Here is a 129,033-nt window from a genome sequence, read left to right as displayed (position 1 = left end):
TTCATTGGTTCAAATCCTAGCTTTGTTCTTTATTATATGAGTAACTTGGCAAGTTACTTAAACTTTCTGTGCCTCAATTTTCTCATTTATAAAATGATGACAAGAGTACCTGCCTCAAAGGGTTTATGCAAAAATTAAAGGGCTATTGTGTGAGAAGCTCTTTGACCAATGTTTGGAGCACAGTAAATGCTAAATGTGTGCTGGTTTTTATTATTACTGCTATTCTCCAAAGTTTGTTTCCCCCAAGACTTTAAGTTCTTAAGTAATATGAATGAAAAAGTTTTGTCCTCCAAGAGAGTTGCTGTCTTGTATTTCTCTTTGGATGTAGGCTGAAAACAAAGTATAGTATTGCTTATTAGAATGTGCACCAGTATCACCTATAATGCACATTTTGGTCTTCAGCAAAATCAGAATATCTGGGAATGTGCTCCAGAAATTTGTATTTTGAATGAGGTACCCAGTGGATTCTGAGGCAAACTGGAATTTGCCAGTTTGTGGAGTAAAGCAAGCATGGCCTGCTTTGGCTTACTCACAGCAACAGGCCCATTTCTCGAGCAAATATTATTCACCAGCCACTGAGCCCTAGAGCTATGATCTTATTAATCCTCGCAAGAGACCTCTAAGGGCAGGTTCTCTCATGAGCTCAGTTTTTCAGATCAGAAATCGGGGCTTCCACAATCCCTGGGTTATATGATTTGCCCAAGATTTGCTGGTGAGGGGCATATCAGGGATGAAATTAAGGGATAGAAACTGCTCTACCTGTCCAGAATTGGTGCCCCTACACATATCAAACATTTATATCACATCTGAACACAAGACCCTCCTCTGTTTAGGCTTCCTGCTCTGGGAATATTCACCTCCAAGTTAGTCAAGGCTGGATACAGATCTCTCTCCACATGAAGATTATATTGGACAATTTATATTCTACTGAGCAAGTCTACCAGTAAACAGCCAGGAGGGTGGGTGAAGATCAGAATGCATTGAAAACTATCTTCTTTGGGGCCAGAGTTGTATGTTCATTTCATTTTCTAACTTAAATTTTGCCTATCTGCCAGTAGGGGGTAGCTTCTAAATCTACACCACAATCCAATATTGTAGGAAATCCAAGACTTAGATCCTGAATCCCTAATATTTAATTTAAACAAAGTGAAGCAGATTTATAAAGGAAGGATGGAAAATGGGGCCAGGGATATGTTCAAATGAATTTACCATCACATTCTAATGCTTGAAGCCTCTAGCTACTGCCAACTCAAAGCATATTTATGTGACATAAACAATGAACCAGGTGCTATGCTTCTCTATGCAGAAGTGAATTACAAAAAGTTTGCAAGGACCTGACAATATATTAATAAGTAGCACTGTTACTATTAATATTATTCAGCTCTCACTAGGTGTCAGGCATGGTACCAGGTGATCCACACATATTTTGTCATGTAATTTAATCTTTTCAAAAACTCCATGAGGTAGGCATTTTTCAGATGCCTTGCAGCTCTGAAAACTTTAAAAATTTGCCTAAGTTCAGATAGCTTTCCAGAGGCAGAAACTGAGATTTAAATTGAAACCTTTCTATTGTGACATAAGCTTTTCAGGTAACAGGGTAAGACCATTGCATAAATAATAATGCAAGGCAGAGTAATGAGGTATCATTAAAACAACATAAAGGCAAATTGCTTAAGGGTACTCAGAGAAAAGTGCAAATAGAGCCTTTTGGTAAAAGTGTCATGAAGTACCTAGTAGATAGAGGAGGTAATGTTTGAGATAGGCCTGGAAGCATGGCTCTGGCTATCGTAGAAGAAGTGACAAGGATGCGAGGTGATGGGAGGGGGCAGGCATTCCAGACATGGGGAAAGAATAAGCCAACACAGGCAAATGGGCACCACGTTTGGTGATACAGAAGAGTTCACTGGCAAGGGTCAAATATAAGAACTGGGAAATTTTGGATGATAAACCTGAAAAGTGCTAACAGCTGGATGCTATTGTAAGGCATTTGTACTTAGCATGGCAAGCAACAGGGGCAGGGCAAAAACTGAGTTTTTAAGTAAAAGAAAGAGAGAGAGAGAGAGAGAGAGAGAGAATGTTTGTGTGTGTGTGGAGGATTTGGGCAAATGGAGAATCCTTTAGAAATTCATTTTTTCCTTAACACTTATTATAAACCATATAATGTCCTCTGAGATTTGGATAGTATCTCAATTATTCTTTTCTGACCGCATTTAGAAGCTTGCCATCAGAATATTAATCTGGTGGTACTGGGAATGATGGATGGAGGTGACTCTGTTTAAATGAGGGAAAGAGAATGAGAGATTGGAGGCGGGAGGCCAAGTAGATGACTATTTTTTTTTTGAGACAGAGTCTCGCTTTGTTGCCCAAGCTAGAGTGAGTGCCGTGGCGTCAGCCTAGCTCACAGCAACCTCAAACTCCTGGGCTCAAGAGATCCTTCTGCCTCAGCCTCCTGAGTAGCCGGGACTACAGGCATGCGCTACCATGCCTGGCTAATTTTTTCTATATGTATTAGTTGGCCAATTAATTTCTTTCTATTTATAGTAGGGACGGGGTCTCGCTCTTGCTCAGGCTGGTTTTGAACTCCTGACCTCGAGCGATCGCCCGCCTCAGCCTCCCAGAGTGCTAGGATTACAGGCGTGAGCCACAGCGCCCGGCCAAGATAGACGACTATTATGATGGTCCAGATGAACAATCTGAGAGCCTAAACTTCAGCTATTGTGTAGAGCTCACTGAGTGTGGTGCTCTTCCCACCTCTCCCTGAGAGCACAGCTCCTGAAGTGCATTTGCTGTCTGGCTTCAAGTTCCTGGGGGTGAGTAAACTAATTACTGAATAAAGGTTTAATGTCATTGCTCTCATCTAAAAAGTCAGTAGAATCTGCACAGCTGTCCAGCGATCCTTTCTTGGTTTCAACACAAAGGAATTATAAGAGATCGTAGTATATCTGCATTTATTTTACTCACTGTGAGCATGTGAGTTTTACCTACTTAATCTGAAACAGTTTACTCAGATAAATTTTCGAGGGCATCTTGGGAAATTTTGTATTTCTTCATAGTCACATCACTATCACTTTCTTACAAAAGCAGAGATTCACAGAAGACTTAATTTTTCTTTTTATTTCCATTAAGTAAAAATGTGTTTAATTATTTTCTTGCCTTTCTCCTCTGAAAAACAACATGTTGCCTTAACTCATCATGACATTCAAAATAGTTTGGGAGGAATGATGCTGACAGCGATATTATTGTCATACAGCTCTGCTTCCCCGGGAGGATTATAAGATGCTTTCAAACTACCAAAGAATGTGTATGCATATATAATTCAAACTTTTCTTTCTGGGGTTTTATAAATAGCCACACAAATTCCATTTCTATCTGTTTAACACTTATGGAGTTTCTGTGAATAGAGAAGCCATTCTTTCTATTTAAAATGCATCAAGGAAAAATCCCATTGTAAGTAAAACAGAATTATAATTGCCTAGCTAAAAACTCTAGAGAGCCCAGTCCACTGGGGACACTCCTTTATGCATTTAGGGTGATATACTCCTAAAATTATGGCCAAGAGAGTGAGATGATCTTATTTTATGGGGATTTCCCTCTTTCTTACCTATACAAAATTGCTCTGCAACAGTTTAAAACAATTCACTCTCTGACTATATGGACTCTTGTGAGAGAGAGATCTATAGGTGAAGATCTACAGAGTCACCCTCTTGTTTCATATTCTTACAGGGTCAGTTTCTACCATGTCAATGCACTGGGATGTTTATAGTGGCTGTAGACGGGTGCTCACACACTAATCTCAATCAACGATAAGAAGGGTAGAGCCAAGTTACTCACCTAGGTGTATGCTATTAAATGGAGTTGGATACTCCATTGTTTGCAGTCACCGCCTACAACAAGGCATTCTAAAAGATGCCAATGACTGATGCTTTTGCCAGGACTACAGGAAGGAAAAGGACTGAAATCATGTTTAATCTGGACTCTATGTCTGTGGACCAGTCTTGGAAGCAGGCACATCTCAGAATCTACCCTGCCACCTACTGAGCTGAGTAAACCAATGAAATGTTGAATACAAAAGACATGAACACCAAGAATTGAATATGGATGATAGAATTTACACCATGGGATTGGTTCACCAGAGGAGCAATGAGAAGCAGTGAGAACTCACTCCCTAATTGTGAAGCTGACCATCACTGCTATGAACTGTCCCCTTGAACCTCGATTCAAACCATTTCCTACTGAAGATTAAATTTTAAGAGACTTGTTAGAAAAATATCAGGATGCTGGTGGGGGGGTTGTGATTTTCCTATAGCTTTTATAATAAACGGTTACAAATTTTAGTCAAGTCTAGACTGTTGGAAAGTTGAAAGAGAAGAAAATGCAACCTTGTTAAGGGAGGCCTTTTTGGCCAACAGGGAGCAATCTGAGATAAATTGAGATTCAAAAATATATATCCTGCAAAATGGTTGGAAAAGCTAAATTTTCTGGCTCTAGGCAGTCAACAAAAATGAAAGCAGAAATGCAGGAAACTCAGTAATTAGTTTCCTATTACTGCTGTATTGAGTCACCACAAATTGGTGGCTGTAAAACAGCACAAATTTATTCTCATTCAGTCCTGGAGGTGAGAAGTCTAAATCAAGTGTTGGCAGGGCTGGGTTCCATTTGGAGGCTTCAGAGGAGAATCTGTTTCCCCTCCTTTTTCACCTTCTAGAGGCGGCTAGAGCACACAAACTCAGGATCCCTTCCTGGGATCACTACAGCGTCTAGTTTCCCTGCCCCATATCCAACGACCCTCTCTGACCTTCTTGCTTCCCTCTTATCCGAGCCCTTGTGATCATCACATTGGATCCACGCTGATATTCCAGGATACTCTCTCCATCTCAGGATCCTTAATTTAATCACATCTACAAAGTTCCTTTTACCATGTAAGGAAACAATTCACAGGTTCTGAGAATTGGAATGAGGACATCTTTGGGAGGTGGTCACCATTTAGCCTACCATACTTAGCTAGAGGTATTGGGAGACCCAGAAAAAGGTTGGACCCTAAGGTCCACCCAACTACCTCCTAATATACACCTTCTGCATGATCAAAAGAGGGAAGTCCTCGATAACATTGTTTAAATCTTTGGATCCAGACTAGTACAAAGCCAACTCTGGATTTGCCAGTTAAATGATCTGTTATTATAAATTTTAAGATTCTCTAAATTGAATTTCTGTAATCTGCAGCTCAAACAGGCCTGATGTGTATACTTGCCCAAGGTCATAAAGGAGCAGGCTGAGTCCCTTGTTTTGACCATGACCTACCTGGGTCACTGAATAAAGGTGCATTTGTCCTCTATTTGAAGAGCACTCTTAATTGTTGGTTAGTTGTCTTCCTCCCCACTCTTGCCTCTGCCCATCTTGGCCTCAGGGACATTCTCTGTTCAGGGCCACATACTCCTCAATCTTCACCAATTACTCAGCCTATTTCTTCCAGTACTTTTCTTTAAAATAGTGTGGTGACTTGCTGGGAGGCTAGCTTCCAGATTCTAGAACCACAAAGAGATATACCTTCCATGGGGTATAAGAAAGGCTTTGTCTTTAGAGAGGCAATAGACAATCCTGTCCTCTGCCTCCAAGGTTGGAAAGCATGCTTCTTATAAAGATGCAGTTGAATTTTCAAACTCTGTTACATTGAATTCTTAAACTCATGAGCCACTAATAGACTTCACTTTAGAATCTTATATTACCAGAATGACAGCTGTTGTTCTTAGTTTCTGCATTCTCCAATCTGATTCCATTCAATATTTTCTCATCAGTAGGCTCACCAGTTGAATTTCTTGGGAGGGCCCTCTCCTAACACTGTCTCAGTAGCTGCAGCGTACCTCTGGGGAAGGTTTTGATGCCGCCTCAGGCCCTCTGCTGGCCCCTCATGGCTACAACTATCTCAGTTGCCCAGGTGTTAATCCTGGATCTCAGTGGGATCTCTGGCTCAGGGAAACATCTGCACACAGGCCAGGAATGCCACTTAGCTTCATCTATACTGCCAACTCTGATTAGTAGGCTTACTAGCTGTGTGAGCTTGACCACCTTCCTTAATCTCACTGTGCTTATTTTTTCTAGTCTGTAAAATGGGGATAATAATAGCATCTACCTCATAGGGCTGTTATGAAGATTAAATGTGTTATTATTTGTGAAGCAATTAGAACATTATCTGGTGTGTGATAAGTGCTCTGAGTATTTGTTAAAGAAATTAAATACAAACAAACAAATAATTAGCGTGCTCGAGAAGAGCTGAGGATGACGTGGGAGGGAGTTCTGGGATCTATTAGAGATGTCTTCCAAGGACATGGGAGAAGGGGTACCAGAATGCCATGTATTTGTCATCCCTGACATAGACTCTAAGGGGTTCAGCTCTAGACATAATTTTAAAGGTGATACATTTATAATTATTCTCCAATCCCTATTCTTCTTACTCTCCAACCCCTATTCTTCTTCCCTTTAGAGAAGATCTGAAATGTATTCTCTAGGGGATAAAATTTACTCTCATATGTGTGTGTGTGTGTATTTTTTTTTGAGTACTACCTAGTTTAAGGCAGATGTTACATGCTGGGGACACAGGTAAGCAAGTTAAAATGACCCCTGCCCAGACAAAGCTTAGATTCTAGTTGATGAAACAGACATTACACAGATAATTGTGTAATTACTTGTTTAATTCCAACTGTGAAGAGCACTCAGAAAGGCAAATATAATGTGTAATGGAGTCCCATCCTAATCCTGTGGATCAGGGAAAGTGTCATTAAAGAAATATTTTAGTTGAAAACTGAGAACTTAGAGGAGCTGGTTAGACCAGGGGCTTGGCCTTGAGGAAGAGTAGAACGTTCCAAACAGAAGGAGCCGTGTGGGCAAAGGCTCCATTTTTTACTATTTGGGATCCAAAGAATAAAAAGAATTAATGTCTTTATTTAAAAAGGAAGAGCTGGTCGGTAGCAGATGTTTTACATAATTGCTCGTCTCCCCCAAGGGCAGGTGGTGTTGGTGCTATTTTATTTTACCAGCATCACATAATATCAATATGGAACATAGAGAGCAATTCTACTGGGAGAAGAGAAAATTTCATGGAGAAAATTATATTAGGGTTTCAAAGGATCAGCTGGGTCTCAGTAGACATAAATGAAGTACAGCATAAGAAGCTATAGACTAAATAAATTACAGTTGTAAAACTTTGGGTATTAGACAGTCAGTAGAATTTGTTTGTTTGTTTTTCTTTGGTCCCTCCGCTTGCCTCCTGAAAGCACACCATGAAATCTGCTGCCAGAACCATTTAGAATAAAGTTGTCCTGTTTACAGGTTTTTGATAAGCTGTTTTTATTCTCTAATAAATAAGAAACGTTGTCATTGTCCCCTACAAAATAACTGAGGTTTTACTTGAACAAAATCTGTTTGGAAATGTTAAGCTGGTTACACAGAACTAATATGCCTCAAGGTGGTCATTCTCTCTGGATTAAAGCTGTGGAACAATCGTGGCTCCTGTTACAAGGAAAATTACAATGGGCCATTATGAAAAGGGACAAAAATCTCTGTTCCCAGAGGGGGACTGACAAGCTGAAAGTCCCTCTCTACATGCCAACACAAAAGCCTGATTGCCTCAGATTGTTTGTTTATGTAAATCAAAAGGGTGCCTTTAATTCTGCAAGTGGGACTGCTAAGCAACGAAGGAGGTGGTGATTGGCTGGACTCTCGCTCATGGGCTACTGTCAAATCTGACAAATCCTATTGCATTTGCTCTAAGCTCTGTCTGGACACCTTAGGGAAAGAATCTGGTTATTATGTACCAAAGTGAATCGTCTGTACTCTTAGAGTAGGAGTTAGAACTATAGGACGTGAAGGCAACAGAAGGTATCTTACCAAGGACCTGCCCACTCAGTTTCCCCAAAGCTCCCTCCAGATCGGACACAACTGTTCATCATGACAGATGCTCCAGTGACATTTATTCAGGCTGAGTGCAATGGGGATAAACCACCTGGAAATGGTCAACAACCAATCACTAAAATCGATGAGGAATTGACTGATGGGAATGGCATCCCACCACACTATAGGGTAGCACCTGGTCTTGAAGATTTACCCACAGAAGGAAATCAGAAGGAAAGTGGAAAATTACAAGGGAACCTGCAGCTCAACTGGGCCAGGGATGAGAAGGTTCTAAAAGGTAACATATTTTCCTTTTCCTTAATTTGCTTGCTTTCAATTATAAACTCACTCGGGATTTGTTTTTAGGTAAATCGCTTTTTTAGGAATGAGCTGGACACCCAAACAATGTATGTGGCCCCGTTTTCTACTAGGGCTGCATAGCATAAGGGCTAAATCTCTACCTCTGGTCAAATCCAGGCTTGTCTGTTTGATACATCTGTGACCCTACACAACTTGTTTTGTCTCCTTAAGCCTGAGATTTTTTTTTTTTGCCAGAAGAAGGCAGAATAAAAGTATCTACGTTTGTACGATTGTCACAGTGATTGCTAAGTGTTGGCTAAATGTTAATTATTTATTTATTAGTTAGTTATTATTATTATGAACAGCCCGCCCCACTATTATTTGAACAAAAGAATTCAGAATTTTAAGATTTCCTTCTAAATATACCTGAGTGTTCTGAATTTGTGGTTCTATACTTTATATAACTATTAAAGATTATCAATTAATAAATTAAGTAATCATTAAGTAAATAAATGGAGTCAGTAAAGAATGAATATTAAGAGTCAAAGAGCAATTTTTAGTGATCATATTTAAAATTACAGAAATCTACCTGAAGTCTAAATTGATAATATGTTAACCCTTAAACTATATATATTTCAAATGTTAAAATACTAATCTTATATATTTTTTCCCCAGAAAATCCAGAGGAGAACCTCTTTATTGTTCATAAGGCTGTCACAGATCTTTCTCTCCAAGAGACAAGGGCTGATGAAATGGCATTCAGAGAAGGTAACAGGAACTATAGTTTTGTGCCTAGAAATTGTTTGAGTTAATATAGATGACAGTTTCTGCATGGGATGTTGCATGAGTGTGGCATTAAAAAAGCAATCCAGGAAATGACTTCAAAATTTCAAAGCTGCTATAGGCAGATAAGAGAGTCTTGACTTATCTGAGGGTTCCACCTTATAAAGCATTCCAGACAGTTCAAGACTGAGACAGCACGAATTAGTATAGCTGATTGGCATACCAATGTGATATCTGTCTCTTAATAAGTTAGTCCACTAAATCAACCTTTCTTTTTGATTTGGTGTTTCTAAATCTGTATGAGGCACCTTGTGAAATGTAAATGTTTCAAAATGAGGTTTATCCTAACAGTCTACAATTGACATGCAGTTTAAAGTAATCTTATAAATTGATTTACTTTATAGAGAAATTCTAGGCCTCTGATGTAAGTACAAAATGGTTAACTATTTCTTGTCAAAGAAAACTCTCAGGATGGTACAGTTAATTTTAATTGTGTTCTTTAAGAAAATGGGAGAATGAAAAGAACATTGAAGTGACTATATTAAATAATTTCAAACAAACTCAATAGACTAAGAGACACAAAATCCTTTAGGCTTTTCTTCTACATTTCAGCAGTTTCCAAATAAAGTACAGGATAAAATCTATTAATTAATCATGCATTTCCTCTTCTTCTCTTGCAGCCATAAACATCCTATCTCAAAATTGAAGTCAACTTGTTAGACCTAACCAATTTAGCTTAGTTAGGACCTTATCAGGCAAAATACTGAAGACACTATTGGTTGAAATATTAGAACATCACATAAAATAGTAGATGCCAAGGAGGGCATGGATATGAATGGCAATTTCCTATATTTGCTCATTTTGCCAGGATACCTCTAGGACCATCTGCTGACCAATGTGCAGACACGTAAGGAAAAATGTAGCAAGCAGTTTTCATTGTCAAGATATTACATTATCAGAGATAATTTATAAGATGTACGAGCCCACAATATGAACTAAATAACCCCTTTGCCCCAATCTTTCTGCTTCCAATGGAACAAGCTCGTAGAGGCAGGGATCTCATCTTTGTTAGAAAGCCCTTCAGATTTCTGATCAGAAGATCCACTGTAGACAATGGTTTTCTAGTATCTTTCACTTTGATTACATGGAGAATGAAAGCAGTATATATTTTTAAGCTGGATGGTCTGACTGGTTCATTTTTCTCTGAGTGAATCCTTTCATGTTTGATGGAGCATATGTTTTTCCTCTATTATAGACAGGCACAGCTTTTGGTGTCTTTTATTTTCACAATGGCAAATAACTATAAGATCTTCAAAGAGAATGCTCCTAGATTGAAAAATATAAAGATGCTAAAAATACTGAGGAAAAACTATAATTTAAAGTCAAGGAATCATTTCATGTATGACAATCCCCTGCCTGAGTCATAAATATAGACAAAGATCAGTTTCTTTTGTTCTTGTAGAAAACAAAACAAAGTTTAAGATTACAAAACATGCATTATAATTTGTATTTATGTATAATATAAAGAACACTGACTGGCTGCTAAACACCTGCTAGCAGTTGTATATAACTAGTTAGGAGTGATAACCCATCTTTACTTCTATCTCTCCCTGTAAGTTTGCAATCTGATCACTAGAGTTTGAAAAAACAAAATAAAACAAAACAAACAAATAAAAGAATGAAAAGAGAACTAAAAATCTTGGAAGATAATGGACTAGTGAACATCTTCCAGAGAGAGTAGAACACCGTGGAGAGGGAGAACAAAGAGGAGAGAGGAACATTGCCTCTCACCTTATTTATAGACTCTTAAGATGTCAAAGGAAAACGGTGAACCCAGGTTTGCCACGGGACATAACTAGACATTTCTGAATCATGCACACTACAGACTGAAACCTCCCACAAAGGCCTTTAGGGGTGAAAGCTCAGAGAACAACCTCTTGTCCCTTATGGTTAATTCTTAGCATGCTCAATAAATATTGTTGAGGATATGCTTGTATGATCTAGCTGTTTGAAAAGTGATCATTGCAGTGAATTGAGCCTTTTAAAAGTCACTACGTGGTACCAAATAACTTGAGTCAATTAGTTGTCATTCGGAACATGTCTAATCAACATTGGGAACATGTCTAATGTAAACAACAGGCTAACTGAGCATTATGTAGGTGTAACCACAACAGAATTTTTAAATCTTGGCTTTTTAGAAATCAATGGCAGATATTAGACCATATTGTGCGTGCTTTGGTGGGCTTAGTTAGGCCTGACCACCTGTGGGCCCCTGTGCCTCCTGCTATACCTGGTTACTTTAGGGCAACCCTGAGAAACTTGGTGTCAAGTGTCGAGTATGCTACTCTGAGTGTGAGCAGACATGGGCAGTCACTGTTTTTACTATTGGAAGAGAGCTTGGCCCCCCCCCCAGGTATTTTTCTAATTTTCCTTAAGGTAGGGGTGTGTGTGTGTGTGTGTGTGTGTGTGTGTGTGTGTGTGTGTGTGTGAGTGAAATAGGTTCAAACATTTCATTTGATATATTTACATATCCACTGTGACAGGATTGTAAAAAGTGTGTCTCAGGGAATAGCAGTCTCACTAAATACAGTACTCTGTAACAACAGAATGCCATAGTCAAATGGGGTTCAGTTGCTGACTTTCCTGGAGAGTTCCAGTATCATTAGTATTTTAAAATCTTGGATAAATTCTGAAGAAGCTTATTTAACTGCATTTAATGCAGCATTTTCCAGACTAATTTGATTGTGCAAAACATATTAGTAACCCACAGAATTATATATTCCATAAAACACATATTAGGAAGCGATCGTCAAGAAAAATAATTTGGAGAATAGAAGGATAACAGCTGGATAGTTTTGAACCTTTCTTCATCTCAACTACCAATTGATTTTGCTACAGGGCATCAGTGGGAGAAGATTCCTCTGAGCAGTAGTAACCAGGAAGCAAGCAGACAGAAGCAAAGGATTGCCAAACAACCTCTAGAAGAGAGAGAAGAAGAAGATAGGAAGAACGAAGCTTTCCAGGCAACTGAAATTGAATGGCTGGGATTTCGGAAACCTAGCCAAGTTGGCATGCTGCATTCTAAACAGGAAGAGGAGCAAGAGGTTTGGGATAAAGAAATGAATAACGATGATGATGATGATTGCCAAGATGATGAAGATGAAGTTAGAGTGATAGAATTTAAGAAAAAACACGAAGAAGGTTCTCCATTTAAAGAAGAAGATGAGGCAAGTGAGGACTCCCCACTGAGCAGCGGCAGTCCCCAGCTGACACCTGATGAGCAGCCAACCTTGGGGAAAAAGAGCGACATCTCTAGGAATGCTTATTCACGGTACAACACGATATCCTACCGGAAAATCAGGAAGGGGAACACCAAGCAAAGAATCGATGAGTTCGAGTCTATGATGCATTTATAAACTAACTGGAACTGAGAAATTCTCACTCCCACTAAAGCAAAAGCTAATTCTCTTGCCTTGATATGCATATTTCTATGCCTTCTTTGAGTTACCCCCTTAAAAGACATGGAAGCTTACTCTCTTTTTTTTTTACCATAGAATGAGGAGGAAATAACCCTAGACAAAAAATTCTGTCTGGTAACCTCAAATCAAAAAGCTTTAGATTCATTCTTGGGCATGTGCTTTTAAAAATTTCGCTAATATAGCATTGTGTGATAAGCAGTCAGTCTCACTGGGTAACCTGGCATGATTTGGCTTTAAAAGTAGCATTGCTGGGAAAGGTAGTCTTCATATGAAAGAGTGAAATGATTTCTATGTTTCTTTTAGTGTCTTTCTTCCTGTACAATGGGGTGATGGAGAGTGTGGAATTAAAACTCTCTTAGTTTTAAACATGATTTTACAGACTCTGGCAGTAAACCTTCCAGAATTCTTTACCTTTCCTATTATCATCAAAAAAGATTTTAAGTAGTTTTCTTTGGCATCTACAGAGTGAAAATTCTAAAGGCCTTCTTCCTAGCTACTACCACTCATGGAATCTTCTCGCCAGAGGGGGCTGTGCAATTGTCAGTCAGGAGAATTCTGTTTTCTAAACGTTGGCTTTATGCTTTCAAACTGAATTAAACCCATTGTGAGGTTGATACAGGGAGGGGCTAGAAGATTGGTGGGCAATAGACTAAAGAGTTTTATTGGATAGTTTTATTTCTGTGACTGAAAATAAAATCTTGTCTAGCACAGTAAAAGTCATTAAAAATAAAAATGACAGCTTTAGCACAATTTTAAGAAAATGCCCCTCTTTATTACCACACTTTCTCTTATTAACAGTATCTCAGAATAATTTTCTTTCCTTAGAAACCTGAGACAACGCTAGTCATAACTGTACTAGTTACTATGAAAATGGAAATAATTAGCTTAGAATATTTTCAAAGTGGAGCGTGAGCATGTATTTTTAGTGAGAAAGCTCTGATAGTTGTTGGGAATATATAATTTACTGGACCTCAGCCCAAATCAAGATGCTTAAAATTGTACTTGTGGAGCTTCACTCAAACCAATGTGTCAAATAATGTATTGAATATTTATGAAAAGAGAGTCTATATTTATATTCTTAGATAGTTTGTTCCACAATTTTTCATTTTATGCTTCCGTATATATTACCCTGAACTTTCTGTCACCACAAAGATTTTTTTGGCCCTGAAAATAAGAAGACAATTCCTTATTGTCTGAATGTAATACAGTCTTCATTGTACTATTCAACCCTTTGTTTATTTCTTTTCATTTTGTGAAAAATCCTGGGTTAGTCCTTCTTAGATTATTGCTTATTTATGTGTAACAAGTCCCACACATTCTAATAACAACTTCTTTAATTCTTCCTGGTCATATATTTCCAAAGTATCATATACTATTATTTAGCATTTACAAGAGTCAATTTTGAATTCAGAATTGAAGTGTTCCTTTTATACTTTCAAAAACAAAACAAACAAAAAAAAAAACTTAACAGCCTAGCCATATAAAAGAGTTCTGTTACTCTTAATCTATAGAACCTATAGATTTCATTTGTGACTATGTGAGTTTTCAGAATAAAGTGAGGGAAATCAGGTCTTTATTGGTAAAGTTAGGTAGAAGATTGAGGCACTAGGAAAGTTTCCTGTTAATTTAGAGCCTGTGAATCTTCCCACCTGGACAACATATTTTTTTTCTGGGTTATAGATGACCCCTGCAATTTTCTACTTAACTTCAAAGCCCAGTATTGTGTTATCTGTCATGTAACAGGACCATATTATTTACCTACCTTCAAAAGAGCTTGTACTTTGAGTTACTCCAACAAAGGTGATGAATTCCTGCAGAACTTGAGCGAGGTGAGTGGCCTGCGGCTATGTAGCATGGTAAAGCAACTGTCTCTTACGGGACTCTAATATATATAGTAACCCTGTTCTGTCTAATTTTGTGCTCTCACCAGACAATTAACTATGAAAGATTTTGTCAACAGAGACTATTTTAGGGTATGTTAAATTGGTAAATGCTTCATGTTCATGGATGAGGCAATGCAGTTCCAAAAGAGCACTGAAACTGTTCTTTGGCATTGGTGTTCTTTGGCATTGGTGTCCATTGTCCTCTACTGCCATCTTTCACCAAGGCCACAGAGTTAAGTGACCGTAAGTAATAGGATGGTGATGGTTAATCCTTGGAGTCTTTGTAACCTAGAAAGACAAGGGTCCGATTCAGATTGCATGGGGGATATTTAACATATTTGAAACTTATATGGAACATGATTAAGAACAAAAACTGGTAACTACACATGAAGCTTTATTTGAGTTTTTGTGATTCAAGGTTCAGGAGTGGGAAGGACTCTGGTACCTGGTAGGAGGAAGAAATAATTTATTACACAAATGCGGATATTTGTTACATGACTTTTTGTTTTGTTTTGTTGCTGAACAGGAATTAATAATAGCTCTATTGCTCTGCCAGTATAAAATTTACCTTTCATATAATGCTATATTTGAAAACACAGATTTTGCCAGAATTTTTCTCTTTCTATCTATCTGCAATTTAAATAAAGAACTGCTGTGTCTGCTTTTCTCTCAATAAAAGTTTGTGTCTTTATTTCTGGTTTCTAGACTTCATTTTTTTCAGCTGCCTTTTAAAATTTAGAAAGAACCCTTGTATGTCAGCAGCTACTAAGACCATCGATAACTGCCTCTTCAGAAATCAAGAGAACATCTTATTTTAATTCATTTGCATTATTTATTTCAAAACGGTCTCAAAATGATTGTATATAAAATTACAAAAAGAATTTCTGGTAGGTAGATATATAACGTACAAGGAACAGAAATAATTGTTTTAGATGCATCTAAACACCAACTTGAAAAAAATCTTTGTAGTCATTAAGGTAATACATTTAAACTATGCTGACAATTTTATAGTAATTGTTTCCCATATTTATATGGGGTAGTTCTTTTGGCATATTTACCAATGGAGAATGGACATTTAAGCTTTTCCAAGTGATAGGAAAAACATTTAAAATAGGTAATAATAGAGAATATGGAAAAGGATGAAATACCAAAGTATCATAAAGAGGAAATATGTTTAACCATATGAGAAAGGCAACAACTTCTTTTAAAGCCTGAACTTCCATTGCTCTATAAAAACAAGAGGATTATTAACAGCAATGCCAAAATTATATTTGCCAATATTAAAATATCAGACAGTAACATAATGCAATAAATACAAAGACCAAAATATATATACAGCTTATGAAGAACACGAGATGACTGAGGCGTACAATCAACACAAACACAATGACACGAGTAGCGACAAGCTGCTAAACTCACCCAGATACGTGGCAAACTACAAAATTAAATGATGACATCTAGTAACTAACTGCCAGCACAGGGGAATTTTGGAAAAGAATTTGCAAAGTAATTTAGATTTTTACCTAGAAATTTAAAGATTCCTTCTTTGTAATAACTTTATTTGTTCAGAAGCAGAAAAAAATGGGTACTTAAAAATGTTGAACTCCAAAATGCTTTATGTACCGGTTTTAATTTTGTTCTTCCATTAACAAATGTTTTCAGGTAATCAGTAACAAAATCCACTAACTTGATGTTTTCCCTCTCTTGTTTTTAAGCTAATATGTATAAAACTAGCAAATTTGGGCAGGTATTTGAAAAAGATTAAAATGTACAGAATCCTAAACTGAATAAAAAACACCCCGATAATTTAGAGTTTGATTAAGACTCTTTTAAGTCTGGAAAACAGTATACAGAGTGAAAGTCCATTTGAGATACTTTTGTGTAGAAAACTAGATGCAAACAAAGCTATACACTTAAAAAAGCATTAAAAATATCCAAAAGCATTTATAGTTTTCTTTATGTTGCAAGTAGAAATTTTTGGTATTTCTCTCAATTCAATGGATCAAGTATAAACACACACACACACACACACACACACACACACACACACACATATACAGTATATTTATGAAAATCGATATGTTTTTTAATGGTCAGTTAGAGATTAATGTTATAAAAAATACTTTCAAAATCTAATATAAAGGCTTTATTTATATAGATATTTATGACCAATATCCTTAAGCTGACAAATATCTATCAATTAATAAAATAGAAAACCTCCATTTTCAAAGAAATTATTTGTTGCTTATTTGATGGCAACTGTCATCATTAGGAACTCAGTATATTAGAAGTTGGTCTATTTGTTGGAAAATGAGAATTTTCACATGTGTTTTTGCAAAGCAAAGATTCACATAAACTTGCAAAGGGACCCTAAATTGAACTGGTACCTATTAGTTGGCCCATTAAGTTGAAAATGGAAGTATTAAATCTGCTTAGTATGATGGTACTTTTTCTTTCTTTTAGACACAGGCACCACCAACACCTGAAATATCATCCACTAAGCCTAATCAAGGCTAGACAATACTTTATATGGCTTATTCAAACCTGTCCATGGAATGGTTATTTGTTTAAAAATAAATAAATATTTTGGACAATAGCTTTGGTTAGTGTTTCTTCTCTAATTTCAAGGCATTTGGCATTTCAACCATTTAGCAATGGTTGAACAATCCATGCAAAAGCATGGTAGAGATAATTTACACAATGAGTGGAAGTTAAAAGTCATGGTTTGTGTTTTAAAAAGAATTCTTCAATTTTTTACTTTGCATTTCTGTTCAAATTGAGCAATCTGTCAGCTTTGTTTAAAGGTTGGGAGAGAAAAAGTTGATAATATTATTCATAGAGAAACAACTGTCTACATGTCCATTTCTCCTTCTCATAGTTCGTTCAGCAGATGGGTAAAAGAACAGGTCCCGTGTGAAGTCAGATCAACCCTGGCAAAACATGTGGGGATCGCCTTACCTATACCTACACATCAGTCGTTTAACAGAGAGAAGCCCAGCTTCTATTTCCTGTCTATATGACAACCAAGAGGGACCAAAGGGGTTTGTTTCCTTCTCATTCCATTACAGTGGGATCAGTAATCTGCAACCAAGAGATTTTAAATGAGCTTGCCTGAGTTGACTGTCCTATTTTAAAAAAGAAAATGAGAGTTACAGCAGCATACTGCAGTGAAAGAAACTTTTTTCTTTTAGCTACATAGAATGAAAACTGGGTTTATCTCTTACTAGTGCAACGACCTTGGACAATCTACCAAATCTCTCAGCAGGACAATAGGGAGTCATCCTCCTCATTGGTTGAATGAGAGTCACCTGGCTGAGTCGTGCACGACAGTGGGATAGGGGAACATGCACATAGTGAGTACTGAATGATAATAACTTTCTCTCTCTTTTCCTGTTACCTCTTGTAATGTCCTTGTTTTTATCCTAAATGGTTAGGCTTTCTTCTGAGTTATATTTTTTTCCCTGTATTCTAAATATGAAAGTTAAATTAGAGATATTAGAACAAATAAAGATGGTATTAACTGGTGTACCTCAAGCCCATTCTCTTGCATAATCATTCTAAGCTATTCACGAGATCAGGGTTGACTAGGAATGTTGAATTTACATACACTGTGCATGGTATCTTTGCCCCTCTACAATTCCTAAGATGATGCTGGAAGCAAGGAGTTTTAATATCTAATAGAATATTTCCAAATTAGGGTGGTCAAGTTAACAATACATTATGATCATGGTACACGGTGTTTTGCAGCCCTGTGAATGACAGCCAATTAAATGTCAGCAAGCAGAATTGAGCAAATTTGATGCTGGTGATGAAACAAGAACGGCAGTGTCATAGCATAGCAGGGTGGAAGCTCTGGAAAAAGAGAAAGGAATTGTGCAAACTGGAAGGCTCAGAAGCACTTAGATGGCTTGGTAAGTTAGTTTTTTGATCAAATAAGTCCTGTGAAATATTATCAAGGCCACCCTTGTGTTCAAGGAAACAAGATGCATAGACATTTTTTCTAAGAAAAGGAAATATCCTAAGCCAATCCAGGGAAAAATCTGAAGCCCCTGAGAACACAGCCCCCAATTAAAGAATTCAGGGCTGATTAAGACCCCAATGTGTCTCATCTAAAGGTTTATCATTAGATACACCAGAAGACCTAGTAGCATTTATACCTTTATTCTAGTCTTCTAAAAATAAAATTTAGAGGACAATGCTTAAAAAAATACTGGTAGTAGATTTTACAATAAGTCAATACACTCAAGGTTAGGCCCATACAAACTCCCAATGAGTGATTATTTCCTTGCTTCTTAGAGTAAATGAGCAAATATATGATAAAAGCAGTTTTAAAAATTCCACTCAAGAAAAAATATGTGATGTTTAAAAACAATCCTTTGTTATAGCGACAATATAGATTTAAATATAGCTTTATATAATAAGTATGTCAAGGTAAAGTCAGAAGGAACGTACACTGAGCAGACTGTAGAATGTTCTGCTGAGAGAAACATTCAACTTCCTTTAGCTGGTGAAGCCATAGGTGAGTGTATCCAAAACACAATTCATCTTTTTCTGAACAAAGCTGACTTTTTAATGGAAACTATTTTTTTTTTCTTTTTTTTTTTGGAGAAAAAGAAAAGTCTATAGACGGGAGAAGAAACCTTTCCACATTTTTCAGTTAGAGGGGGAATTACATGAGGCACTCAGGGTATTCAGTTTGGTCAGTTAACTCAATTAGTCTTTTGGCAACTGACTTGTGGTTTCCCCCCATCTGGCTCGGTTTTGAAAAGAATTGCAGTCATGTATCCTTTAATGATAGGGAGACAGTCTGAGAAATGTGTCATTAGGTGATTACATCGTTGTATGAATATCAGAATGTACTTACACAAACCTAAGATGGTACAGCCTACTCTACACCTAGGCCCGATGGTATGGTCTGTTGCTGCTAGTCTACACACCTATACAGCATGCCACTGAACTGAATATTGTAGGCAATTGTAACAATGGTAAGCATTTGTATCTAAACATGTGGAAACATAGAAAAGGTACAGTGAAAATACTGTATTGCAATCTTACGGAACCACCATCCTGTATGTGGTTCATTGTTGACCAAAACATAGTTTTGTGGCACATGTCTGTACCTCATTTTCTCGTCATTCTCTTATCTCATCTGCAATTGTCAGATTATTTGAATAAAACATCTTAAATATGTCACAAATGTACAGAAATGTTTCCCTTTATCATTCCTAGTTATGGCTTTACTTGTGTATAATTAGTTGGCAACTAAAATCAAATGTTAAACAGGAACTCAGAACAAAAGATATCCAGTTTCTTCATCATCTCAACTGAACAAAGTTTTTTAAAAAAGAAAAAATCTTAAAAATATCAACAAGACTATAGCATAGCACCCAACCCCAGCAAAGAGATTCGTGTGTCTTTTTCTAAGGAATATCCTGGAGCAGTTCTGTTTAGGCCAGTGGCCTGAGGCAGTAGAATGAACCCTGTCTCTGGAGCTCCCAGTTCTAACCTTGATTTTTTCACTTAACTAGCTTGGAATTTTTAGACAGGTAATTTGTTTTCTGGGCATCAATTTTCTTATTGAAATGAATGTAAAGGATATCCTGATTTCTAGGATATTTCCTGGCATGCCTAAGTATTGGTAAGATACTAAGATATATAAGATTAGAGGCTCCATTTGCATCAAAGAAATATTTAACTTTTCCCCAAATTTGACATTTTTATCTCTGGGTCCACATTGAGGGACCCACTTTATTCTCTTTTTCCCCCATAAAGATACCAGATTCTCGTTCTTCTTTGGCCAAATTTAGGGCAATTTTTTCCTAACTGTCTTCCTAAGAGTTGTTTACCTCATTCTTTTCCCCTTTCATTATGTTTTCTTCACTTTATTTTTACTTTGAAATCTTTCAAAGCCTGTTTTTAGCAGATTTCATTCCTGTGAATGCTGCTAAATCGAAAGTAGTGTTTTATTATTTTCATATAAAAGAAGCTTTCAGCTCCATTTCTGCTTTACTCGTTTTAACTCCTCTTACTTGGCCTTGCATTAGAATGAGTTCAATGTTTAAATGTACTTTTGGTTACTACAGTGTGTTGTGAGCCACCCTCGGTTTTGCTGCCTTTGGTTTCTTTTTTGTAATATTCGCATAAGTCTAAGAAGTTATCGGTATGATCAAATTTTCAAAGTGCAGTTTTAAAAACACAAAATGGGCTGACATAATGTCCCTGCCTAGAACTGAATAAGCACTTGAAGGTCTCTTCTTGCTCACTTAAAAGTTTCTCCACTGACTGAAACTGGGAAAAAACATTATACAGCAATCTAGATTGAAATGCTGTCATCAACTAAGGCCATCAATTGTATAGATCAATACTATTGCAAACTGCTACATAAACATGCATGTAGCCTGGAGGGGTTTCACAAAGGTGTGGGCTGTGGGCATCTGAACTCTTCTAGTGATAAGAACTCAAGCAGTTTTTATTTAATGAGAAAAACAGAAAACAAGGGATGAGGTTTTCAATGATCATACCTACTTCTGGGCCAAAAGACTTTGTCATTACCTAGCCCAGTCATCAGGAGTACCATTGTGTTTCCTCAAGTGCTTCTGTGTTCGTTCCTGGTTACCTGTCAGCTTGCGTGGGGAAACTTGCAGGATGAGTTCTAGCACAGAGTGGGAAGCAGGCAATTCCAAAGGCCACACAGAGCTGAAGAAGGACTCCAGCCCAATGTCGGACTGTTTCCCTGAGTTATCTTTCGGTATTCCAAATATTGTGATTTGTAAAAATCTTCCATCCAAATGCTGTTAAGATTGAAAATTTAAACTACCACTGAGAAATACAGTCACCAAGTTGCTGTTATTTTCACAGTATTTAATGGATTTACCAGGGGGAAAAAATCAGTTCCACTTCAGGCTTCATAATATTTTTCAAATTTCCACTTTTGATATGGTTTCATTGGGTCACAAGCAGCTACTTTCAGGGTCTTCTGAGAAAAATTTCCTTCCAAGCATAACAACTGATGATAGTTTTCGAAAACAATGTGATTCACCTGGAAAAAGAGAGGATCTGGAAATGAGCCACAGAATGAATTTGACAACTGAGATATAAAGAAATGAAAACCAATGAAAAAATAGGCAATTACATTGTTTGATTTTTTTAAAAGAATTCTTCTGGACTAAATTAATAATATAAACCTAGACTTTGGAAAGTATTCAATTTGTCTCTGTCTCAAACTGAGTTATCATACTTCTCTAATCTATAAAAGAATTGTAATTCCTCAAGAAGCCAAAAAAAAAAAGAATGTTCTGATGATATGGCTGATAACTATATTATTTAAAGGGAAAAAATTCCAGATGACATTCATTGTATTTGATGAATGATGGCTACTTTATTGATGGCCAAGAAAAAAAAAACATATACCATGAAAAAAAGTGAGTTAGTTAATTTCTTAAATCCATATCTCAGAATGCACAGTTTGGATTCTAAAATCCTAGAAATGACGTATTTTATTTAAGAGCTCCTTATTTAAGCTAATCTCTTAGTACATCTCTTAGTACATCAGTACATCATACGTAATGCCTGATGTCACAAATCCAGATGTAATCAGGAAAAAGTCAATGGTATTCAAGAGACTTCTATTATTACTTAATATTTATTGGATATCCTGGAAATGGTAGGTTACAAATAACTTTTGTAGAACTTACTCATGGCTATGTACATTTTTTCACCTATAAAGCCTCTCAATTACTCATGACTGTGACAAAGATAATTTTAATTATACACGTCGCTTTGAAATGCTTAAGAAATTTGTCAACCAGGGGTGATTTTCCTAATAACTTATTTTAAAGATCCTCCTCCAAAAATATTATCACCCTGGTGGAACTTTGGAAATATGATGCTTGAGTATGTTCAAGGTCTTATAAAGGAGCTTGCCTTGAGGAAAAATCATTCTGGTTTTTCTACAATGTTCTGCCAGTGGATTGTAAAGAGGTAACTAAATAACTTGCCTCCAACCTAAAGGCACTTAGTGTGGGAACTAGTTGGTGGAGAAGCATTCCATGACCCCAGGTCTAGAAGCCACCTGTGAGACTATTTCCCTTAAGCTGGCCAAAATCCAGAGCATTTGGGGAGGGTTGACCTAGAAAGCACTTTTTATTTTTTTTTATTTTTTGAGACAGAGTCTCACTTTGTTGCCCAGGCTAGAGTGCCGTGGTGTCAAGCCTAGCTCACAGCAACCTCCAACTCCTGGGCTCAAGCAATCCTTCTGCCTCAGCCTCCCGAGTAGCAGGGACTACAGGCATGCGCCACCATGCCCAGCTAATTTTTTCTGTATATTTTTAGTTGACCAATTAATTTCTTTCTATTTTTAGTAGAGGTGGGGGTCTCGCTCTTGCTCAGGCTGGTTTTGAACTCCTGACCTTGAATGATCCAGCCGTCTTGGCCTCCCAGAGTGCTAAGAGAGCACTTTTTAAATGCACATTTAGAAGTATATATATAATTTTAACAACTCATTGGTATCCAGAGATCTAACTCACTATTACTCTTCCTCCCTCCATAAAGCTTCTAGCCCCCTAATTTCTAACAGGAGGGACTTGCTCCTGTTAGCCATAGTTTCCTTCTCTACTTTCCTTGCTGTTTACAACTTATATGTCTTGGGGGACTTAAAAGGTTTAGTATAAAAACTGTCAAAAAACTGGAAAAAGAAGCAAGCTGACCACCAAGCTATTCATCTCCATGACACCAAGCAGCATCCAATCGGGAACCCAAGGCAGAAGGCAGCTGTGTAACATGTCACAAACTTATAGGTGCAAACAAGGTAGGGGAAAGGCTTTCTAATTTTTGTTATCTAATTTAACTACCTTCCTTACCAGATCAGTTTACTGCCTAGGGGAATCTGCTTCTAAATATTTTCTCCTCAGCCTGAAACCTTTTCCATGATTTACTTCTGAAGATGAAGAATGTGTTTAGTTCTCATTCTCTCCCCTTCTCTCTGTTTCTGTCTTTCTCTGCTTTTCTCTCTTCCTCTCTTTCCCCCTCCTTCACTTTCCTCCTTCCACACAGGCTTAAGGAAGGAGAAAGTAAAACGTAATTTATTTAATAGATGTTTATGAATCTCCCCAACACTACGCAAAATAAAATTAGCAGTTTATATGCTAGTAATTCCTAATTTTTCTGAACAATTTAATGATAACCATTATCATTAAATAGAAAAAGAATTGTCCAGAAGGAATTGAAATAGAAGAGAGAATGTCTAATGGGAGGAAGATTGGAGAATGCATTGCTCAGGGCTTGATTTTAGCTCTGAGTAGGAAGAAAAATGCTGTGAAGAGAATAGTCACTGGCTGTGACATCAAATGAAAGGGAGGCACCCCAAGGAAAAGAGGGTGCTCACCGTGGGGCCAGTCCTGGGCAAAATGATGGTCTCCACATACCCAATACATTCAGTGCATTTTGGTGGCTACCTGCTACTGAGCTGGCAGAAAATTGAAGACAGAAGTTCTGACATTATTCCTGCCACCCCAAGTTCCTACACCAAAGCTTATGAGTTTGTATCCTGTTAAAATATAATTAGGACAAACTGAGAGGACTTTGAGAATGAATATAGTAGAACAGGAGTATTCTAGTACATATTAATAACTGGACTTCTGAAAAACGATCCCCTGATCCAGTAGCATCTGTTGATTTCTTGGGTGTAAACACTCCCATCATTGCTGGTTTCAAGCTACAACTGTATTACTGAATGCAAAGTTGGCAACAAATGCACTCAGTCGGCTCCTGTAAGCTGGTGAGAGCCCAGATCTCTGGGAACCACAAGGAAGGAGGAAAAGTTCCTTTGTATGGAAAAAAGGAAGAAGGAGAAACCAGGTTGATTTTAAACCGCAAGGCTTGTAAGAAGCACGCGGCTTCTTGCTTTCTCCATATACTCTCCTTATAAACCTTTCTGGTAACCACTGAGAACCAATTCTAGCCTTTAAGCCTTACTCTTGGCATTGTTGATTGACTGAAGCAGGTGATAGCAATATTACCATAAGAACCTGGTGACTTCTATTTAAAATAACTCATTCGAATTTCATTTTGAAAAAGAAAAAAAGGAATTGACAATTTACAAAAAGAATCTGTTTATTTCTCTGGGTGAACTTTTATATAACCTCTACTGTCACAAACACATTTATAACTTCCAGTTGGTAAAGATGACAATGAGGGTTTCATGTGCCATTTGATTGAAACTTGAATCTGTGGTAAAGAAGAGGTATAAATATTTTGCTTACCAGTTCTGGATGAAAGACGGAAGCTGATTTATGCAGCCATTTTAGCCCTTTGTTTCTGTTATCACAAGAGTGCAGCCTTAGGGCTCCTTTATCAGGGATGGGGGCCAAGCACCATTCTTCATGTTTAATAAGTCTTAACCACGTGTAATTAAATTGTTGAAGCTGTGGGGGAAATGAATAAAAAGAAGGTCATTTCAGGCAACAAACACAGGCAGGGGCTTTGTCAAACATTTTTGATAGTAACGGTTAGTAATATGGGCCTTATAATCTGACATTTTTTATTCAAGTCCTGGTACTATCACTTTTAGTTCTGATAGGATGGGCATATTATTTACCCTGTCAAATCTCATTTTTCTTATTTTAAGGTGGACAGAAATTGTACCTATCTCAGAAGGTTGGGGTAATGACCGTCAAGTACTTAGTACACTGTAAGCCCTCAAGAAATGCTGGTTGCAATAATAAAAATTATTTAGTATAATTAGTACATATGTGTATATGGATGTCATTTCAGGTGTTCTAAAGACAACCCTGGTGCTTAAAGTATTGGAATGTTCAAAAGACCTCATGATTAAGGTTCCAAGCCAGGGGTAGCTCCAGGGAAATCCCAATCACAGCCCTGTGGAAATTATTATCCTTCCTTGATTAACACTATCTAGACAATTGTACTCCCAGAGACTTTGTTCTTTTGTAGGAAAGGTTAATATCTTTCTTTGCTAATAGCACAAGGAATCATCATGTTGCCTCCAGGTTAGCGTCCTCCAGTTTGTAGAACTGCTCTTGGAGACATCCAGTTTTAGAAAGTTGCCAGGATCTAAAGCAGATACCCGTTCAGGTAGTGAAACCATGTTTTGAATCCTTAAAAATATTTTCTTTAGCTATTTAAAACCTAGTATTATCTGCCTGGTCAATTTAAGGCTCTGGGTCTGTGGGAATTTGGCTTTTTTTTTATACTAATATGAACATATTTGGGGAAAAAATAGATTGTTGGTAAAATCTATCTAAATGCCTCTACCTAAGGAATCATTTGTAATGTAAGGTTTAACTTTGATTGTCAGGTTAAATTAAAGTTATTGTGTCGGACCTTGACACTCAAAAGGTAGTCCCTGGATCAACATAAGCATCACCTGGGAACTAGTTAGAAAACCTGAGTCTCAGCACATCACAGACCTACAGATTCAGAATCTGCATTGTAACAAACTGCCACATTAAAATTTGAGAAGCATGAACGTATGGCATATTATTCAGAGACTATGTGCTACTAAGGGAAACTAGATATTACCTTGCAAAAGGACATCTCAACTGACTTAAAAGTTAAAAATTAAGGAGACATTTTAGTTACAAGGTAAGGGATAGGGCTTGATGGTTCAGTCTAAAGTTTTATTTCTATTGAGCTTTTTTTGGATGAATGCTATAGCCACTGGCTTAGTATGAAGGCTCATTAATTCTGCCAAAACCAAATCATAAGAGGTAGAAGCTAAAAATGAGCAATGAGATAAAAAGGAGATGGAGCTTTGTGGAAGGCAGAGGCTTATAATTCATACTTTTGCCTCCTAGCATCCCCTAGAGAGACTCAAAGGTTACCAAGAACAGAACTTGTGTTTTCAAATGAAATATTTATTACTCAGGCACAAAAAGTCCTGACAATGATGAGTCCTGAAAGATTGCAGTATTTAATAAATTTTTTCATATAATTTGGACTAATTGTGGTTTTGTTTTACAATTTATGACTTTATTTCCTCTTTGAATTCTTAATAAGTGAAAGTTATTTCTGGCAATTGATTTTTTTGACACTTTTCATTTCCTCGTGTCTCCTCTCTTTCCTAATTAAGAAAGAGTTCCATTGCTTTTAGGTTTACAATCCATAGCTGAATTACAGCAATGCAAATACTTTTTCTTCTAGTAGCAGCTCTTAATTAAGAGGTAGAGATGGGATGTACTAAAAAATGTAAGCAATATCTCTAAGTCAAAACAAAGAAGTAAGACTTGTCAAGCCTAGATAATCATTGCAAAATCATTTCTCTAGCAAAGGGTGTTCTGCAACTTTGGAGGCTAATTTCTACTCACAAATCAATGTTCCTGTGAGTCCTATCTGGCACTCAAACCAAATGACTGTTTCCACAGAACATAGAACTGTTAGGAAACATATGTTGGAGAGAGAAGTGTGATCACTCAGAGCTTCTCTCCAGCATGGTGGAAGGAATCCCTGTTCTGTGCTCCCTGGCCTTACTCCCTCTCCTAACTATTGTGCTCAGAGGTTGCGGGAGTTTTGATGTGGAGATTTCTGCCATGGATCATGGATTATGTGATTTTTATTCTCCTTTAAGATGCAGCAGAATGGGAGGAAAAGGGGATGAAATCAGAGAATAAAATTGCTCCATTAAAATGATTACTTAGAAATATGTTCTTTCTTTATTTTCTTCATATGTTATGGATTTCCCCCATTTTGTCTTTATTATTATTGCAGCCAACACTTATGGAGCACTAAGCTTTAGGTATTGTTCTATGTGCTTCATACATATTACCTAATCCCAACCTCACACCAGTTCTAGAGGCAGGCACTGTTATAACTACCATTTACCCAAAGGTCAAGAACTTTGCAAAATTAGCACACTTTTACAAATGACAGAGCCAGGATGGATCCAGTGGGGGGACTTCAAGACCCATACCTTTACTCATTTAGTCACTATCTTTGCACCCTCTTCTCACTGGCCTTATGATTATATAGAAACTGAGAGATTATGTATTTCTACTGGGAAAACATGACTTTCTCAATTGAACAATGAATGTGTCGTACCCTGTACCTATCATCTACCATGAGATAGAAAACCCCAGCTTAGCATACCTTGCTGCTCCCATCGCAGTCTTCCAGAATGGCTGTAGTGTTTCCAATGGAAATACATTTACCCAAGGCCACATTAATAAGCTAGGAAGCAAAATATAAAATACAAATCACAAAAACGTTTTTTTTCAAGTAGAACAAGATATGCAGACACATTTAGAAAACACAGAATATAAAATTAGCATGAGGTTAAAAGATAGTTAATAGCTTAGCCTTACTTAGCACTGTACGATTTTATTGGTTGCCATCTCTAACAGAGACATAATGTAATCTTGCTAAAGTACAGCTTCAATCTGTCAACTTAGGCCTGTGATTCAGCCACAGCTCCAACAAACAGAAGCTTTTAATTAACCCTTGCCTGGAATGCTGAACAACGAATGAGCAAAAGGTGGCATGAAAAGTAGTTATTTTCTTGTTTTAAGTTTATCTAATGCTTATATTAAAAGTCAATGCAAATATTTGCAATTTAATTGAAACAAGAGTTAAGGGTTATGTTCCCTGGCTGACCCCTTCAAGCTCTTTGAATGCTTAGGCACTGAATCATGGATAGATTGAGTCCTTCAAAGAATAGCAATTTCCATCTGATTCCCTGTCAGAATCTTCCTAATGTCTCAAGCAAGCTACAATTCATTACGGGAAAGTCATGAAAGCTAATAAAAAGCCAAGAGTTAAAGGTACTTTCTGGCAGGCCCCCAGGTTTTTAATGGATTCACAGGGTCAAATATGGACAGAACTTTCTATAAGTCACCATTTAATACAGAAAAATGTTCATTTCCTTGTCCCCTTTGACATTCTGTGCAGGGCTAATGAGATGGTGGGTTAATAGTGCAATTTAGGCCTTTCGGATTTCCAAGACAAGCTATGCAGAGCTGAATCTATATTATATATCCCAGGAAAGCTCCCTGAGCTGGGAGGTAGTGAGTTCTTTGTTACCAGGGATACTATTTCTGCTACTTCCTGTTCTATGGTGCCTAACAAAGAGCTCTAACTCTGCTAACTCTGGAGTGGAGTGCTGCTCTGATGCAGGCTGTGACACTCACAGCATTTCCAGACTTCATAACCAGGTGCTCGGTGGGTTGGTCCTCACTTTTATATTGTAGCTTAGCTTGTAAGAAACTAAGGGCCATCTTCAGGGACCAGAAAATGCAGAAAAAACTAAAGGTGAGATGGAAAACTACAAATATTGTTAAGAAAGGACTTGTCCTCTCATAAAGATGGGAGAAAAATGTGGGCCTGGATGAGCCAGAGAGTTGGAATTGAGGTCTTCCATGAAAAGGTGGAAAACTAAAGAGTTAGACCTTCAGTGGAATGGTGTATTCGGAAAAACAATTTACTCATTAGCAAAGAGAGACAACAGAGAAGCTACAGTCTCCCTGGGAATCTGAAACCTTACATAGACCTTAATTTGAGTGTGAGGTGAAAATTTATATTAATACTACTTGCATTGCATAGGAATTCTCAAAGACCTTAAAGGCACAGAAACAAACATTAAAAATAGTACCAGACTGGTAACTGTTGAGGTTCCTGGCACAAAAAAACATGAAGCAATTCTAAGAAGGAATCTCCATCAAAAAACCCCAAAGAATGCTCTATTCACAATTAAAAATGACAAATATGGAAGGAAACAATTCATCCTTAGTAAATGTGAACATCACAATGCACAGAAGAATTCAATCGCTGTGAACTTCAGAGAGGAAAGTGAAATGCATGAAGATAGAATCGAGTTTAAAGAAAGAAATTGAGCCCCAATTGTTCTCTCGATCTTAGCAGAGATAAATATAAGCTCCTGTATTTCTGGATCATGCAGAAAAGATTCTGTCTTCAAACAAGTTTGGAGCACTGTGGTTTTCAACATTGCTGAGCAGGTGGGCCTGCCCTGGAATTTCTCAGAAACTTCAGAGTGTTAATGTTCAGCTTTCTGCTCAGAATGTAACGCGAGTGTTTCCCAAATTTACCTCAGCATGGAACGCTGTGGTGGCACAACTAACACTATTCAGAATGGTGTTTGGAATCCCCTGGTTTAACTGATTTCTTTGTGTTTATTTTGTACAATCCCTTTCTTCAAGGACCAAAAAGCATTGGAAGGAAAAAGGAAATTTTCTGTCCCTTATGTCTACCTCTGCCCCTTCATCTGGAGATGTTTCACTTTATCAGAAATTACAGGGGAAACTACTTTTTTAAAAAATAGAAATGGTCTGTGGAGTGCTAAGGAGTTGTTATTCTTCATTTTGTTATGAATGGTTTTTAAAATTTTTCATTTTTTTAAAAAAAAATTGTACCCATGTTTTAATTGTCAACCATGTCAGCCTTTTAAAAAATCAGATAGTATATGCATTTTAAATTATCTATGTTGAATTATTTCATTTTCCAGGTTAGAAGGTGGGAATTCCCCAGTTTATCATGGAATTTGTAAACATTATGCTATACAGACTGTTCACTAACAGTTTAATCCTAATGTAAAAATACATTTTTGGTGAGGTTTTTAAAATTAGTTTCAAATATTTTGGCTCAATAAGAAATTATTTGTTCTCATTAAAAACAAACACAACAATTTTCACTGGATTTAAATTCCTAAATAAATTCAAAAGGTTGAAAGAAGGGAAATGAAGCAAGTAGCCAAAAGAAATTATGGAATTTACTTTCTTGGAAATTTTCAGGGTTGTCTATCCAAAATAGACAATAGTTATTCTGAGTTACTTGGAGAAAAGTCCTAATTTTTTTTTTAAATGGTAATAATGCTCCCTACTGGTGGCTTCAGAAAGGAACAAATAGATCTTTATTCAAATTTGTCCAAGGCAACAAATAGCAAGGAAAATAAAAGAAATTAATTTGTGAAAATCATTTAAAAATACTTGCTATATTTCGATATATTATAGTTCAGGCATCAGCAAAAGGCTGTTTCATCGGGAGAGTGCCTCAAAAATTTCGTGGGAAGTCTTTTATATAAGTTAGCGTCATGGTGGAACCAAAAGGTAGTTTTTTAGTTCCCTCTGGTGGTTAAAGTTTAGTAATGCTCTTGCTGAGATTCTGTCACATTAGGATGGGAAAAAATTACTAATGAGAATTCTTTGAATTCTTTTTTTCTTTTTCCTGCTCAGGGGTTTGAATTAAAAAAACATAAATTTGTTTTACAGATATATTTAATGTTTTATTATTTGAACAGTATATATAAATCCAAGGTGTTTGATAAAGTATCAGATGGAGCCGTAGCTGCTCTTCTATTTGGACCTATAAACATGGCAATTTTATAATATATTATGTTACATGATAAACAGGTCATATATACTTATTTATCAGTTGAATTTTATAAAAAAAAACAAACAAACAGATTTTCAGGCTGATTTCCTGTCTTTCACACCCTTCTTGGACTTTCCTAATCCTGTCAAAGGGATGTTTTTTCTAAGTCCCTGTTTTCAGGAGATTTGCCAGGCAGAGAGAGTAGATAGTTCGTATAATCCACATCCTGGAAAGAACTGAAAAAACCTGGCCTAAAAGGGCAGGCTTACTAATGGCCAAGTTGGAGACTATCTTGAATAAAGAAAAAGGAAACATTGAAAGAAAACAAAGAACACTAGGAATACTTATCAGTAAAAATTAAATTGGAAATAAATGAGATTAGAAATAAACATGATAGGGAGGAGCCCCAGGCAAGGGACTTGCAAAACCATCTTTAAACCCATTCTGTGGTAAATGCCTCACATCTAACCGCCCTCTTCCCGTGAAGCTTCATTCCTACAGTGGTTTTGAAATGGCTTCTTCCCGCATCTCCTCTTCCTTGATTTTTTTAGCCTTGTACTCATCCAACCTATCTGGCTTAGCTTCTTCCCTTTTAAGTACCTTGTATCGTGCCCTGGAATTTTATTTGCTATTCTCTAACAATTTCTGTTGTTTTCAAACCCCTCTTTGAAGTCTTTACAAACCCAAATTTAATCTTGTCATCCCCTTGCTTAGCCCTCAATCACTTCTCATTACATTCAGAAGAAGGAAGGAAGGAATGAAGGAAGGAAGAAAAGATAATCCTTACTTGCCTACAAGGACCTGTAGTTCTGACTCCTTCCTTCCTCTCCACCTTCATCTAGACCAGCAGTCCCCAACCTTTTTGGCACCAGGGACTGTTTTCATGGAAGACAATTTTTCCATGGACCAGGAAGGGGGGATGGTTTCAGGATGATTCAAGCACATTACATTTATGGTGTACTTTATTTCTATTATTATTACATTGTAATATATAATGAAATAATTATACAACTCACCGTAGGTTGGGGACCCCCAATCTAGACCATCCGTCACACCCTGACAACAACGTTTATCTTTCTAGCTCTTGAATGCCTTAAACTTTCACCTGTCTCAGAGTTTTATATCTCCTGCATACTCTGTCTAGTGCTCTCTTCTTTAGAGCTTAGTTAACACTTACTGTTTCAGGCCTGTATTGCAAAGTCTCCTCCTCAGAGAAGATTTCTTGGCCACTCTAAATGAGGATTCATCACTGTGACCTGTTCCCTAAATGAGAGCTATTATATTCTGTATTTACCCTTTAATTGCTTATTTGTTTCTTTCTTCCCTACTTAACTTTAAGCTCCTATGTGATCCAAATCTGAAATACTGCCTGGTCTATTGCTACTCAATAGGTAGCCGCAGAATTAATCCATGGACATGACCACCTAATCTTTCTCAAGTCTACCTATATTTAATTCTCAACCATGCTTTGTCCCATTGGAATTCATACTTGGCATTTATTCATAATATAACAATTCTTCCTTTCTACCTGTTTTTGAAAGCTTTTGTGTTTTGTTTTTATGGAGTAAGATTTTTAAATTGCCACTTGAACTTACCACACCACTAGCTCTCACAATGGGAGCCTTTAAGTCTGGAAAGACATTCTCCAAGTACCATTTGAAACTTTTGCATTTCAGTTTCTTTCGCAGTTCCCTTTGCTGAGTGAGGTTGCCGACATCTAAGCCTTGGTCTATGAGGTGGTCCCCGTGGCCATAGAACAGCTCCTTGTATTCGTCCAGCCAGACCTCAGCAACCCGCACCAAGTTCCGTTCCACTGTCTTCATCCGGTCTTTGGGGAAGGAGTATGGATTGTCATTTCTGAATATGTGGCCCACTCGGGAACAGGGGATGATCTCAATCTCGCCACCACACATCCACACCTGAAACAATTTAATGATAAGCATCAATTACCAAGTGATTGTTCACAAATCATGGGCAATTAGCAATGACAAAAAAACCACCTGGTAACTTTGTTCCCACTGCTTGAAGTAGGACCATTTTAAGATTAGTAAAACATAATGTTTTCCTTTGCTACTCTTCAGTATAAATTGTTTTTTCCCTAAAGAAATCTTCACAGAATCTCACCGGGTAAAATATATGAGTTCCTCTTTTGGTTCAAACAGTGAAAAAAAGTATGGATGTCCATTTGTTCACCTTCCCTTTCTCTCATCTTGGAGACATCCAAAAAGCTTGTGGCGCAAAACTTAAAAACCATTCTCCTTGATCAGAAACTCCAAAATTACACCCCTTTTAATATAAACCATCCAACCCCATAGGAAAGCAGTTGCTTTTCGGATGCTCTCTACTGCTGCTGTTGCTAGGGCTTTCTTAGACATTAATCAAAGACTGTATACATGACTGTAGAAAGTTTCCAAAGAAGCTATACTATGGGCCTCTTGGTGGCCTGCTCTAGAAGTACTGCTCTAGAAGTACTTCTGTCTTTTATGTTTTCCAAGATGATCCATTGAGGAATGCTTCCATTCCTTCCAATATATTAGAGAGATATTTCAGGAGAGTTATTTTGTGTCGAGTATGAATTCCATGGCATTTATACTGAAAGACAGAAAGTTATTACCCCCATATTTAAAAGCAGAAATGGTGCTGCAAAATATTAGGGAACTCTAATAAATGTCATGACAGCAATTGATTCCTCTGTATTCAGTCTGTGATATGAAAAAATTAATCCAGAGACCCTAAAATTTCTGTGAAATGTACTCTCAGTGGCAGTCACATATCTGATTGTACCAGTAAAATGAAACAACTTAAAAATGATAAACTCTTAATGGCAAAGAAAATTTGAGAAACACTTGCTAATACCTTGAATGAGAGCTCCATATTTTCTCCACCCCAAACATCAAGGCCAGGATCATATGTTCCAAGTTCAAAAAAGTAATTTTTGTCAATAGAAAATAATCCACCAGCCATGACAGGGCACCTACAAAGAGAAAAGTTTGTTTTTAAAATTTACATCTCATGAAAGCTCAACTTTTCAAGTTGATGCTCTATACATTTGTGTTGAAGGTAGGAGGTGTTTCAGAAACACTACAATGTGTAAGTAGGTATGGAGATGAGAGTGTGTAAGTGACAAGTTCCCTAGTTTATGGTGGCAGAGCTTGATTAGCATCAGCAAAGATGCAGCCTGGAACTAGGATTCTTATTTTTCCTTTGTACTGTAACACAGACTCTTCAGGGTTGTTATTTTTAACAATTCTTATTCAGGGGTGAGGGAATACCAGGCATCGTTGTAAGTATTATATACATATTATTCTAGACTTCACAAAAATCTTGTGAGTTTGTACCATTATTAAGAATCTGCAACATGGGGCAGATGCAGTGGCTCACGCCTGTAATCCTAGCACTCTGGGAAGCCAAGGCCAGAGGACCGCTCCTGACCCTGTTTGGGTCAGGAGTCCCAAACAGACCTGAGCAAGAGCGAGACCCCGTCTCTACTAAAAATAGAAAGAAATTAATTGGCTAACTAAAAATATATAGAAAAAATTAGCCGGGCATGGTGGCGCATGCCTGTAGTCCCAGCTACTCGGGAGGCTGAGGCAGGAGGATTACTTGAGCCTAGAAGTTTGAGGTTGCCGTGAGCTAGGCTGACGCCACAACACTCTAGCCCAGGCAACAGAATGAGACTCTGTCTCAAAAAAAAAAAAAAAAAAATGAATCTGCAACATGGAGAAGGTAAGAAACTTTCCTAAGGACACCAGACTAGGATGCTATCCATCTTGTGTTCATGCTAGGCAATCTGACTTGACTCTACGCTCTCTCATTCACTATATTGCCTCTCAACCACAAACTTTACCAACAGCTTTTTATGTGGCAGGCAATTTTAAAGCACTTCATATATACTATCTGATTAAATTCTCAAAACAGTCTAGGCAGTAGCTACTTCTATTAGTCTTCATGTAAAACTAAGGAAACAGATACTCAAAGTGGTTAAGCAAGCTTTTCAAGTTCATACCACTAGTAAGTGGTAGAGTTGAGATTCAAATCTGACTCCAGAGCCTTCACGACCACTACTGATCATGGATGATAGAAACTATATTTTAGTCAGCAGTCAGGCAAGGCAGTAAGCACTTCCCACGGTGGTCTCCACTGAACCAGGTGAAAGTGGAGTCTGTGGCGAGCCTGCTTTGTGTTCTGGATATTGGGCAATCTCAAGGATGATTCCTGCTCTGTACCTGTCTCCCTTCCCCCATCATTTATGTCCATGCCCTTTCTGTATCCCAGTTGTCCTCACCAGACCACCCAGAATATATTCTTTTCATAATATTATGTTCAATATAGTCTGAACTAATCACTATATTAAGAAGTGGTAGAACCTCCGCTTTACTCCCTGGGGGTATCAATTTTGAACAGGGAGTGCTCAGGACTCCTGCTGCTCTGCCTGTGGCTGGCTGAGTGTCTGTCCTGCAGCCCCGGATTCTGGGGAAGGAATAGGAAGCCGCCATTTTGGCTTCAGGTAGAAGCTGTGTTTTTCAATCCAGTTTCTCCAGGGACAAAGCCCACATTTTAATTCACATCCAGCTTCTGTGTCTATTTCTTAATTCACAGAATTTGTTACCTTTCCCATGGAGGGTGTAGGATTAGACTGTAAAAGAAAATCCTAAGAGTTATTTTTATTAATTACTTTTAATTTTTACTTATGTTTACTTTAATATTATGTGTATTTATATTATATTTATGCAGTACATTCAACTAGTTTGTGTTTCTTAGGTTATAAATCCAGGAAACAGTATGGTATTAGTAAATTTCTCTAGGTTCAGGGCTAAATAGGGTACAACTGGACATTTAATAATAAGTTTTGGTAGTGGGAAACTAATTTCTCACGAAAATTGTGTTTGGTTTGGCAACCTTTTGGCTAGAACTGTAATTCTTGATGTTCTATGGAATGACAGGATACAGTTGTTTTGTAGAACTTTTTTTACACCTTTACAAAAGACACATGACTGCTTTCTAGCCTTAAATTTCACACACTTACCTTATTATATCAGTTTCTTTAATTTTATTTTTTGCAACAACATCTGGAGGAATTGTTCTCCAACCAAAGTTCATGGGCCACACAAAGATGCCTCTTTGGAAGTTGTCCACTGTCATGTAACTAATCCAGGAAAAAAAAAAGTGCTACTTGAGATTATATACATCTTTATATATTTCATCAACTTGGCTCCATGATGTATTTAAATGAATTAAACAAGCACTTAAGCAGATGTTTTTAGATCATTGCTTTTTAAGAACAGTTCAAAAAGATTATGAATACAATTTGCATTGGTGACTAATTGGCTGGATTGCTCACATTGAACTTATTCATTTCTTTCAATAATATCTTGGCCATATTTGAGGAAAGAATACAACAACTTAGGAGCACATATATATTTCCCATAGGAAGAAGAAGAAGTAAATTTGAGGAAAATACCTATTTCGGAGTTCAGCTAAATATAAAAAGGGAAAAGTAGATAATGAGTATGAGGATTTATTGATATTTAGAGTTAACAATTTGTGGTGACTAAATAGACTATTGGATGACAGGCCATGATCCCAAGATACTTATAGTGTATTGACATTTATTTAAGTTGATAACTCTATATTTAAAAAATTTTCAAAACTGCACATATTCAGAGTATAACTAGCACTTTGTGCTGCTTGTGGTTAAAGGTGTACTTATCTTGTGGAATGTAGCAATACTACCTCATATCTTTATCATTGATGACTTCAATTACGGGACAGGCTACCTTCTTTCTACTTAAATAAACTCTTTCCAGTAGAGGTTCCAACCAACCAACATTACATTCCACGTGAGAGTCTAAAAACGTCAGTACATCACCTAGAGAGCCAAAAAGAAAAAAAGAAAACACACACACACACATGAAAATACAATACATTGGAGATGTGTACTTCATGTTCAGAGATACTGAGGATTGCTCTAGAAATGTGCTGTAAAGGCAGTGGACTTTTTTTTTTGTCTTTGAATTTCTGGTCCCTATAATTTCATTACATAATGAAATGGAAGAAACTTTATTCCTAGGAGTTTTGTGGGGCAAGCATAATTTATGTTTGGAAAAAATTGATAAGCTTCTTAGTATGGGTAACAGGAATCTAAAGGGAATACTTCGTATCCAAGGCAGTTGCTGAAGTCCCTTTTAAGAGGGTAGGTTTCAATAAATCTGGGGGTGCAGGATGTGGGATTTTGTGTTTCAAAAGAACAGAGAGAATTTGAGATTATAAATTTGACCTCAGGAATGATGAAGAGGGAAAATCACATAATAGAAGTGAAAGGAAATTAGAGTAACCAGCAAGACTAGGAGGTACTGTTAAAAGATTTACTGGAGAGGGGAGTAGGGGAGATGTTATTTAATGAGTACAGAGTTTTTTGCAAGATGAAGATAGTTCTGGAGATTGCACAGAAATGTGAATGTACTTTCTGCTGAACTGTTCACTTAAAAAATGGTTATGATGGTAAATTGTATATGGGTTTACAATATGTAGGCAAAAAAAAAAAAATGTTACAGGAGAAAAAAAAGGAAAAAAACTTGGAAGCCAGAAGTATTTATTAAGACCTTTTTTTTCCCTGTTAGTTGTGCAAAGTAACATGCTCCCTCTCTCTCCAATGACACCTCAGTAGCATCTATATTGCTCCAGGTCATCTTATACAAGTGGAGAAAGAGAGAGTGTGTGTGTGTTTGTGTAGTGTGTGTGTGATTAATAATAATGTGAGAAATCAGCCCTGGCCCAAATCCTGTGTGTAATCTTTCAGGTCCAACCACAGGTAATTACAAAGGCTTTACCTGGCAGGCCTCTTGAGGGAAAACTGCCCTCCCACCCAGTCTTGGTGCCCAGCCGGTGTGTGGCAGTCAAGGGCTCAGGACCTCCCTCACCTCCACCAGCCAGTCTTGCTCTTATGTGCATCTGTATTCCTAGCCCAGGTACCTTCATTCAGAAACCTCTCTCAGGCCAAAGCCTCTGCTAAGACCACCTTATTGGAGATGGAATGGCGTTGAAGAATTTTTCCTCCACTCTGAGTCAGTGTTCAGTGTTTTCTCACTCCTAGCCCTTCCCTCCTCATGCTCTGGGTCCTGGGGCCATAAAAATGGAGGAGCCTTTTGTTCTGGGTTCCTTGGGAAGGCCAGGAGATGATCCTCCTGTCTGCTCTGCTCTGATCCACCATCTAGTGAAATTCCATGGGGAAACAAAGGGAACATTGAAGAAGCCAGCACTTTTTCCTCTTCAGCCTCTTACTGATACTGCTGCAGTAAACGATTAAGACTTGACTATGACTTTCATTTTGGCTTATTGTTATAAATTCACTGCACTAATCCCCGGCTGTTCAGCTTGGTTCTTGACAAACCTATAACATCAGTTATCATCTATTAAATGCTCATTCTATGACAAACTCTGTCCTAAGCATTCTTCTACATGAATGTTTTATTTAGTCCTTACAACAAACCTGTAGTATAGGACTAATTTTTTGATCCCATTAAGGAGGCAAAGAAACTGAGAAACAAGAACTTAGATAACTTTTGTAATGTTGCATTGCACAGCTATTAAGTGGCATTGTGATATGGAAAGCAGGTACCTTATTCCAAAGATTATGTTTCTTAAAAAAAAAAAATGCCAGAAAGAGGCAGAACATTGAGTATGGGAGGGTTTAAAGAACAAGATGAGAATAGTTAATCTGGATAATCACTGAAATCTGTAAGCTACCTTTCAATTAATACAGTTCAGCATTGTCCTAATCACCTGGTCAGCAATGAAATTTTTGCATGACAGTGCAGATTCTTGAGAAGTCTCTTTAACAGAACCATCTGTGCTAGGCAGAAGGAGCCCTGTAGTCTCCTGCTCCTAGAGATAGCAGCTGCGTCTCCGGTTCATGCTGTAGAGGGTCCTGTTTTCAGGGCAGTATAGCTTGTTTGATAATGAAAGGTTATTGTTCTCTGCTATAGTCTGAATGTATGTGTCAACCCCAAATTCATGTGTTCAAACCTAACTCCCAAGATGACAGTATTAAGAGGTAGAATATTTGGAAGGTGATTAGACCACTATGGGGGCAGAGCCCTCATAAATGAGATTAATGCCCTTATAAAAGAGGCTGGCGGGAACTTATGAGCCTCTTTTGCCCTTCAGGCATGTGAGGACACAGCAATAAAGTACCATCTTTATAGTGGAGAGAGAGTCCTCATTAGACACACTGATCTTCTAGTACCTTGATCTTGGACTTCCTAGCCTCCAAAGCTGTGAGCAATACACGCATGCTGTTTATAAGTTACTCAGTCTAAGGCATTTCATTATAGCAGCCCAGATGGAGTAAGACATCCCCCAAAGGTGTCCTCTTGCACAGCCATCTCCCATCATGGGAAGTCTCATAGGGTCATGTAGATGTATGGGGCATGTGCGAATGGTCTGCTAAGGTCCACCTGGATAGTGGAATAGAATGTGCCAAAGACAGTTTCCTTTCTCTCACCACTCCTACTTGTGGTTCATTCAGACCCAGAGTTTAAAGAGTAGTCTTTACTACACCATCTGTCCCTATCCACATAGCAGGCTTATGGGGTCAAGGGGGCCTGAAATAACTTCCCAAGTCCCCAGTAGCAGCAGGATGGGTCCCCAAACCTGCATTCACTTCCCACCTGGCCCAGATCCCTACAAAAATTCTCATTCATTTGTTGCCAGGACCTGAGGGAAGCAGCATCTGCTCAAGACATAGTCTGGAATTTTACATTGTTTTATTTTGGGGAAGAGGAGAATCCTCCTATGCGTGCATGCCATTGCTCTACTTTCAGACATTTTATTTTAAAATAAGAACTCAGAACTGTGTTAGGTAAGAAAATAGGGAGCTCTCTGTGTAGCTGACTCTTGGTGGAATTTCTCAGAGTGGTGCTATTGTCTATGGACATTGTACATATTGTTCCTGATCCTGAGAGGCTGAGAGGCATGGTGGAATGAGCATAGGACTGAAGTTACACACAACTGCCTTTAATCCCAGCTCTGTTTTCCCTAGCCACACTGGGTAAGTTACTTAACTTCTTTTAGCTTTCTCTTACAGGGACATTTCTAAGATCCACCTAATATCTACATTCATAAAAATATGGCTAGTATTATTTACTGTTTTTCAATAAATGTTTAAGCTCAAATTCAGAATAACCAACCCAACCTTTAAAAAACTTTTTAATTGACACATAATAATTATACATATTTATGGGATATAGAGTGATACATGCAATGTGTAGTGATCAAATCAGGGTAATTAGCATATTCATCACCTCTAACATTTATCATTTCTCTGTCCTGGGAACATTCAAAATCCTCTCTTCTAGCTATTTAAAAATATTAATATATGATAAATTATTGTTAACTAAGTGCCGAAGAACACTAGTGCTGGGAAGGGGCTGGGGGAGAGGTTGGTCAAAGGATATAAAATTACAGCCTATTTTTGATTGTTACCTGGCAGTATTTTCTGTTTCCTAAGAGTAGGTCCCAGTAATACTGAATTGTTTGCAGATGGGTTTCATTGAACTTCAAGAAAAAAAATTGGGAGACAATATAAAGGTGCTCAACGTGCCAAACAGATTTAGGTCTTTGTTGAGGATAGACTTCCCCACTTATATTTAGTTGTTTAGTGTAGAATGTTGGTGTCAGCACCAATTAGTGCTGGAGTGTTATGTTTAGGGTTCTTTGAGGGATGTGGGCCTGGCTTGCCATTTAATTTCACATAATAACTTATAAGGAATGCTACAAAAATCACCTGTTTTACCTGCAGCAGCAACAAGTTGTAGAAGCTTACAGAAGGATGCCCACTATTGTTTTTCAGGAGGACTTGGAGTTGGCCAGGAGTTAGATGTCACTTATTGTCTAGTTACTTAACATTAGTAAACTGATTCTCTGGAATGCTCATAAGAAATATCAAGAATGTTGTTAAATGCTATGTCATGGAGGAAATGAAAATCTGATCTTTACCTTGACAATCAGGAATGGACCCACCTGACTGCAGGCTCCTCTTGGCAGGGTGATATCTCCTTTGTTCTGTTCAACACTAGCAATGGATCCCTTGTTCCCTTCTACTGCACTTACTCTATCTTTTTGCTTCTATTGCCTTCATATAGTGAATTGTTCATAGGGATCCATTGCCTCTGGACTGCCCATCATTTTTTTTTTTTTTTTTTTTTTTGAGACAGAATCTCACTCTGTTGCCTGGGCTAGAGTGCCGTGGCATCAGCCTAGCTCACAGCAACCTCACACTCCTGGGCTCAAGTAATCTTTCTGCCTCAGCCTCCCGAGTAGCTGGGACTACAGGCATGCGCCACCATACCTGGCTAATTTTTTCTATATATTTTAGTTGGCCAATTAATTTCTTTCTATTTTTAGTAGAAACGGGTTCTCGCTCTTGCTCAGGTTTGTTTTGAACTCCTGATCTTGAGCTATTTTCCTGCCTCGGCCTCCCAGAATGCTAAGATTACAGGTGTGCCACCAGCCACGACGCTTGGTCCAAATTTTGAAACCCTACTTGGGCCTTTCAACCTTCCTCATTCACAGCAAACAATTGGTTGGACCTGAACTCTTGGCCTGAATCGGATCCAGATGAAGAGCTTGGCATGCCCTGGAACCTGAGTGCATAGTGGACATTGTTAAGGTAAGAGAGATTGCTGGTTGGTTCCTTATTATTTTGTAGATGACTCTTTCAGACTTTCAGAGAGCCTGATAGTACCCTGGGACCAAAATGGGCTATTTGACTTCTCTTTCTGCATGTCTTTGTATCTCTGGATCTCATCCTTGCCTGATGCTTCTCTTTTCTTTGCATCCTGAAGGGTAGAGATCTTTAGGGAACAGTAGCTGTCAAGATCTGTCAGATTCTGGACTCAGATTCTTATCTTTAATCTCTTTGTTTGGCACAAGCATTCTAGAGAAAATTTCTGCCTGGTGTCTTTGCTGATCTCTGATTTACACAGACTCCTCAGGCCCTGAGCAGTCTCCAGCCTAGCTCTACTAGTGAGGGCTGTGGAATGCCCAGGAGGAGTTTGTGAGGACTCAGCCAGCCCTGCTGAATGCCAGTCCCTGAATTACATCCTTGGCTAAAGCTGATCCTGAATTCCCTTGAAGTCCTTATTGGGGTCAGATGCACTTCAGAACAGTTGCATGTATCCTTAGTCAAAGCTGTTATTAACCCCGCTGAGACACACATTTCTTCTTTCTAAATTATCAGGGGTGTGTGTGTGTGTGTGTGTGTGTGTGTGTGTGTATGTGTATGTGTATGTGTATGTGTGTATGTGTGTGAGTGTGTGTGTAGAAATCAAAATGGACTTGTATTTTATACATCTATTTTTTTCACTTCTTTTTTAGGTAACTTATTTACAAAGGGGTAGCTCCACAAAATATGGGAAATTAGAAAAAAAACTTCTTTTCAGATAGTTTGGGAAGCATTTCTACACTAGGTAGTGGCAAATCATTAAGATATACATAGCTGAGGTTTTTCAGACTAAATTGTAACCACTTAGTGAATCATTAAATCAATTTTGCCAAACCTAAAAAATGAGTAACATAGGAAAGAAGATATTAGAATCCATTGCACATGTTATTTGAGGAGATGTCTGTGGTTATATGTGTGATTACACATATACTGAGTTGTGATGTAAAATTTATTTCTTAACATGAGTCATTGTCAAAATGATTTGAAAGTTCCTGCACCAAAACTGAGCTAATGTTAAGGGTGTTAATGAATGACTGAGAAACAAATTTCTATTTGAATTTGTTAAATTCACATAATTTATTTTATGAATGTAACTGAAAACACTTGAGCAAGCAGTTGCAACTGCTTTTACTCTAACTCATAACTCCCCATCCGAAAACAGCCCTCCACATTGTCTAACAGTTTGAACTATTTGGGAGGTCTTTACTAGCATACTTTGTGTACTGTGGAGACAGAGCTTTTGGTCCTTTATTCATCAACTTTCTCCACATAGATGTCTGATTTTCATCTCAAACTTACATGGACAAAGTCAGAACTCAACAGCAATCCAAACCTGCTTCCCTGGTTATGGCCTGACCACTCACCAAGTTGTTCAGATTCTAATCCCAGGGTCTCTAAAAAAATTTTTTGTTGATACAAATATTCAGACATATTTATGGGGTACATTTGATATTTTGTTACATGCATAGAGATTTAATGATCATCTCAGGTTATTTGGGTTGTTCATCACTGTATTTGTTATTCCTATGTGTTCAGAACATTTCAAGTTTTCTCTTCTAGCTATTTCGAAATATACAATATGTTGTTGTTAACTATAGTCACCTCAATCTACCATTAAGCATTGGAAAGTATTCCTTTTATCTAACTGTAGGTTTTGTACTGATTAACAAACCTCTCTTCATCCCCCCACTATCCTTCTCGGCCTCTGGTAACTATCTTTCTATTACCTACCACCATAAGATCAACTTATTATTTTTAGCTCCCACATATGAGTGAGAACATGTGACAACATTTGTCTTTCTCCCTGCCTTATTTCACTTAACGTAATGACCTCTAGTTCCATCCATGTTGCTGCAAATGACATGATTCATTCTTTTTTTTTTTTTTTTGGCTCTGATGTTCTTTTGTATTTCTGTGGTCTCAGTTGTGATGTCTCCTTTTTCATTTCTGAATTTATATATTTGAGTCTTCTTTTTTTTCTTGCTTAGGCTCACTAGTGGTTTATCAATTTCATGTTTTTTAAAAACCCAACTTTTCATTTTGTTGATCCTTTGTATTTCTTTTGAATTTATAGTAAAGAGAAATTTATTTGGCTCATGGTTCTGGAGGCTGGGAAGTCCCAGATCGGAGGGCTACATCTGGTTCATATTCTGTTCATCATGCATCATAACCTGGTGGAAGGTTTCATATGGTTATAGACACACACACATAAATAGTATGTATGTGTATTTTTTATTAATCTCTATTTCATTTAGTTATGATTTTTATTATTTATTTCCTTCTACTAATTTTAAGTCTAATTTGTTCTTGCTTTTCTAGTTCCTTGAGATACATCATTCAATTGTTTGTTTGGAATCTTTATACTTTTTTTTGATGCAGGTATTTATTGCTATAAACTTCCACATCAGCACTGCTTTAGCTGTTTTCCATAGATTTTGGTATATTGTGTTTCAATTTTCATTTATTTTTGCCTTAATTTCTTCCCTGACTGAACAGTCATTCAAGAGCACGTTGTTTAATTTCCATATATTTGTACAGTTTCCCAAGTTTTTATTGTTATTGATTGCTAGTTTTATTCCACTGTGGTCTGAGAAGATACTTGATATGATTTTAGTTTTTAAAAATTTGTTGAAACTTGTTTTGTGTCCTAACTTATGGTCTGTAGTGGAGAATGTTCTATGTGCTGATGAGAAGATTGTGTGTTCTATGGCTATTGGATGAAATGTTCTTTAAATGTCTGTTAGGTCTATTTGGTCTAATATATAGTTTAAATCCAATGTTTCCTTGTTAGTTTTCTGTCTAGATGATCTGTCTAATGCTGAGAGTGGGGTGCTTAAGTCCTCAACTATTATTGTATCAGAGTCTATCTCTCCCTTTAGATCTAATAATATTTGCTTTATATATCTGGGTGCTTTAGTTTTGGGTGCGTATATATTTAGAACTGTCACATCTTCTTGCTAAATTGATTCCTTTATCATTATGTAATGACTTTGTAGGTCTCTTTTTAACTTACAAATCTGCTTTATATGATATAAGTAAGTGCAGCTACTTCTGCTCATTTTTGGTTTCCATTTGCATGGAATATCCTTTTCCTTCTCTTTCCTTTCAGTCTGTATGTGTTTTTACAGATGAGATGAGTTTCTTATAGGTAGCTTATAGTTGGGTTAAATGCTCCAGGTGGGAGAATTTGTCTTCGGGATATGTGAAAATGCACAGTGGCTTCCCTGCAAGGGCAGTGGGGTTTTTGCCAATGGCTTACGCTTCAGTGGCTTTGGGCAGAGAATATCATTGGGGCTCCAGAGATGTGGAGATGCAATTCTGTTGGGCTTCCAGGCAGGATGCAGTTGGGTGGGGGCTGGGCTCTCAATGTGGCACCTTACTGTAGCTGTTTAGGGGTCTGTGGTTGTGTGGGACCCAGTGTGAGCTCCCTTTCTGGAGCAATGTCTTCATGTGGTCTCTAGGCACCTCACTATGTTAGTCTTGGGCCCTGTAATCAGGGCTTTCCTGTGGCTAGAATGCAGGAGTCTACAGTGGGAATTTGGACCACTGAGTTGGTTACTCAGTTATCCTTTTCCTGCATTAGGGAGCCTCTCCTGTCCTCTGTAGGAGTCCAGTGTTCTCTCTTAGATGATCTATTCAAAGTGTGATTATCTACTTACTTTGTTGGTTCTTCTTTGTGGAGGAGGTGAGTACCAGATGTCTCTAGTCAGCCATTTTGAAGACTCCCTAGGGTTGTTGATTATTTTCATTCTACTCTCTTCATATCTTATTTGATGGCAAGTCCTGTAGGCTCCATATCCACAGTATATTTTGAATCTGACAATTTTCTCCATCTACACTGGAACCTCCCTGGTACTTGGACAACTATAATAGCTTTCTATCTGGCCTCCCTACTTCCTTTCCCATCTCCCTAATAGCCATTTTCTCCATGGTGGCCAGAGCGAGCTTTCAAAATGTAAATCAGACAATTTTATTTTCCTGTTTACTGTCCTTTATTGGCTTCACATTATATCATTAATATAATCCCTATACTCCTTAATGGATGCATAAAACTTTACAAAAGCCTGCTTTTGCCTTTCTTTCCAAATGAATCTCCTACCACTCTTCCCCATGGTCAGTGCCTATCAGCTATAATGAACTTCTTTCTTTACCTTAAATATGCCAATTCATCTTCACATTAGCAAATTTGCACTTCTTGTTCCATTTGCTTGGGAATATTCTTTACCCAGATCTCAACTCAAAAGTTTACTTGGACTATTTCTTGACTATCCAATTTTACATTATTCATAGATAATTACTTTCCAAAGGAAATTAAGTGTGCAATGCTATTTAATTTTTCTGAATGCAGTCTCTCTCATTAAGAATCTTAACTGTTACTGCAATGCCAGTTTTTGTGTGATGTAAACTAGTACAATCTCTATGGAAAGTAATATTAAGAGACCTCAAAGGGCCAGGCGCGGTGGCTCACGCCTGTAATCCTAGCACTCTGGGAGGCCGAGGCAGGCAGATCACTCAAGGTCAGGAGTTCAAAACCAGCCTGAGCAAGAGCAAGACCTCGTCTCTACTATAAATAGAAAAAAATTAATTGGCCAACTACTATATATAGAAAAAATTAGCCGGGCATGGTGGTGCATGCCTGTAGTCCCAGATACTCGGGAGGCTGAGTCAGCAGGATTGCTTGAGCCCCGGAGTTTGAGGTTGCTGTGAGCTAGGCTGATGCCATGGCACTCACTCTAGCCTGGGCAACAAAGCAAGACTCTGTCTTTAAAAAAAAAAAAACAAAAAAAAAAACCCCAGATACCTCAAAGAACTAAAAGTAGAACTATCATTTGATCCAGCAATCCCACCACTGGGCATTTACCCTAAGGAAAAAGAGACATTATATAAAAAAGACAGCTATACTCGAATGTTTATAGCAGCACAATTTACAATTGCAAAGATGTGAAAACAACCCAAGTGTCCATCACTACATGAGTGGATTAATAAAATGTGGTATATGTATACCATGAAGTACTACTCAGCCACAAAAAACAATGGTGAACTAATACCTCTTGTATTACCCTGTATAGAGCTGGAGCCCATTCTCTGAAGTGATGTATCATAAGAATGGAAAACCGAGCACCACATACACTCACTATCAAATTGGTACTAACTGATCGACACATGTGTGCACATATGAAAGTAATATTCATCAGGTATCAAGCAGGTGGGGAGGGGGAGGACGGTATGGGTATAGTCACACCTAATGGGTAAAGGTATGCACTGTATGGGGGATGGTGGGCATGCATGTAACTCTGACTTGGTGGTGCAAAGGCAATATATGTAACCTAAACATTTGTACCCCTATAATATTCTGAAATAAAAAACCAAAATTTTTATTACAAAGTGAAGAAATTTGTTAGCAAACCAATGGGATAAGGAGAGATCCAAATGTGAAGTCAAGGAAGTGAAGCATAGGGGAGCAGATTATTCCCCATGTGCACATGCTTGAATCTAAACTGGTGGAGGTCCACAATGCTAGGGCTCACAGCGACAGAGTGGCGGTTAAATGTCTAGAGGTAGCAAAGTGCAGTAAATAATGGGAGAGACTTTGGAGCCAGGGAGTTTAGTGCCAATGCTGGTTTACCACTGATGAGTTGGGGGAAGTTGGGTAGGTCTCAACCTCACTTTGCCTCTGTATTCTTATCTGCAAAATGAGGAAATGATTGTACCTATCTCACAGAGTTATAGTGAGGATTAAATCAATTAGCACAGAAAGAATTTAGAATGGTACCAGAAAGTATTTAGAATGGTACCTGCTATATAAAGTCAGCTATTATTACAGAGCACAGATCCTTCCCTAGAAAGATATAATAATAAACCCAAATGTTTGATGTTATTTTTAGAATACTCACAGACAGAGGAGATTCATCTCCTCTCATTCACTCACCAACACCCACACACTCAAAAGAGGAGAGGAAAAGGTGGCATATTGCTCTTTAGGAAGACAGAAATTGCTATAGAAAGAACAGATATAGGTCCAAGAAGAGGTGAGGACTCAAGAATGAAAAGATTCTAAAGTCCTGAAATAGTGAAGGGGTCAGGTCAAAAAGGCATAGGTTTGAAGGAGTTCCTAGTGGTCAAATTTGGGATAATTTGAACACCAAAAAGAATAATAGTGATACTATTCACACTGAATTTTTTAAAGCCATAAATCCATAGTGATTAGGGATGAGAGGGAAAGGGATAAAGAGGGGGAAAGGGTAGGGAGAGAGATTTCTTCATTACAAATGAATCCCATCTAAAAAAAAAAAAAGGGAGAAAAAATGATAGAAAAACAATTTTGCAGCCCTTGGTGTAATAATTGATTCCAGCAATGATCATCAACAAATGTTATGCCATTGGCTAAAATGTGAGGAAACAGAATATTCTCATGGGTCAAAGTATCACACCACAAATTGTTTCTTACTCCCAAAGGAAAGATCTAGCTGTCAACATCTTAACCAAGTTCTCGAAGTTAGTATCAGCAACAGTGGGATGACCTGACATTATGTACCTCCTGGTATGAAGCGATAAGGCCACAATTCTTATCACCTATGTAGTTAAATTCTTTTTATTTTTTACTTTTAATTACTATTGGGTACATAATATTTGTATATCTTTGTAGGATTATAGAAGAATTCTATATAATATTCATGGCAAAAATTATTTATCCTGTAAGTAACATGAGGAAACAGAAAATTTCAGAATGTGGTTAACTGTACCAAATAAATGGCCTGGATTTTTCTTTAACCAACACAATAGTATGTAAATGAAATGCATAGAGTTGACTATCCTAGATTGAGAGAGTACAGGGACCAAACAATCAAATGCAGGGCATGAAATTAGATCCTGAATATTTTTTTAAAAAAAAACCATTTTGAGAACAATGAGAAAAAATTTTTAAAGTATGTATTAGGTGAAAATTTATGTATGAAAATTATGCTTATTTAGGAGAATGTTCCCATTCTTCAGAAATGCCTACTAAAGTACTTAGGGGTACAGTGTCAAAATATCTGCAAATTCCTTTTCAAAGCTTCAGAAAAAAGTATGTAGATATAACCATGTGTCTGTGTATGTGTGTGATGAAGGACATATTGCAGAAGTTTACAAATTGGTGGAATTTAGTGATGGATATATAGGTATCATTGTGCTTTCCTTTTAAATTTGCTTTTATGTTTGAAAAACATTTTAAATTAAGACAAAAATATAATCAAAACAACAAAAAAATGAATACTTCTTACCTGTTGCAATTTGTGCACCTGCCAGCCTGGCTCTTATTAAGCCATGTCTCTCTTTGAGGCGAAGAATCCGGACTTTTGGAAACTGAGACATGTATTTATCCAACTTATCTTTTAAGTAGTCTATATCAGAGTAAGGATAAACAAGATAACACTGGAATTAACTAAGTCTGAATAGTATCAGAAGTAATGTCTCCTAAATGTCAAATTCCAAAATCTATGACATTATTATCATCACTAAATGTTTGTTCCTTGGGCCATAATTTTATTTCCTGACATCATTTTCTTAGAAGAATTTTGTCTGAGTTCAACATTCTAAGCTGTCTGATTTCTCAAACCCCAAATCCTTCTTTTAAGTATTACAAAATTACACAGTGAAGGGATCACCTTTTCTGAGTATTTGTCAAGGCAGGGGAAGATTTACCTCAAAATAAATGAAGCTCAGGCTTCTTTGCAACTCTTTCCCCACCCCCACCCCTTGCAAAAGTCTCTTCCAAGATCCAGGGAAGAGGCTAAGCAATTGTGTGCAGATTGTGTAATTTGCAAAAGAAAGCTAGTGCAACAGTAGGAGGTTAAGACCACTAACATATCCTACTCAGACTTCCCCTCCATTATATCTTTCCTCTCTTATTGGATGACTGTAGAGGGAACCAGCTAGAGGAACATTTTGGGGAGTTTTGTGGGGTATATTTATGTGGCTTGTGGTCATTCAGGTGTGTAATTAAGCTATTGACAGCTATCCCAGGTAGGAATGGCTTCCAGGAATATTTTGGCAGCTCACTTTCTATGTTTGTGCTTGTTTTCTAAAAAGAGGACCCTGAAAATTGGATAAGCTTGAGGTCCCACAGAATCTGGACCTGGCCCTCATATAGGGACTTTTTTCAACTTAGTAACTGGGTTTATATTTTCAAAGTCATTTCCTAAGATTTTCAGACAGTTTTCCTAGGGTATCTCACTGCTTCTTGAGCTCAGTGTGATTATGGTAGGAACTCTGGGGCTAAAGAAACTGCCCAAATTGCTGTGGTCACAGTCCAAGGTTAAGCTGTTCTATTAACATTGCCATCTCTTTGCTATTTACTAAACTTTTCTGAAATGGGTAGCATTTAGGAAATTCGTAATATGGCTGTCATGGGACCTATGAGACCACCTACATAGACAAGTTATTTGACAAATTCAAAGGATAAGATTCTTCACTATAATAAACAAAAACAAACTTAAAGACCATAGTGGATTCTGCTTTTGAACTCTGTTGGGACAACATCTCTCTGATCCCATTGATAATCTGTCTTCTCAACACTTAACTGAACACATAATATGACTTGCTCTTGAGGAGGAAGCCATAGGACTTCTATTTCTTTGCTTTCCATAGAGTCTAAGCTATGATCAGTAGAAAGAGCATCCGATTAACTGTGGGGCACTTGCTTATTAGATTTCATAATCAGGCATTTGTGCATTTGGACTCTGGACACTTCAAAGTGCCCATCTCCAAGGAACTATAAGTTAGAAAATCACTTTCCATGGTATGGGAGTCACAACTGAGAGAAAGCCTGAAATACATAGCTGAACAGAGCCCTGGATGACTTCTAATGTCTCGTAGATGCTGAGACCTATGCCTTTAAACCTCTGCATGAAACAATGATTTAGCATTTATAAAATGTTTATGCTTCATCAACTTATCGTACAATTTTGTCATCCAAACGGCTATTGCTTCATAGGAAACTTGACTTTTCAAGAGAGAGCCTGAGTGTTTTTCTTACCTTTGGTGCTGAAGTCATCTACCAGCAGAATCTCCTTGATGAGGCGTGGAGGAGAGCGGTTGAGGACACTATGAACGGACCTCAGGAGTGTGGACCACACCTCATCCACAAAACACATGATGACACTCGTGGTTGGGAGGTTATTGTGAACTAGCTGTTCTGCACACCTGGGCCGGAATATAAGCAGAGCACAAGAGATGTCCTAACAAGATCCACAGATGGTTTTAAAGTCACTGTGTGTGATTGTGTGCATCTACATATATGCTCACTCTATCTTCTATTTGTCATCGATTTTTATAAATCAATAAAGATATTATCATTTTTATAATGTACCTTTTCTTGGGGAGGGGTACATGCAAAATAAAAGAGCAGAAGAATAACCAGTAACACCAGTTGCTATAAAAGGGCCAGCCATGCAAGACATGAGAACTTCCTGTGGAGGCATTGTGCTGCAGTGGAAAGGATCTCGGCTTTACAGGCAATTAGACTCTATTGTGAATCTTATTACCAATATTTCTTAGATCTTTAACCAGTTACACCTTCCTTAATCTTTCTGTGTCTCAGTTTCCTCATCTGCAAAGTGAGGGAATTAATGGTTCTTATTCAACAGAGTTTTATATCCTAGTGATAATGTACCTAAAAAGTCTACCATGGTTCCTGGGATAGGAATTCACTAAATGGTAGTTATTGTTATCATTATTAGAGGGAATTAATGGTTCTTATTCAACAGAGTTTTATATCCTAGTGATAATGTACCTAAAAAGTCTACCATGGTTCCTGGGATAGGAATTCACTAAATGGTAGTTATTGTTATCATTATTAGATCATATACCAGAAGAGAGCATTCTGACTTATTTAACATTACCAAGCAGTTATGACTGCCCTTCCAGCCAGCCATCTGCTAAGTGCCAAGGATATATTCTTTCTCCCACTCTGCATGTGAATGTATTTATGGCACTTTATATGGGCCAAATAATTAAACTATTTTCAGCTTCCCTATCTATCTGGGGGTTCCTGCGGAGAGCCTGCTATACAGTTGACATCATTTTGCTGGCATAGAACTAAGACCCAGGCTATAGTGGGAACTGGTATTCAGATGGGCTGCAGCTGGCCTGGGTTTTCCCATGCTCTGCAGCTCACACCACCTCACAGCTGGCATCCTTCCACCTCCCTCCTGTGTTGCTCCTCACAGGAGGTGCCCAGTGGAACCTCATAGTGCATATTTGCCATCCGTCTAACACAGTTACTGTCAGTAATGTAGTCATTAATGATGAGGATGTTGATAAATAAATACCATAAACACTCTGCATTATTTCAATTGAAGCATCAAACCACTAGCATCTCTTTCCCTTTTTGTTGATGAATAATCAAAATCATGGACAGACTAGTCCATGATTCTACTGCTAGTAAATGGCAGAGCTGGGACTCAAACTCTGGTCCAGCCTGGCTCCAGAAGTCATCATTCAGTAAGTTTTAAGTCCACAAGAATAGAAGCAGCTGGCAGTAGACGTGGCATTTTGTGGGAGCTTATACTTCTGCCACGTAACATGGTGACAGTTTACTTATTCCATAAATAAGAAATAGATAAGAGTATAAGTCATAGTAAAACAAACCATGTTTGCATGGCACTTTATTTATAGTTGCCAAAGTGCTGTTTTGTACATAATTTAAGTCAATCTTCACGACAACTGCTTGAGATTCATATTATTATGCACTTCCTCAAATAGAGCAGACTGAAGCTTGAGAAGTTAAATGACTCACCCAACATCATTCGCCTAGAAAAAATGTATGTGGGAATATGAACAAAAACAGTTTTCATTCCACTGCTGGTTTTTCTGTACTAAGAGCCTGGATTTTGGAATCAGTTGAATATGTGCTCAAATATCGGTTCTTTTAATTACTAGCTTGGAAAAATTATATAACTTCTTTGAACCTCAATTTGCCAACTGCAAAGCAAACATTAAAAATCTACTTGTTGTAAGATTAAATACAAATATTATATGAATTCACCTAGTATATATCTAACACATAGTAGGTACTTAAGAAATGGTAGGCAAATCCAGCTATGCTCTGTAATTTCAATGGTTCCCTAAAATGGTTGGTTATCATAATAATGGATAAAGCCTTAGAAAAACATACAAATCCAATCCTCAGCCCCAGAAAAATCAATTCAGGATGTTTGCATAGGGTCTGAGAATTTGTTTCTAAATCAAACAAACAAAATAAAACAAAAAGAAACCAACCAAAAAACAAAAGAATGGCTTACAAGTCATTGATATGCCAGTTTGAGAACTTGAGCTGGAAGGTAAAGTTAATTTATCCTTATTATTTGTGGCCAATCTTAAAAAAAAAAATTGAGGGGTGATAGGAGCATGTCCTGAATTGTCAAACAACATAAAATCAAAATTACACATTTTGATTAGGTATCTTCATGTAGTGATCATATATTTAATGTTAACATAAAACAGCAGATTGTCTAAACTAAAATAATCTTATTCTACACAAAGGATCCATGCATTGGCATTTCAGAATAATATGAGATATTCCTGACTTCATAGTGCCAACATATATCGAAACTCAACTTCTTTACATCCTCACCGGAGACACCCCTAGTTCTTGAGCTTCACTCCCTTGCTGCAGAAGTCTCCTAACAATCTCTATTTCCACTCTTTGTCACATCCAAACCACTTTCCTGTTTAAAATCCTTCAGTCAATTACTATGGAACAAAGAAAAATATCTACATTCTTGACTATAACCTAACAGATACCTGCCCATCTTTCCAACTGTATGTCATTCCCCTGTCCCCACACACTCCACTTGGTCACCTTGGCCTTCTTTCAGTTCTTTCTCTGGCCACTCTTTCAAAATGTAGCTGTTCTTCTATTCTTCTTCTTCTTCTTCTTTTTTTTTTTTTTTTATCATACCAGAGTTTTATTAATAGCATTTTTTAAAATTTATTTCAGCATATTTATTCTATTAATTTTTAGTACAGTCATCTGTGTTTTTGTCAGAGCATTCATTTATCAATTTTATTTCCTTATCTTCTGCATCCAGAATTTCCTGAGGACGGGGCAAATCTGCCTTGCTTACAATGTCACAAGCTTCAAGCACAGTTGCACATAATAAATATTTGATAAATGTGTATTGAATGAATGGATGAATGAATGGCAATGGAATGCAGCTTAAATTTAAAGCTTAAATAGTAAAAGAGATATTTCTCTTTGAGACAGGAAAAGAATGGTACCATATGTAAGTTTATACATACAGGATGAGAAGTTGAAAAATTATAGCTTATAGTGGAGGAAAGGTTATTTGCTAATATAATAAAGTAGAGGCTTAAGGATATTGGAGACTATTTCTGACAGGCAGTATGGGCAGTGGGAAAGAGTGTCAGCCAATTATACATAAAGGGGTTTCTGAGGGGCACTGAGCACTTTCCTGAAGTTGGAGATGCCAAAATTTTGACAAAATGCAAGTGTGTGATTTGCTCCACCAGTGCCTGGGAGCCTGAATGATGTAGGAGATAAAGCAAATTGTTGGATTAATACAAGTCTAGGGGTCATCAGAGCAAATGAGGTAGAAAGAAGAATGGTAGAAGATTTTGAAGGTATAGGTGTTAAAGTGGTTAAATGTTTCCTCTTGGGCTCTGGGTTGGGAAGGAAGTAAAGCTAAGAGAAGTTTAGTAGCCTGAGTGAAAGGGAGGGTACGGAAGAAAACAGTGACACCCTCTGACTTCCTCATCTCCAATTTTATCATGTAAATTAATGGGAAATGCACATTTTACACTCAAATATTCTTTATAATATTTAGAGCTGAAAAAAATAAATCAGTTCTGAAAATCAAAGGTCAACTGCACAAATTCTGCAGGAACCAACAAGTCTAGCTGTGAAGTCCTGAGAGTTGCTTTATGGTTAAAATTTGGTTGGGTTTAGAAACATCCAGTGATCAATGAAAATTAATTGGGAAGAGTTTCAGGCAGGCTCATACCAATGACTTTTCCTATACTATAAATCAGTAGATTTTTGGCCTGTTTTAGAAGGAACTTTTAAAGTCTAGCCAGTTTGAAATTAGAAGTAGGAAAAGTTCTCAGGGATTTGAGAGATTTGGGAAAGGCTCTCAAATTTTCCCCAGTGTGCCATGGTGCCTTAATTTCACTCTTAGAAACCCATAGGGGCAGATGACGAAGAACCCCACTAGATGCTAATATACCAGCAAATAAGAATTATCTCTGCAAATTGCTGACAAGCATATATTTTAGATGTATTTAAGGAATAATATTGAAGAAGACCCCATTGAAGATTATAAGGTACAGATCATATTGGTGTCCAGTAAAAGGCAATATTAAAGGATGGGGGAGGGGCACTGAAAGAGCTGCCAGAGGTTTCCAATACAGAGTTTCAGAAAGTGCCTTGGTTTAGGTGACTGAGATGTCAGCCTGCTCTAACATTCATGGGGACCTGTTCTCCTGCACCACTAAACAGATTAAGCAGGTTTACAGGTATGTAACAAAACCAGTATGCTTGTTTTGTTCAAAGGCACAGTGGGCCACATCAGAAAGGCTTTCAGCATTATTAAATCTTACACCAGTCTTGCATACTGACAGTTATCTAGTTGTAAAAACCACTTCAAATTATCCTACACTGACCCAGTTGAAGCAAATTCCTTTTATTCCAATTTTTCCATTGGAAACCTTGATTTCTGCTCTATTGAGGAAGGAGGAATTGCAGCTAAAGTCTAATTTAAATGTAAGATATTTCTGGGTTTGTATCTTTTTTGAGGCTAAAAAAATCATATTTATATTCTGTATGTCTATTCATTACACAAACTAAGTATTTAGAGTCAACAGGCCCCGTGGTATACTTAAAAATTAACCCAATCTATTTTGTTCAGGGAAAGTGTAGGCCTAGGTGACTATAGCCAACCCAAGTTCTACAAACAAATGGGGCCTCTAATGCAGGTTGTTTCATCATCCTGCACAGAGCTGACATGCTACTGTGGTAGGGCAGAGAGACTCTGGACCTGAGAAACATGATGAGTTCTTTCTAGCACTTACTGGCCACAGACCAATAATAAGGCAAATCATTTAACCTTCTAGAGCCTCAGTTTCCTCACTTGTAGGATGAAGACTACAGTGCCCTGATCACAGAATGTCTGTGCAGATTTGATGAGATAACGGATATAAAAATACTTCATACGCTTAAAACCCATGTGAGAACCTAATGCAAATGCACACATTTTGACTGGGCACACTGCCCTTTTCTGAGGCAATCCTTTAATCTGAATCTATCAAGTGCTCAGTCATTTATCAAGAGACTCAGAAAGGGATGTGTTCTACCCTCTTGGCTCCTGTGTGCTGAATGCTCAGCCACTAACCTGATTTGAATGTAGCCTATCAAATAAAGGAGGTTTCAAATCAGAAGATAGAGGGAATGATAACATTCTCTCACTTCTATGAATTTTTCATTTTATTCCAAAGCAGTCAAAATGTACTATGTGGGTCAAGTCTCAGTCTTCACAGATTTGAACAGAAGGTCAAGGAGAATATTTTCTCAACTTCTATTTGCAATTCAACTACGGCCTTGATGGGAGCCTTCAGGGGCCCTCCCTCCCCGCACTCTGGTATCTTCAGGAGCATCGTGAGGAGAAGGCAGCATGGAGCTGAGGAGCTGGGCCTGGAGTTACAGTACATTCTTTTCTCCAAGACCTTAGAATGAATGGGGCTTCTTTTCCTCTCCCTGATAAGAGGGTATGGTGATATAAACATTTTCCTTTCATGTTTTGTTCCTTCTAGGGTAGACTGTCCCTGACCTTCAGTCAAAATCACTCGACAACTAATTTAGGAAATTTAAATCACACTCATCCCGTCTACTGCAGAGGCCCTTAGCCAACTGAAGCTGTGGTCGCTGAGGTGGCTATTGCCATCAAAGCCACAGGACTCAGGCTTAGAAATATAAACCACGGGCATCGACATTTGCCCCTTTGACAATAGTCTATTTTGAGCAAGCAGCTGTCACAGTGAAATTGGGAAGGCATGGAGAAGAGCAGGAGGTGGCATGATGTGGCAGGAATGGTGCTGGCTGGGGGTGAGGGCACCATGCATGTGGGTAGCCTGTCGTGTATGACCTTGACCTTGGGCAAGGCACTTTCCTCCTGGGACCATCTCTGGGATATGAGGGACTAGATTAGATCTCCTTTGATTCTTCATCTAGTGATTACCATTCTGTGATTTTCTCTGCAACTCAGGCTACATTAAACCTTAAATGCTTTCCTCTGGGTCAAGAGACTCCTGAGAAAAAGCAAATTCAATTGTTTTTTCTATGGCTTTAAATCCTTTCATAGTTTCCCACTGGCCTTTAGAAGGACCTTAACAAGGTCCCGAGTGATCTGGACTCTACTTACCTCTGTGGCCTCACTTACACCCTCATCACCCAACCCAGTTTCTCAGAGGATCATTCTTTTTCCCTCCTTTCCCCACTTCTCCAAGTCTCTCCCCTTTCAGGTTATAGCTCAAACATTCTGCTGTCCCCCAGGCCATGCTAGACCTTCCTCTTCCTCTCTCCAGTAGGACACTGTGCTTCTGCACAATGTTTGCTCTATGTGCCTCAAGGGCAGGGACCATGCCCTGAGGCTTCCCCGCTCAGAGAGATTTGCCCACTGAGATTTGCTCACTGTGTTTGTGGTGCGCTTTCAAAGAATCACTTTTGCTTAATGTTGTATAGAAAATGGTTTCCTATCCATTTTTCCTCTGACTAGGTACATGCCTTGCAAAACGAATTCCCCTCCTGCACCTCTGACGTATGTATAAGAAGAGAGATGTTTTAATGTCTGCCTGAGTCATAACGAAACAAAGGAAGGAGGAGCCGTAGCCGTGCAAAGAGCACTTGAATTAAAAGTTGGGAAATTTTTTTGTTTGGTATCCCAAATCCGCTATTAGCTTGGCAGGACAGAAGATACATCATTTGTTCTTTTACAGCCTCACTTTTCTCATCTGTAAAACATTTGAGAGATAGTATCTCTTTCATGGTGCTGCTGTGAGGATTAGTTAGAACAAAAATCCACACACACACACACACACTCCTATAAAGTCTATATACAAATATACATGCTTATACATCACTGACTGAAACAAAACAAGCACTGTTTTTGTGAGCCTCAGAAAGGGAGGAATTCCCTCCCTCAGAGAGCCTTGGCAAGCCCCGGGGAGGTGGGGGTGTGGGAGCTCAGTGGGGAGGGGTTTTATTAAGCAGAAGACTGAGGGTTGGGTCCAGACGCTGATGCTTGTGAACTGTGAGCCCTTGTATTACTTTGTGTGTCCTTGTGTTTTTTCCATCTGGGAATAAGGAGGTGTAACACTTTATCAACCTAGCGAGGATCAAGGAGCAGGCCCCAGGCTCCTGTGGCATGGTGTGCTGGCTCCCTGCAGGCTATGAGCAAATATTACATGAAACGAAATGAGCTGCAACTCTCCGAATTATTTACCATAATCAGAAACCTCAGGTTCCTCTGTAAATTTCAGTTTTTTTTATAGGTAAATCTGGGATAATAGTATCTACCTTGAGGACAGGTTTTCGGGGTCCAACAAGAAGGCATGTAGTAAAGGCCTTTGTAAACACTAGGTTTCTTCCCATTGCCACATCTCACACATTCCAGATACCAGTATTTTAGAAGCAGGGCCAATTTAGGAGGTACTTGAGTTTGGAATAATATAGATGTTTCCCCAGGGGACTCTCAAAAAACTCCTTTTATTTTGAAAGCAAACAACAAAACAGAGCTTCCAAACATGGCCATTTTCCCTGAATTTTTCTGATCCTTGAGCAAAAAAAAGCTCTTAAGAGTTCCCCTCTTGAGAGGCTCTGTTCTGAACGGATCAGCCAGGAATGCCTAGCAGGAAGTTATTTTCTGGGATAAGAGTACCCAGGGCAGTATTACAGCAAAATTTTGATAAAATTAGGCTGAGGGTTAAATAGGGCCCTGGGTTAGTTAGATGTGTGAAAAGGCGCCATAAATAGGTTTGAATTCCCACATCGACTAATTACTCTATCCCAGGAGTATTTCTAGGTCTTTGATGGTATTTAGCAGGAAAAGTCACTGATTTGCTTTAACATTTCTCAGTTTTCCATTAATTAGGCACTGTTTAACTGTTTTCTTTGAATCAGTAGCAGAATGGTGTTTTACTTTCTTCTCTGATCATTTTTGTGTTTATTATTCCCTAGTTATGGGGAAAGTGTGATAAATAAAAGTATCCAAAGGCTCAGTAATTGTTTCTTGGCCATAGTTAATCTTTTTTATGTTACAGTCTAGCCTACACCTTTTAAACAAAATTTCCCTTTTATTTCCTGCTCTTTTACATGACTTGCCAATGAAATAGAGCACTGTGCCTTAACATACAAACACATGTAAGTTCACAAAAACGTGCACATATGCACACGAATGAACACACATTCTATTTAAAAAGCACCACTAGCTGGCTGCGGTGCCTCATGCCTGTAATCCCAGCATTCTGGGAAACTGAGGTGGGAGGACTGTTCGAGCCCAGGAGTTTGGGACCACCCTAGGGAACATAGTGAAATCCAAAGATCCTATTTCTACAAAAAATTTTAAAATTAGCTAGGCATGATGGCATGCCAGAAGTCTGAGCTACTTTAGGAGGCCGAGCCAGGAGGATCACTGGAGCCTAGGATTTGAGGCTCCCGGAAACTATGATGACACCACTGCACTCCAGTCTGGGTGACAGAGAGAGACCCTGTCTCAAAAAAAAAAAAAAAAAAAAAGGTGTCACTGCCTTTGGGTGAAAGCAGGAAATAATCCTTTTTTTTTTTATTTTTACTTTTTTTTTTCAGCCTTTAGGTAGCAAATTCTTTTAAATCCCTTTTGTGAGTCTTTTTTTTTTTTTCTTGCCCCTGAGTAGGTAGTTTCTCAGGGAGATCTCATAGCATCTCCGGTTAATTTTAGATAATGTTCTCTAGTCCTATTAGTCACAAAGGCACTCTCATTGCATCAATTGAAATATTTATCACATGTAAAAATAAAAAATGTGAATTTAATTTCATTTAAAAATTTCTCTTTTCCTCTAGCCTGATAAAGTTTTAAAAGCTTGAAATTTGGTAGGATACCTGATCAGTTTATTTTCTCTCTTCTGGTTTTTCCTCCTCCTCCTTCCCTTTTTCTTCCTCCTCCAGTGACACATTAGTTATGGTTTTTGACTCTACTAGAGCCAAAATTAAGGTTTGAAAAAGTTTTCCTCTTCCCTCAGATAATTCAGACTGGTTGTGGCAAATGCACTGTGCTATCTTTTGTTTTTTTGTATGTGCCAAGAAAAACCTCTCTTTAGCTGTGCCGGAAGAAATCAAATTATTGGTTGACAGTCCTGGCTCTGGGTTAAAAGAATAAATACCCATTTTAATTGCTTTATTGAGGGGCTTGCCAGTGTTCTGTAGGAAAGGAAAAGCATTGAATTAAGTAATCGAGTAACATTATGACGACACAGCAGTGGTAGAGTAGCATGCCAGAATTCACATTCTACTTTAAAAACTAAATGCTGGCAGCAAAAATTCCTTTGAGTCATTTTTTCTCTAAATTCAGATTCAGGAAGAGCACTCTTAAAATAAGTTCATTTTTGGAGTTCCATCTTAACTATAGCTGCAGGCCAAAAGACAGACTTCTCCAAGTAGCATTGCCCTGCATTTTTAGTAGATAGGACCATAGTTTAGCAAAGCCTGTGTGTGTGTGTGTGTGTGTGTGTGTGTGCATGCCTGTGCACACATGCATGTGTATGTGTATAGATTATTGCTGATTGAAACAAATTTTATAGTTAAGAGCAAGATCTGTAAAGATTAGCTTTTTTAAAAATAATTAAATATGGAACTTTAAAATGACTGTCAAAAAAGCATTTTACTTTAAACACATTTTATAGGCAAATAGTCTAGGCATAAATGAAGTTATTTCACTTACATAAAACATTTTTGTAAGCAAAGAAATATTCCTCCCTTGAAAGTCAAAACATTAACATTCAAAACCAAAACTATAAAAATATAAACTAAGGAATCAACATGATTAATAAATAGATCATAGTGTTAAACAGGATGTATTCACCTAAACCAGATTCTAATATATTCAAAATGAAACATTAGGAGACTCATTTTTCATTTATAAAATGACTTATTGCAAGTTTCATTTGAATTGCTACCTCTCAGTTTATTTTTTTAAAGTAGCATCAGCTTTCAAAAATTATTTCAGAGAAACATACCTTTTAAATCTATATTAGGCAAACCTGTACCTTTTGAGTGCATAGCACTGTGAGCACTTCTGAGTGCAAAATAAAGCTAAAGACAGAGCTTCCTTTAGAAGCTTACAATTTCACTAAGAAGGCAAAACAGACACAGCTCCAGTTAGCAAAGAAGATGCAATTAAGAGTGTTTCAGTAACAAGAAATGCTGCACACATTAAGGGTCATTGGAATTTAGAAGTCACAGCCACGTCATGGCCCAGGTGGAGGTAGGCTAGAATTGGATTTGGAGAAATTGGATTGGAATATACAGGAGAAAATGGTGAAGGCCATGCAAGATGACAATGGAAGGAGACGGTGGGAAGGGACCAGCTAATAAAAACATCAATGGATGGGAATGACCATAATGTGTAGAAAAGGGTGAGCTTATCTACCCTTATGTTGAGGGCCCAGCTTGGAGAAAACGTCATGGGGGGCAGGGGGGGTGGGCTACTGCCATACCTCAAGGGGAAGAAACACAGACAGCACTGCAAAGGACAGTGTAATGCTGGTGACAGAAAGGACAAAAGGCTGTGTGACTGCACGTTGACATCGTAGAAATGGTTCCTGGGCACTCAGGAGGGAAGGGAGGAATGTGCAAGTTTGGAAAAGGGCATCTGGATTTAGAACCAGAATAGGGAAGTTGTCCTGGAATCCTGCCTGTCCTTTCTGCTTCTTAATGCTACCCCCCCCCCCAGCATACCAGTTAACCCATCCTTAAGAAGATAATTAACTTCTAACTAGTTATCTTTACTGGAGGGAATTGAGTTTAAATGAATATAGCAAATTTATGTTTTTTATCCTTTTTTTGTTCAATCTATATTCAATGAGCAGTTAAGATAGGCCAGTTACTGTGTGAATTCATCTACAATGATGAATATTGGGGGAATGTCAAGGGCAGTAGGGGGAGACTCTCTAAAACTCGAAATTTAAAGGTTGCAGGGTGGGCTGCTACCCTAGCCAATTTTAAGGCCAATTCTCCTGCATTCTTATAACATGTGCGCTCTCTCTTTTTCACACACACATTTTCTCATTATATTTTATAACAATTTTCCCCTTATGCTGACTTTTAAAATTCATTATCTTAAGCAATCTTTTTGCGTATTCTTGTGAGCCATCTCAAATACTTTTTGAGCAAGGCTGAAAATAAATAAAATCAAAATAAAAAAAAAAACCCAACTTCACTTCAAACCTTGCCAGCCTTCTGAATCAATTGTTTTTCATTTGTATTTTTTTCTGACCTTTATCCATATGAATACATAATTTGCACCTATTTATAGTCAGAGTGTTTGGGTAAAAGAAAAAAAAGTGATTTGTCCTCTTTCAAGGGACAGTGACAACAAAGGGCTGTAAACACTTGGGGGGGCCTCCCCGGGCTCCCCAGGGGCTAGGCTGCCTCTTTCACCCCGTTGGCAGAGCAGGGCCTCTGCCAGGCAGCTTGCTAAGAGCGCACCTTTATTTAGCCAAGGTGGGTTGTGTGACAAGAGGGAGCGGGGCTTGGCCACAGCCTTTCTGACTCATCCTCTCAAGCACACGTGTCAGTTTCTCCTACAGTTGGGACAGCCTCCTTCAGAAGACAGAGCCTGAGTGTAACTTTCCTGGACTGCAGCACTTAACTTCCACAGACCAAATTATAGAAACAAGTGCTGGGAGCCATTGAACCTTCAATAAATCACACAGATGATAACATGGTCATGACTCCCATTTGGCCCCCACACACTTGCCCTTTCTCTGGTTGGAGCTAGAGCTTGTGCTTCTGTGCAGGGTCTGATTCCTCCCCAGATGCCTAGCAGTCTGCTGGGTCGCCAAGGGCATGTTAAAATGAAGCTGCTTTAATGGCTACCGCATTCCCCTGCGTTTCCTGTTCAAAGCTGGCATATGTGATTCTACGATACACAGGATTTCAGATTGGAGCTGGTCTAACATAACTTTTAGGATCCTTTTTGGGGGGTAATTGGCAAGAGATGGGAGATAGCACGACATAATTTTGAACATGAATTTCAATCGTTTCTTCTACAATCATTAGCTCTATGATCACAGACAATTTAACTTCCCAGGGCCTCAGTTTCCTCATCTTTGAGTATTTTTGCATTCTCAAGGATGTATCACCAGGATGAGGAACATGAGTGACACAGTGCTTGGTCTAAGCAGGGAGTTAATGCATGGCTGATCGCCCTTTGCCAAGGGCTAAGAGACTGAAAGCGGCCTCCTAGTAGCCAACTTCACAATGAAAAGTCTCCTTTTACAATTATGAATAAAAGGTTTATCTATATCTGCCTTCCTCCTAGTAACACTTAGCACCTACATCACCAGGAAGAGATTTCTTCAGAAACCAAACAAAGCAATTGTTTACATAACACATGTATTAAGTCTCAATCTTGATATTCCTTAATTCCAACTTCTAGGCACACATTGTTCAACTCTGGGAGTCGAATATCGAAGCAGACTTGAGCTGCATTATCAATTAATGGATAGTGAACATATGACTACAAAGAACTCCTACTTATGAGTGGACCAAAAGGAGCCAGGAACCCAGCTGTATTGGAATCAGATCAAATATCTGTGATCTGATGCTCTTTCTGGTGATGTAGTTATAGGAATTTAATTCTTCAAAGAACCGGTTCATGAAGGCACAGTGGGCAGATTTAGAGCTACAGTACCTTGGGAAAGTGACATAAATTCTGAGTGTCCTCATCTGTTTGTTAATTTGAACCATAAGGCCTGTCACCTACTTTCTAGCATTCTTATGAAGTTCATCTCTGCACATGCTAGCCCTCTGTAAATGGTGCAACTCTACATATATATGTGATTATTATTATTATTATTATTATTATGCTCTTTTACCTCCTGCTGGTGTTTGCTAGTTAGTGACTGATTGACTTTTTCCCACATTATTCCTGTGTAACTGAACTCCTGAAATGTCTACCATCTCCACCTACAAAAAACATTAAATTTTAGGAAGCAAAGCCACATCTTCCCTTGCTATTATGGTCATCATTACTCATATTAGGCAGAATTCTGCTGGTTAAGAAATGATTCCAGAGAGGCCTAGAAGATCCTTTTTCTGTGCTTCTTTCCCAAACATATTCCTGACAAACTTGCTAATAATGAAAAGTTCCAAAATTGGGAATTTATATCATCATTACTGTTATAAAGGAATTAAACTTTAAGTCCTACCATTCATATATACTTTATTATAAATTGTACTCATCTAATCATTCTAACTGGTTTTCAACAGGGGGAAGGAAATGGAACATGAGCCAATAGGGTTGAGAACCAAAGTCTCAAAGAGATAAGTACAGGAAGAAGCATAGTGTGTTGCTGATATCAGAATTTTTCTCTGTGTGGATGGTAGAATATTTGAATGGCATCTAGTGATTAATGTTGCTTTAATTTTCTAGGTGGCCCAAAACCACACAAAATTATCTAGAAATAAATCCTCTCTACATCTGAGCCAAAATACTTGTGGTTGAGGAAAGAGAAGAGAAATGGATCTTACCCAATAGGTCTTGTGTCTTCAATGGCTCTGTCCACCGGGATCAAGTCACTAAGGTAGACATTGAAGTTTCCCTCTTTCCATCTTCTTTCTGCCTCCTTCTCCTTTCCATGGGGCACAACTACAGGACGTCCAAACTGCCCTGGAGCTTTGGGGTCCCTTGGAGAAAGTGTCACATCCATTTTTAACACACGGTGCATGCCTTGGTCTTCAGATAAAAGGGCTTTTATATGGCTATGGTTGTGTTCTGCAGGCTGGTCCCTGGCAGTTAAGTTAGTTCTTGCTAGCTTGAGCTCCCCAGCTAAAGATTGGTTGGTTTGAGACACTGTTACTCTCTGTAGAGCAAGTGAAGAGAAAGATGACTGGCTTCTATTCCTGGAAATGTGTTTACCTTGGCTTTCACCCAATACTTTGGGAAACATAGTTTTGGTTTTAGAATTGGAGTCCTCTTTGGGGTCTGTCTTTAGCTCCTCCTCCTTGGTTATAATCACGACATGGCTTTCAGAGAAACTGAGTTTCTTCCCATGAGCCTCTTCAGCTCCATCCTCCATTGGCAAGCCTACCAACTGTGTCTCATTAATAGATTGCTTCTTTAAGCTATTTGAATTGACAATGAACTTGGCAAAAGGATGACCCTTATTGGCTTTGTGTTTATTTGCATTTAGTTCTTTGCTCCAAGTCTCAGTTTTATTTAAGGCTATGTCTTCCCCAGATTTTGGCACTGGTGGGCTGGCAGGGTATGCTCTCTCGTTTGCTCCTGCTTGTGAGTGCTGCTTTGATCTGTTAGCACTAAGACCAATGGTCACGTCTAGGTCCTTTACGGCTGCTTGTTTTGACGTGTCACTGCTGAGCTTATGACTCTTCAGGGCCTCTTGTTTTATACTGACAGGTCCTATGTGTGCCAATTTTTTGACCAAGGGAGTTCCTCTTGCTGGTATGAATGGAGTTTCCTGAGCCCCCTGAACTGTTGCTTGCTTTGGTGTCACCTGGTGAGAGGAAGCTTCAGGTCTGATGCCTCTCCCTTCTGTCTTCTGCTTGGTAAGAGTCACTGGGCGAGTCTGCAGACGTGCAGGATGCCACAAAGGCACAACCTTGCCCCTTCCCGGAGCGTTCTGCATTTTTCTTTCCCTCTGGGTTTGGTCCAAGTCATCCTGAACCTTGCGCACACTCTCCTCAGTCTTTCTAAAGTTCTCTTTGCCCCATGCCCCCTTCCCCTGTCCCCTCAGGGGAGGCTTCATCTCTTTTACGCTGCTGTAAAAAACCTGCGCTTGGTCTGGCTGAACTCTGAATCCTACCTGCTCCCTCCTCACGATGTCTTCCTTGAGGACCCGGGTGTTGATCTCACTGAATGAGAGGCGGAGAGCTGCCATGTCAAAGAGCAGCCAGATGACAGAAGCTACAAATATAAATGCCAAGACTCGCCCACTTCCTCGGAAAAACTTTCGGATCCTGTTCATGGTACAAAGGCTTCCCTTGCAGCCTGCCCTCCCTTGGAGCCTGCTTACCTTGGGTGGAGAGGGAGCTGAAGTAGCAGCGCCAGCAGCAGCCGAGTTGCCAGAAAGCGCCCCCTCCCCTGAACACAGCAGGAAACAGCAGCCCAAGGGGGGAGCTCAGCTCCTAGCGCTTGTCAGTCTCTGCCTGCGTGGCATCTCACAGCAGAGCATCCGTGCCTGCTTGGCTGGCCCTGGAGAAGCCCTGTAAACACTGGCTGCGGGTCGCTCCAGGAGCAGTCGATTCCAGCCACCGGACAGCTCAACATATCACTTGTCTTGTCTCTGGGAGCCCATGTCCACCTTCCTACAAGCCCCAGAAAAGGTGGGGGCCGGGTCGGGGCTGCTGTTTCTCTCCTCCCAGTTCTCGGTCTGGTCTGCACACGCTGTAACTCAACACCACTTCTCATAAGGAAAACATTTCAAGCCATTACCCAGAAAACTTCATTCAGCTCTCACCTTCCGTGTTATGTGAGAGCGTGTGTGTTTTAAGGGCAATTAAAGAGAAAGAAAGCTATCTAACTTGCCGGGCATGTGTTCTCGGTTCGTAACCCCACCTACCCCACTCCTGCTCATTAACCCTGTTGGACCCAGGTGCGCCCAGTGATCTGTCAGAATGATTATTCACTGACCCTGATGTTTCCACTTTAAGACACAACAGCTTAAAGAAGCAGCCCGGCATATCTTTAAGATCAGAGGTGTATGTTTGGTTATTCACAAGCCTTCCTTGAGGAAGTGTCAACATATTTCTTTGTAAGTCAACTACTTTTTTTTCCCACTAGTCTGTTTTAATTATTAGATTCAATAGACATAAACAATTTGTCACATTGCTATAAAAGTTTCTAAACACTTTATTTTGGTCTGCCCCCAATTTTTCTTTGTGTCTGCCCCCAAAATTCATGTTGAAACCTAATCATGAATAGGATGGTATTAGGAGGTATTTGGGGCCTTTGAAGGTGATTAAATTGTGAGGGTGGAGCCCTCATAAATGGGATTAGTGTCCTAATAAAAGAGGCCCCAGAAAGCTGCCTTGTTCCCTCCCCCCCTGCCTGCCCTGCCCCCCCCAACCATGTGAGGACACAGCAAGACCAAGATGACACCATCTACAAACCAGGAAGTGGACCCTTACCACATACTGAATCTACTGGTGCCTTAATATTGGACTTCCCAGCCTCCAGAGCTGTGAGAAGTGGTATATAAGTCATCTAGTCTATGGCATTTTGTTATAGCAACTCAAATAGATTAAGACATGCTCTCAGTTTTAGTACTTATCTTGTGAGGGACTGGTAACAATTTGAGGAGTGCATCAGGACTTGCACCAGATTTTGACTGATGTTGGTAGACTGGTAGAACAGTGGTTCCCACAGGGGCTTTACACTAGAATTCCTTGGAAGAAGCTCCCCCAAATCCTGATTAATTGAAGGGGTAGAAGGGAGAGATGATAGTTGATCTGGTATTAGATTTTTTTAAAAGCCTCCCAAGTCTTTCTAATATGCAGCCAAAGTTGAAAAACACTGGTTTAGAATAAAATGCTTAAATTTTGTTTGTTTCATTTTTGAATACTGTTCATGTAGTGATAAATTTCAGATGTCAGCTTGACGGAGCTAAGGGATACCCAGAGAGCTGGTAAAGCTTTATATCTGTGACGGTGTTTCCAGAAGAGATTGGCATTTGAGTCAGTGGGTTGAGAGGGGAAGACCCTTTCTCACCCAGGGTAGGCACCATCCAATTGGTGGAGGGTCCAGATAGAACAAAAAGGCAGAAGAAAGGCGAATTTTCTCCCTGTCTTTTGAAGATGAGATATCTTTCTTCTCCTGCCCCTAAACATCAAAACTTTAGGTTCCCTGGCCTTTGGACTCTGGGACTTGTACCGGTGACCCCAGGTTCTCGGGCCTTCAGCCTCAGACTTAGTTACACTGTCAGCTTCCCTGGCTCTCAAGCCAGAGAGGGAAAGGAGAGATTCTGAATTCTTTACACTTGCACATTGCCTTCTACAGCAATTGGCCTTTAAGTTTGTCCTTTGCCACAAGGGAGGGAACCCAGATAAATTCGCTGTGGTAACACATCTCTTAAATCCCTGATTCTCCTTTCTGTTCAGTAACTGCTCACTCAGATTGGAATCTCCACATGGATGGTGGCATTGTAGCTCAGCTATTGCCTCCACACATCCCTCCCTTGATGTATCGGTCCTTCCAATATCGTTGACTGTACTCCATGGCTCAGGCCATGTGTAGGGAGTTGAGTGATAATAAGTAAAAGGACATAGTTCTTGTCCTTGAGGACCTCACAGTTTATTGGTGGATGCAGACATATAGGCACACACTGTGTGTTAGAATACATAATAAATAATATGGAAGGAATAATGTCTTGTATCCTATGGGGACATAGCTTAGTTTTGGAAGGCATGGATGATTTTTGACAAAGCTATTCTTAGTCTTGAAGGATGAATGAGAACATAATTATCTTTGCTCATATTGTGGTCTGAGAAAAAAATCTTAGTTGGATGGTGTAAGGCAGACAAATTAGCAAAAGCATAGAAGTGAAGACAAAGTATGGTACCTTAGGGAAATTACAAGTTTTTGAGAATCACAATGGCTGGAAACACAGGCTTTAGTGTTATTCAATGTGTGTGTGCGCCCATGTGTGTGTGTGTGTGTGTGTCTATACATGCAATATGTCTCAAGTACTTTGCTAAGCTATTTCCATTGAGTCTCTCATTCAGTTTTCACAACAATTCAATTGGAAAGATAAAATTACAATACTCTTTTTGTAGTCAGGGAATGAAAACTTAGAGAGGTAAAGCAACTTTCTGTAAAGGTTGGAAGAGGTGGACCTCGAACATATGACTGTGTGACACTAAGTCCTTGTGCTTAAACATCACATTGCACAGCACTGCTCTGCCAGCTGTATGACGTTATAGGGTGGTTTGGTTAATTTTATGTGGTTACTGAGCAAATATATATATTTATATAAATATATTTACCATGTTTCCCCGAAAATAAGACAGGATCTTATATTTATTTTTCCTCAAGAAGACACACTAAGGGTTATTTTCAGGGGATGTGTTATTTTCCCCTCAAAGCCTCAGCTTGCAGCACGCATAGGACGTCTGGGACCTGACAGGGGGAGCCGACCTTGTTGGTGGGGCTGCCCGCACCTTTCCGGTCACCTCTGGGATAGTAGCTGTCACTATGGGGCAGATGAGAAGGGCTGCTTGTCTTCTTTACCGCTCCACGACAAAATGCATAGGTTGTGCAGATCCGCTGCGTAGCCACACCCATCACTAGGTCTTATTTTCGGGGTAGGGCTTATATTGCACAAATGCTTAGAAATCCTGCTAGAGCTTATTTTATGGGCAGGTCTTATTTTCCGGGAAACACGGTATGCCCGCGGGTTAATGCGAAGAGTAGAGAATGATTTAAAGTTCCTATTTTATTGAAGGTATCCTATAAATGATAGCCACTGTGATTAATATTACTGCTAATACTTTGATGTGATAGGAGTGTGGGGTGCATGTGGGAGGCAATGTACCAGCTCTTCTCAAAAGCAAATATTAATAGAAGACTGGTGACTAATGTGATTCTGGCAATGGGGACAGAAGTATATTTGAGTATTTTATTTTATTCTTGCCACTTTCATTTCCTTTACCTATGGATTTGATCAATGATAATTATTCATGTACAGCTCACTGTATACCCAAAACAGGAAGTGGGTGACATTATCTCTTCCCCAGCAATTTTAAAACTCTCCTCAATAGAACACCATCAACATAAAACATGATGCAACTATTTATGATCCACATTCCAAAATAAAGTAAGAATTTTTTTTGTATCATGGACAGTTTGCATTACAATATTTTTTTAAACATGAAAATAGAATGCTGTGAAAACATTTTACTCTACAAGATTCAAGTTTTGTCCAGTCACATTCCTACCCCAAATGGCAGCTGGAATTACTCAAATGCCTGTTAGAAAAATCAACATTTGTCACATCCTATGCTGGACAGGTTTAAAACACTGCTTGAAATATAACCCCAGTCTTCCATATTCATTTAATTAAAGAACAATGATTTCTTTTTCTCTCTTTCATTTGTCCTTACTAATGAAAACATAAATTACTTTCAACACTAGAGAAAAAAATGTTAAGAAAATTCAAGGGAAGTCTTGGCTTATCTACCATGGGTAAAGCAACTTATTAACTCTGGTTTAGTCTTCAGTCTGTTTGGCATACAATTCAGAATGAGATCTGAAGTGTACACTAGAGAGTAAAGAAACATTGACCAAAGCCCCTAGGAAAGGAGGGGTGGATTGCTCCTCAGACTTGGTCTAAAGCACTGATTTGGCCACGAATAACCGTATGACAACATGCAAGAGCTCCTGTAAGTTTCTCTTCCCAGCCCTTCCCAGCCTTTTCTCCTGGTGAATTTATGAGAATCTGTGATGACAGCAGAAGTTGATTATGAGCAAAACTACTGAAGATCCAACACTATGGATCTTCAGGGACTCAGTTTCTGGTGTCCCTCACAGCTATATATCTCTTCTCCTTTTCATCTCTTTTCGGGATACATTTAATATTTCAAATCTCAGACCAATGACATAGTATAGATAAAAAGAAACAAAAAACAAGAAAATTAAGAGATTCTACCTTTAGTACAGTAGAAGCCAATACACACATTGCCCAACAGGTGACCTTTGTATAGTAGGTAAATGGTGCTGACTTTAAATTTTAGTTGTATTTACTTCCACGCTACCAGCAGGAAACTAAATATATAAGTGGGTAGATTATTTCAGGTACTCCACAGTCAGAGAACCTGGCTTATCATTTCAGATGGTGGCATGCAGGTGGCTTTAGCTGGTCAACTTTCAGAAGAATCTGCACATAGTTAGTTGGAGAAGATATCAGTCTGAAAATCTGAAGTTACGAAATTATCCTGGGGAGACTCTTGGAGGGGTTATTTCACTTATCAATCTGACTCCAGCTGTGCAGTAAAAATCTAAAAACATATTTTAATTTCTTCAGCTGTAAAATGGTTATACTAATAGGAGGATCTGCTGTCTACCTGGTTGTTGTCAGGGCAATATTAATAGCAAGCCATTTAGTGAGAATTTACAGAGTGCCTTGCCACTAGATCAGTCACTTGATATTATCTCATTTAATCCTCAACATTTAATTTTCACAGACTAGATCATAAACTGTTTAGCAGGGCAGCTCTGCATATACTTAGGGTGGAATCTGCATCCTTGTTCTATCTCCATGGAGAATCTCTGCCTCATCCTCACTGTTAATCGGTAGGAGCTGAATAAACATGGTTTTGTTTCTAACATTAAACTTCCCTGATGGGAATATAGAATCTTAGAAGTCCTGGTTCCAGTTCTCTGGCTTTGCATCCAGAGTTACTTTCTCAGGGTATTTGAAAGTTTCTTGACTCTGTGAGCATATTCTGAGTAACTAATACCTGTTTTCTTTCATGATATTTACTCAACTGTTTACCCCTAATTATTTAATATAAAGAAAGGTGTGAAAGGAAGAATATATTTAAACATATATTTTATAGAGAATGATGATGATCTATAGATGCATCACTGAATTTCTTTTTTTCCTGGCTTTACTAAGCTATTAGTATAATTGACTAATAAAAATTATATATATTTAAGTTGTTCAACATGATTTTTGAGATACATTGTGAAATAATTACCTCAATGAAGCTAATTGACATACTATCACCTCAAATAGCTAACCTTTTTGTGTTTGGTAGGGGTGGTGGTGAGAACATTTAAGATCTACTCTTAGCAAGTTTCAATTATACAAAACAGTATTATTTAGTCGTGATGCTATACATTAACTCTGGAAATTACTAATACTGCATAACTAAAACTTTGTACTCTTTGGCCAATATCTCCCTATTTTCCCCATCTCCCAGCCCTTGGCAACCACCAGTCCATTCTCTCTTTCTATGAGTTTGACTTTTTTAGCTTCCACATATGAGTCAGATCCTGTAGTACTTGACTTTCTGTGCCTGACTTATTTCATTCAGTTAGCATGATGTCCTCCAGATTCATCCATATTGTCACAAATGACAAGATTTACTTCATTTTCAAGGCTGAATAATATTCCATTGCATATAATATGTGCTGTATTTTCTTATCAATTATCCATTGATAGACACCCAGGTTGATTCCATATCTGGGCTATTGTGAATAGTGCTGCAATGAACATGAGAGTGCAGGTATGTCTTCATGATACTGATTTCATTTCCTTTGGATATATACCCAAAGAAGTGTGATTGCTGGATTATATGATAATTCTTTTTTTTTGTTTTTTGAGGAATCTCCATATTGTTTTCCATAATGGCTGTACTAGTTTATATTCCCACCATTAGTGTACAAGAGTTCCCTTTTCTCCACATCTTTTCCAACACTTATTATCATCTGTCTTTTTGATAATAGACATTCTAAAAGGTAGAAGGTTATATCTCACTGTGGTTTTGATTTGCATTATACTGGTGATTAGTTATATTGAGCAATTTTGTTTTATATTACATATACTTGTTGGCCATTTGTGTGTCTTCTTTTGAGAAAAGTCTATTCAGGTGCTTTGCCCATTTTTTAATTGGGCTGTTTTCTTGCTATTGAGCTGTTTGAGTTCCTTGCTAATCAGTAGAAACTCGATAAACATGGTTATATATTTTGGATATTAACTCGTTCTCAGACGTATAGTTTGCAAATATTTCCTCCCATTCCATAGGTTGTCTCTTAACTCTATTTGTTTTACTGGCTGTGCAGAAGCTTTTTATTTTGCTGCAATCTCATTTGCCTATTTCTACACTTATTGCCTGTGCTTTTGGGATCATATTTAAAAAAATCATTGCTCAGACCAGTGTCAAAAGAGAAATAAAAGGGAAGAGGGTGAGAAAATGGGTGTAAATTAGGGAAGACTCTTTGAAGATGTAACTTCTGCATAAAAACCTGAATTACGTGGGAGAAGAGTGAGCCTTGGGAAAATTTAGGGAAGAGATTCCCGATGAAGAGAACAGAAAAGAGCCAAGACCCTAAGCTGGAAGCAAGCTTGGTGTTTTGGGGAATGATAGGAATGTGAGTGTCTTTGGAGTGGACCTAGTGGCAACAAGAGTAGAAGGAGATGAGTTTGGAGAGGTAGGCAGGGGCCAGATTACATAGCAAATTTATTTTATATATGACTGAGTTGGTTGAAAGAGTAAGCTAACATTCATAACATTACATATATCATTACCTCATGTAGTCTTTGTTAAAAACCAACTTTGTGAAATAGGTGCTATTATCCCCAGTTTATAGATAAGGAAACTGAGGCCCAGTGAGGTTAAATACTCTGTTAAAGGACACATAGTCAAAATTGAGGCAGATCCAGGGTGTGAACCTAGGTAGTCTGGATCTACTACACCAATATTTTCCAACCTCTTTTTTATTATCAGACCCCACTCCCCAGGAGAAAAATTAAATTAAATTAAAATTCTAAAGAGAGAGGGATTAAATACTAAGAAATACGATTTTGTTGATTAGGGTTAGCTTTGGAGGGCCACAAACCACTGTAATATTTAAGAGTTTTTTGCCTCCAAGTCAACCTAAAATGAGCAACAGAGAGACTGACTCTCCAAAGCAGAGAATAGCAGGGAACTGCAATCTGGGACACATGTGCTATCACAGATCATAGGCACATCCAAAGAAGTTGGGGCAAGGGGAAAGTTTTAAAGACAAAGAAGGGAAGTCCACACAAGCTATTTTGAAACAAAGGTTATTGGTTACCAGGGCTAGTTTCAAGAGCTGGTGTTGGCTCCTTAGTAGAGACAGCTGTTGTCAGGAAAGTGTCCTTGTGCAAATGGCTTATCTGGAATGCTGCAGTTTTGAGGAATTTCATGCATAGTTCCTGTCTTAGGCATATGTGCATGGGGACCACCACCCCTTCATGGCTTCCAGGCTCCATTTTGCTAGAGTTTGACACTAGTGACTCATTTGACACTGATAACTTTCACAGCCCCTCCAAACCAATTTCTGCCTCCTTGAGGGTAACATCACCTTGTTGAGAAAAATGCATGCACTACACTCTAATGCTTTTGATAAATACAGGATTTTATAATAAATTTTTTAAAATAAATCTTCTCAACAAATGAATACTTTTTCTTGTAAATAAATAATGTTTTTCATAAACAGCACTTTTATTTATTATATAATATTCTTATAAATAGGGAATAGAGAAATAAAAGAGATAAGTTAGTAGCTTGTTGAGGTTGCCTTTTCTTTGATAATGGAGAGGACTTGAATGTTTTTCAAGACCAAGGCATAGCAGTGTAACAGTAAGATTGGAGACAGAGGGTGGATAACGCTATTCAGATAAGAATGAGTTCCTACAGGAGATAGGACATGGGTTTGCAAGCATAGGCAGATTAATTCATTATAGAAGATGACTAGGGGCACCATTTTATTTATTTACTTATTTTTTAAATTTTATTTGTTCCATGGCAGATAAGAACAAGTAGAGATGGAAGAAAAGAAAGTTCAGAATTTGAGCCTGATAGCTTCTCATTTTCTTAGAGAAGTACAAGGAAGACCAATTGCAAATAATGAAGAGCTGAGGAAGGGTGGTGTCAAAAGACAAAATTATAACAAATTTAAAGATCTAATAGCAATTCATGAATTGGGGCAGCATCCCCTCCAACAATTTAGAAAAGTTGCTCTGATGGTCATGGCAGAACAGTCGGTTGTTATAAGGTAGCTTGAGCAGGAACAGAGAAACAGAATAATATGAAAAGCAGGTAGGTTAGCATCAGCTTACTTCCAGTTACTTTCCTTGTGGGGTTAAAACAGAGGAGACTTCCTTATTCTAAAGCTAAAACCGACCTGTTTGGAAATTTGGCTAATCCCTATCTCTCTCCTAATTTCTTGCATGTTCAGATAAACAATTTAGTTTCAGTTTGGTGCCTGGAATTTTTGCATGAGTGACTTCATTTTGGTTTGATCTGTTGGGGCCTAGTGCAGGAGCTCAGTCCAAATCAATGGCCTTCTGTAAATTTTATTTATCAGTGGGCAGGGGGTTGATGTAATTGGTAAAGTTTGGAATCAGCTGTTATGAAGAGAAAGAAATGCTGCTAACTCAGAACAAGAGGTAGGACGGTCAGACAGCTTTGAGAGCCCTGCTGGCATTGTAACCAATGCCTCTAATCCAGCGGAGAACACACTGAGTGACAATAGAACACAGTAGGTGTATGGACACCCCCACAGCATTCGCGAGGCAGAGCGACAGAAGGTGATGGGGAAGCAGATATGGAGCAATGATTTCCGACCAGCATGGGAGGTGGGGAGGGGGGGAATGTCACGGAATTCTTCTTGTAGAAAATGGATTTGCCGTATCTTGAAGCATTAGCAGAAACTCTATTGGCTAGAGTAGGAAGAAGGTATCACTACTTTGCTGTTGTTTGTTGTACTGGTGGAAAGAGCCATTCTTTGATGACTGCAGGCATGTTAGGACTTTGCTCTTTGAAAATCTGTTAGCAATGATGTAAAAATCCTTCCTCTGTCTCCTTTCGCAGAAACTGGATTAATCTTCAGCTGCTCTCTGACATCTTTCATTTAAAAGTTTCAATGATTCATATGCAAGGATTAAGTTAAGAAAACAAAGACCTGGGTGAGTCTCTTTAGGGCTTGACCTGAACAAAGTTGTCATGTAGAATGAGATGAGTGCTTGGTGCCCAACTATTGCCCTGACACTCCCCAGCCTCCACTCCAAGAGCTCCTCCTGCCAATTTGCTGCCACCCTGTGGTGTCCCAGGTTCCAGGTGCTGCACCAATAATGTCCTCAGAGCAGGTCATGTTGGGCTGTCCTGACTCTTCTCTTTTTTCTCATCCCTCATTCTCTGGAGACGTCCTGTTCTCTTTATGATTTTCATTTTAGCAAAAAAAAAAAAAAAAAAAAAGAGGCGGAAGAGGTGAGAAGGAGTAGACAAAGCCGTGTGGTGGGAGGAGCAGACGGAGGCTCCAGGAGGGCATTTGAGGGCTCTTTTCATGTGCTGTGAGGAAGTGGGATGAAATGAAAGTCTTTTCAAACGAGCTAGATGCTGTTTCATATTTTCCCCTGCCCTGCCTCCCACCAACTCAATTTCTGCCCCCAGGAGAAAGTTCAAAATAACTTTCTGTGGGATGAAATGATGACAATGACTTTGGATCCAATAACGTTTCATAACCTGGAAACAACCCTTCCATTTGAGGCTTGCTAAAGCACTGAACCATGAAACTCAAATTATAGTGAGAGAAATGAAAGACTTGAACTCAGGGCCCTTTGGACATTTCCCTCAATATCAAAGAAAGGTTTCTGTTTCTCCCCTCTTAAAGTAAGATAGGAAGTGGGCAAGTGATAAACTAACTGAGAAAAGGTAGAAGCCATTCCTAATTGGTAATGAAACTAAGAGAGGAAAAGAAAAATGGGTTCAGATTAATGTCAGGCTTGCAGTTATCACAGGATCTCAATTTTATCTATATTATCACTCACTTTCAGAGATATTCAGGTCTCCTGAAGTGAAGTGCCTGAGTGTTTTCCTTACCCTTGGGAGCTGAGGATTTACTACTCAGGGCTGGGCACACAGGACATAGGGATGAGCTAAGAAATATAAATAGAGCCAAGAGCAACCACCTTATTTCCAGAGGGCTGAAATAAGCCTGAAAACAGGAGAGCTCTTGCATTTATTGGAGCTGGACTGGAGCCCTGCAAAGAAGGAGCACTTGGGGGAGAAGGAAAGCTGAGCAATGAGTATGCTTTATACATGTGCACACAAATGTGTCTATATATTTATATATAAACACACAACTCCATGTGTGGTTTATGTTTATGTGTACAAGTTCATGCTCACACACATATGTGCATGCAGAGTTCACGGAGCACACCCACACAAATGCACACCAGATGTGCAGACTTTGAGCTCTGTAAGAAAAAAATTACTACTGAGGAAGAAATGAAACAGGCCTTTTGAGAACATTGGCCAAACTAACAGGTATACTGCTTTTCAGAGGGCAGATCATATGTTTTGCATATGTTTATTTTGGGTAAGAGGAGGCTTAGGAGCAATATAATAACTGCTTCAAAATTTTAGAAGAATATCATGTGGAAGAAAGATTTAACTCATTCCATGTGGTTCTAGAGGGAAGAATGAGACGGAGGCATAGCAGATTTCTGTTCTAAATGAGAATGATTTTCTAACAATTAGTACTAAACAGAAGACACATGGATTTCTTCTAAAAGTAGTTAATGATCTGCCTGTTCTTGGAAATGACATGTGGCAGGGGCTGAATGGCCATCTGTCACAAAAGTTGTTAGGGGCATTCTAACATTCGGTGGAGGTTTGGGCTATAGCATTAGCTGGGCCACCTGCATCCTGAAATTCAGTGGCTCTCTAAAATACAGGGGCAGGTTTTGAGGCAAAGCAAGTTAGACAATGGTTTTGGTTTTCTGGCTGCTTTTTCATTTCATTCAATGATTTATGAGCAGATAACTCCTATGTCAACAATTCCTATAAATAATTTTTTTTTTGCCTTCGATTTGATTTCTATTCTCCCCACTTCTTTTCCTTGCCTTCTTGTGTTTTATATTCTCTTTTCCTTTTCTTTTCTTCATCTGGCCCATGCCCTCTAGACATAAAAGATGGAGTGAAAGTAAGGTTTGTCAAGAAAGCAATGAGGAAGAAAAAAAAAGAGGAGGAAAAATGTTAAACTAACTCAATTAACTTTTATTTCCACTTCAAATGTTGGTGGCACATGAGCATGTGAATATGTATATGTGTACTGAATTGTGTGTGTGTGTGTACTCCCTCAGTGAGCTGTGATATCACCTGGGGAATAAGAGTTATAGCATTTTTAACCTGGCTGTCTCCTTTCCCAAGTGGATGTTTGCAGATGCTATTGTTAGGAAGCAATGTTGGTTGTCATGATGCCATTGTGCTGCTATTGGCACTTGATGGGAGAAGGGAAGGAATGCACGATGTCCTGCAACGTGCAGGTCAGTCCCAGTCAATCAAGTGTCATACCACCCGCATTGACAGCAGAGACCCACTGAGGAGCACCAGGTGACGGCTACAGAGATAGACTACCTGGGTTTGGATCCTGGTTCTGCCATTTTTAGCTTTGCGATCTTGGTTAAGTACTTTAACTTTTGGGGGCTTTTCTTTTTCTCATCTGTAAAATGCAGGGTAATGAGAGCACCAACCTCACAGTGTTGTTGTGAGGATTAAATGAATTACTATAAGTCAGGGACTTAGAGAAGCACAGACACATAAAACACATCCGACACGAGTCAGCTACAATTGTAATTTTCCTAAAATGGCTGGGAATGGGCTACTCAAATTCATATTACATGTTAAGCATATGAAAATTTCTATATGCTTTAACTGGTTTTTAGGGAACTAGAATATAATGAACCAGTACTTACAAAAGTGCAGAGCTGGTGAAGTTGTGAAGCTACTGTGATATCACCAAGAACCTACCTGTGCACTAAACATGGACAGGAGAAAATTAATCTATCTTGCTCTCTGTCTCCTCCTCTCCTACATGCAAATACACGGCCATTCACCACATACGGACGTTTTGAAGAAAGAAAATATTTTTGTGCAGCTGGACAATGTGTGTTTTAAGCTAAGTGTTATTGCAAGTGTCAAAACGTTAAAAAAATTTAAAAGTTTATGAAGTAAAAAAGTTGCAGTAAGCTAAGGTTAAGAAAAAATATTGTTTTAAAAATTTAATGTAGCATCAGTATACAGTGTTTATAAAATCTACTGCAGTGCACAGCAACACCCCAGGGCTTCACGTTCACTCACCACTCACTCATTGACTCACCCAGAGCAAATTCTAGCTCTGCAAGCTCCATTCATGGTAAGTGCCCTACACAGGTGTACCTTTTAAAAAATGTTTTATGCCATATTTTTACTGCACCTTTTCTATATTTAGATACACAAATACTTACTGTTGTGTTACAATTGCCTACAGTATTCAGTATAATAACATACTGTACAGATATGTATAATAACATACTGTACAGCCTGTACAGCCTTGTGGCCTAGGACCAATAGGCCATATCATTTAGCCTAGTTGTGTAGTAGGTTACACCATCTAGGTTTGTGTACGTATACGTATGCTTTGATGTTTGCACAATGACAAAATCACCTAAAGACTTAGTTCTCAAAATGTATCCCTGTCATTAAGTGACACACGACTGCGTACCTACCCAACCATTTACACACACACACACACACACACACACAGATGCAGCTGTAATAATAAAATGTAAGTCTGGAGTTTTGCCACATGTACTTGCTCGATAAGTGAATACGATCAATACATTTACAATATGTGGGGAACTATGGCATTTTGAAAACTTTTTTCTTTAATTTAAGAAACTAAAGAAAAGGTTGAAAAAGTTGTGATTCATACAACAGACCATTTTTAATCCTACACTGATACTGAATGTTATTTTATCTTTTTACAGATTGACTCAGAAGGCATTTCAACATTTTGCCACATTCCAAGGTCATAATCACAGACTTTAAGGATCCTTCCGTTCTAAAAGGCACATTTGATTAAATGGAATCTGTTAAAACATTGTAATGCCATGGAAATTGCTTTTAGGAAAAAAAAAATCCCTGACATTAATTTGTTTACTTTTCATTTTTAATTTATTTTATGAAAACAGAGTCAAGATTCTTCATAATAGTGTGTGCTTTGGTATGATGAACAATATTTCCAGTTGATTTTGTCCCATCTGTTTAAATAATTTCCCTTTCGCATCTGACCGGCTCACTTGGAGGGAAACAAAAGTAGATATGTGAAATGTGGACTGAACCATTTGATTCCCCCATGATATGATTATTGAATTTTTCTGTGAATATACGTTGAGAAGTGTTAAACTTTTCCCTGCCTTTCATGGATACACTTGTTGATGAGCCTCTGGCACATGTAACCCGCATGTGCTGTATGCCACAAATTCCACAGAGAGGAGGAAGACATCTTCCAGTTTATTAAAATATATATATTCACCCATTTTTCACTATTTGTTCTGAAGATTCAAGAACTTTATGCAAGTCAAGTGCCTAGATAAGCTCAGATGCATTAAGCACATTCAGCAAGAGCAGGTGTGATTTTGATTTTTCAGAAATGGCTGGGAATAGGCTATTTGGATCCGTCTTACATGTTGAGTATATTGAGAGTTTCCATATGCTTTAAACAGTTTTCAGGGAAATGGAACCATAACTCACAAGTTCCATGGAGAATGAGTACTCAACATGCTACCCTGGTGCAGGATGTTGCTAGCCGGGGAGGTTGTGTATATTTGGGTGCAGGAAATATATGAGAAGTCTGCATCTTCCACGCAATTTTGCTGTGAACCTAAAACCTCTCTAAAAAATAGTCTATTAAGTGCCCAGAAAAATACTATTGGCAACAAAATTGAGATTATAAAATAATAACAATATATGAGTAATTCAGGGTGCATAAAACCAAAACATAAAATTACATCTTTTCTCTCATGTATACCCCAATCCCCAACACCAATAGGAATGTTACCAGAATTTGACTTTATGAAGAATTTCATTTATTGATTTGTATTTGTCTGCCTTTGAGGTAGCTTAACCCAGGAAACAAAGCCAATAGTCCCCTTTGTGGCTGTCTGAGTGGCCTAGTCAGGGTACTGCTGATTGTCCTGAAGTGTTCCTGTGCCACTAGTTTATACAGTAATGATCTCGATGTCATTTGCATTATTTTCTTTTGTCTTGCTTGTTTCATTTGTGTTCTATGCATCAAATATTTATTTACATAAAAATATGAGTACTCATTTATTTTTTAGCCAAGAAACAAAAACAATTAATAGAGAACCGCATGTGTCAAAAAAGCATAATGGGCCGGGCGCAGTGGCTAACGCCTGTAATCCTAGCACTCGAAACCAGCCTGAGCAAGAGCGAGACCCTGTCTCTACTATAAATAGAAAGAAGTTAATTGGCCAACTAATATATATATATAATTAGCCGGGCATGGTGGCGCTCGCCTGTAGTCCCAGCTACTTGGGAGGCTGAGGCAGTAGGATGGCTTGCGCCCAGGAGTTTGAGATTGCTGTGAGCTAGGCTGATGCCACGGCACTCACTCTAGCCTGGGCAACAAAGAGAGACTCTGTCTCAAAATAATAAATAAATAAAAGCATAATGTACAGGAAGGCAGTCTGGTGTAATAAAAAGTAGAGTTTAAAGTCACCAAATCTCAAACTCAAATCTCAGCCCCTCCATTTTTTGCGATATGACTGGGGCCCAGTGTCAACACTGAGCTTCAGTTTCCTCATGCAATAGTTGCAGATTTTAATGCTTATTTGTTAGAGTTGTGAAAACAGTAGATGAAGAGGGTAAAATCACTTAGCTCTGTGTCTGGTACATAGTAGATGCTTATGAAATGTAGGTAGTAATTAATGGCAGTTACTGTTTATGTTGACATTTTAAATAAATTTTGTTAAGGTATTGCCTTTTTAAAAAAAATTATGACATTATAAAGTAGTGCTTACAGCAGTAACAACAGCAACAAAAAAGATTGAGGAGTAGGCTCAATGATTCACTATATATTTGGTAGACAGAAACCTACAGTCCCCAATTTAGAGGCAAGACACAAGAATATGTCCCCAGGTGACCAAAATGTACACAAAACTGCTTAGCATGCACAGAATTAGTGTGTGCTTCAAAGTTTCCCAGAAGTGACCCATATTGGTCTGTGATTTGGATTCAGGCAACCAATGACCTTTGGGCGTGTGCATGTATATGTGTGAATATACCTTAATTTATGATTAGAATGAACCCAACTACAGTGTAATAAAAATAGATTCAAAACCAGTATATTGAGAGTTTATTTAACAACTATTAATTCCACAAATGTTATGTGGCAGGTACTGTGGTATGTTCTGGGAGTAGGGGTGTGGAAAGTTATGACACAGTCCTTAAAAAGCAAGTTTCTTAGGCCAATAAACACTTATAACACAGGGAAACGATAAATGCTATGGAGGGTTTTATGCCACAGGTAACAGTGTTCACAGAATGACATCTGCTTTGCTTAGAAAGGTCAGGGGAAATGACTCTAGGGTTGAATAATAAAAATTAAGTAACAGCTTTTGTCCAAAAAGACAAAAGGATTGGGTAATTGCAGTCATAATAATCAGTGTGGGCATAGGCACAGAGATGTTAGAGAATGTGGCAGGTGTGACAGGTGACAGACATGCTGGGACTAAGCCTGGAGGGGCAAACAGGGACCAGATGATGACACCGTTTATATAGGATATTAAGAAGCAAAGGAAGAGGCCCAGCAGTCAGCAGTAGCATGGAGAAATCTATAAGTTGCCCATACAAGTCAGTGAACTAAACATTTCAGGGCCCCACTATATCTGGGTTTTTATTACAGGTTCTTTTCGGCAAGTTCTTTTTTCCCTGACTTGACTCTGCTCCCCAAGGGAGGTCTACACATAGTGGCCACACAGATGTTATGGTGCATTTTTGTGCTCTGTGTGGGCACAGACATCTTAGAAGTGGGATTTTTGGTAGCAGGAAAAGGACTATGTAATAAAATTGTACGATGTTGTTGAAAATCTGTTGATGAGCTGACCATAACCAGAGCTTCTTCTGAAAAATGATCCTGGGGACTCCTCCCCAACCAAACTTTGTCCCTCTTTTGCTGTCTTAACTTGCTTCTCCCATTTCTTATGTTCACATCAGGAATTAAGAGCCCTTACAATGTCTTCCCATGTCTCAAGACTCTCCTCTTGTGATTTCGCATTTGAGATGACCGTTCTTGCAGGATCTAGTCCCCCACACTTAGTTTTCCACATCTTTACCATTGTTGTTTTAAAGTCAACTTTATCTGATATGACAATGGTTACACTCACTCTCTTTTGTTTTCCATTTGGATGTAATGTTTATTTCCATCTCTTCACCTTGAGACTTCGTGAGTCCTTGTGGGTTCAGTGTGTTTTCTGGAGACAGTAGATACTAAGATACTTGTTTTTTGTTTTTTTTTCCCATCCATTCAGCCAGCCTATGTCTTTGAGTGGGGCATCACACCATTAATGTTGAGTGATAGAATTAATATGTGGGATACTATTCTGTTCATCAGGTTGATTAGTACCTTAGTGCTTTGTTTTCCCTCTTGTGCTATCATTTTGTATGAATTGTGACCTTTTGCTTTAGGTGATTTTACATTGGTAGTTATCTTTTGTGCTGATCCATGTATAATGTAGTTCTGAGTATTTCCTGCAAGACAGATCTGGTCTTGACAAATTCCCTCAGTGTTTGCTTGTCTGGAAAAGTCTTTATTTCTTTTTCATATATGAAACTTAATTTTGCAGGATACAAAATTCTAGCTTAGCAATTGTTCCGTTCAAGTAGACTAAAGATGTGGCTCCAATCCCTTCTGGCTTGTAGGGTCTCTGCTGAGACATCTACAGCTATAGCCTGATTAGTTTTCCCTTGTTTGTTACTTAGTGTTTTTGCCTCATGGCTCATAATATTTCCTCCTTCATGTTGATTTTGGCCAGTCTGATAATTATACATCTTTGTGATTGCCTCTTTACATTGAATTTCCCAGGTGTTTTTTGACCTTCTAGTATCTGGATGTCTAACTTCTTTAGCGAGACCAGGGAAGTTTTCCTCAATTATTCCCTCAAATAGGTTTTCCAGACCTTGTACTTTTTCTTCTTCACATTCTATGTGGATTTCTATGATTCTTATATTTGGTCATTTTACATAATTCCATATTTCTCATAGACTTTGTTCGTGTCTCTTGATTCTTTGTTCTTTATTTTTGACTGATGGGCTTAAATTGAAATAGTTGTCTTCAAGCTCTGAAATTCTTTCCTCTTCTCAGTTTAGTCTGTTCTTCAAGTTCTCCACTGTGTTTTATATTTTCTTAAATGAATTTTTTATTTCTAGAAGTTCTATTTGTTTTTTTTAATATGTCTATTTATTTAGTAAATTTTTCATTCATTTCCTAAATTGTTTTTCTGGTTTCTTTGAGTTGGCTTTCCATTTTCTCTTAGGTTTCATTGAGCTTCCTTACAATTCATATTTGGAATTCTTTATCTGTCATTTCAATATTTTTATTTTGGTTGGGATCCATTGCTAGAATGCTGGTGTGATCCTTTGGGGATGTCCTTTCACTCTGATTTTTTTGTACTTCCAGAGTTCTTGTACTGATTCCTTCTTACTTAATGTAGCTGTTGCTTCTTGTTATTATACTTTCTTATGTTTAGATGGGTCTTTTTTTTCACCCTTGCTCTTAAGGGTGTGTCTGTAGCATATGTTGGCTTTGCTTGTGAGTACTTTGATGTGGGTCTAGGTTCTAGATGGATACTTTGGTTATAGATATCCTTAGTGTGGTGTTTGTCTCAGTTGCTAGTTATTTGTAGGCTGTAGTGGTGGTGAGATACGTCTGTGGGCGATTCCCTGTTTCTTGTTGATGATGGAAGATTGAAGTATTTGAAATCCTTTCTCTTCCCTAGCCCTGTGTTCTTCTTAATGGTATGAATTATATTTGGACACCAGTTAAGTCTTGGAGACAATAGTTGGTGCCCATGGGTCAGAATCAGCCATGCCCTGTATGACTGAATCAGAAAATACTGTAAACAGCTGTATGTGTTGTCCTCCTTGTCAGTAGGTGGTGCTTGCCACAAAGAGTCAACTGAAGTTGTTTTGGGGGTCCTGTGACCAGCTCTTGCCCCTCAGGAGAAGCCCTCAAGTGCCCCACATTATGGGCAGGGCCCTGGAGCTCCCAGGGGACTCCTTATTCTCCACCACAGCAGAGGTAAGTAGAAGAGTGAGGCTGACTTCAGGCTCCACAAAGGTGAGAAAGAGAGCTGTCTCTGCAGAGGTTGAGAGCCAGCTACTGGGCTGCTGGGAAAGCCACCAGAGAGGGGCTAAAGCAGTCTCACCAAGCCAGATGACCTCTCATGGGAGAGGGGGCATCCCTGGGGAGGACAAAGATGCACAGTGGATAGAGAAGTAATATGGCACCTACCATCTTGGCTTGAGTCTGTGGTGATAAAAAGTGACCCCAAGGGGGTTGGCAGCCTGGTGCTTTGTTTTAAAAAACTCCCAGTTACTGGCAGCAGCAACTTCTGAATTTGTGAAAGTAGAAAAGCTCTCCAGAAGCTCATGAGCTTGCTGACTTTTAGAGGTGTGAGAGAAGGAGAAACAACATCCCCACCTAACCTTTCCACAGGACTCCAAGTTTCTTGGGAGTTGATCTCTGCTGATATCTTGCTCCTTCCTGTTTTACTCCATAACTTCTTCTCCTGGAACCTCTTGTAGATTCTAGCACTTTTCTCCCAGAATTACACCTGAGCTATGTTTTTTTAATCTAAAACTTTTCCTTCTTCCTGAAGGACGTGACCAATGTCTCTAGTCAGCTATCTTCTGTTATCACTTTTTAAATTGCATAGTTTGCTAGACATTTTAATGGCCGGCTTAAAAGAATCACAAGAGTTCCTACTGCAGTGTAGCAATGTTCTAATGTTTGCATCAGCTACATTATTGAACTCTTGATTTTGTCACAGTTCAAACTCTTTTCCCTTTCAGATGTAACATTTACTGTCTTGTCCATGATTTCATATATCCTCAGCAGGAGAAATTCTTAGGGGGAATCCATTGCATGATTCTAGAAGGCACCATTATTCTTTGAGAATGGTGCCCTGGGAGTTGTACAATACTTATTAGCTTTGCACATGTGTAAACACATGATATTTGTCTGGCTTGGCTTGATGGTTACTATATGCTTCTTTACCCTATGCTTTTCACCATCTCCTCATGGTGATGTTTATCTCAATGTTCTGTGTGACAAACCACAATAATATTGTCCATATTATCTAGAATAAAATGAGATCTTCTTTTTCTTGACTTAAGGCCAGTCTCAGCACTGAATCTTAGAGGGTGGGGTTGGGTGGATGGAAAGTGCATGACTATTTGTGTTTTGATAATTTTATCCTGATTACATGCTCTCACCTGTGGTAAAAGTAAATTTTACATGTGGATTAATAGTAAACTATATTAGTTTTTAAATCATTTGATGACCATGACCCTCCTTACAGTCAGACAATTTATATACTAGGGTATCAGCATGACCACCAAAGACCATAAGCCCTTCAAATTGAGAAATGTGGTCTCTTATTCCCTTTGTGTTACATAAAATATCAGATTACCATTTGTATTTCCTCTCAAGTGTTAGCTATAGAAGCTTTCTGGTAACACAGAATAATTTGTCCTGTTCTGTATTATCATTTCTTCAAAGAGTATCTCAACACTTAGATCAGAAACTCCTCATTTTTGAGTGTTGTAAATGTATGGCTTCATGCTATTTAAAAGTTGGCGTGGTATGGACTTAACTAATAAACTTCTTCATACAAAGGCGACTATCTTCTCAAGGGAGGAAATGCTGTTGAAATAGTCAGGAATATGTGCATTTGTAGACAAACTCAGTCTATAGTGCTTGCAGTGGGAATGTTTAGCCAGGCTAATAGAAATAATTTTCAGAGTTCAGGACAAGAGCACAAAGTTTAAAGGTATAGAGAGCTGTCTTGGGAACTCCTTGTGAGAAGCTGTGGATGGTCAGCTATCCATATGAACTGAGGCAAATAGCCAACTCCATTATCTCTAGAAGCTTTCTCCATGTTTACCTTTTCCAAAAATAATTTTTTAATTGAAAAGACAGTGACATAATAACTAACTGCTATTGGAAATTTAATTCAGACATCTTTGCAATCAGTGGAAATGTATATATTTTTCCTTCCTTTTTAAAAATATCTTCTTGTTTCGTTATAATGTAGACATAGTTACTTTATTTGATGTCAAGATGTCCAGATGTTGTATTGAAGCAAGTTTTAAGTTTCTAGTCCCTGTGGATTTCACCAATCAAGGAAAGAAGAATTTTATAGTAGGAAGCTGTTTCATGATCCTGGAATATCTGGAGAATTTTTTTTTCCTTTTTCTCTTTTCTTATTCATTCATTCATTCATTCACATTATCTTTGTGCCTGGTACTGAACCAAATACTTGCAGTATCAAAATAAAATTAGTTTTTATCCTACCTATCCAAAGGTCCTCTAATATATAAACACAGATAAATAGATATCAAAGAAACTGTGCATCAGTGGGCTCAGGGGAACCACTGAGGAAGGAGAGGTGGACTGTGTCTGAATGTTTGGTTTTACTTTCTGCTTACTCTTTAACCAAGGAATCCTTTATCATCCTTGACTGTGAATTGTTCACAGGGTTTAACCTTACTCTTTTTCCATGAGTTCTTCCCTGGCTTTATAAATCCTGGCTTCCAATACATTATCCCCTATCATCTACTGACTGTCCAAAGTTTAGACATTAGTACATGGGATGCAGTGGTTTAGTTAACACTTGCTTAACTGAGATCCAATTGAGCAAATATCAAGTGGACTGAACTTATGAATTCAATTACACAAAAAATACAGAATACTGGTGAAAAGTTAAAGCTTTGGAAAAAAGTGGAATTCTAAGAAGTAGTCAGGAGCTCACTCTTCATGTGCAAACATAGAGCATGAACTCTGATGTCGAATGATTTAGGTTTGAATCCTGGCTATGACACTTTGAGTGACTATCTGGCTATGAGTGACTTTGGACAAGTTGTCATTGGGTTTTTGTGAAGAGGAAATAATATAATGTGTATAAAAGACAGTGAATTAGTGGTCATATAGCAAATGTTCAATAATTGTGGGCTACTATTATTTCTTGATTATCCTGATCCTGCTCTGCTGTTAAAGGACAGTTCTTCTGTGCAGGGATGAACTTAATGGCTTATGTGGTGTGATTTGAAGGACAATTGAAAGAAACATCAAAAATATTCTCTTACAAGTCTGTAATATCTTGAAATTTTAGTGACTATGTTTAAAAAATCATTAACTCCAAATTAAAACTTTCCCTACATTTGATATTCTATCTATTACCATCTTTATATACAGAGGGTAAAGAAGATTGGTTTAACCAAGGCACATTCAACACTCTTTTATGACATAATTGACACTGTCACTGTGGGTCTTGGAAAAGAGAATCCAGAAAGGCTCTGAAGGCAAACTTCACCTATGTCAGAATCCTATGGAGAACTGGTTATCTTTGCCTCTGCTTCTTCACATTATAGGTATTATGTTTAACTAAAAAAACCAAGGACATAAACCAAAACATACCATTTAGGTGGATTTTTAGTTCCTTAATGTGATGTATTCTCAAAGTTGAGAAGTTTATGGACATGCATTGCCTAAGAATGTATTAATTTTTCATTTACATGTTATAGGCATGAAGTGATGGTGGCTGAAATATATGAGAACCATCCTTCTGCTGGGGAAAACTAGAAAATTTGGATAAAATATAGAAAAGAAACATTTTCTTAAATTCTTTTAAATTCTAACAAGATAGAGAGAAATCTGAGCAAGATGGGTAAAAAATGGATCTGTGGCTGAGGGTGGGGATGGGGAGTACAGTGAGGCAAGGTTTTGAGATAATTTTCCCCTGGAGGGATTGCTAAATTTTGAAGGTCATTGAGAGGTTGAGAGGCTAAGCAGCTCTTTAGAAAATCCTCACAGAGATGAAGGATGGAATATACAGAAGAGAGGGTAAGAGACACATGGGATTTGGTGAGAAGTGTTAACATGTTTAATATAAGTCTAAGATAAGAGAAGAGAATAATGGGGCAGAAACAATAATTGAAGAAATAATAGATGATAATTATCCAAAACTGGTAAATGACATTAAGCCTAAGATTTAAGAAGCCCTATAAACCCCAAACACTAATAATGATAAAGATACCTAGGCAAATCATGGTAAAACAGCAGAAAACTGAAGACAAAAAGAAAATCTTAAATGTAGCTAAAGAAAAGACACTAGTTATCTCCAAAGTAGCAACAATTAGAATGACAGCTATATTCTCAAAAAAAACAAAAAACCAAAAAACAATGGAATTATTTCTTTAAAGTATTTTAAGAAAAATAATCGCTGACATAAAATTCCATGGCTAAGGAAAATATCCTTCAGGAAAACATTTTCAGAAAACAAAAACAAAAACAACCCAAGAGAATTATGACCAGCAGACTCACATTCTCACTAAAGGATTTACTGAAGTATATTTATCAGAGAGAAATGAAGAAAATAATGCTAAATGTAATCTTTGAGACTCAGAAAAGAACAAAGACCAATGAAAATAGTAAAGTTATAAAATGTATATAAATCTAAATGGAAATTGGCTGTATAATACAGTAGTAATAATAATGATGTCTTATGGCATTTAAAATACCAAGAGAATTAAAATACAAAACAACAATGGCATATGATATGGAAGTTAGGGACTTGAATTAAGATATTCCGAGTTTCTTACATTGTTCGAAGATGGTAGAAGTACCAAGTTAGACTTTGATATATCAAGAATGCACATTGTGATTCCTAGGGTAAGCCACCCCTTCCCAAAATAGTAAAAATATGTAAAACTCTCAAACTAAGAAAGGGGAAAAACAGAAGAATTAAAAATCATCAGTCCTTGTGGAGAAATTGTAACACTTGTGCACTGTTACTGAGAATGTAAAATGATGTTGCTACTGTGAAAAACAGTATGGTCATTCCTCAAAAGATTAAAAATAGATTAACATATGATCCAGCAATTCTACTGTGGGTATATACCCCAAGATATATTGAAAGTAGGTTCTTGAAATGATGTTTGTACACCCATATTCATAGCAGCTATTCACAATAGCTAAACCATGGAATCAAACAACCTATGTGTCTGTAGGCAAATGAATGGATAAGGAACTGTGGTATAAATACACACCATGGAGTATTATTCAGCCTTAAAAACAAAGGAAATCTGACACATGCTGTAACATGGATGAATCTCAAAGGCATTATGCTAAATGAAATAAGCCAGTCATATAAAAGACAAATACTGTATGATTCCACTTATAAAATCACAGACACAGGCCGGGCGCTGTGGCTCACGCCTGTAATCCTAGCTCTTGGGAGGCCGAGGTGGGCGGATTGCTCAAGGTCAGGAGTTCAAAACCAGCCTGAGCAAGAGCGAGACCCCGTCTCTACTATAAATAGAAAGAAATTAATTGGCCAACTGATATATATATATAAAAAATTAGCCGGGCATGGTGGCGCATGCCTGTAGTCCCAGCTACCCGGGAGGCTGAGGCAGAAGGATCACTCGAGCCCAGGAGTTTGAGGTTGCTGTGAGCTAGGCTGACGCCACGGCACTCACTCTAGCCTGGGCAACAAAGCGAGACTCTGTCTCAAAAAAAAAAAAAAAAAAAAATCACAGACACAGAAAGTAGGATGGTAGTTTCCAGGGCATGGGGGGAGGGGGAGAGAAGTATCCTTATATGGGTATAGAGGGTCAGTTTTACAAGATGAAAAGAATTCTGGAGATGGATAGTGGTGATAGTTGCATAACAATATGCATATATTTAAAATTACTGAACTGTACAGTTAAAAACAGGATGGTAAATTTTATGACATGGGTGTTTCATCATAATAAAAAAATTTAAGGGAAAAAAACCTCATCAAACCTAAACGAAGGCAAAATATTGAAACCACAAGGGGGTTTTTGTCTAGGTCCAGTTGTTTGTCACAAAAAGATCCAATTATTGAGACAAGGATTGCCAAGGAAGAAAGGAAATTTTAATACAACAGATGTCTTATCAGGAGAATGGGAGAAGCTGCTTCAAATCCATCTCTTTGACTAAGGGAGATCATGGGCTTTTAAAGGAAGGACTACATACATTGGGGGCAATTTTGGGGGGATGGTAATTCTTGGTGTCAGGAAGTCAACCCAGGGGCCTTCAGAATCTCAGCTCCATTGTCTTGCAGAAAATCTACTATGCCTGGGAAACAACTCAAAAAGTCAAGTAATTAATTAAGGGAGAGGATTATATAGGGATCATCAAAATTTATTTAATGGGGTGCTGGTTACAAAAGTATGTAAAAAATGATAAAACAGATGAAACAATAGAAAAAATTTAGTAAAATGATATAAACCACGAATATCAGTAATTGCATCAAATGTAAAGCAATTGATATATCAATTAAAATATTTTCAGATGATAAAAATTTCAACAATATGCTGTTTACAAGAGGTATGTTATTTTAGATGGTAATTTAGCTTTCAAATATTTCAAAAGATGAAAACATAGAATGTTATCAGACTACAATGTATTTGAGCAAGAAATTAGTCACAGAATGATAACCAGAAAACTCCCCTATACTTGGAAATTAAGAAGTATACTTCCAAGTAATCTATGGGTCAACTAAAAATCTCATAAGAATGATCAAGAAAAAAATAAAATGGCACAGAAAACCATGTAATAAATGGGAAAAATGACATTATTACAGACCTTCCATAAATAAAAAGAGAATATTATGAACAAAAATAAATTTGAAAATTTAGATGAAGTTGATAAATTCTTAAAAATAAAAGATTACCAAAGCTGATGTAAGAATAAATAAGAAATATGAAGGGAAATAATAAATAGGAATATAAATATGAAATATGAATATGAAGTAAATAAGAGTATGCATAGTCAATATCTTTGACTATTAAAGTATTGAATTCTGAAACAAAAAGATAAACAGATAAACCAAAACTAAACCAAATAAACAAAATCTAGTTTTCCACAAAGGATATTTCCAACCCATTTGTCATCTTTGATTAATTTTGTCAAATATTTTAAGAACAAATAGATCAATTTAGATGAATTCTACCAGAAAATAAAGAGGAAATATTTCTCACCTTGTTTCAGGAGGCAAGTACTAAAACCATCTCATAAGGACATTATGAAAAAAGAAATTTACAGGCCAATCCTAACTCATGAACATAGATATAAAAACCCTAAACAAAGTATTTGAAAACCCAACATAGCAATATACAAAAAAGATGGTACATCATGATTAAGCTAGGTTTCTTCTAGGAATGTAAAATTGATTTATCATTTGAAAAGCCAGTGGGTTTCATAAATTAACAAAGGAGAACGATCGTGGTTATCTCGATAGATACAGAAAAAGCTTAGGTTTAGAATTCAATTTCCATTCATGATCAAAAGTCTTAGTAAACTATGAGTAGAAGAAAAGTCTTAATTTGATAAAGGGTATCTATGAAGACATCAGAAATATCACACTTATTGGGAATGCTGAAAGCTTACCTTTTTGATTTGGGGAATGGAACAATGTGGCTGAAAATTTACTACTTAATTACAACATTGTCTTGAATAGCCTCATGGTGTTCATGCGATCAGTCAAGTAAAAGGAGCTATACAAATGGGGAAGGAAGAAATACAATTGTCATTGTACTTCAGAAGATATGATTGTATATGTAATAAATCCTGAGGCATCTATAGATGAGTTATTATAATTTATAAGTTAATTTAGCAAGATTGTGGTCAATTGAAAAAATATAAATTGCATTCATATATACTATACGCTGTGGGGGTCGAAATAAACTTCAAAGATAAGTGTTAGCTAACTCACCTACCCAAATCCAAAATTTTAGACAGGCTCAGAAGTGAAATTACTCTTAATCCTGAATCCATGGGAGGATATTATCCCAGATGGCTTTAAAATTCTCTAAAGTTTGTTTTTTTATAGTTTTTTGAGAGTAGAATCCTACAGTTATAGTGATAGTTATTTGAAAAAATATTAGTCTATTTTTTGGTTTGGGAATATCAATATATGAGCAGCTTCTTCCAAGACAGCAGTGACCAGCAAACCTTGTGCTTGGTGAACAGTTAGTTAAGTGGGATTTTGTTCTGCTACGTTTCCTCAATGCTTTCTTCCCAAGTGTCAGCATCCCTTGTGAGCAGGCTCTCTCTTTCCAAGTTCTCCCTGTGGTGAACCCAAATGTTGTTTATCAGACAGGCGTAATTCAACCCACTAAAATCCACCCCTGCCAATGGAATTTGTGCTAGGAACTACAGCCCCTCCGCCTAGTCACATACGCATTTTGTTCTCGATTTGCATCACTAAGATCTGTAGGCAGGTGTAGGTGGTAACTCACAGATGCAAATTTTTTATTTTTCTCATTTTTCCTTTGTCATTTGGACATGACAGTACAAAAACAGCCATCCCTTAATTACAAAGGGTGACCCAGCCACCCCCAACCGCAGTCCCACCCAATGTATCCTGCCAGATCATGAGAAAAGAAACCATACGAGCCTTCCTTTCTGCAGCTCATTTCAGTCCACTTATGCCTCGTCGTGTTCCTAGGGCTGAGCCATGCTCACCTCCCATACATACCTACTAGCCTAAAAGGACAGGAAGGCGAGAGACGCCTGAATAGAATCCAGATATATAAACCTAGCATTGGTTTTGACCCCTATATAAAAAATGTGGTTGATATTATTTTTCTCTAACTTTGAAATATTTTAAAACTGATTTCTAGGACTCAGAAAATGTAAGCATGTTACAATTACCTAGAAACCCTCTACAGGTTAGTAGATATGAAGAATATAAGAAAAGAAAATTAGAATATTATTATATAATATCAAATTTCTTTTTTAAAATCTCTTCTTTTGGCCGGGCGCTGTGGCTCACGCCTGTAATCCTAGCTCTTGGGAGGCCGAGGCGGGCGGATTGCTCAAGGTCAGGAGTTCAAAACCAGCCTGAGCAAGAGCGAGACCCCGTCTCTACTCTAAATAGAAAGAAATTAATTGGCCAACTGATATATATATAAAAAATTAGCCGGGCATGGTGGCACATGCCTGTAGTCCCAGCTACGTGGGAGGCTGAGGCAGGAGGATTGCTTGAGCCCAGGAGTTTGAGGTTGCTGTGAGCTAGGCTGACGCCACGGCACTCACTCTAGCCTGGATAACAAAGCGAGACTCTGTCTAAAAAAAAAAAAAAAAAAAAAAAAAATCTCTTCTTTTACCAGGACGATGAGCAGGTAACTGTCTATATTTGGGGTTTTAAAAAGATCCTGAATTCAGTTAAATCCTGAATTAAACAAAAATCAAAACCCAAAATACGTAATCTATTTTATTCCTTAGTTTTTTTAAATTATTGGATCTAAGGTGAATTTCAAGATTATTTGTTGATTTTTCAGTTGGATATTCCAAGTATTGCTTTTAAAAGGTCATTCATAGTAGCTCTAATAAACTTAAAAGATTTTGAAAACAAGAAGATATGATTTGCTATATGTAAACAAGATCATTTCAGAAATCAAAATTGTGACATTTGAGTAGGATCTAAACTTGGCAGAATTATGTGTAGAAAAGGAACAGTGGATTTTGAAAGTACTGGAAGGCATGTGGTTTATAAAGAAAGATTTCACCACATGATTACATCACTTGTTTAAATTCAAAATCTATCCGCCTCTTCTAAACAATGCACATTTGATCTCTAAAGAGATCTCTATCTCTTTCTGTTTTCATACCTGAAACTAAATATTACTGTAGCTTCAGGAGTATTACTTTTAATTTTTGTTCAAAAATGTCATATTCAGGTTGTCTTTGTATTTATTCAGTGAATTCACTGTATTATATCAGGACGGCTATTTTTAGAAAGGAGAGGAAAAATTTGCACTTAGAATCAACTGCAGTATTTCGACTGAGAATGGCATAAATCCCAAGCTTTGCGCTGTCAGTGGATGGATGGGGATAGCTACTTCTGTTGGGTCTTTATCATTTAGTTGTAATAGTCTGTCAAGTTGGGAGGATTGCCAAGATTACCATACTATTCTCTAGGAGCCCCCCTCAATACCTATTTTCAAAAAGCCAAGTCATTACTTGAAATATTTCTATTTATTAACATTAAATCAAGTTTCAATTTCATTGTTAAAAACGACTTAGAGCTTTCTTACATTTTCTTCTTTCTTTCCACGGCTCAGCCTTTAGAGCAGTATCAGGCATAGAATATTGATAGTATAAAATGTGCTAGAATGCTCCAACACATGATATTTTGTGCTATTTTAAGCACAAACCTGTTTCTGCAGCACAGTTCCTCATGGATTTTTTTTTTCAAGACTTAAATTTTAGAATCATTCATGATCCACTGTGAATTCATGCTAAACGTTGGGAATTTTTATCAGCCCTTTGGCTAATAGTCATCTGCCTCTTGCCCAGAACCCAGGATGATTTTGCTCAGAAACTAGGGTCATAATACAGCAAATTCTTGGTGTGTTCAGAGCCTGCTTGCATTTTCTGACACAGCAATGAGCTCTGCCTGACACCCTTTACTTTCTGACTCATGGAGAACACCCCACTTAGCCACTTCCACTGGAGCCCCTAAACCCGGATGGCAGCCATCTCAGACAGAATCCCATCGACTCGCTTTGAGCCCAGCTGCTGTAAATTGTAATCATTTGGCCCAAGAAGACTTAGGCTTTCTAATCACAGCAACTGCTGAGAGGACAGGCTGACCTCACAGCTGAACTGTCTCCTCACCCTGCCCACCTCTAGCACTCCACCCACGTTGCTGCTTTCAAAATTTTCCAATCAGGAAGCAGATGTCAATCTCTTTGTTCATATGTTCTCAGTATCCCCGGGATATGGTACAAACTCTCCAAACATCTCATCACCTCACTTACTTCAAATTCTCCAAGATTGCCAGAGCTTAGCGAATTTTCAGCTGGAAAGTTAAATGCCTGTCTGATTGGCAGGCACTCCAGTCTTTCTTTGCTGGTAGGTGGGGAGCAGTTTCTTCCTCTTCTTTACTGGTTGGGGAGAGGAGATGAATGGGGCAGCACTCTCTATCCTGATAACCCATTTCAATCCCCCTTTCTAATTCATTACCTACTCTGCTATAGGCAGAAAATGGGTCATTATGACTGGTAAAGTCACCAGATAGTTTTTTTTTTTTTTTAAATCAGTTTTTTAAGTCTAGTCTAGGGGAATCTAGTATTTTTTTCCCCAGAAGTTGAATGTACTTATTGCCTACTATTTTCACTATTGGAACTTCAGCAGAATTTCCAAGACAATAGAACAGGACCCCTTCAACATCCTGCTGCTTTACCTTAAGTGCTAGTCAGTAGGTTGTTGAAAATTGTGGCTGGCAATTTTCATGGTTTTGAAAAAGTTAAATGTTCATATTAAGTAATTACTAACTTTCTATTCACATGTTTCTGATTAAATTTCTGCACATTAAATTCTGTGAAGTGGTTAAATGCATGCGAAATAGAAAAAAGTCATGAAATAGTTTTTTCCATTTCCCCATTCTACATGTCCTTCACTTTGCCAGAAAATATAGGATAACGTGTCTCCTTGCAAGTGATCAATTCTCAATTCAAGTTGAACTTGCTTTAACATACAATGACCTTGAGATTGGAAGTCTAAACACTCTCTACATAGAGAGGGAAGGGTGGCTGCAAGGGCTCCTGTGACTAGTTTTGCATTTTTTTTTTCCCCTGGAGCTGTAGCAAGGGATTTCTACCAGATGTAACCCATGGAGTCGAAAACCAGAAGAGCAGCCAAGCCAGATTCACTGGCAAAGCTGAAGCTCAAATACCAGACAGAAGCAGAAATAAAGTCAAGAGTCACAGATTCAGAAGACTGGGGCTCAGTAGAAATGAAACTAGGAACTAGAATGGGGATAAGTGAGAGGAGGTTTATATAAAATGCCACAAATCCTGGTGTATATTTAAGTCTTGCTTTAAGAATCCATGGTATATGTATGCATTTGAGTTGGCCTAATTTAAAAAGCCGGAGCTAATCATGATGCAAATAGATACATTTTTTCTTATTTAAATGTCATTTTATGGTGGAAACCTAAGATGCCTATGATAATGCCACTTCAAGGCTGCTTGCATTTCTCCAAGGCCATTAGGCTATATATTAAGCTCCTGGGCAAGTTCTTATTTCTTATTTATGGTAACGCAAGCCAATCTGTTTTAAGCATATGATGCACACTGGGAAAACAACAATAACATATACAATATGGAAAAACTCAATGGGTCCAGAAGGAAGATTTTAGTCCACAGTCTAAAACCAAATTGTGAACCAGGGAGTAAATGAAAAAGCCCTCTAAATGATAAATGACAGTCCAGAGCTTACTCCAGAGAAGAGGTTGGCACACTTTCAAAACCTTACTCAGACAACTGAATATGGAGTAAAGGAACAGATGAGAAGCAATAACACATTAACAACAGTGAGAAATAAAAGTTGATTTAGGGGAAGGACAGAGGACTCCTTATACAAAAGAAAAGCATATTAGGGAAAATGTGTCAGAAGCAGCAGCTCTACACGCTTTGTGAGTTCTTGGGGAATTATTTCATTATAAACAGCTCAGTAATTGATAATCAAAATGATATTCCTGAAGTTCTCATTATAGGTTACATAATTCAAGGTTAAATAATTCAAAGTGAAATAATTTTCTTAAAAAATGATTTTCAAAAAGAGACATTGTTGTTAATAAAAGGAGTTGCTTCAGCTATGTGGGAATGGAAAATCCATACTAAACAGTTGATTTTCCTGATAACGCTAGACATTAGAATTATTAATTGTAGTCAAGATAATACATTCGAATGTTTTAAGGCTTGGTTGAAAAATGACTTGTGTACTGCTGATGAGCAAAGTCATTGACTAAGAACTTTTCTTTTCCACCCTTACAGAGAAATATGGCTGCTGAGTGGCCATGTTTGGAGTGGTGGTCAGAGAAAGGGCAGAGTCTGTGGTGTGTACTCACTGGAAGCCTGCAGAGTTAGATCTCTTATCTACAGAATCTTTATGACCAGATTTCCTGTTACCAATCAACGAGTGGTACTTGTGTTTGTGGTGTGTGCCTTCATCTTCATCCACTGCCAAGGTTACGGAGGTTGAGGTTGAGAGGTTATTTTAGGTAAGGGGAAACGGAGTCAGAATGTGACAGTTCTCCCTAGAAGGGTTGCTAATTTGGGACCCTCTGTGGTGACTGTTGGTGCTGCTTGTATTGGACTTCTCACCAAAGGAAAAGCTAGTCTCAGGATTCTAACGACATAGAACAGTAGAAGCCAATATTTTCATTTTCTTCTTTTTGTCCTTCTTTGGCTGCAAGGGCAGATTTGCACAGCTAAACTTGATGTTCATATGTTGCAGGCATTGTTTGCCACCTTCTTTTTATTTTAACTATTTCAGGTTGTACAAAATTGCTTAGTTTTTCCCTTTCATTGTGGTCTCATTGGGTTAATTCTTAATATTTTCATGTATGTCTTTTATAGTAAAATTTGATGGAAGATTAACTTGAAGCACTCCACAGGCTCCTTGGAGGAGAAAGAAAGGGGAAAAAAGGTAGAAAAACACCAAAAGAAACTGAATAGGGGAAAGGGTAGACTATTTCAGACAATGGGGGGATTCTGATTATGAACAACGTTAGAGAATGGGAATTGAAACTTCTTGTATATGTTTTAATAAATATCAAAAGGCAATTGGGCTGAGCCCATTTAGACACAAATTCTCCTGGGTTATAACATTCAGTCCATTCAATTTGCTATGGATTGTCTACAGTGATGTTGCCCAGAACTGGGCACACCTGTTCTTTCACTCATTCACCATTGACATGGTCTACAGTAAAATGAAGAATAACTGGATTTTTGGCTTTGGGTATGACCCTTGCATAATATGTAATCATGACATAACCCCCCCCTTTCCCTCCCTCCCTTCCTCCCTTCCTCTTTTCCTTCCTAAATAAGAAAGAAAATTTGTCTTGGCTCATGTACAGTTTTTTTTCACTGGGGGCATGCTATATAATTTTAGTTCTGGAATTTGGTTACTGAGAACTTGCAGAATCGTGATTATGTTGTGTTTCGTTTTTCATATTGTAGGGAGTAGATTTAAGAGTAAATGCTGTTTAGGATGATATACAAGTTATAAATTATGGATTTTGTAAAAAAAATAAGTGAAATTAATATGCACACAACCGCTGAAGTGATTTACTGATATAATAATTTTTGTCAATCCTAGGCTGGTGCTATGGTTTGAATGTATCCCCAGAAGTTTATGTGTTGGAAGCTTAATCCCCAATGCAACAGTGTTGGGAGGTGGGGACCAAGAAGGGGTGATTAGGTCACGAGGGCTCTGCCCTCATGAATGGATTAATGTTATTGTGGGAGTTCTCTCGAGAGTGGGCTTTTTATAAAAACGAGTTTGGCTCTCGCATGCATACTCTTGTTTCTTTCTGCCCTTTTGTCCTTCCACCATGGGATGATGATGCAGCAAGAAGGCCCTCACCAGATGGGCCCCTCGATTTTGGGCTTCCAGCTTCCAAAACCATGAGCCAAATAAACTTATATAGTTTATAAATTACCCAGCCTGTGGTATTCTGTTTTAGCAACAGCAAAACAGACTAAGACAGCTGGCTGGAATCATTCTCCTATGACTTGAAGAAGGCAATGTTTCTCAGCTCTACTGCCTCTTTGGTTTAAGGGATTTTCAACCTGATTATTTCAATTAAGACATTGAGTACCCATTGTTAAAGTAAATGATATTTACACAATAAAATTGGGATGTGTTTTAAGGGGTTAAACTATTGTATGATTTTGTGCTTAACTTTTTTAGTTTATTATGGCTCCTAATTCCTTTCATTCTTCCAAAAATCTAGTTCTTATCTTTTGAATTGTTTTTATTATTATTCTCTGGGTTATCATAATTCTCTCTCTGTGCTAATAGTAAAATAGTAATAATTTTAATAGAAATTGCTAAGTTATATTAAAAAATGCAAAATATGCAAAACAGAAGGAAACAGACGGCTTAGCTTCACATTGTGCTTCTTGAACTCTTGCTCCTAACTCAACTGCATCTATATGTACTTGTTCAACTCTATAAATGATAATCTCAAACAATCTAAAAAGCAATTATTTCATGAGATGTATGTATAGGTGTTCTTAACAGTTTGGCTTTAAATTTTGAGAGTAGAGAAGAATGATCATAATCTGCAAGTTGTGTGAGGAATAAGGAAGAACTGAGCTGGGTACAGGCAGCTCTAGCTATGTCTCTAGTCAAGGAGCTGTAGAATTTAAGGGTCATACTTTGATGTTTGCCAAAATTCTTTAAGCTTCAATCTCTTCAAAAATGAAATAAAATAAACTCATATTCATGGAAGTGAACTAGAGATAACCTGAGTGGTGGATTCTCCACTGTGTTCGGCTTTGCTGGTGCTGAGCTTTTGTACTTAAGCCAAAATAATGTTCTTTCTCTCTCTTTTTGAATGAGTTGCTTCTCAAAAGGCTTGCCTGTCTTTCTTATAAACAGACTTTCAGTAAGTCTACCAAAAGAAGACTTTCATCAGTCCATCGGTCATGTCCAGTCTTGATACACCCAAGTCATAGGGTGAACATGATTTAGTGTAGGATGGGGATACAATCACAAATGTACTTCCTCTATGATTCATTAAGACTCCAAATTGCCTTTTTGCTCAATTCCTTTGGAAACTTGATATATATTTTTATTGTTACTTGTTTTCTTGTACATATCATTCACTATAAATCAGTAAAAAACATTTTGAAAATCCCTGGCTTATATCTGTGTTATCAACACAGCTTATTGGAGAAGAAATGTATAGAATAATGTATAGAATAATCTATATTTTGTAAAGATGTCCTGGAGATGTAATGCTATCCAATGTTTTTCTCCCTCTACAATAATATTTTAATTGTGGTAATGGAAGGAAAATATGGCGGTCACCATAGAGAAGAGTATGATTTTGAATATGTGTGAGTTTGTGCTCACATACACTTGGACGGAGTAGTGGCTAAACAGAGGGATGTTTAGTATTGATGAGGACTTTTAGCACTTACTCATTAATACTGTGTATTTATTAAAACATTTTGGCTGGGCGCGGTGGCTCACGCCTATAATCCTAGCACTCTGGGAGGCTGGGGAGAGTGGATTGCTTGAGGTCAAGAGTTCGAAACCAGCCTGAGCAAGAGTGAGACCCCGTCTCTACTGTAAATAGAAAGAAGTTAATTGGCCAACTAATATATATATATAAAAGTAGCCGGGCATGGTAGTGTATGCCTGTAGTCCTAGCTACTCGGGAGGCTGAGGCAGACGGATTGCTTGAGCCCAGGAGTTTGAGGTTGCTGTGAGCTAGGCTGATGCCAGGGCACTCACTCTAGTCTGGGCAACAAAGCGAGACTCTGTCTCAAAAAAAAAAAACATTTTGAAGAGATGTTCATATGTTTTCTCTTATTGTTTAATTCTAAATTACCAGGAAAATAAACTTCAATTTCTTGGCAAAGTCAAATGACATTTTATAGTTTTAATTTGCATGGAAGTAACCAGATCCATAATGCTATTGTAGAGGATTAAATTAGTTAGATAAGACTTATTTTTTCAAATACATTTATTTTTTGTTTTTTTTTTTGATGTACTGTTTTATTCAAGGTATTTACAAATTGAACTCATAATTAAAATCATGATATATACATGTGTTTGTGCATATAACATTTTTTGAATATAGCACAAAGACTGGATAGTGGTATAGTTTGTCTTTTTATGCAATGCACAATTATTGATAAAAGTTCTTATGAAAAAGCACAGTGAACTTCAGAATGTGAATGAAAACAAAAGCAAAGCTCAGTAATTTGCATGGAGGTTGTGTCTCATTAATACGCGTCTCATATAAGCAGTCAGAATGTAAAAATAGGTGGTAAAATCTGACTGGGGACTTAAAATTACAAATTATACATAGAATGTACACTAAAATTAATTAGAGAATTAATTGAGAAGCATAAGTTAAAAAAAACCTACTTGATGTTGAACAACATTTGATAATCAGAGTCATTTTTCTACAATTGTTAAATATAATTTGTCTCATAATGCTATCCTTTTGTAAGTTGTTACAACACTGTATGATATATGTAGCTTATTAACAGTTTCATTAATTGCTATTAGAGAAAAGAAGATACGAAAGCTGGTACACATAGGAACAAATGTTAAGGCAGATGGTTGAAATAAGTGAAACATGATTAGTTACTGAACCAGCTCATTTATTTAGCTTTTATATCAGAATAGTTAAAATAAATTTGTCATATTGTTTTCAAGAAATTGAAATTCAGGGAATTATTGCTATATATATATATTTTTTTAAAAAAATAATAAGACAAAGAGCAACGAACTGTGGGCTCTGACCCATAAACATTAGTTTATTCTGTACTGAGGTTTACTGAACTGTTTAGAATAAGAGGGAATTTTACTGTTAGGGAATGGCCAACTGCACTGGCATGTTTCCACTTTCTGTAACAGAGAAAACAGAGGGATAAGAGAAATTGGCTACTGCCCACAAAATTTCCTTGATGTTGTTGCTTCCTAGTGAATAATTTTCAGAGAGGAAATTGGATTTTTGAAATAGCAATTTCATAAAACAATTTCCTTTTTAGTGAGATTCCAGAAAATTCCAAGCCATCGAAATTATAATAATTGTAATGTTAGTATATTTCCAGCTATGTTGCTGGGTATGGTAGGGAGGAACTCAATTTGTAAGGTACTTAGCCTTGGTTAATTCTTATAGATTTCAGTTAGGCACTCCCACCCACAGCATGGACAACAAATAGTCAAAGATTTTGAAAAAGTGTGGAGATTTTGAAAGAAACATGGCTCATATATTCGGGAAAATCTGATTATATTTGGAATTGGTTAATGGAATTCTCCAAATTTGGGGTATTACATGGCTTATACATGCCAAGGGATATAAAGGTTTGGAACAATTTATTGCCCCTTCTTACAGGAATGTCTTTTCTATATTTGCTTTTTAGGATACATTTTTGAACTTTGTCAGAGAAATAGAGGATTAGGCTATCAGTATATAAAAATTTCTAATGGTGCAGTCTTCATCTATGTTATCAAAGATATTACAACCTAGCCTTGGGTGATTATCTGTTTATCTATATGAATCTAAATAATAACTATAAACATAAATGGTCCATTATTGACACAGCCAGCTACCCTTTTCCTTACTAGGATATATAATGAAGTTCTTTCTGCTAGTGTCACTTTATAAATTGCTTGATCCAGGAACTATGGAGCTGCTGCCACTGGTGGTTTGGTCTATGTTACCTTTCCTGCCTTTGCTATCACTCTTGGCCTTGGAAAATAAGATAAGAGTAAGATCATTTTATTTATAATTCATTTATAGGCACTGTGCCAAGAATGTTTAAATATTTCAAGATCCCACAGAAATGTTTGTGTCCTGAACTTTTAAAAAATTATTTCTATAATATTAAAATAAAAAAATCAAAGTTAACAAATTTTTACATATCTATAATTTTAAATATTAATCAATTGCTATTTTATTAAACTCTTACATAGTAATATATAAATAAGATTTATTGGGCGGGTTCGGTGGCTCACGCCTGTAATCCTAGCTCTCTGGGAGGCCGAGACGGGTGGACTGCTCAAGGTCAGGAGTTCGAAACCAGCCTGAGCAAGAGCAAGACCTCGTCTCTACTATAAATAGAAAGAAATTAATTGGCCAACTAATATATATAGAAAAAATTAGCCGGGCATGGTGGCGCATGCCTGTAGTCCCAGCTACTTGGGAGGCTGAGGCAGAAGGATCGCTTGAGCCCAGGAGTTTGAGGTTGCTGTGAGCTAGGCTGATGCCATGGCACTCACTCTAGCCTGGGCAACAAGTGAGACTCTGTCTCAAAAAAAAAAAAAAAAAGATTTATTGTGGGAAGTGGGTCCACTTTTGATGTTTACTATGAGGAAAACTTTAGTATAAAAATGTAGTCAATCCTTGTCAAGCTACCTTCCTATGTCCATGCTTTTATTCAGCAAAGAAAACAATGTACATTTTTACCACTTGTTTAAGTCCATCACATGTTACTTCTCAACTCTAATACTCTTCATAAAAGAAAAGAAGATTTTAAGTATGACATTAGCTCATTAGAGTTTAGGAATGAAATTCAAAGGAGCCAAGAATGTCATTCAAAAAATAAAAAATGCTTAATTTTATTCTTAAAAATGATAAAAGTATAAGATAAAAGGCTATTACAAAGACTATGCATGTGAAAAAATCTAGAGATAAAAATATGCCATAAACTGAGTAATCAGGCCAATGGTACTACTATTTTTAATATTCAGCAAGACAGAATTGGCTCTCAGCAAAATTTGAAGTCAGCATAATTATTTTTGTATGTTATCACATGCCTAAGCTCTTACTATTAAAAAAATTATTATTAACATAGTCTTGCTAAACTGTTAGTACTGCCTATTACACATCCACCCCATCCTATCTCATGCACTAGATTTGTAATGCCTTAAGGGTAGAGACATTGTGTCATTACTTATCTTTGAGATCATTGAAAAAAATCAAACAAACTGACAGATGTTCAATGAACATGTCTTGACTCAAAAGCTTTTTACCCTGAATATTAAGGCTATTTGGAAAAACTGCTTCTACTTTGGATATAGAAAGCTCCTACTCTAACAACAAGAAAAAGGGTTAATCTACAAAATTATACTTTATTTGTACTCATCAGGCAGCTGAGGTTGCAAAGCAGCTAGTATCCTTGAATTCCAAAGGATGGCAAACCCTTCCAAAAAAGAAGTAGACTCCCCTAAATTTGCCTTTGGCAGAGCACAGCAGAGAGAAGTGGCAGTAATAAAGTCAGATAAAAAGAAAACAACTATGAGATGGTTAATTTTATGTGTCAAATTGACCAAGCCAAGAGGTGCCTAGATATTTGGTGAAACATTATTCTCGGTGTGTTTGTGAGGGTGTTTCTGGATGAGATTAACATTTTAATCAGTAGACTGAGTAAAAGGGATTGCCCTTCTCAGTGAGAGTGGTCTCATCCAATCTGTAAAGGGCTAAATGGAAGAAAGTATTGACTAAGAATTCTTTCTCTCTATCTGACTGTGTTCAAACTGGGACATCAATCTTTTCTTCCCTTCAGACATAGACTTGGACTGGCACTTACACCATTGGCTCTCCTGCTTCTCAGGCTTTCAGACTCAGACTGGATTGGTACTATAGGCTCTCCCGGATCTCGACTTCTCAGCTTCTATAATCACATAAGCTATTTTTTACTGATAAATCACATCCTATTGGTTTTGTTTCTTTGGAGAATGCTGACTAATGCAAACTTAAAATTTAAGACATAAAGGACAAATGTGGGCCAACACGATAGTTTAGACCCCTTAGAAGCCCCATACAAAAGAAGTCTATATGCACTCAGGGACACGCTTGGTGATGCAGGGTTGTGAATGTGTTTGGCTACTTTTGAGAGAAGAGTATGATGTCCAGACTTGTCCTTAATCTTTTTCTCACATGAAAAATTGGTGTTGCCACTGGGAGAGAGGTAGGCAACCTCAATAGTCTCTACCTGTGATACCAGTTTGGCTGCCATTGGAGTATGAATAGAAGAAAAAAACTATCTGCCACTGGGAATGGAATAGAAAAGTTACTTGAACCTAAGATCTTGCACTGATGAAAAACAAGGCAGATTTTGGCTGTCATGATGGGAGAGAAAGGCTTGGGGCTAAGAAGGCTAAAGCAAGAGACTGGAGATCCCCTGGCATTCACAAAAACCTTGTACTTAGAAACAAGCTAAAGCAGATGTTCTATCTCTGAAGAAGGGGAAAGATGCTGGTGAGCTGGAAAGGTGAGGGTGGAGCAGAAATACTGATAAAAATTCTCCATCACTTTAGGCCTCACACTAAGCACAAGGTAGTAGTAGTCTACCAATGAAGGAATTTGAAGTCTCTGGTGAAGTGAACTAAAAGTAATTAGAGCAACAATCACATACAACTGAGTTCAACTACTGCTTAGACTGATCCATCCTTCACATTAATGGACTAACAAAAAAAGAAGTGTTGCCACTTCCTGTTATAAATTTATTTCACTCTATTTTTTTTTACTCACAACATCTGCAGTCAATGTAATATTATACAATACATAAAAAGTGACAACAAAAGATGACCCATTATCAAGAGATAAAACAGTCAACATAATCAAACCAATATGTGTTCAAATCATAGTACATTAGATGAATACTTTTAAATAACTATGTTGAATATGTTAAAGGGTGTAGTAGAAAAGGTGAACACATATATGAACAGCTGGAAAATTTCAGCTGGCATATAGAGATTAAGAAAAGAATCAAATGAGAATGCTAGAAATTGAAAAAGCATGGTAATGGAGAAAAATAATTTATTTGATAAACTCTCTGCTGAATGGCTTGTTAACAGTCTAGATATGGCTGTGAAAAGATTGGTAAATTTTAAGTTAGATCAATATAGATTACCCAAACTGGAAAAAAGAGAGAAAAAGTGAAGAAACAATAATAACAGAATAGAGTATTCAATAACTATGGGATAATATCAAACAATTCAGCATATGTACATATAACTGAAGTTTCATGAGGAGAAGAAAGAAATTATGGCACAGAATAAAAATTCAAAAAGATAATTAACAATAATATTCCAAAATAAGTGAAATAGAACAAGCAGCAGGTCAAAGAGCTGGAGGATTTCAAACAGGAGAAACTCAAAGAAAACAACACTTAAATACATCAAAGCTAAATTCCTGAAAACCAAATATGAAGAGAAAATCTTGAAAGCATCCAGAATAAAAAACAGATATTATATATTTTATAAAAGATCAAAGATAAGAATGATAGCAGGCTTCACATTAGAGACTAAAAAAGGCAGAAAATAATGGGATCAATATCTTTAAAGTACTGAAAGAAAAAGAAAATCTATTAACTCATAATTTTACACCAAGCAAAAGAAGCTTTTAATAATGAAAATATGATAGGAGACTTGTTCAGCATACAAAAGATGAGAAAATTCATTGGAAAGGGATTAATTACATTAGCAGAAATGTTAAATAAAGTTTTTCAAGCAGGAGTGTTATATAAGATAAATATCTATACAAAAGATTGAAGAATGTTGTGAATGATAAAATGGGCAAATAGAAAAGAAACTTTATCTTTTAAAAAATACTTTTAAAAGATAATTGAGTGTCTCAAGCAAAAATAGTAACACTGCATTGGGGGGATTATAACACAATTAGGAGTAAAACATGAAAACAATAGCACAAGGAATTAGTGGAAGGAAATGATTTGTGGTTCTAACAGCATATCAAAATAATATATTTTTAAATGTAGATTGCAAGAAGTTAAAGATGTATATTGTGAAACCTAGAGAAAACACTAAAAAAGAAAACAGAAGCTAAAAACAGAAGTTATATCTAACAGGCCAATACTGGAGATAAAATTGAATCATAATTTTTTTTTTAAAACACAAAAGAATGGCAGGAAAACAAAGAACAAAGAAGATATGGTGCATTTAGAAAACAAATAGGTAGATTTAAAGTCAACCATATTGGCAACTATATAAAATGTAAATTGTGTAAACATATCAATTAAGAGCTAGATGTTGTCAAATGGATGAAGGAGGAAAATCCAACTATATGAAGATATAGATACATTCAAAGTAAAAGAATAAATAAATACATACCATATAAACATAATCAAATCAAGATGTGTTTCAGTCAAATGAAGCTGAAGTAGGTATATTAGCATTAGACAAAAACGACTTCATAACAAGAAAGATTACAAGAGACATAAAGAGCCATTAAATAATAATAAAGGGATTATTTATTTCAGGAAACATAGCAATCCTAAATGTGTATGACACATGGATAGATTAAAAAAATAGAAGACTTAGAAATTATTATAAACCATTTTTATCTCATTTGTAGTTAGGGAATATTTTCAAACAAACACTAGTAAAATACATCTTTTTAAGTGTACATAAAACTAATTAGTGTAGTTCACAATGATATTCTATTAAGATAGAATATTTTCTGTGCCATTAAAAATGCTGCAAATGTTAAATAATTGAAATCATACGAAACACATTTTCAGACAAAAATAAAAACATAGTAGAATTTAATATCAGAAAGATACCTGGAAAATCCCTAAACATTTAGAAATTAAATAATATGGTTCTAAATATCTCACATGTTAAAACAAGAAATCACAGGGAAATTAGAAAATACTTTGAACTGAATGAAAATCAAAATACAATATTTGAAATTTGGGAGGAAACAACAAAAGAGCTGCTTAATTGCAAATATGTATCATCAAATGCTTATAGTACAAAAGATTTGTAAAAAGAGGCTTAAACTAACAATCAAAGCATCTACTTAAGAGTCTATAAAAACAAGAGTAAATTAAACATAGACAAACACAGGAGGGAAATAATAAGAATAAGACCAAAATCAATAAAATAGAAAAAAGAAATCCAATTAATGAAATCAAAACCACCTGGTTCTTTGAAACAGTAAGATTGACCTTTAGCAAGACCTACTAAGAGAAAAAAGAGAAGGTAGAAATTGCCAATGTCAGAAATGAAAGAGGTTACATTACTACAGATACTATAGATATTAAAAAATACAATGAGATATTATGAACAATTTTATGGTCATAAATTTGACAACTTAGATAAAAGAGAAAAAATTCCTTAAAAGAAACTACCAAATTTCATTCAAGAAAAAATAGATAGACCTTAATGGGCCTATATCTACTAAAAACATAGAGTTTGTAATTAAAAACCTTTCAACAAGGAAAGTTCTGGGCCTACCTGACTCCACTGGTTAGTGCTACTAAACATTTAAAGAAAAAATAATATAAACTTTATGCAAACTCTTTCAGAAAAACAAGAGTGGATAGACTTCCAAAATCATTTTATTAAGTTAATATTACTTAATATCTTGAGACAAAAATTATGCAAAGACATCACAAGATAAGAATAATACAGATCAATATTTCTTGTAAATATAATAAAAATGTTTAACAAAGTATTAGTAAATCAAATCTAGCAACATAGATAAAGAGTAGTATATTTACCAATCTAGGTTCATTCAAGGAATACCAGCTTGGTTGAAGGTTTAAATAGCAATTGTTATTTTAATATATTAAAAAACTAAAAGAGGAAATAGGCATAAAGTTGTACTGTTGAGTATAGAAAGGAATACAACATCAACATACAAAAATAAATTGTATTTCTAGTAATAGAAACTAACAATTAGAATTAAAGTATGAAAAATACCACTTATAATAGCATAAAAACTAATCAAATACTTAAGAATAAAATAAAAAATATATATATGCAAGGCCATTACAATGAAAATCACAAAACATTACACAGAAAAATAAAGGAAGACATACATAACAAGAGAAATACTATGTTTATGGATCAAAAAAGATTCAGTATTGATAAAATGCCAGTTCTCTCCTAATCAGTCTATCAAACTTCCAGCAGGCTTTTTTTTTTTTTGATAGAAATTGACAAGCTGATTTCAAAATATATATGAAAATTAAAGAAACTAAATTACCCTAAATCATTTTATATAAAAACTTAGAAGTCTCATACTATACAATTTCAAAACTTACTATAAAGATAGCCTAAACAAAACAGGGTAGTTTTGACTTATGGGCAGACATATAGAGCAATGGAACAGAACTGAGTCCAGAAACAAATCCACAAATATATGTCAACTGATTTTTGATAAATTTTCCAAGGCAATTTAATGGAAAATGAAGTCTTTTTAACATAAGAATTGAAATAACTGGAATCTAGATGACAAAAAATGAAATTCACCACGTATCTCACACCATATTAAGAAAATGAACTTGAAATAGATTATAAGCCTAAGTGTAAGATCTAAAATTAACAAAACAATTTTAAAAACCCCAAAATTTCCATAAAATCATATATCTTTTCTATCTTAAGTTCATCAGAGATTTCCTAGATAAGACATGTATACACAAAACCATGAATCACAAAAGAAAAAAAATTGATAAGTATGACTGTTCAAAAATTAAAACATTTGTTCTTTGAAAGATACTATTTAAGAAGTGAAAATTCATGCTATAGACTAAGAAAAATATTTTCAAAACACATTTTTTGAAAGACTTCTATCCAGAATACATAATAAAATCTTATAAGTCAATAATATGACATACAACTCATAAAAATGCAAAGACTTGATAGTTCATCAAAGAAAATATACAATTGGCAAATAAGCACATGGAACAGGACTGAAGATTATTACTCATTAGAAAAATGCAAATTAAAACCAAAGTAAGAGAAAGCTATGTACCTATTGACTAGGTTAAAATTAAAAGGGAAATAACAAGTATTGGCAAGATGGGAAACAGGTGAGAATCCAGGGCTAATGCAAAATGATATGGCCATTTTGGAAAACAGTTTGGTAGTTTTTTATAAAGTTAACAGACATTTGTCATATAACCCAGAAATTGTGTGACTAAAAGAATAAAATGAAGAACTAAGAGAAATAAAAACATATATCTCTGCAAAGATAGGCATGTGAACATAGCAGTTTCATTCATAATAGCCCAAACTTGGAAATAAACCAATGTTCATCAGCTGGTGGATAGATTAATAAACTGTGGTATGTCCATACAAGGGAAGACTATTCAGCAGCCCAAGAAACAAATTGCTGATGCATGCATCACCATAAATCCATAAGCAAAAATATCTAAAAGCATTATGTTAAGTAAAATAAGCAATACACAAAATTATACATATTTTATAATTCCATATGTATGACATTCCAGAAAGGGGTTGCCAGGGACTGGTGGTGGTAGGAGGGGATTAACTGCAAAGGGATTCTAGAAAACTCTTAGGACAAATAGGAATGCTCTGTATGCTAATTGTGATGTTAATTATTTGACTGCATATGTTACTACATACTTAAATTGTATACTTAAAGTGGGTGACTTTTGTTGTATTTAAATTATTCTTAAATTGATCTGTTTTTAATAAAAATTCTTTTGTTTTTAAAAATAAAATTGCAGATAATTTGGGGAAGACAAAAGCAGCAGTGGCAGCATAGATTTGTTTTTTATCTTCTTGATTCTGCTTATAAAACAATAAAGCAACTAAATATCAAAAGCAAAAACCTATGAGCAATATTTGCCACAAAACTTGCTGATAAAGTATCAAAATACATGTGGATGAGCATGGACCATCAATAGCCATAAGTCCATAAGGCTACTGAATGCACAGGAGAAAGAGACAGAGTTAACTGGGAACCAACACATTTGAAAAAGGAGACCCAAAAGAGCCATTATTCACTGCAAAACATACCATGTAGCTGAGGTTATCAACCTCAAATGGCCAACAACAATTCTAGTAAAATTATTAGACTCTAAAACAAATTATCAATATTTTTGTATTTAGGACAAAAAAGGATATAATGTATAAGGGAAGGAAAACTAGATTGTTCTCAGATTATCAGATTTTTTGATAATAGTCCTTTATCCCAGAAGAAAATTAAATAAAATATTTAAAATACTCAAGCAAATAATATGTGGACCAGTTAGTGATTAGTCAATTATAGAAGGTACAATCTCTTATCAGTATGTAAGAACTCAGGTAATGTTATACCTGTGATTCTTTCCTATGGACTCCACTAGAAATTAAGCTTTGGATAACCAATATGACTAGAGGTACATCAACATAAGAAGTCGTGGTAAAAATTAAATATATAGTTATTTGTAGGACTCATATTAAATGAGGCTTAAAAAGGATAAGAGTACAGAGTACATAATGTATTGACTATGGGATCCTACAGGATAGATTTGGTGTAACCATAGCAACATGGAAGAAGAATGGGAATAGAGTACTTACAAACATATTTGCAATGGTGTTTAGTTATCAAAACTGATGATGATAGCATTACTACTCTGAGACAATATATACATTGTTATGTATACAATATTGGATAAAGCAAACAGGGAATTATAAAGCATTCTAATTCCGTCATTCTTATTGTCCTTGAGAAAGAGGATTCAGAGGTAATATAGATGAAGGTAAGTAAAAACTCTGTAGTCTTAATTTGAATATTTAAATGAGAAACATCAGTATGTAATTATGAGCCATTTATTTTATTTTATTTTAAAAAGTCTCTCTATATTTCTAGCTCTATCAACTGAAAGTCCTAAAAATCAATGATGAATTTAGTAGCATTAGCATACCGAGTGCCCAAATTGTAGTCTTGAGATACTGCTTCCTATTACAAGAAAGCAGAGCTTCTTGGAGAATTGGCTGATTCCAGGGATAGGGCAGGAAGTGTACAACATGAGCCTGGGGCATCATGACATGCAGCAAAGAAGCTACTGAAATGACCTAGGAGCCCATGTGAAGAGGCTTCTACCAGCCAAAAAGGAAGCAATTTGAAGTTCAGTTAGAAAAGAGTTACAACAGGCTGAAATCTACAAAAATATGTTAATTCATGAGTTCATAGTGATATTATATATATAAAAACTTACTTTTTGAAAGATAATTTATTTGCAAATTTAGAAAGATTCAAGGGTTAAAAAAAAGGAAGATTCAAATCTTCATTCTGCTTTCCTATAGGAACTGTGTCACTAGGTAACAAAATAGTAGATGAAGGGGAAAATGGCTGCATAAAATTATTGTAGCTAATCAATGAAAACTCAGTGGTAAAATTAGAATAGATAGCAGATACTTGTTGCAAGTGGAGCGAATCAATAGATCTGGGCCTTGAGCAGTAACAGCTACTAATATCACAAAAAGATGAAGGCCAGCCATGACTCACCTCCTGATTAAAGACCACACCACCACAGATGGTCTTGCGAAAGGTGGTGAGCTGAGTCTGATCAAGTTTCTGGATCTGGGGGTTAATTTGAAGGAAATTCAGATTGCAGAAGAATGTGTTAAAATACATCGTGAGCATAACATAAGCAAAATCCAAACTGTGGGGAACTCTAGAGGTCAATGATCCAGATTATTCAGCAGATTATAAAGAGAAGAAAAGGATAGCAGAGACCTGTAGATTAGAAGAGGCTGAACAGGCATATTTTTTAAATGAGCAAGATAAAATTATCGTTTCTATAGATACAGACTTTCATGAATAAAACTATTATAAAAAATACAACAAAGCGAGTACTATAAAAATCAGGATACTTGTTACCTTTGGAGGCAGGGAGGAGTCTGTGTTTGGCACACATGGAAGGCCTTTTGCAGTGGCTGGGAAAATTCGAATTCTTGTCCTGGGTGGTGGTTACAATGAGATTTGCCTTGGAGATTCACTTATTTGAGTTTCTATGTCTATAATTTATTTTACAGTAAGAAGGCTGAAAAAATAGTATGGAAAGGAAGGGCAATGTTTTAAAAAAAATGACTGGCTAAAATAGAAGATTTAAATATGAATAGAGAATTATTTTTGGCAAGGAAGTTGCCTCCATTTTGTCAGTAAATTATAAGGCTTTTTTCATTCATCCAAGAGAAACATTTATTGCGTGCCCACTAAGCAGCTGGGACGTACCAGGCGCTTCTGCTCTTATAGAACTTATCGTCAGAAGATACAGCAGTTATTTTTAACAGTTCGGGCACAGTCAGATAAACAAAATCACAGAAGGTTTTTCAACACATAGCATTTAATGCAGAGAATTGGTTATGCAGGTGATAATAAAAGCTAAGAAACTAAAAAGGCAGCCCAGAAGTTGGCAACGTTAAGCAACTGCCACTGCCCTATGGCCTGGAGAGACAACAGGAGGGGGTGTGGTCACCAGCACCTCTAATCTGGGAGCAAGGATGCGGAGCATTCTAATGGGAGCTGGAACCAAGGAGCAGACAAAGCCACTGGTGGCTCTGATATTCTCCATGAGTTAGAGAGCGGGAGGGAGGAAAATACCTTGGCACATTACTCCTTTCTCCCCTCCAGTCTTATCTCTGGGCTTCAGAAAATTTATATTAGAATTGAGTATTAAACTTTTTCTTCCTTTTTACTTATAGTCATTTTTGGGGAGGGCATGGCCACTTTGTTGTGACAAAGCCTTGAATAACAGCATATAGGTTTATCTTTGACATGAACATTAAAATATATAACCACATCCTAAAATTAGAAATTGGCTTCTAGGGGAGAAATACTTTTTGTTTTTTGTCATGTGCCCATCTTAAGCCTTTGGTAAACCCTTTGCCAGATCAATGACCCATTCTTCCTTTTCTTCACTGACTAAAGAACCTAATGGACTAACAGCGTTTTTATTTTGGCATCTTGTTGATCACGACTCTAACAAGTGAACAGAAGGACTTATTTGTTAGAAATTCTGGTGAACAGCTTGCTACAAGTTTAATCAAAACAACTTTTTATTCAGACCAAGCGTGTCACTCTTGGCACATGAGGTGAAAATAGACAGTGACCTTGATGAGGTCTTGGAGGTGAGGTGTTAGACCAAAAGAAGGTGTGTTTATTCTTAGGGCTCCTAAAAGGCTCTTGTTTGAGAACTCTCCACATGTTTATGATGAACTGATGGGGAATTATGGGGAACTGATTGATTTTGTGATCGTCAATTATTCCTTGATATCCTCTCAAAATATAACATGAAAATTTTATGGTTTGCTATTTAAAATGATTATTGAAAGATCTTTGTGCTGCAATCTAATTTTTAATGATTATATTCAATGTTTACTGAAAGAATTAGATCGGAACTTATGTATTCTACATAGTATCATTACTACTGCAACAAATCACCAATAGTAGAAGCAGGAAAAACTAGATATGAATATAATGGTTCAAAAGAACTTAAACCTAGGTTTTTTATCACTTGTACTTTCCAATAATTGAAACTAGAAGTTTCATAGAAAGACCTGAAAGCAGTTGTGGTAAAAAAAAATATGCCTATGAGAAGGTACTAATATGTGGAATATACAAGAAACTCAAACAACTCAACAACATAAAAACCCAAATAATCCCATTAAATATGGGCAAAGGACACAAATAGACAATTCTAAAAAGAAGAGGTGCAAATTGTCAACAGATATATGAAAAAATGTTCAACATCACTAATTATCAGAGAAATGCAAATTAAAACCACCCAGAGATATCATCTTACCCTAGTTAGAATGGATACTATTAAAAAACAAAAAATAACAGATGTTGGTGAGGATGTGGGAAAAAGGAAACTCATACACTGTGGGAATGTAAATTAGTATATCCTATTTGGAAAGCAGTATGAAGATTTCTCAAAGACCTAAAAATAGAACTATCATATGATCTAGCAATCCCACTACTGGATATCTACCCAAAGGAAAGGAAATCAATATATCAAAAAGATAGCTATAGTCACATGTTTATCACAGTACTATTCACAATAGAAAAGATGTGGAATCAAACCTAAGTGTTCATCAATAGATGAGTAGATAAAGAAAATAAGGTACATATACACACACAATGGAATACTATTCAGCCATTAAAAAGAATTAAATTATGTCTTTTGCAGCAACATGGATAGAATTGAGGGCATTATCTTAGATGAAACAAGCCAGGCACAGAAAGACAAATATCTCATGTTCTCACTCATAAGTGAGTGCTGAAAAATGTATACACTTGGATGTAGAGTGTGGAATGATATTAATAGAATAGAAACATGAAAGAGTGAGGAGGTGGTAAGGGGAGGATGACGAGAAGTTAGTTAATGGTAGAATGTGTCTTATTCAGGTGCTGGGCACTCTAAAACCCTGACTTAATTATTATGCGTGTAATTATCTATATGTGTAACAAAATTGCACATGTACCCCATACATTTGTACAAATAAAAAATAAAATAGAACAATAAAGCTTAGTAACTGTAGCAGGAATAAAAAATCTATCAAGAAAAGTTCAAAGTATTGAGGACGATTATTCTGAAAAAAGAAGGTTAAGGTGACCTCACCATGTGTTAAATACTTCTGAAGCTCACTATTACTTTATAGCTGTGTGGGATTTTTGTCCCCCTCTCCTCTCTTTGGGGACATTTGGCAATGTCTGAAGAACATTTTTGGTTATCACAACTGTGTGAGTGGGCGATTTGCTACCAATATGTAGTGTGTAGAGGCCAAAGGTGCTGCTCAACATTGTACAATGTACAGGACAGCCCCCCCCCCCACACACACACAACAGAGAAGTATCAAGTCCCAAAGCCAATAATGCCAAAGTTGAAAAACCTTATCTAGAGTCTCTGATCATTTACTTGTCTTTAAAGCATACGTGTGGGAGACAAAAGAGTATTGCCAACTAACCACTTCGGTACGGTGCTCACGGGCTGCGAAACTTTGCCCACAGCTGGCACTCACAGTCCGCACCATAGTTTGTGCTGTGCATTGACGACGGATCCGTTTTGTTTTGCTCTTGTGTGATGAGGAAAGCTTGAAAGCACTGAAAACTTGTTTTACTTTACGGGCAGCTTTACTTGTAATGTCAATCAGAATAGGTAACATATACATATATGTTTTCATTACGTTATTTTTCAATGTTCACAATTTTATTTTGACACATGAAAAATTAGAAAAGTCATATCACGCTGTCGGCTAAAGTCGCTGTGCGCGTTCATCTGTGGCTGTCGACTATAGTCGACGCTCATACCAAAGTGTTTAAGAACTATTTAACTTGAACAGAGTTGCCAGGAAAAGTTATTTAAATGTTCTTAACTATTTGGTAGCATTTGATAAACATTTCTGTCTTTAGGTTGTTCTAAAAATTGTAGTTCTAAAGGCAGGGAAAATGAAGTTGATTGTCACGATTTTGTATATAAAGGAAAGTCTTCTTTGGTAATATAATTTTTTGTCAACTACCAAACATTTTAGATACAATATGGCCACTATTTGTAATATATAATAAATATGTAATATGTAATAAATATGTAATAAAAAAATAAATTTTTTTATTTTATATATATATTTTATATATAAAATATATAAATATAAATATATAAAAATATATAAAATATATAAAAAATATATTTTATATATTTTTGTTTATATTTTTATTTATATCTATTTTATTTTTGTATATTTGAATTGTTAGGCCCATTTTACAGATGGGGAGAGTGAAATAAAGAGAGATTAAGATACAATCTCAAGATTACCTGGCCAGCAAGTGCCACTAGCATTTTCAATATAGGTGTTATGACAATGTTCTATTCCTATTATTCTTCTATCAATAGCTTTGTGTACACATGACAAGTTGCTCTAAAAATGGAATAATAAAAGATGATCATGAGTTTAAAAAAATATTATGTGCCTGGTTGCAAAGAAAGGACATGGACTATATTATATCTTTTTACTCTTATCTTTTAAGTTAATATTTAAAGAAGATCAGGGAAACTTTGGAGGGCATAAGAGAAAACTCTCATTATTCTAACAACTGATAAGTAACAGGAAAGAACACGTTTCTCTTGACTTTGTTGTATGAACTCTATCTAAGGGTAACCAGATAGTTGATAAAAAGAGTTTTTTTCTTTTTTGCATGTACATTTTTTAAAAAAATTAATAAGCTTTATCTTTTAGAGAAGTTTTAGGTTCACAGCAAAATTGAATAAAAAGTACAGAGAGTTGCCCTTCCACCCACATACAGAGTCTTCCCAACTATAATTATCCTGCACATCAGAGTGGTACATTTTTTGCAATTGATGAACCTGTACCACCCAAAGTCCACAGTTTACATTAGGATTCACTGTTGGTGTGGTACATTCTGTGGGTTTGGATAACTGTATAATGACATGTATCCACCATTGTAGTATCATACAGAATAGTTTTACGGTCCTAAAAATCCTCTCTACTCTACCTATTCAAACCTACCTTCAACCAAACCCCTGCCAACCACTGATTTTTTTTTTTTTTTTGAGACAGAGTCTCACTTTGTTGCCCAGGCTAGAGTGAGTGCCGTGGCGTCAGCCTGGCTCACAGCCACCTCAATCTCCGGGGCTCAGCGATCCTACTGCCTCAGCCTCCCGAGTTGCTGGGACTACAGGCATGCGCCACCATGCCCGGCTAATTTTTTGTATGTATATTTTTAGTTGGTCAATTAATTTATTTCTATTTTTGGTAGAGACGGGGTCTCGCTCAGGCTTGTTTCGAACTCTTGACCTTTAGCAATCCGCCCGCCTCGGCCTCCCAAAGTGCTAGGATTACAGGCGTGAGCCACCACGCCCGGCCTCAACCACTGATCTTTAACTGCCTCCACAGTCTTTCTCTTTCCAGAAAGTCATGTAGTTGGAATCATATAGTATATAACCTTTTAAAATTGGCTTCTTTCATTTAGTAATACACAAAGTTTCTCCATGCTTTTTCATGGCTTAATAGCTCATTTCTTTTTAGCACTGAATAGTATTCCATTGTTTGGATGTACCACAGTTTATTTATCCATTCACCTATTCAAGGAACTCTTGGAAGCTTCCAAGTTTTAGCAATTATGAATCAAGCTGCCATAAACTCCCATGTGCATATTTTTGCGTAGAAATAAATTTCAATTCATTTGGATAAATAACAGAAAGTGTGACTGGTGGACTGTATGGTAAGAATATGTTTAATTGTGTAATAAAACCTTCCAAATTGTCTTCCAAACTGACTGTACCATTTTGCATTCCCACCAGCAATGAATGAGAGTTCCAATTACTTCACATCTTTGCAGTATTTGGTGTTTTCAGTAGAATGGCCAATGGATTTTGGCCATTCTAATAGGTGTGTAGCGGAATCTTGTTTGAATTTGCAACTCCCTAATAACATGTCCTTTAGTTTGAATGTGTTCCTTCCAAAATTTAGGTGTTGCCAGTGGGATAGTACTTAGAAGTGGGGCTTTTAAGAGGTGATTAGGACATGAAAGCTTCTTCTTTAATAGGACTAAGGTGTTTAAAAAAGAGGTTTCATAGGGCAGGCAGCTAAATTGCCCTTCTGTCTTCTGTCATGTGAGGATGCAGCAAGAAAGCCTTCGCCAAACACCAAATGCCAATACCTTGATCTTGTGAGCTTTCAGGACTTGTAAGAAAATAAATTTCAGTTTTTTATAAATTACCCAGATCCAGCTATTGTTATAGCAGCAGAAAATTAACTAAGGCACCATGTGATGTTGAACATAATTTTATATGCTTACTTGCCATGTATATATCTTCTTTGGTAAAGTATCTATTCAGGTATTTTCATCCATGTGTTAAACAGGTTGTTTCTTTTCTCTCTGTTGAATTTTCAGAGTATGTGTATTTTTGATAACAGCCCTTTATCAGGCCTGTCTTTTGCAAATATTTTCTCCTTGTCTGTGTCTTAGCTTCTTATTCTCTTGACATTGTCCTTCACAAAGCATAAATATTTAATTTTTATGAAGTCCAGTTTATAAATTATTTATTTCATAAATTTCACCTTTGCTGTTGTATCTAAAAAGTCATTGCCACACCCAAGGTCATATAAGTTTTCTCCTATTTATCTTCTAGAAGATTTATAGTTTTGTAATTTATATTTAGGTATATGATCCATTTTGAATTATTTTTTGTGAAGGGTATAAGGTTCATGTCTAAGTTCATTTTTTCTGTTTTTGCATTTGGATATTTATTTATTCTTGCACCATTTATTGAAAAAACTATCTTTGTTCCATTGTATTGTCTTTGTTCCTTTGTCGAAGATCATTTGATTATATTCATGTGGATGTATTTCTGGGCACTCTGTTCTGTTCCATGATCAATTTTACCAATACCACACTGTCTTGCTTACTGTAGCTTTATAGTAAGTTTTGAAGTCAGGTAGTGTCAGTCCTTCAACTTTGTTCTCCTTCAACATTGGGTTGACTATCCTGAGGTCTCTTCATTTGAACTTCAAGATCAGTTCATCCGTATTCACAAAATTACTTTCTGGGATTCTGAATGAGATTATGTTGAATCTATAGATCAAGTTGGGAAGAATTGACCACTTGACAATATTGAGTCTTCCTATCCATGAGCATAGAATATCTTCACATTTATTTAGTTCTTTGACTTCTTTCATCAGAGTTTTATAGTTTCCCTTATATAAATCCTATACATATTTTGCTAGATTTATACCTAAGTATTTTTTGAGTGCTGATATAAATGGCAATATATTTACAATTTCAAATTACACTTTTTCATTGCTGGCATTTAGGCAATGATTATTATATATGAACCTTGCTTTAATTGCTTATGAAGTCCAGATTTTTTTTGTTCATCCTTTTGGATTTTCTACATAGATGATCATGTCAAAGATTTTTTTATTTTGTTCTTCTTGATTTCTTTATCTCATTACTTTTTCTCTTATTGCATTAGCAAGAACCTTCAGTATGATGTTGAATCCTTATTCAATAAATCATGCTGGGAAAACTGGATAGCCACATAGAGAAGACGAAACAGGATCTGCACCTCTCACCTTTCACAAAAAACAATTCACAGTGGATAACTGACTTAAACCTAAGGTATAAAACTATAAGAATTATAGAAGGAAATGTTGGAAAAACTCTTATAGACATTGGCTTAGGGAAATGATATATGAAGAAGGCCCCAAGGCAATCACAGCAACAATAAAAATAAATAAATGGGACCTGATAAAATTAAAAAGCTTCTATGCAGCCAAGGACACTTTCATGAGAGCCTACAGAATGGGAGAAAATATTTGCATGCTACATATGCAATAAAGGGCTGATAGGTAGTATCTATATAGAACTCAGGCAAAACAACAAGAAAAAAATAAAACAACCCCATTAAAAAGTGAGCAAAATACATGAACAGAAACTTTTTAGAAGAAAACAGAATAATGGCCAATAAACATATGAAAATATGCTCAACATCTCTAATCATCAGGGAAATGCAAATCGAAACCACAGTGAGTTATCACTTAACTCCAGTGAGAATGGCTTTTATCAAAAAGTCCCAAAACAACAAATGTTGGCGTGGATGTGGAGAGATAGGAATGTTCATGCACTGTGGGTGGGACTGCAAACTAGCACAACCTTTATGGAAAGTAACATGGAGATACCTCAAAGAGCTAAAAGTAGAACTACCATTTGATTCATCAATCCCATTACTGGGCATCTACCCAAAAGAAAAGAAAACATTATATAAAAAATACATCTGTACTTAAATATTTATAATAGCACAATTCACAATTGCAAAGATGTTTAAACAACCCAAGTGCCCATCAATACATGAGTAGATTAATAAAATGTGTATATGTGTACCATGGAGTACTACTCAGCCACAAAAATAATGGTGAATGAACTAGCACCTCTTATATTTTCCTGGATAAAGCTGGAGCTCATTTTACTAAGTAAGGTATCACAAGAATGGAAAAACAAGTACCACATGTACTGCTCATCAAATTGCTACCAACTGATCAACACTACATGAATGTATGGTAGTAACATTCATCAGGAGTCAAGCAAGTGAGAGGGGGAAGAGGGGATGGGTATATTCACACCTAATGGGTCTGTTGCACACTGTCTGGGGGATGGACATGCTTGTAGCTATGACATGGGCAGGGAAAAGGCAATATATGTGACCTAAACATTTGTATCCCTGTAATATTCTGAAATATAAAAAAGAAAAAATAGAAGTTTGCTGTTTAATCTCCAAATATTTGGGGATTTTCTAGCTATCTTTCTGATATAAATTTTTGTTTAATTCCATTGTGGTCTGAAAGTAGACATAATATGATTTCTATTTTTAAGGCATGTTTTATGATCTAGAATGCGGTCTATCTTGGTTAATGTTCCACATGAGCTTAAGAAGAATTTATAATCTGTTGTTGTAGGATGAAGTAGCCTATAGATGTTAATTATATTCAGTTGATATATGGTGTTATTGAGTTCAACTATGTCCTCACTAATTTTCTGCCTGCTGTATCTGCCCATTTCTGACAGAGGATGTTGAATTCTCCAACTAAAATAGTAAATTCATTTATTTCTCCTTGCAGTTCTATCAGTTTTTGCCCCATGTGTTTTGACCCTCTCTTGTTAGGTGCAAACACATTAAGAACTATTAAGACTTCTTGAAATATTGTGTCCTTTATCATTTTTAATGCTTCTTTTTATCCCTGAAAAATTTCCTTGTTCTAAAGTTTTTCCAGTCTGAAATTAATATAGCTACTCCCACTTTCTTTTGATTAGCACTAGCTAGCATGGTATATCTTTCTCTACCTCTTTACTTTTAATCTATTACATGTTTTTATATTTAAGGTGGGTTTCTTAAAAACAGCATATATTTGGCTTCTGTTTTTTATCCACTCTGACAATCTATATATTTTAATTGGTGTGTTTAGATCATTGACATTTAAAGTGTTTGTTGATATATTTGGAATAATATCTACTATATTTGTAACTGTTGTCTATTTGTTGACCTTGTTCTTTGTTCATATTTTTGTCTTTGACACTTTTTCTGCATTTTGTATTTTTAGTTGAGCATTTATATGACTTCATTTTATCTCCTTTCTTGATATATCAATTATACTACTTTTTTGTTTTACTTTTTTAGGGGGTTGCCATAGAGTTTGCTTGCAATATTTATTTACAACCAACCCAAATCCACTTTCAAATAGCATTGCTATATTGGCAATTCAAGGACTTTATAATAATAAAGTATTCCTAATTCCTCCATACTGTTCCTTTTATCATTGCTGTCATTCATTTCACTTATATATAAGCGTACATAACTATACAAATTAAATACATGGTTGCTATTATTTTTAACAAACTGTTATAAGTTAGATGACAAAATAAAATTTTTTATTTTACCTTCATTTATTCATTTTCTGATGCTCTCCCTTTCTTTATGTAGGTCTGAGTTTCTACAGATGAAATTTACAGAAGTGTGGGATCTCCCTATGACTGGATCCTCTTAAAGTTTTTAACTCTCAGAGTTGTCTACACTGAGCTTCCAGTACTAAGAAAATTGCTTTATTTTAATTTAATCTCTTTTTCACAGGTAAATTTTGAGAATTTTCTTATGCTTAAAAATAAATCAGATGTTATGGGAAATTATAGGGGCAACAGTATACAAAATTCAAGTTATATGAGAAGAATGAAACCACACATAACTATGTTGAAAAATATTTTAAAGCAAGATATAACTAAGAGAACACTGATATTGTACAAGTGGGCTGGGGAGACAGGTAGTGTAGCAATTGGGCAAGAGCATCAACTGGAATTGAAAAAAGCTGGGTGAATCATGGTTTGCCTTTTAGTTTGTATAACAGTTAGGGTAAATCGACTACTTTGATTATTCAGTTTCCTTAGCTGCAAAATGTGAATAATCAGAGATGTGCTGGAATCCACTCTTATTACCTTACACGAGTCAATAGTTAAATTTTAAGAAATTTGTGAATTGAATTGTTAAACACTATCATTATTAAAAATTAAGTTGTATAATATTTTGATTAAATAAATTATATTAAAATCAAAGGTAACATAGACTCAAAACTCATATGTCCTAATTATTTTGCTACATTGTATGATTACTTATACTTCTGAGGTTATTTACATCAATTGTATCTATAGAGTTGAAATAATATCTAACAGTATATACTGGATATGAAGTGGCAAACACTATAAATTTGGTTTAATTTTTCCTTTTATTGATTTCTATATTTAAGTTTGTGATGATGAATATTAACATTGGACATTAAGTCTAAAAGTGTATTATTGTGTTTGGAATGGGTACATTATGAAGAGCACAAAAAAATGAAGGAAATATCTTTCTAGTTTTTGAAAGCAATGATCTGATTCAACAACATAGACACTCATAGTAAGATGGTCATTAATGAATGAGTGACATGCACCATATGTCTTCTTTTTTGTTCACTTTGACATTACTCATTAACCTAAAGAAAAGATCAACTTCCATTCATGTTGAAACTACACTCACTTCTCAATTGCATAGGTTGGCTATGGATACAAGAGAGAGATAAAAGTCAATAAAAGCAGTCTATAAAAATTAGTTGACTATATGAAATTATAAATAAAGGATATGGTTATTTTGTTAATTTTGTTATTATTTAAACATAAAAAATATCTAGAGCATCCAACATAATTTCTGATACATAGACGGTCATGGTTGATGTTACCTTTAAGTATGTGTAGTGAAGGAGAAATTGAAAAGTAGATTTCGATTTATGAGGAAATGTTTTTAAAGTAGGTGTGTTTTGTAGTAGATTTTGAAGACATAGGATTGTGAATCAATATAATCTAAGACTGAAAGCTAAAATGAAGAGAATTCACTGATGTTCAATTTTGTCTTTCTTTTTAGAATTATCTTGCCCATTATCTTTAAATAGGCTGGTTTCCTTCACTAGAATCACAGGCAAATTTTTTAAACATACAGATTATCAGACTTCAGAACCAATCTACTAAATCAGAATCTTTTGGGATTTAAAATGCATTTCTCTGTAATCCTGGTGCAGCCAGACCAACTATGCCTGTAAACTGGGATTTGGAAATCACTAAAAAAAAAAAAAAAAAAAAAAAAAAATAGAGAGAGGTCCCTGAACTCTTGGTCAAATTTTGCTCTGCTTTTTCCTACTTTTGTGAACTTGGTCAAGTTACTTTTTCTTTTTATACTTTGGTTATCCCATCTCTAAAGTGGGAGGGATGGTAAAATAGTAATGAAGTTGTAATATTTAAGAAGACAAATGATATTCAGTATTATCAAAAAGAGTAAAAAAACTATGGTTTTATTAAGATATAACATTCAATTTTTTTTCAAATTCTGTTGGCACATCTGTTGATACTTGAATAATTCTTCTCTCATTCTCTCTCCTTTTCCCCCTGTGAATGAAATTGGTCATATACAAATAGTGATGTCTTAAAAACTTAATTTTACTTGTATTAATTCTATAAGATAAATTATTACTTCTTACTGGGCAAATAACTGACTACATTTCTAATCTAAAATGATCAATAGGGACAAGATAGCTGCCTGGAGACATCATTTGCTGGACAGTCCCAGAGGGAAGGAAGGATTTCAGATAAGCAAGAGAGAAGAGGGAAGGCAGCTCAGGTGTAGGTCAGAGAGAAAAGTGCCAGAGACTGCCAGGAACCTCATGGGAGAAAATTGTGAAGCAGAGAAGGAAGACAATAAAGGAAAAAAGATATTGGTGGGGATCAAATCCAGAGAGGCTCAAAGCCTAGTGAAGGGATAGGGAAATCCCATTATACCTCCCACACTCCTTCAGTGGTCAGTGGGCTACCAAGTTACTTGGAAGTTTTTCCACCCCCATGAGCCCAAGCATTGCAGTGACCACACAATGGTGGGGAGAACTTGTGTGATTTCAGAGATTGGACATCTGTGAAGAGTTCCCCTCCAAGGAGAGTGACCTAGGAGGCTGGATAGATGGCTTTCTTCCATTCAGACTTTTGTCCCTCCCCACTGCTTCCCCACCCACTGCAACTGGAAGAGCAGTTTGAGCCAAGAATTTGGTGAGCAGTCCCCTTTGGGGACTGGCATATCCTCCAGTCTGAGGTTTCCACAGAGAGTGGAGCCCACATCTTGCCCCTTGAGGACCTGTAGTGGACCCGGGGTGCCCAATCTAGGAAATCCCTGCCCACTGGCATTTCTCTGAGATGCATGCCAGCAGGTCAGGCATGTAGGCTGAATTCCATGCTCCCTAGACTTGAGCAGGTTGCTGGGGGATATAGGGAGAAGGTTTGGAAATTGGACTTGGTAGGTAAGGAAGCCCACATGGGAGAAACTGCTGGGAAATATTGTGGGGGTGGGAGATGCAGCAATATGGGGAAGTGCCCATCCACCCACAGGAAAGCCACACTGTCGGACAAGGGTGGGTCCTCCAGTGGGGAAGATAGCACCATAGCAACTGAGTGTGGCACATTCAGGCACACCCATTTACAACCAGACACCAGAGGGCAGGGGTAATGCAAAATGGGCAGAGCTCCCTCCCAACAACCAGTCAGGGAATTGTAGCCCCTTCCCCATGAATGGCCTTCTGAGTCTGAAGAACCTGCCTTGACCCTCCTCCTAGTGGCTTTCCCTAGTGTCTGAGAAAATGACCTTGGAGCCCAGTTGAGGCTCAAAGCTACACTGTCAGATTAGGGAGGGTGCCCTGGTGGGGAAGATGTTAGCCCATGGCACCATAGCAACAAAGTACAATGCATTAAGGCATTCCTATTTGCACCTAGACACTGGAGGGCAGTGTTAAAGCAAGAGGGGCAGAGCTTACTCCTAACAGCTAGTTGGGGAATTGCAGCCCCTCCCTCATGAACAACCTTCTGGGTCTAGAGAGCCTGCCTTGAGCCTCCTCCCAAAGGCTCCAACTAGTGGCCAGGAAAATGACCTCTGAGTTCTACTGAGGCTTTGCAAAGCCTTCCAGGCTCACACAACTTAACCATGCCCAACCTTGCTCCTCCACTCACCTGGGCTGTGCTGGAGATCAAGCAATCCCCTGGGAATTACAGGGCCCCTCCCAGAGTGTGGGGCATTTAAGTGCTCCACCTAAGATACTAGAGCTTATCACGGGCACAAAAGAGCATCTCTGCAATTGGATCTTTCCTGTAAGCATCAACTGCTGACAGGAAGAACAACTCTATAGCTCATTACGGCATTTACCAACTCAATCACACAAGGTATGGCTGATTCTTGTAAGCATCACCCACCATCTTGGAACTGAAGCTGACAGTCCCAATACAATTCACACTTCTGTAAAGAAGTAAAGATAGCAGGAGAGAAGCAAGCTGAGGGGACACTACTTTTTAGGAGAGAAGCAAAAGTGACAGGCACCTTGATCTGTGTGGGGTCTCCCTTCTCCACTGTAGACCTCTGGGCTGATTGGGAAACTGCTCAGAGTCTGTGAAGAGATATCCCACCAGAGAACAGGTGCTGCAAAGATCTGGTGCCTGCCAATCCTAGGTTTCTGCAACCAATGCTATACTGATTGCTCTGGTACATGGAGCCAGATCTACTGAGGACCTAGCCTTCCAGCAATAGCCTGTGCATCACCCCTGCTGGGCCATGGAGGGAACAGATACTCCCCCATGCCATGCCCTGTGACTGGGGATCAAACATTCCATCTCCCTGGCATGGGAGCTGAACTGATGAGGAGCCCCAGACACCAGAGGGAACACTTGGGAAGCCTGGAGCAACTGCTTCCGTGGGCCCTAGTTGGCTAACCAGTAGCTCTGACCCACCTACATGGATCCTGGGCCACTGAAACAAACCCCTGCCTGTGTGACTGGACATCAGCCATCCTCACACTGGTGGAACATCCCCACATATGGACAGCTCTTCCTCCAAAATCCCCAGAGCTAGCTCTGAAGCTCTTGCTGTGCCCAACTCTGAATCTGTGCCTTTATAGCTCCAAGACTCCTTCCAGGCCTGTAACTCCACTCCTGAGACTCTAGAGTTGTTTCTGGACCCACTAATGGGTCTGAACCACTACTGCTGGGCTGGTAGAACATCTCTGAGGCCCAACATTTTACTCAGGCACCCCCAGCCCTGAGCAGCCATCACCTCTAGACTTGGTTCAAGAGAGTTTCCAGCACAAGAGATCAGGTGCTCTGCACTCCTCATAACCAACAGCAGAGAGAAGAGGAGCCAGATTAGAAGAAACCAGCAAAAGAACCCTGACAATATGAAAAATCAAAACAATTTGACACCCCCCAAGGGCACACAATGGAACTACAGTAGTGGACTCCACCTACAAGAAAATCGTTAAAAGGACAGAAATGGAGTTCAGAATATGGATTGCAAATAAGATGAACTGAGTTGAATAGAAATTTGAAAACCAAAAAACAGGAGGCCAAAAAATATTTCAGGAAATCAGTGAAAAAAATGAAAAAGTCACTAGAGAGCTAGACAACATAAGAATGAATATAATAGGACTTAAAGAAATGAGTTATTTAGGAAATTTCAAAATATAGCAAGAAGCTTTATAACAGGCTAAACCAAGGAGAAGGAAGAATCTGAGGGCTTGAAGACAAGGCACTTGAGATTACACAGTCATTCAAAGAGTCAGGGAAGAGTATAAAAAATGTCCAAGCAATCACTGAGAGAGAGGTGGGGCTTTGTGAAGCAAACTAACATGATAAGTATAGGTATCCCTGAGGGAGAAGAAGAGAGCCAAAAGCATGGAAACCCTTTTGAAGAAATTATTGAGGAAAACTTTCCTGGTATTGCTAGAAATTCAGCATACAGATACAAGATGGATATCAAACACTGGAAAAATTCATAGCAAATAGATCATCTCCAAGTAATCAACCTGGCTAAAGTCAAAATAAAGGAGAAAATTCTGCAAGCAGCCAAACAAAAGCATCAAATAACCTACAAAGGAAATCTCATCAGGTTAACTGCAGACTTCTCAGCAGAAACCTTACAAGCCAGAAGGGATTGGGCCCGACCTTCAATTGTCTTATTCAGAACAACTACTAGCCTAGAATTTTGTGTCCTGCAAAATTAAGTTTTACAATTGACAAACAAGTATTTTCGAGATAAGCAAACACTGAGGGAATTTGCCATTACCAGACCTCCCCTGCACAAAATACTCAGAACAGCACTATGCACAAGTCAGCACCACGGATACCCACCAGTGTAAATTCACCTAATCTTGCCCCTCAAAACTCACAACTCTTATAGAATAAGAGGTAAAACAAAGCAATAAGGGACCATCCAACAGGATGAACAGATCAATATTCCACATATTGTTGCTACCAATTAATGTTAATGGACTGAAGGCTTGTCTATAAGACATAGGCTGGCTGAATGGATGAGAAAACACAACCCAGTTATATGGTGTCTAGGAAACATATTTAAACCACATCATGCATGCATACTCAACATGAAAAAATTGAAAAAAATATTCCACACAAATAGAAATCAAAAGAGAACAGGTGTAGCCATTCTCATATCAGATAAAATTGACATTAAGCCAACAAAGGTAATAAAAAAACAAAGATGGTCATTATATAATGGTAAAGAGAGCAATTCAAAAAGAAGACATAAATCCTAAATATATATGCGTCCAACACAGGAGCTCCCAGATACATAAAAGAAATTTTACTAGAGGTAGACAATGAAATAAATAGCACCAAGGTAATTGCCAGGGACTTCAACACCCCACTGTCAGAGCTCAACAAATCATCAAAGCAGAAAGTAAGTAAGGAAACAACGGACTCAAACCAAACTCTAAACCAAATAGACCTATCAGACACTTACAGAACAGTCTATGCAAAAACTACAGAATACACATTCTTCTCAACAGCACATGGGACATTTTCTAAGACTGATCATATTTTAGGCCACAAAACAGGTCTCAACAAATTTAAAAAAAATCATACCATGTATCTTCTCAGACAACAGTGGAATAAAACTAGAAATCAAACACAAGAGAAACACTCAAACCTACACAAAGTCATGGAAATTAAACAACTGCTTCTAAATGATTATTGGGTCGATAATGAAATTAAAATGGAAATAAAAAAATTATTTGAACTCAATGACAAAGAGGACACAAACTATGAAAATCTATGGGACACAGCAAAAGTATTCCTCAAGGGAAAATTCATAGCCTTAAATGCCTACATTGAAAGGACAGAAAGATCACAAATTAAAAACCTAATATCATATTTCAAGGAA

The 129,033-nt window shown here is 37.3% G+C and overlaps 2 protein-coding genes across 2 annotated transcripts; one reads left to right on the top strand and one right to left on the bottom strand.

Annotated features, from left to right (window-relative positions):
* Nucleotides 1-7,680: 7,680 nt before the first annotated feature.
* On the top strand, nt 7,681-15,020 carry ERMN (ermin). Its single transcript, XM_012742740.2, has 3 exons — nt 7,681-8,182; nt 8,860-8,952; nt 11,866-15,020. Exons 1-3 carry the CDS (start codon nt 7,942-7,944, stop codon nt 12,381-12,383), a joined length of 852 nt encoding a protein of 283 aa, XP_012598194.1. The 5' UTR covers nt 7,681-7,941; the 3' UTR covers nt 12,384-15,020.
* Nucleotides 15,021-18,917: 3,897 nt separating this feature from the next.
* On the bottom strand, nt 18,918-66,086 carry GALNT5 (polypeptide N-acetylgalactosaminyltransferase 5). The gene is made up of 10 exons (XM_012742739.3): nt 64,168-66,086; nt 50,404-50,570; nt 48,650-48,769; nt 36,398-36,533; nt 35,691-35,810; nt 33,521-33,638; nt 32,260-32,583; nt 27,431-27,511; nt 24,589-24,750; nt 18,918-21,368 (listed from the first exon to the last, which is right to left on the bottom strand). Exons 1-10 carry the CDS (start codon nt 65,619-65,621, stop codon nt 21,228-21,230), a joined length of 2,823 nt encoding a protein of 940 aa, XP_012598193.3. The 5' UTR covers nt 65,622-66,086; the 3' UTR covers nt 18,918-21,227.
* Between the last annotated feature and the right edge of the window lie 62,947 nt (nt 66,087-129,033).

This window comes from Microcebus murinus, chromosome 8, assembly GCF_040939455.1.
Source record: "Microcebus murinus isolate Inina chromosome 8, M.murinus_Inina_mat1.0, whole genome shotgun sequence".
Classification (NCBI taxonomy): Eukaryota; Metazoa; Chordata; class Mammalia; order Primates; family Cheirogaleidae; genus Microcebus; species Microcebus murinus.
This window is presented reverse-complemented; position numbering and strand designations above follow the sequence as displayed.

Excerpts from the sequence above, each read along its gene's own strand:
- ERMN (XM_012742740.2), top strand. The coding sequence starts at position 7,942 with ATGACAGATGCTCCAGTGACATTTATTCAGGCTGAGTGCAATGGGGAT. Across the intron at positions 8,183-8,859 it reads GGATGAGAAGGTTCTAAAAG|AAAATCCAGAGGAGAACCTC; the intron begins GTAACATATTTT and ends TTTTTTCCCCAG. Across the intron at positions 8,953-11,865 it reads TGAAATGGCATTCAGAGAAG|GGCATCAGTGGGAGAAGATT; the intron begins GTAACAGGAACT and ends ATTTTGCTACAG.
- GALNT5 (XM_012742739.3), bottom strand. The coding sequence starts at position 65,621 with ATGAACAGGATCCGAAAGTTTTTCCGAGGAAGTGGGCGAGTCTTGGCA. Across the intron at positions 48,770-50,403 it reads AGATGACTTCAGCACCAAAG|ACTACTTAAAAGATAAGTTG; the intron begins GTAAGAAAAACA and ends ACTCTGATATAG. Across the intron at positions 33,639-35,690 it reads AAAGAAACTGATATAATAAG|GTGCCCTGTCATGGCTGGTG; the intron begins GTAAGTGTGTGA and ends TTCTCTTTGTAG.